The sequence below is a fragment of the Rhamphochromis longiceps genome, linkage group LG10, assembly GCF_057381845.1.
Source record: "Rhamphochromis longiceps isolate RC_006_pf linkage group LG10, R_longiceps_female_GT1.1, whole genome shotgun sequence".
NCBI classification, from domain to species: Eukaryota; Metazoa; Chordata; class Actinopteri; order Cichliformes; family Cichlidae; genus Rhamphochromis; species Rhamphochromis longiceps.
Genome location: NC_140566.1, coordinates 10,630,706 through 10,766,458, shown reverse-complemented (window position 1 = coordinate 10,766,458; position 135,753 = coordinate 10,630,706). Strand labels below are relative to the sequence as shown.

Sequence of the window (135,753 nt, the reverse complement as noted above, 5' to 3'; positions counted from 1 at the left end):
TCACTTTACAATAATAGTCTTTTTTATGACTGATATACATTTCCTCTGTAGAATAGAATGCTGAGAGGCCGTGATAATGTCACGTGAATAAATGATTTCCTTTGGAAAAGGCCGGAGAATAAGTCTGACTGAAGCAGTGGCAGGTGACAAATGATCAGCAGGTCTATCCCAGCAGAAGGCTGTGGGGAGAGGACGTGCTCAACACAGTCTTTTCACACAGACCGACGCTGTGGCCCTGCATTATTCTTCATTGCATTGAAATGACTGGGAACACTAATGGTTATAATCTGTGGCGATAGGCTGCCTCTTATAGATGCTATCTCACCATGTTGGTACACTGGGGACGAAGATAGCGCATTTTCTCATACAAGCTTCGGGTTCTGCTGGGCCCTGATATCCGATGTCCCGATATGTAGGTTGAGCTATATATATATATATTGTTTGAAGATTAAAAAAAACAACTTCTTCTTTTTAAAAAAAAAACATTTCGTTTTTAAAGCCACACTTCGGATTTTCTCTTGACTTTTTTCTTCTTTTTGAGCAAGGTCACATCACGCCTGACGTTTTACAACTCGTAATTTTATCAGTCATTTTTATCAGAGTCCACTGTATTGATTTACAACGTTACCGTCTCCACATTTTCTTTGACACTTAAAGTCATTACTTTAAAATTCTGCTTTTAGAACAACTAATGTGGATCTCAGTTATTGACAACCAGTCAATCAAGCAGAATTGTGATGGGGAGTAGGGGGTTATTATTGATTCAGTGAACAAACTATGTACACATTTACTTAGTGTACGGAATTAAAATCAAGGGATTAAAGGGCCTATCTAATGCTAGAATTGTGTGCATAAAGCAGATTTGTAGCATATCGTGAATCGTTATCACTATTTTCAGGCTGTGGTCTTATTGATAAACTGTAAATGCTGATTAATTAAGAGGATGTGTTTTAAATTATGAATTTATCAGCTGATTCACTCATCAGGCCTTACACTTTACACAAAACCATATACGAAGATGGCCTCAAAACATTGCAAGTAAGATGTAGTCACAGTGCAGAAAGGACAGTCTCTCAGTGGCACTGTAAGTATGTGATTTATTATTATTACTTTTATTATTATTTTAAAAGCAAAAATAAGCACCCACTCAACAATAAATTAGTTTTCACAAGTTTTGAACTGTTAAACTAAATAAAGATTTCTCATAAGTTTATTCTGTTAGTAAGTTTGCTCCCAGAAGCTTTGGTGTAATAGTGGCTGACAACAAAAAGACCAGAGGGAAGCTGGAAGCTGGATACATGTTTCCTTAGTGAGTTTGGTTTCTCCAGGGAAGGTGTTGATTAGAGGCCTGGCCCATCATTTGGCCCCAGCACCACTTATACACACAAGAGGTCTCTGTGCAGTGTTGGAATCTGCCAGGGTGTGCACTGTTTGTTTTGGAATGAAAAAAGCAAGTCATTAGTGGTTGTTAATTGCAGCTAATTGGCCCTAACGAGATGAACAAGGCCACCCACTGGGACCACTCATACAAATAATTTGTAGAAAACAAAATTAATTACTAGATGCTAATTAAAGTCAATTAAAACTGACTAGGCAGTGGCAGAATGGGAAGTGACAGACATAAAGAAAATACTATGCAGCACACAATAAGGCATGACAAGCATATCTGCAGATTAAAGAGATTCCTAATGTGAAGCGGGATAACTTTACCATTTTGGTACCTATGCTGAATGGTGCTTAATGGTCTGCTTTGTTCAGTCAGAACAGCTCATAAGTGACATCATGATAACTGCCTGGCCTTAGCACTAGAACAGGGATTATATGTAGCAAGAGTTCAGTTAAGAAGAGATGGACTCTAGCCAACCGTCCATCTGTCAATGAATTCAATAAATCACAGCAAGAAGGTCCTGAGTTCCACTCCACCACCTTTCCAGGACCTATCTGTGTGGAGCGGGCATGTTCTCTTCGTGTCTGTGTGAGTTCTATGGGGGATATCGTCTCCTCCCACAGTCCAAAGACATGCAGTCAGTGGGATTAGGTTATTTGGTGGTTCTAAATTGCCCGTAGGTGTGAATGTGAGTGCGATTGTGCATCTGTCTATGTTAGCCATGCGTCAGGCTGGCGATCTGGACAGGCTATACCCTGCCACTTGCCCTATGGTAGCTGGGATAGGCTTCAGCCCCACCCCTGTGACCCTGACAAGGATAAGCAGAAGAGAATATGGATGGACAGGCTTAGTTTAAAAGAACAATTCCAAAGTTGTGAAACTTAGCTCAACAGCCTAACTGAACATTTACACTACTCAGCTGACATTTATTAGAACAACAAAGAGAAGCTGTCTCAGTCTACATAATTGTCAGTGTCAATGTCAGTTCTATTTTATATAGAACATTTCATTACATGTAGAGTCAATATACTTAATATAATAGATAGAAACATAAAAACCTATATAGGTCTGCAACGCTTTAAGGTAATAAAAACTACAAGCACACCACACACACACACACACACACACACACACACACACACACACACACACACACACACACACACACACACACACACACACACACACACACACACACACACACTAGTAGCACATGAAATCCCTCTCCTAATGCCCTTCTTGTCTTCTGTGGACAATTTAAGTTTAATCCAATCACGATACTGCAGTCTGTTACTAAAAAGGCATCTCTATTTGTTAGTTCACCTTGATAGGTTAGGGTACTGCAGCAAAACACTTGGACTTAGAAAAAGTAAATAAGACATGTACAACACATATCAAGCACTATATAAGAACTTTTCCATCAGCCATGCGTGTATATTAGTAAACCACGTAAGAAATCCCGATCTGAGCCAACACTTCTTTGAATCATTTGCACCCAAACTGAACATTGTGTAGGAGGAGGTATTATTAGGTTTTTGTATCAGGCTCTATCCCTAACATGCCTAACAAGCCAGGTTTCATGAAGCACTGATCTTTAAACAGTTTAAAAAATGTTTATTATCAGTTTCTGTTAAAGTACCTTCTCTAGTTTTAACCAACTAACCTCAAATACTTAAAAGAAAAACAAAAACCCCCAAAACAAACCCAGAGAAGTGTGTTTTACCCTGGCACTGTCTTGATATATCATTTTCCACCATGGGGGTAATTTCGCAAGCCAAATCTTGAAGCCTTATAGAAAAAATAGTCTATATATATTAATGTAATGTAAATATTCTCTTTTGTTTTGTTTTTTTTGGAAAAAGAGAAATTTGATAGATTTTCTTAAAGTAAAAACCAGTGAAAACTAACCAATGAAATCTCATGCTCAAGCCAGTGTCATTTGTATTTAGATTTTTTCCTCTCATGCACAACACTGGAGTATCAAAGGCTGGTCAAAATTTGAGTGATGTCGAGTGGAGCAAATGTTAGGGTTCAAACAGCATCACATTGTTTGCATGATTGTGAGGTAGTGCAAGCAATCGCACAGATTGGGAAACCTAGCCTGTATGAGGGAAGACAGAGTGATCTGCCTTGGGGGCCGTTCAGTGAGAGGGCCCAAGGGACGGAGTGCCTACGGCCCTGGTGATGATGGTGATTGATGCTGGCACAATTCAGACACCCCAGACGCTGCAGCAAATTAAAAGGCTATTTTGTAAAGTTGTAAAGGAGCACAATGGTGGAGGGGAAGCGATGAGCACGCCCTCCCCAGCTCTTCTGTCATACCATCAGCTTCTGTTTGGTTTCCTTGGTGTCATCAGTCCCCTAGGGAGGTGAGCTATTACAAGCCTTTCATGCTCACTCGTACTGGATACACTGCTGATGCTCCTTGTGCGCATATGGAAGTATGTATGAGTATATGGCAAGAAGTGTACATAACAACTCCTTGAAACTATGGTTTTATTCTTTTTTATTCAAAATCTTTGTTTATTTTCTCAATGCTTCACCAGTTATGCAACTTTTGGTATTATATTTTATGTTCACCTGTGAAGCACAGTGTGACTTGGTTTTTCAAAGGCAGTAATGAAATAAAGATTGCTTGAGAATTACTTCCTTACTATGGGTCATTGGAAGAAACACCTACGGATGCTTGCTGTGAGTACTTTTTTACGTGAAAATGAAAGCAGCACTGCTGCTAACTCTATTGTCCATTAATTCCTTATCTGTACATGATTTACAAATCATTTATCCTTGGTTTGAATTTAATTGACCCAGCTAACCTCAGGATGCACCCGTTTCTGGGTGTGTGTCGTGCTTCTGTCTGTGTGAGTGTGGGTAAAGGAGATAGACAGACTGTGTCAGGCTATAGGAAGAGCATCTTTCGGGGAGGAAGACTCACATGCCAGAGGTCAAACCAGTGTCAAGTGGGGAGTGAGGCCAGCTGAGCTGCCTTGGCCCGTGCATTGTGCTCATCAATGCAGCTGCTGTCAGTTATCAAGAGCGTGCGCCGGGGGTGGGGGTGCAGCCTGCTTTGATAGAGAGAAGCATGCTTGTGTGTAAGTCTAAGGGGGAAGCGGACGGAGGATTGTTGGAGCTTGAGGGCATATGGACCTACAGGACCAAAAGCTCTCTTTTCCATGCAACACATGGCAAGTCTCTCACAAGCAGGTCACCTGCCCCACATCTCCAGGCTGCTCGGGAAAAATGGTTTGTGTGTGTGTTTTCCATTAATATTTTGCTCTTCTGTTTGTAAAGGTGGAAGGTTATCAAAAACTCTCTGTGCACTCATCATGTGAAATTGTACAATTATAAATAAAATAGTTAAATTAGCTTAAAAATAGGCCAAAGAAGCCGATTAAAGCTATGTTTAATCTAAAGTTTACAGAAACATTTCTAAATGTGACAGGAGTCTGGCTTAGCCATGAAGATGCAGGAATGTACAGTTTTAAATATAACTCATCAAAAGCACATTTTAAAGGATGAACAGAATTTTGAAAACAACGCTGTTGCCATTCCCACTGTTTGCTCACTGGCTATTATTATCTCGAACATGGCTGCTGTGATCTCAGTCTGGGGTGATATGTTTCAGGCTGTAGTGTAGGCTCGATTGCCAGACCTAGCAGCCCTGGGAAAGATATAATCAGTCCTGCTGAAGTAGGGTCACAACTCTTGCTGGAATGGTTTCACTGGCCTATAGCAGCTTATCACCTGCTCCCACCCTGCTCAGCCAAACTGCTGAATACTAACAACAAGGATGGGGGAGCCCACTGTATGAATCGATCTACTCTCACACACATACATGTCCTGCTAAGAGGTCACCAAGGCAGGGTAATATGTACACTGTCAAGTCAATAGGCAAATATTAGCTAAACAGCTTAACAGAGAGTGAGAGAACACAGACACCGCATGCATGAAAGGATGGACGCATGCATGCATCAGACATCCCAGTCTGCTTCCCATGGTGCATCTGTCAGTCTCTGATCTCTGAGTTGTATGCAAGCAGGGGACTCGTATACGCTGCATTAGAATAAGACAGAACTGCAGGAGTGCCTTAGACAGACTGTGCCCTGATGCAGCCGCCCACCCTTGTCTTTTCAGCTGGGCTTTCTCATACTCACCCCTTTCATTTCAGCAGCTCTGTGGGACTGGGCTTGTCCCAATACACTAAGCAGATGGGCATCTCACAAAGGCCCGTGCTTCTCAGCAAACTGGTGTCCTACATGGCTGATTACACCTAAATACCAAACCCAGAATTGATACAGTGGTTCATGGTCACATTATGCAATGGGTTTAGAGGGCAGCCAAAAAAAAAAAAAATGGGTTGAAACCTGTGTCTGTTATTCGGATTTCATAAATACTGCTACTGGTACAAAAGAAGATGTAGAAGTGAAGAAATGAAAAGCTGGGGGGTGCTAAGAGGCATAAAAGATGTTATGGGAAAAAATGAAAATAAAATAATAATAATGATGTTGGTTCAATTCAACAATTTAACAAACATTTTTCCTTTTATAACTGGACAGAATTTGAGAATTTGGGGATTTCACAATTCAGATTTCATCATGTTTCTATTTGGATGACAATTCTAAATCAGTATCAGTTGGACTGAGGCTCACTTGAAGTTGACAGTGAAGCTAAAACTCTACCAAGCTGCATTCTCTTGTCCCAAACTCATACAAGATGGATAGAGAAGTGATAACTGTATAAATGTAATAGTATGTATAAATAATAATATCTAAAATAAAATGATCAATACACAGCTGACAAGCATCTGTGGTAGTATGAATGGAAATGCATGACTAATTTTATCAGTAAAGGAGCCATTACTACCATTTTTCAATACATATAGATTTGAGCGATGATATCATTTTCACAGAAGACCTTACATATTTTAGCAAGACCATTATAAACCATATTCTGCACATATGAAAACAACAAGTCTTCATGAGAAATGATAGTGGCATGTTTGTTTGCATAAAAAATACAGGTTAAACAACAACAAACATGCCCCTGTTTAAAGTTTTTGAACCATGCTGCTGGCATAAACTGTAAGCTGGATTTATAAAACTATAAACCGAAGTGCAAAATAGACACACTGTAAGTGTCTGAGAGCATTTGTTTCCCAGATATCCAGCATTTCCACTTCTTTATTTTACCAGCATTCGCTATGATAGGTGCGTTGTCAGTCTGTGAGTGCTTGTGTACATCCAACTGTTCAGATTTTCATCTGATGTTGTATATGCGTATATATGATAGAGAGAAACACAAAGGGGAGAATGAGTCACTGCCTGTAGCCAGACCATCAACATAGAAAAAAGAAATCTGGGCTTCTTATCAGCAGCTGTGTCCTTTCCTTCCTCTCAGACTGCCCTCCCATCCATGTCTGGCCTCCCAGATATGCTAATCGCTACGCAAGAATATCCTGTTGGATAATTACCATACATTACCCTGTGCTCATCTCGGGATTAATTCTTCACGTGCATAATCGCATTTGGGCTTCTTTTGCAGCCCAGTGTTAAAGGTGAACTGTGGGTAAATACAATTTACACTTGTCGGACAGTATTGTTTGGAATGTGTTAGCAGTTCTTACCTTCAGGATAGTGTCTGCAGACCGAGATGGCTGAATGAAGAGGATTATCTCTTCAGTCATAAAATGTCTAGGCTGGTGCATCTTAGAGAGTCATAATACCACCACCCAAGGCTGTCTTCAGTGGTGGATTTCCCTGCATTATCTTTTGTGTTTTGATGGTTTTATATTCATTTGTATATTAATATCTTTGTATTGATCTCTTCTACCGCGACGGCACAAAATCTCCTAATTACAGCCCGACTTAAGCTTTCTTCGATAATTTCTGTTTCGGGAGTCGTCATTCAACTTCACAAGGTAGAGTTACAAAAAGCAAAAAGATCACAGACTACATGACTTACATAAAAATAGAGTTATAGGTTAAGACTAACAGATATTTCAGGCAACCTTTTACAGATGGTATGTTATGCCAGTAAGTAAGTATTTTCATGGTATTGCCATTGAAAAGTTTTAATGACACACAAATGAAAACTTTTCAATTCTTTAAACTGTTATTGTTGAATAATATTTATATTTATATTTAAAAAAAAAAAGAACATGGTAATATAACAACTTACATCGCACTGATCAAGGTGAGTATCAGTGCATTCAGGGTAGAAATAAATGAGTAGCTCATAGTAAAATACTGTTTCTCGTGACTGGAATGGGATTGTGATGTTATGTACACTGTATACATACATCATGACATCAGTGTAATTGGAGAAATGCATTTGTTTATTATCATTAATGTTAAATTTTAATAATGTGTCAAGTCAATTGATTATCTCTCAGATTTGCTTTTCTCTGCTGTCTGCACTATTGGTTAACTTGTGTCAGTTTCACTCCTTTTAATCTGATAAACACCCCCATGAGGAGTCATGAGACATTAGTAAATCAAATTGGTAGGACAATGATGAAAACATTACATGTTTGATGACAAGTGTGTCTGTCATGTTGCCATAGCAATACTTTGCCTCTCCTCTACAGTGTAATAGAGGACAAAACTGAGTATTTTTACTGTTGTTACCCTATAGCTAATCCCAAAAACAAAGGAGATGAATGGAAAGTATTGGATTTAGTTCAGACATTAAATTGAAACAGACAGGGGATTTACAACTTCAATAACAAATATATTATCCATTATGTCGGTGTACATTTATGTTGTAACAGTTTACCGTTTTCTTATTAATGCATTACACTTTTATATCAAATAAAAATCCTGTTTATAGAGATATCTTAGTGTTGAGATTTTTATTTAGTAATTTCTGTTTGTTTAAAATACTTTTGATGACATCATTACAAACGTTTTTATGATATTTAAGGGCACTTATCAAATCATATAAACATTTGAATTATAGCAGTGAAAACGTGTCTGCTTGGTAGGCTAATCAATGTATTCCAGTCACCCCCTCCCCGATTTTTATATCTCATTTAAATATATTGAGTGGGCCATCTGTACGCCATTTATCTACATCAAAAAGCTGTTAGAATTGCTTTTCCCTCCTCCTGGTCCTGCCTCTAGTTGAGTTGACACTTACAAATCAATTCAGACGTACATATGTTGTAGCATGCATACATCCAAAATTAGACAGATAGATGGATGGATGGATAGATAGATAGATAGATAGATAGATAGATAGATAGATAGATAGATAGATAGATAGATAGATAGATAGATAGATAGATAGATAGATAGATAGATAGATAGATAGATAGATAGATAGATAGATAGATAGATAGATAGATAGATAGATAGATAGATCGATCGATCTTTCAGTTCTGCAACAGGCTGTTTAGATGTCTGCTTTATAGTCATGGTGCTTCATACGTGGACACAGGAAGCTATTTTAATTTGAGCTTCTTGAGAAATGATGCCTTCGTCTCTGTCTGCAGACCTTACAGCAAAGCTCTGCTGAGGCAGTTGTGCACATGGCCCATGTGAACAAACCATAAAAGCACTATTACAAGAGTAATGACCAAATTTAACAGTTTGCCTGAGCACACCTGGGTTCCAGCCAAGGACTGTATATTTCCTCTGACAGACCCAACATCGGCGCAGAATGCAGCCAACCAGAACGTAACTGGCAAGGTCAATATCCCTAGAGAGAGAGAGGAGTAGTTTAAAGATTTTGTGCGTTTGTGGGTTCATGTTTGTGGCTGCATAAAGGCCACACGGCAGAGAAGGACAATTAACAGAGATTCTTACAAAATTGGAATGAGAGTACACAGCAGTGTGAGCGCATGTCTGATAAGGGACTTTTTATCAATTGATCACGCGTGGCGTGTGGTGCTTCTCTTTAGTACACTTGCACATTATCATGCAAATAAATCTGAGGAGAAAGAAGTAGAAGAGCTTACAAATCAAATCAATTGAGTGACGTATACCTTCAAGCGCTGCAATGTTAGTGTGCTGCTTTGATTTCCCCCAGCTCTTGGGTTTTCACTTAGCATCAAGGTCACAAAAAAGACCTCTCTTCATATTAGTTAACTAGTCACACATCATGAGGCGATAAGGAATATTCACTATAATACCAAACACCAGTGGTAGCACTAGTATAATATAATAGCTTAGATATAATACATATATATTATCTATATATTACGCAACTTATATCAGAGTTGTTCATGCTCTGGCCTGCCCGAGTGCCGGAGTGACAGTGGGCGGTTAGATTCGGGACAATGCATGGAGAAAAGTGTTAATGGACTGACCAAGTGGAACAGCTGATCACAGCTCAGAGTTCACAGCCCAGTGCATCATGCCGCTTGACTAATGCTGATAATAAAATACAGTACAGCTGAATGCAGGACTTGGATCTATTGCTCCCTCCCTGCCCGACCAGCCTGAAATAACACAGAGTTGGCATCTAATTTTGTCAATTCAAATTGCTGAGTGCCGGGCCTGACAGAAGACTGCCAATCCCCTTTTACACATAATTTAATCCTTTTGCAGACTGAATAATGTGTAATATGTATAAAATTTGCATTATTAAAAATGTATTAATAAAACTGGAGAAGCTGTTAGCGTGTGTATTTAATAATTTCCTCACTGTTTTGGTCAATTTTTGAAACATTGTCCCAATCTACTCATTTGCTTAAGGTTCCACAGTTATTCATTAATATTTTACTACAGATTAGAGCTGAGTCTGAGACTACTTCACTTGCTTGAGTGTTATGTGACCATGCCAACTGTTTGTCCAAACAGCCTCATCAATGCAGATGTTACATATGCTGTGTCAATAAAGCTATTTGCAGGTGATTGATCAGTCAAAACCTTTCAGTTCCCGTGAGGAATGAGTGAGAATTAAAGAGAGTGACAGGAAGAAGGTGTGAGAATCACTGATTCTTCACATCTGACCTCAGTTAATAACACAGGACCTGTGGTGATCGGTGCCTTGGCGCAGTACGCCTATTGGTTCTACTCTCTGGAGAGAATGAGAGATAAAAGAAGCATGACACTGTACCCCAACCACAATCAGGAATTGTCAGAGATCACCATCAAATTCACCGCAAAGAAAAGGAAGGGGCACAGTAGGGAAACCTCTTTCTGAATTTTACAGACCTGATATGGTAGATTTAGTCTTTGGCATTTTTCCAAAGAGCAGCAGTACTTTGTGTTCCTGCTGAAACACTGAATGTAATCAAGCAGCCCACTGATTTCCTGCACCATAAAGCTTTGGGGTATCCTGACCATGAGAGAAAAGACAGATGTCAGCTAAACAAAGCGTTTTTTCTTTCTTTTTTAATTTTTTTTAAAAAAAGAATAAGATCAATGACCATCTCCATGTTGTGGAGATACAATCAATTCTGTGTGGCTCTTAGCCCCTCAGTGAAGATGAAGCAACAATAACAGAACATGGTCATTTCAGGGTCAGGGGAAATTTTGAAAGAAAACCTTTAGTTAAGGTGTTAGTGTTGGATTCTGAGTGTTGTGTAGTGTATCGATTATTTTTCTTCCTTCATGTCTCCAAGAACTCTTTCACACAGAAATGAGGCATACGGACTAAGAAAGCCCCCCCTTTTTAAACATTGTTCTGATTGGTGTTCAAGAATAAACCCCATTAATTTAGGAACACTGTGTGGATGAAGCTCTACATCAAATTGATTGATGCTGCATAAAGAACTAAAGAGGAAAATACCTTAATACAAATGAGGCATAAGAAAAGAAAAGTAAGAAAAAGAAACAGTGCATTTCATGGTTATCTAAATTTGGTGGCTTTTATATGTTAGAAGATTTCCATTTTTATTAATCTCCTAAAATAATTATTAATTCTATTTCTCACCTAAAGGATTAGACTGCTTTATTCCACTACATCTGTTGTTTACCTCCTCCTTGATACACTTCTTCATGCATGCAACCAAAAACTAAGAAGCCTCTCTTTTTTAACCCTATAATCCGTGATTGGCATGAAATGATTCTCTAAAGTGTTAATGTAATCTGAACAGAGCTTCAAAAGTTTTTCTTGCAGTGTTCTTACAGATTCCAGCTTCCCCCCCATGCATACAGTAATACAAATTATGTGGCTGATTTTTGCTATACAGTCAGGTTTTGCTTTGTGATGTAAATATGACAGGCAGTGTAGATCATACAGGTTCTGTCTTTAACCTTTACCTCCAAATCAGAGCCCATGGACTTGTCCGGTCCAGTATCGGATACGACAAATGTGTGAACAGATGAAATGTTGTTGGAAGGAAAAATCAATTTTCCATCTGTGGCCGACACCCTGGAAAGTGCTAGCCGATATCATCCAGTAACTGCTTTTTTGTACCCCAGAAATAAAGATGTTTGACAGTGTAGCATGCTGTGGTCAAACACGCAGACAAGCCTTTTACACCAAAGAGTGTTACAAAGTCAAACACCCTGCCTGCACCTCGTAGCCTTCACCATTACTTCCTGGAAGGTTTTTCCACCTATAATGTGCCTCTGTGCCAGCAACAGGTGGGTCAGGAAGCATTAGCATTTTCAGATGTCATTCTGTCCCATTCACAGGATACAGTATATAAAGGGTGGGGGGAGGGTATTGTTTTTTTTTCTGAAATATTCACATGGAAGTCTGCTGGATGTCTAGAGGTCACTGTGATCACATAAAACATGTCTTTGAACATAACTCAATTTTTTTAAAAATTACAGAGATATGATGGGATAAAATAAGTAAAAACCATTTTATATCAAAAAGGTTAAGTTGTTTTCTTTCCCTTCTGCCTAAGAGGAAATGTTCTGGGCACAAAATGTTCCATCTGAGGCAGAAGGCAAAGAAAAGGAACACAGACATGCAAAGAAAGCTCTTAAAACATGTGGTTATCCAAACCAGGCCTTCATGAAATCAGCAAAGATACACAGGAAAGAATGTTGGGCAACAACTAGGGAGAAACAGAATGACAAACTGAAAACCATTTCACATTTTAAGGGGAAATAAACAGGCTTTGCCATTGTGTAAGAATCTATTGCCAAGAACGATTGTTACAACAAAGAAATAATCACCTAAATACAAATTTCCCTCGTTTTTGTGCTGAGTTCATAAAATAAATCTGGACAGAGTTCGATATAAATTACAATTGGATGGTTTGCTCCAGTTCCCTTTAAATGACCCGGCGGGGCGGAAAATGAAGACTTGTGTTCTACAAATATTGATTGTTTGCATTATGTAGTATAGCGCTCTAATTCCAGTTGCATTTTAAAACCGCTCCGACACCTTTAAATGCACAGGTTGTTTTCTCAAGTGGTGGTAAGCACTGCATTCAAGTAGAGAATAAATCAACCTGTGGAGGATGTAGAACATTAATGAGCTGAGGGACTTGGAACAGAAAGATGGAAAATGAGAACTGGGACCATCTGTCAGTACTTGTGATGAATGGAAATGGACCTCTCTTCTCCATCCACAGTGCTCTAGTGTTCACCACTACCTCGGATGACATTTTTCTCATCAGTCGTGTTTTGTACATTTGTTGCAAATTACTCCATCAGACATCGCTAGCAGCTGTCTGTCAGACAAAGGCATTGCTTGATGTCTTACAGACAGGTGAGTGACAAGGAAGAGAAAACCAACTGAAGGCAGTAGAGAGAAAGAAAGGAGAAGAGAAAAAAGTAAAGGATGAGAGCATGAACTCTCTGGGGAGGAGCCGTATCGGTTAGTCTGAGGCTAATTCTTGTCAGAATGTATACGCTATCTCCACGAAAGAGGCCAGCAGAAGGCTGATAAAATTCAAGTGGAACTGAAGTTGTACAAATGAACAGATATAACTCCAGGGAAGGAAGAAGGTAGGCTGATACTGTGACTTTCTTTAAAGGATGAAACAGATTCTGGCCATTTTTCACTTACACTTGTAGAAAGAAACATGTAGCAAGGCTGGATGTACACTGCGTTATTAAACAGTGGAAAAACGAAGCAGGTGTTTGCAATTTTCAAATAAGATCCCTTCTAGTTTTACCAACATATGCAATCAAAGAAAATGTATCAGTTAAGTGGATCTGTGGAGTTTTTAAATTAGCTAAGGGATAACATAGTGTCTGCGGTTTTGTAAAAGATGTTGAAGAAGCTCAGCAATATTTAATAAACAATATGTTTTTAAGTTAATCTTTTAATTTAACAGAACCGCAAGAGAAATATTCACTGAGAGTAAAAACATAAATAATGTGTTCAAGTGTTCATCAGATCAAGTGTGCCACATATTCTCATATCCTTTGAACATACTTGTAAACCTTTTTCTAAGATGGTTTAAATCCTTTGCCAGAGCCAGTGACAAAGTCATTTTCTCTTTTGATAGATAATATATCAAAAGAAATTCAACTTTTCACAAATGTTTTTGATTAACTGGTAGGAGCAATCCGCAGAATCAAATATTTGTATAATTACGTCCTGATCATCAATCATGTCTCCACATTATCTAGTTTCCATTACTTATCAGAGTGTTACTGAAAAGAACTAAATCTAAAGGATTAAAGTCAGATGGAGGAAAAAGGCAAGAAGTTGAGTGGAGGAGCACTCGGTTGTCACTCAGTGGCAGGTGACAGAGTAGAGCAGATGGTGATACTGGGGGTCTGTGTCGAGTGAATAATGTGCTCTTGAGCCTGGGGAAGTAATGTCTAAATTAATATGATTTGTCCACCTTTGATATTTAAGAGGATTATACCTTATGTTCAAACACACAGTTGTGAAAGACCTCATATGAAAAGTGACACAGGGCAGAATAGAATTAGAGGCTCCTGAAAGACTTCTTCATTCATTGTTAACTTCTAGCCTAATCCTTATTAGGATGTACAGGTCTGAGGGAGCTGGCCGTGGCTGTGGGGGACATGTGCCCCTATTGTGTGTCTGATGGTTAATTGTGCCGTCATGGCAGGAGGAGGGGAGAGCAAATGGGAAGAGAATAAGGGATCAAGAAATGTATAAAGGCCCCCTGCCTGTTATGGGTGTTACTCAGGCTTACTGAGCTCTGATTCTCTGTGGCTTGCTGTATGAAGTGCAGAGCGCAGTCAGCGTGTCTCCCAGCAGGCTCACATATAAGGTATATCACATATGTGATCATGCAGAAAACAGCAAACGACATGAAGAAAAAGGAGAAAGTGCTGTTGGAACATTACATTCATCATCACAAAAACCCGATTTAAGTTTTATAAACTGGTATTATTTGGTTTCAGGCCTTTTCTCAATAGACCAGTTTGAACAACTGTCTTAATTTGCATAAACGAGATTCAGCTATTTTGAATATAGTAAATAAAGACTGCATTTCATGTTGTGCTTGTACAACCCTAATTACAAAAATGTAAACTGTAAATAAAAAAACGATGAAATGATTTGCAAATAGGAACAAAACAATATGTTACTCACATTACAACAGGGTAAACACATTTAATATCTAAATTGAAGAATTTGTATGATTTTAAGATTTTTTTTTAAATATTTGGGATGGGAACAAAAGGCTCAAAAAGTAAGTGGCATTTAAAAAGATACTGGTGTAGGGACATTTTGCAATTACTTTGTCACGGGCTTCTAGTACTAAGCCACAGAGACTGTGTGCTGAAAAATATGACAAGGTGTGTATATATATATATATATATATATATATATATATATATATATATATATATATATATATAAAACTATATATACATATATAGTATTTTTTTAAAATTGTAGTCTGTTTTAATGTTGAAATTGGGCTTGTAGTTTATTGTATGTATCCCTACATTTGCAAATGTAGTAAATTGTGTGTATGTGGGAAACTTATTGAGAAAGTACTTTTCAGAGTTTTTGGTTATTTTATATGAACTGTTCAACAACTGGACTCATCCACAAAACTTTTTTAGCTGCTGAAAAGGTGAACCACTGTGATGAATTTCTCTCTCACTGTTCAATGCACGCATTTATCTTTTGGTCTAATATAATGCTGTCCAGACAAGAGCACTGCCTTTGTTCAGCACTCTCAGATAAAAAGTTTGGGTAACATGAATGTTTAATGTTATTTTGTATTCATCAGCTTTCCTCTACTAGCCCCACTCCCCCAAAACACCATCATCACCACCATGTCCCTCTGTCTCATGCCACAGTGTGCTGGTTTCACTTTGGTATACTCACAGAAACATTCAGACAATACTATCATGCAAATAAGGCGGGCTCATTTCAAGTGCCTTTGGGAGAGCAGTGGCTGATGAAAGATGTTCAGTAATCAGTTGTGAAGGCAATGTGGTTTCCATTCACATTGAAGCGTGTGGGAGTCATGTTTAGAACTCAAAGGTCAACATCAGCAATAATGCTACAATCACAGTGACAGTGGATGGACACTGTGGCACAAGAGAAATTATTGCAACTGTGTGCAATGAACTTGCAATCTTGTTGCCTTTGAAATGCTTCTTTGGTGTGTCAAGACAGCAATAAAATGTCAACAAGACAGAGAAAGTCAACTATCAGTCTGTAATTAGATGAGATCAAGTTGAGGTCAAATAGTGACGTGGTTGTTATAGGATCACAATTTTAGTGCAGAATGACATAGGTGCTTTTATATTGGAATATAAACAGTATACAACCAGTTGGATTAAGGAGTCCCCTACTGCAAAGAGGGCACCTGTGCTGTCTTCTTGCAATCAGAAATTGTTGCCCAGAAGTTGAGGATTTTGAGCAGTCAACCTCTGAATGACCAGTTTCATCCCGCAACTACTTCCATTTGATCCCAAATGTTTCCCTGCAAAATAAGTCCATGCATTTTACTCCTTAGACTTCCACATACACACAATATGTTTAATTTTGTTAATGTAATAGGGGGTTAAAACGGTAACAATTGTTGCCAGTGGGATTAAATGGGTTAAAATCATTCTTTAGTACCAAAAGAATTAAACACAACCACCTATTTTTCTAAGACAGAATGAGGGTGCTGTCATAGTTTTATTTATTTTTTAACAGATAGAGCCATGAGTCATCTACCAATCAAAAGGTCAGTAGTTTTCTGGTTCCCCTGCTTTACATGTCAAAGCGTCCTTTGCCAAGATGCTGAAACCTGAGTTACTACTCATGCATTCATTGGAGTGTGAATGTTAGGCAAGATGCTTCGGCAGGGGGTTGGGAAGCGTATCTGTACCCGGAAGGTCGCCGGTTCAATCCCTGGGCTCTCTGTCCTGGTCGTTGTGTCCCTGGGCAAGACACTTTACCCTACTTGCCTACTGGTGTTGGCCAGAGGGGCCGATGGCGTGATATGGCAGCCTCGCTTCTGTCAGTCTGCCCCAGGGCAGCTGTGGCTACAACTGTAGCTTGCCTCCACCAGTGTGTGAATGTGAGAGTGAATGAATAGTGGTATTGTAAAGCGCTTTGGGTGCCTTGAAAAGTGCTATATAAATCCAATCCATTATTATTATTATTATTATGCGAATGGGTGAATGAGCCTTGTAGTAAGAAAGTACTTTAAGTGTTCAAATAGAGTAGAAAAGTGCTATATAAGTACCAGTCCATTTACCATTTACTCTAGTGTGTTGTGAGAACTGTGAGTTATACGCAGAGCTGTTGTAGAAGACCCACCCTGAAGGCTAATTTCATGTGTTAATGATTACCAGAGCACATCATATTTTATGAAATATTTTATATACTTTTTTCTGGTTAAAGGAACAATCATAAATTTTGTCTTAATACTCTTTTGCTCTTTTTTTTTTGTCTTTAACAAGAGCAAAAAAATTTAGTGTTGATGGAAGACAATAGTTTATATGGGTAATGATACACAATCAGAATGATTTGGGAAAGAGTCTACAAATCCTATCCATTCATCCATCCAGCCATTTTCACTGAATACACCCTCTTGGTTATTTTTACAGTCAAACTATATTTATGAACTGATATATTTCATGCTTGTTGTCATCATGTTTATTTTTCCACTAAATGAAGCAAAGCCAGGATGGCTGACTAAGTGCTCTATAAGCCACACAAGAGGAGAAGAAATAATTTGCAAACTTGCTGTCTGAATTTTAACACCCAAATAATTGGAAAGGTGTGTAGTTTGCAGAGAGTACCTTATGTATCAGCCAGCCTGAGAATATGTGTACAAACATTAACACATCGTCCTTTAAGTGAAACAAAGGTTGATGATATAACTCTGATTTTCTTTCTTGGAAAATTAAAGAATCAAGAATATTTCCTCAAGGTAAATTAGATTAAAATAGCAATGTCTGACCTTTTTCAAAGAGCATTCAAGTGAGTCTTTAACCCTTAAATTGCTTTAAAAATGACCTTTTGTAAGACTGTAGACAACACACTTACAATGTTGCAGCTTTTGTTCCCTTGATTGTCTACAGCTTTTGTCAGAAGTGAAATATTTGTCCTCTCGCAAAATTGGAGGCATCTTATACTTTGAGGGTGAAATTTACTGTAGTTGAGCAACAATTCAAACACAGCTATTGTGCAACAACCATTACAAGTTATAATTAGAGATACTGTTGTTGTTCCCATTTAATATAGTTTATGTCTAAAAAAAAAATAAATGGCATAATTATGGTGGTTAGAGCAAATTATGACACTTTTGGTTGTGGGCAAACATTCTGTAAACTGCCATTAGAGGTGAGGAGGCTTTCTGTGCACTATAAAAAAAAGCACAGAGAGCAGGTGGAGAGGCAACAAGGCTTAGGCCCCACAATCTGCCATAATAACCCTTCCATTTACTGCTCCAACACCTCCTGCCTCCAATTCCTTTGTGTGATTGAAGTACTTTGACAGTTACAGCATTTAGTTGGTCTTCTTATCTTCTTCTCAACACATTATTGTTATTTGAACTTTCCTGTATATTAATGCTTTTATAACTATTTACCCTAACTTGAGACATAAAATATAAATGCCAGCACCAGCTTTTAAAAATTTGTTCCCCTTTTATTCAGTAAAAGACAAAAAGTCCATAACATTTACAATGTAAAAGGAAGCATAAGTAAGAAAGTGAAAAAGGCAACTTGTTCAAAGTCTAAAGATGAATTGATTCTTAATTAATAAGAGCTTCAATTAAGAGCTTTTCAAAAAGTCTCATGGTTATTTTTTTGTGGTCACTCTGTTTAGGTATGTTCTAATTAAAAGACAATCAAAATGGTCGTGTTATCAGCCGATTAGCATTTTCACTAAACACTGTAGTCATTATGAGACTGCAGTACGGGGCTTGTTGAGGTTGTGAACTGTTGCTGGACCTCTGATGTAGTGCCCTTCATTACTCTGTTGATGTTTCTCTGGTTTGATAATGATCCACTTATGTCTGCCACAGAAGCCCTTCTTCTTAATCATCATATGAATAAATGAATGTACATGTAGTGCATTGACTAGTTCAAATGTAATAAAGATGTTTTAGTACTATAAGAGGAATAATCAGTCAATATATCAATCAATCATAATATATGTATACAGTATCTATCTATCTATCTATCTATCTATCTATCTATCTATCTATCTATCTATCTATCTATCTATCGATCGATCGATAGATAGATAGATAATTTTAGTATATGACAATTTTCATATATATTTTCATATATATTTTCATATACTAAAACATTATATACTAAAATTATATACAGTTATATATAGAAATTCTCTGTGATATCATTTGCAGTAAAATGCATCATATTTTTATTTATTTTGCTGAATGGATTGATTCAGCTATAATCCTGACTGAATAGCTTAATGTTAGTGTTCTCTGTCTAATGACTTGTGAACAGGTGAAAAACGCCCCCCCAGGTCTCAAAAACAAGACTGCACAATCAAAAAGAAAGAAAGAAAGAAAGAAAGAAAGAAAGAAAGAAAGAAAGAAAGAAAGAAAGAAAGAAAGAAAGAAAGAAAGAAAGAAAAATATCTCCCTTTTTTGTTGTTGTTTTTTGTTGCTTTTTCCACAGTAGATACAGTAGTCATGATGACTTTCTGTAGCACGGGAATAGTGCCACAGCGGGGGTTTTCAAAAGATTTGGATGCACTACCCCGTTACCATAATATTCATTGGAAGATATGTAATAACTATTAGTAGGCTAATTATCAAAAGAGTGAATTTTCTTCTTAATTAGGTTATCTTGGAAAGAGCTGTGACAGAGAAGCATGGAAATCTGGGATGCAAAAACCAAAAGCTTTGGAGCTCATGCTTTATCATTAGTTCAATACAGTCCATTACCCAAAGGCACAGAACAATGCAATTAACCCTGCAATCATTTATGTAGGCGCTATATGTATGGGCCTCATACTTAATCCCCTCTTAGACAGTTAAGCTCAGGCATCATCAAATGATCCAGCCAAGAATCTATTCTGGCTCATCTACACTCCCATTTCTCTAGTCTTTCTAGTTGAAGTTAATCACCACCTCACCAGCTACTGATATATTTTTAAACAAACTGCCTTAATAAATGCATCATTGTTAATGCTGTTTAAATTCACAATTTCAAATCATATGTTTGAGGTGTAAAATGGACACAAGACAAATCTGACTACACAAATATAAAAATTATTTATTTTATTTTAGAATTTATAGTGCTTTATATTCCAGTATATTTTGTATATGCTGCATTTGTATATATTAGACAAAGATAACCTGAGTAAATACAAGGGTTATTAATGTTGAAGATAGTTTTTAAAGGTGGATATCATTTATTAAGAGAAAAAGTTAGCCAACCCTTTTTGGCCCTGTGTGAAACGTGTGAGAATATGATAGAAGTTATATAATTTTCTATACAGTGCAAGCTAGAGAAAAGTGTGAGACAGCTACACTCAACTGCTACTATGTCACATACACTTGTTCAAATGTTTGTTCATGTAAATATCTAATCAGCCAATCACATGACACCAATTCAGTGCATTTAGAAATGCAGACCTGGTCAGGTAACTACTTGATACAACCAAAATATGCAGAAAAGCATCTCTAAATTCACAACATCAAACCTTGAAGCAGATGGGCTGTAGCAGCAGAAAACCCCACTCCTGTCAACTAAGAACGGGAAACTGGAGAGGGGAAGACCAGAAAATCATTGCCTGGTCTGATACGTCTTAGTTTCTGCAACATTTAGATGATGGAGTCAGAATTTGTTAAAAAAAAGAAGGAAAAAAAAGATGAAAGCATGGATCTATCCTGCCTTGCGTCAATGGTTCAGGCCGCAGCTGGTGGTGTAATGCTATGGGGGATCATTTTGTGGCACACTTTGGGCTTTTTATTACCAACTGCACATCATTTTAAGGTATTGTTGCTAACCGTGTTCATTCCTTTAGAACCACAGTGTACCCATCTTCCGATCACTGCTTCCAGCAGGATAATGCAAAATTCCACAAAGTTCAGTTTCAAACTGGTTTCCTAAACATGACAACAAGTTCACTGTGTCCAAGTGCCCCTCACAGTCACCAGATCCAGCAGAGCATCTCTGGGAGGTAATGGAACTGAAAATTCACATCATGGATGTGCAGGTGACAAATTTGCAGCAACAGCATGATGCTGTCATGTCAGCATGACCAAAATGTTCTTAATAACAAAGTGGCCAATGAGTGTTTATTAAAAGGGGTAAAAAAGTGAATAGCTTGGAAATTACTTTACCTACTAAGTCAGAAATAACACAGTTCATAAAGAAGTAAAGGAAAATCAATACCTAAAGTTAATTAATATTTAAACATTGCCTCCAAAATAGGCGCTTCAGCCTAACATGCTGGCACACTTTACTCTCTTACATGACTGGTCTTCAAATGACTCTGGATTGGCATACAAGGCGTGAAACTGCTGGAGGGTACGAATGAGTATTCACAAATCAAGCCTCTGTTAAGTTCTGCAGGCATTCTGAATGTTCTATTAACCAGATGTCTTGTAACACACATCAAGCATGAGATAACAACACTTGGCTGATTCGATAGCACAGAGAGTCAGTGTCTGTATAACAGAAACAAAGGAGCTCCGTCATCCTTTGTGAGTTATGTGCAGTATTTTTAATTAAAGACTTTTTGTTAATAAAATCACATTCCTTGAGTGGAAATTTCTTTCCACTCTTATTCATATATTTTCAGCCACAACTGAAACAAAATGACTAAATGATTAATTATAGTATAATTTGAAAATACATTTGCCCCTAAGTGATTAATCACCACTTGTAAAATATAGTCTTGTAGTCCCTCCTGGTTAACATATTAAAGAATGTATTAAATTTTAATGTTTAATTATAAAAACGATCTCAAATGAAATATTTATGACTTTTAATGATTTAAGTGCTGATTTTGATTCAGAGCTACCATTGAAAAACAAAGAGTATACTTCCTCCCTGCTAATATAAGCATCCCGAAATACTGAGTTAAAATGCAGCTCTGTCAAACAACTATATCTCTTAATACATGGACAGGTAATGGATATTAGCAAAGAAAAGGATAGCTGTACAAGTTTCCCAAACTAAGCACTGTTTACTCCCCTTAGTACCTCATTCATCCAAATTAGGTCATATACTGTAAAAGTAAACTTTACCTATCAAAACAAATGGCTGATAATGGATATGCATCATTATTGTGAGCTGATGTGTGGGAAGAAGGAGAAACAGAGGCTAAAATCGATGGGAACTGCACATTCTTCCCCACATGGCAGAAAGGAGACCTATTATGGAAAAATCATGATTTATGTCAACGGCAGGAGGGATATCAGGTTGGGCAAGGGATGGAGGTGTGAGCCAATAATGATAAATGCCTCAAAGCACACCCAACCCCCATACACTCTTCTCAAGTAGAAGGCTCCATACGCTATGACCAGTGGATGATGATCTTCAGCGGCTCTCGTTTTCCTCTTCTCTCCATTCCATCACTGCTCTAGCGCTTCTCAGTATTTGCAGCACAAAACTCTCCTGCAGTCTTCCATGCTTCCCCTTTATCTCCCTGTTTCTTGCCAACAAATTCTAGCCCCCCACCCCCTCCCCCCTGCCTTTTTTGTTGTTGTCTCTTTCATGTGCTCTGTCTATATAGAGACCAGAGCTGCTGCCCATGATGGATTCAAATGATCCATCGCTTTTGGGAACACAGAGCAAGGCAGTCACCTTTAAGCTGTGACTGAGTAATCTGTCTCTGTCAGACATCTCCTGTACATGCAACACGGCCAGACAGTGAGCAAGTAGAAGACAGGCAATGAATAAGAGGAATGTCCAGGATGGTGTATGGTAAGAGATCAAATATAAAGAAAGAAAGAAAGATTCAGTGGAGTTAGCTGAATTATTACTTGGTTTGGCATCAGCTACCAAAGACAGACTTGTTCATAACAGAAACACACTGAGCTGGTTATCAGTGAGAATTAGCAACAAACGAAAAAGTTGTTAACACACACCATTAATTATGATTGCGCATTGCATTGTAAATCTTTTACAGGAGTTATTTAACATTTATTAAGAAAATACTGCTCAGTTATTACCCAGCTCAGTTGACCCGTGTTTGCCTATTCTTTGTGTTTGTGCTTCCTCCAACAGTCTAAAGCTGGTCAGGAAAGCCAATAACTTGTTTGACTGACTGACTATAGTGTGAGTGAGCGATTGTCAATCTGTGTTTGCAGTGTGAGTGACCCAAACCCACACATACACATATACCATCCACCACCACCCACTAGAACCACTTCTATCAAAGTCAGCTCCACCTCCCTGCCCTTCTGCTCCCAGATCGTCATTACTAGAGGCACTCTATAGGAATAAGCAGGTAAAGTCAAATCAGCAAGAGTCTCTTGTAGCATTGTACGGCCTCTTTCACAGCACTGAAGCAGAAGAGCTTGAGGCGCCTAGTATGTAATTGATGGAGACAGATAGCAGTCAGATGTGATTAGTTCAGGGTTGGTCAGCAGTCTAAGAAGACAAGAAAACCGAGAAGTGCAAGTGCAGCAGCGAAAAGAGTCCAGCAGTTTGGACATGAGGCACACAGTCTATTACATACAGGATAGTCTACCTACAGCACCAATCCAACTTTGCTATACACTCTACCTGACATTTATGCAATTCAGTAATTCAGACATAATGGAATATTGCTTCCAAATAGCTGTGACATTTGCTGTGCTTTACTTTACATTACTCAGCAACTGCAATGTGTTCTGAAAAAATGTCATCGCTATACTTTATATTGACTTTGGTAATATGACCTTTTGTACACTCCACTGGATACACAAAAAGCCAAATTACTATATACATGTTTTTTTCCTTTTCTCTGTGATGCAACGATATGTAAAGATGCCCCAGCTGACTGTCAAATAGATCAAATAAAATCTATTTTACATGTTGACGTACATAAATAAATGCTGCAAATTTACATGTAGGCTGGAAAAGCTATGATATGACAATGCACAGACATGCTGCTTTGAAAACATTCAAAGAAGTACATATGTGGTTAATAATTACATTTCTGATGGGTGAATGACAAGGCTAAAGAATGAAAGAAATAGAATTAAGTCTTCCTGGTTCCGTATTCAGCAACATGTTTAATAGTTTTAATAGAAACTACTGAATTTATCTCTCCAAAAATCTCACTCTGAAAGCAAAAACATCCAAGACCATGTGAATAAAGAATAAAAAAAGATTTTCTTAAACAACAAACATCTATTCAAACCATGCTACATATCACTGAATCAAAAGGGATCACTAATAGTAACTACAAAACTGGAGGTACTTGTGCACAAACAGCTGACAAAATGCTTCTGCTGAACAGGAACATGATCTAAATACTAATCAAATATCATTTAGAGCTGGCTTTATTTGAGGCTCCTGAGAGACTGTCCCATCTTTTCTTCTTCTTCTTTTTTTTTTTTTTTGCCATGGTAACCAGGGATTCATTTCAGAGGTGTCATGCTGCATTATCATCTCACCGGCTCATCCACTCGCCTCCGCCCTCTGGCTCTCTCGCTTTTGTACCTTCTCTGTTCAGACCCCTCAATCTCAAGCCTGCCCAGCATCCTGGAAGACATGTCCTATCTTGCTCTACCTCAGATAATACATTGATGTGATTTCTCTGCCTTACACACATACACCTACACATTAACACTTTAAGGCTATCTGCTTGCACAAAAGTAACACACTTGGGAAGCTGCACACATAGTCAGCGATTGAAACTGACCAGCATGTACCATTGCTTGAATATACCGAGAAGGTGCTGACCCAATGGTTTCATAGTCTTTGGGAAATCAAATATCACTTCCTACGTTTACACCACAGAATCATTAAAAACTCTAATCATAAATTATTTTTCTCAGCTTGTATAAATACATTTTGATTTTACAAAATACGAAACATTTGCACCTCTAAAGGTAGCAGAGCTTACAAAGCTCACATTAACTAAAGTTAGCCACTCTTTGTTGTTTGCCTCAGCTTCTCAGCGTATCCCCACCATTGTTATCATCATCATCTATCCTTTTTACATAGTCTTCAAAACATCCACTCAACCATGCATCTTCTTATTCCTTTCAACATTAATTTCCATGCATAACTCTGCCTTGTCACCTTCATGGTTCGGGTACACCATATGGATTCACAAGACAACTAGTTTCAAAGGAGGCTCCCAGCATCCTTATATTCATTTTAGAAAATAATTAAAGTTCTCATTAAAACACCATATATATGTTTCATGTATATATATATATATATATATATATATATATATATATATATATATATATATATATATATATATATATATATATATATATATATATATATATATATGTATGTATATATGTATGTATGTATGTATGTATGTATGTATGTATTTCACAAGATCATAATATGTGAAAGGTCAAGATATTTGGTTACAAGTGCTACAGAACTAGAAGTGCTAAAGGAAGAGGTGAAGACAAACTCTATAAGCAGCATGTAAGGCTACATCCTTGTACTGTACTGAAATGATGCAACAATAAAGCTGTGTGTTTTCTAATACTCAACATACAGAGTACAATCTTTTCTAAAGAGTACCGGTGAATCCCACTTGCAAATAAGGTTTTAATTACTTAAAGAACCGTCCTGTTACTTGGTTGTAATCATCTGGTTCTATGATAAGAAGTATAAAAATACTGCATACTATTAAGCTCTTCCTTATAAGTCAAAATAAATCAAGATAATCACAGAAGAAGGTGTTTTTCCTGCACATTTTCACCTTTGACTTTACATTAGTTTATAGTTTCTGCTAGGAAAATCATTTGTGGCTCTGGAGATTGAAGATGATATCTAATTCAGGCAGTTCTTTGTTTACACGACTCTCAGTGATCAACGTGTGCTAGGGAAGCCCAGACCCCCTGCATATGCTGGAGAGTGAGATTTGGCATCTTGCCACATCAAGCAATACCAGAGGCTTGGAGGGTTTTACCCTTTGTTTTGCGCAAAATGGCTTCCTGAGGCTGCAGTTTGTAATAACAACCGTGAGTCCTGTCTGAGCGATATGACATGGCTGCCTGCCTCATCAGCTACTGGTCCCCAGGGACTGTAACAAATGCAGCACTGTAGCAGATTAAAGATAGTTTTACATGAAAACTAGAACTGAGGGGATAAAGAAAAAAGAGGAAGCCTCTTTGAGTATTCATTTTCATATTCCCTCCCTTTACGCTTAATGTCAGTGAAGTAAAACTGTACTTATGTTACTTAAGTCTGGTGGTTGCATTTGTTTCAAGTCGGATGCTTTCATTCAGAGAAAGAAAAAAAGATTTTAGTATTGTCACTGATAAACAAAGTGCTTCCCTACTTATTGTTTTGCTTAAAGGCTACATAAGATTAAGTAAGGTTTGTGAGGAGAAAAGCAAGAGATGTGAGACAGTGTGTAGTAGTTTTATTGCTTATTTGCTGTTTCTTCTCCACTGCAGTCACAAACATCAGATTAAAAGGGAGAGCTGCCTGTCTATCTCAGCTAAAGCAGGTGGGGAAAGAAGTCTCAGAGACAAATGTCAAAGCTTTAAATACTCAATTAAATTTCAAATATTATGCAGTAGCTAATATAATTTGTTTTCCTAAGATAATATTACTGAAATACTAATCTCTTATAGTGTACATCTCCATATGATAGTGTTTGTACATCTGGAAACCTAATTATTTTAATTTGAATACATACAATTTAGGTAAAAGTGAAATTTGTCTTGAAATGCATTTCTACTGCGTAAATAACCAGCTGCAGCTTAACAAAGATGAGTGCACACTGTACCCTAGACTCTCAAACGGGTCATTACATTAAACTATCTTTTGTCATTTATACCCAGTCTGTTAGTAAGTGTACTGTATGCACTGGGACTGCTGACACAGAGAGGGAGGTCTAATGGTCTGCAGTATTAGTGGGTTAATTGCCATGTCCAGGTCTCCATTGGATTGTAGGCAGGGCATTTCAGTTTAATTGTGAGCCCACCACGAGTGCACTGTAGAAGTAGTGAGTGTTGGTGACGGTCTTCATCATGTCGACCTTCTTTTCACAGCAGACTCAGTAGTAGATTGCCATCTGCTGGAGTTTTAGCAAAATAACTCCTCATTGATGATAACCAAGTCCAAACAAAGGACAGTCATGCTGCTGACTGATGCAAAAAAAAAAAAAGTATACAAAAGCACTTATACGTTTTACCACCACAATTGGTATTGGCTCATCGGATGCTAGAATATAAAATCCTCTGTACATTGAATGTATTCTGTGCGCAGTGAGGCTGACTGCTGTATACACTAGACGTGCCTGCAATGCTGACAACACACAGTCCCCCCCTTCCTTTATGGACTCCTCCTTTTGGATGCTAATAAGGCTTAAAGTTAGTTAGCTACTTAGACTGACAGCTGTGCTGACACAAGCAGCTGTAGCTGAAGCTGCCTTGTTGACCTCCCATGCTCTGGACCTCTCCACTGTGCAGGTTGTGGTGGCATCCCTTTGGCCATTTTAAATGGAAATATCTAATATGTTTATGTCTCTATTTTGTGTATGTGCTGCATGCAGCTTGCTAAAAGAACACCTTAGCATTAGCTAATATATTAGCATTCCTCTAAGATCTCCAAATATTGACTGCTTGTGGCGCCAAAAAATGCCAACATGGTGGCAAAAACATGCCAAGGTGGCCACCTCCATCGTATGTGCAATCTATGTGTTTTACTTCATTAGGAGAAGTTTACTATTTTGTCACTCCTTTTCTAAAATGAATACATGCAAAGCATTAAAACCCCAGCACTGCCATGTTTGCATATGTGCATTTTTATACTTTTCTCAGTACCTTCCTTCTTCTTTTTCTTCTTTTTCTTGTCCCTGACAGCAGACACTGCGTTGTTCTGTCAATGATTAACGTGTAAAGTAAAGACAACAACATAATGCATGAGTAGATCCCTGTTCTGGCCCTCTTCCTCAGACTGCACAGGCAATTTACATTTTAATGGCTCAAGCTGCTCCATGTCCCCAGCATCAGAGTGAAAGCTCAGCTGAAATCATGGGTGACTGCTTCCAAATGATTTACTGAGAACAGGAAAAAAAGAAAGAAAGAACAAAAAAACAACAGGTTCTTATGCACATAAGCACAAAAACACAAAATCTTGACATGGTTATAAATCTTCTGGATTGAAGCACATGTTTATTTTATTAGATACATTTAACCATCATTCAATCAAAATAGAGGATCATAGTCTAAGAATAATCTGACATGATAGAAAAACCACCAGGAATTGCGCAGATAAGATAAGATTAAAAAAAGGTCAAACGTAGATTATATTGAGCAGAAATACTTTATGTCTTTACTGTGTGAGTGATCAAATATACACAGGGAATTGACTTTTTTTTAGCAGGCATTTCATTTGTTTAACTAGTATATCAAAAAGCCCCAAATATCAGGTAACCCCCTCATGTATTTTAATAGAAATATAGTCTCATTCCCTCTGATAGTTTAGAATAAACAAAATGCTTGTATTTTAGATATAACTGCATTATATTGTTTACTCATTACTATTGTTGCTACTTATTTAAAGTGGGCTCTTCCTATTTTTTTGTTAAACAACATAACCGACTCTTCGTATTGCAGTGCAAGTCAGATCTTTTCATTTGAGGCTGTCAGATCTGCTACTACTGCTACTCTAGTTGTGGTCCTCACAAAAACCCTCTGAGTGCACAGCCATACTCAGCTATTTGAATGCTAATGAGTAAGACGTCATGATCAAAACTGTTCATCTTATTCATTGGTTCTGGGATCCTTTCTGGCATGTCCCATTTAAGAAGAAGTTCACAACCCTTACACATCCCATTGCTTTTCCAGTTAACAATAGAAATAGGATTGATGTTGAGCACGGTGGCAACAACAAAGTGCTTATGTTTATCTTATTGTGTCTATTTTATAAATCATATATATATATATAATTAGTTATTATACATATTTTTCCCTTGGTTGTCCATGCCTCACCTGTGGAGAAGGCCCATGGTCCACTGGTGTAACTGGCAATGTATATATGCATTTCTGCAGTGGTCCTGCGGCATTGGGAGCTGTAAAACCCAAACCTCAATGGAAGAGGGAAGCCCTAGGAACAGCTAATAACCTCAGGCCTCTAGTGGGGTTTGAGGAACACACACACCAGAGATGGGTTGTTTTAATATATACAAATGCTTCATAAGAAGATGTGAAGAGGAAACAAATACACTGTGAGTTATAATTCACTAATATAAGTTGGATGAGAACTACAGCATGCTCATCACAAAGGCTTGTGAGTACCTCATGTGCATGTCTTGTTATCATGCTGCCATCTAGAGGTGCACAAATGCATGGAGACATTTATATGGTGTTGCCTGCAATACAGTATTTTTGCATCGATTTCATTTGAACGCACATGCTTCAGTTGCACAGATAGCTGATAATCTCAGTTCTGGTAATTGCCGACACGTGGCAGCATAAATGCTTATGCTGCAGCTTCTAGTATATGGCCTTATCCCGCTGTAGCTGTGGTGAAAATCAGTGGTTCCACACAATATACATTTTCCATTTGGCCCTTTTTAAAGCTAACATTTTGACTTGTGACATATAATGTTACGTGTCTGCCCTGTTATTATATCAGGTAAGGACTTCTTTATGAGTTTAAAACACAAGTTTAGTCATTAATGAGTCAGTGACAATACTTATGTAACAATTTAATTTATTTTTTTGAGAGGGTTATAGATAGTTAAAGATGAAGCAGTTTCCTGTATGTGGTCACAGCAGCTGTGATACTGAAAGAAAGATTTGTTAGAACAGAAAGGATTTGCACAAAGGAGATGAGATCTATCTACAAAATTGAACACAGGCAGATGCACCACAACATGACCCCAAGTAAACAACCATCTGTTGCACAGGGATTTATTTTGCACACTGCAGGATTTCAATTGTTTTGTAAAGCAGTGACTCAGTGACATGGATCAGGATGTGAGCTGATTACTGTATGCACTCACTAGATTTTGAGGATTGTTGTCCTAGGATGCTAATGATGTGGTGCGACTACACTTTGTAACATACACAAATTAGCTAGCTGATGTTTATCCTTTAAGGCAGACTTTACAGTGTGATAGGAGAAGAGCGGTATGCATAGCTAATGGTTCCTGAATGAAAACATGTATTTGAGAAATCCTCTGAGGCCGTATGCAGTCAGAACTACACAAATGCTCATAGTAATATATCCAGGATCATTTCTTAAATCCCTTAATCATGAACATTAAGATAGAAATGAATCATAAGTGAAAGTAAATGAATCTTGAATGAATCTTTCATGTACCTGTTATTTTCACATGTGATGACTCAGGTTATAGTCAGTCGTGAGGCACTCATATTGGACAGGCAGTCTATTTACAGATAGCAGACTCATACAAAGTGAAGCAAGTAATAATGGCAATTATTTTTTTCAAAGTCTGTTGGGTGGATGGGGCCTTTGTATCCAACAGAGCTGAACAATCAAAGCCAGATTTCCTCCAATCTCTAATTGCCACTGACTCGAGGCGATAAAAAGGACTCGAAAACATTCAATCACTGACAGTCATCAACAATTTACTTTAGAAAAATATCACCATGATGTCCCACAGATTAACTGATTTGACTGTGGAGAGAAAGACATATTTACAGTAATACACAAAATAGGTAAAATGGGGAGGAAAAAAGAAAAAAAAAGAATATTGGAGTAAAAGATGACTAGTGCAGAGATGGTCCAAAGAAATTGAGTAATTCTTACTTGTGCTCTAAATGGAACACCCTTAACCTTTTTCATTCATCCTGTACAGATCAGACAAGGCAATCTGCTTAAAAATAATAATAATAATTTAAAAAAAACCAGGAAATTATTGAGGGTGGTACAGCTTGTGAAGTGCATATATGCTCCTCCTTATAATACAGCTGTTAATTATTACAGCAAATCTCTTTTCTAATAGATGTTATTACCATTCTGATTCAATGTTGTCAAAATGAGCAGTGCGAGCTTAGATGAAAGCAAGTAGTTAGATGATGTATAAAGTGTTGGTGATCAGTCCTGGACATTTTATTAAACTGAACATAAGAAAATACAGGCTGCAATGGCAATGATACAGTAAAAAAAAAAAAAAGCCTATGAAATGTTTGTTAGGTGGGCAGCTATGGATTGCCACTACATGTTTTTTTTTTTTTCAAATACCACTGCTAAAGCTTTTACCAAAAAAAAAAAAAAAAGTCTATCATCAGCTTATGGTCATTTTAACTTTTCTTCTGATGAAAGTGAGTAAACAATTGTCACTTATAAACAGTAAAGCAGGGTGCTGATAAAGACAATACTAAAAAGAAGTTTGACAAGTCTGCATATGACATACATAGATGTTATAGCCACACATAAAATTGTTGTTCAATAACAGCACAACATTGTGAACTTCACTGAAATGCAGTGATAGACAAAGCATCTTCAAGGGGATATTTCTTTTTTATTAAGTAGCCTATCTGTTATCCATTATTTAGGTATAGACAAACATGATTTAGCATTTCATTCTCAATATGTTACATATTTCATGACAGACCGACAATGTCTTTCCAAATTCTCACCAACCAGTGGTTCTTAAGAGAAAAAAAAATCTTCAGACAAAAAGTGAGTAAGTGGCAGGATCGAGATAAAGTCAAAAACAGATCGTTGAACAGTCGGGGTACTGGAGTAAGATGAGATCTCAGAATCAGAAGGAGACCTCACCTCATAGTTGTTCTGCAGTACAGCCAAACTGGACATAATGACAGGATTTAGTATCTAGAATGAGTCTGCCAGTGCTGAAGGAGCAAAGAAGAGAGAATAGAGTCATAGAATTACTATTGTCACAACAGCCTATGCATATATTATGTACCTTGTGTACCTTTTGACTTATGAATCAGCTGGTAACTATACCCTCAAGAAGACTGAGAATATGTATAAAAACTAAATATCTATTTTAAATAAAAATAGCCATTTATGTAATTCTAGGTTCTTCTCACTACAAAGGTTAAAGTACACTTTATAGGTATATGCTAGTTTAAGGCTAATTAACGTCACAGCACAAGTTCATTTGCTAGATTTCATTTGCTAGATTTTACAGCAAACTGTACCTTTATACACACACGGGGACTGCAGCATATAGCATGATAAACATACAACTATATCATTTCCAAAAGAAATTGTGATGCTGTGTAAAATGTAAATCAAAACAAAACAGAGTGATTTCCAAATAATTTTAAAAGCCATATTTAAATGAAACCTGTACAGAGGCAACATGTAAAGTGTTGAAAATTAAAGGCCTCCTTTGTACTGTGGTGTTAGATTTGTAGATGCAGTAACAATAATGGCTTTTGAAAGTGTTCCTGAACGTGTGAATGGATTTCTGCTACAGAACCATTTTAAAGCAATGCTTTCTGGGTGGTTGACAATAGCATGATGTTATTATGCAGTATTGGAAATACATGTTGGTAAATTACATTTAAATGTTCTTTATCTATACTGTCTCTCACATTGAAGCATTTCTTAATCTCGCTAAAACACTCTTTTAAAAAAAAGAATTTAATTTGTTTTTGTATTTAGTCTACTGTTGCCCCCAAATCAGCATTACACAGCACCACAACTTTTAGGGAAAAGTTGGGTAAAAGTTACCACTATGAGCTCTAACATAGCACTCTCACTTCTCTGAGAGGATAGAATGGAAATCCAGGATGCAAATGAGATGTGACATCAGAGTAAAGTGAGGAAAAATGTTCCTATCTCACAGCTCAGACCACTAGCTCTCAGTGATGAGTGACATGATGACGAAAGGTGTGAGGGCGCCCTCTGCTGGTGAGACATGAGATGACGATGGGATGACATCCGGATGGGAAAAGATCAGGACAGCACGCTGGTGTTCTGTGAATCCACGTCTTGCATGCTCATGACATCTGTACTTACTCCACTCTCATATATGGGGTTGTCGAAAGCAGACTCTTCTGTCATGTTGTCATACGGTGGCGAGGACATTGGCATTCTGATAGACTTTCCCTGGAGTCTGAGCAAAGAGTACAGAAACAGGAAACATCATGTAAAGCCTTTATTACAAGGGAAACGCATAAAATTTTGAGTCATTACTTACTTTGCAAAGTAGATGTAAATCCCAAGGACAATCACCAAGATGACTGCAGTTGGAATAAATACTGCAAGGGCAATGTTGGTTCCTTCTGTGCCATAATTTGTATTAACAACTTGAAGAAGAAAAAAAAAAGGACATAACATGTAATTACCCCTGTGAATGATTGTCAACAAATAAATATCAATCAATTCTGCAAGGTACTGAAATATGACTTACCATCTAGTCTGCGTTCATTTACATAATGTGTCGAGGACGCTACCAAGAAATAATTGCAGTTTAATGAGTATGTAGACCATATTTATGCAATGTGAATCACAGTGCATGCTTTATTTTTATGGCCAAAAGAATCAAAAGAACCTGCATTTGTAAACAGCACTTAAAACTGTTGAGATTCTGCTTTACTTTTTGTATATTTTGACTGTATTTAAAAGCTTGTTACGTGGTTTACCTCTGCAGGCAGGAGGAGTGCTATTCCACTGTGACGGGTGTCCAGGAACACAGTATATGGTGGCATAACCCTGCAGCTCATAGCCGGGGTGGCAGGAGAAAGTCAGCATCTCTCCTGCTTGATAAAAAGCCTTTTCAGAGCTCTGCATGCTGGTGGAAGCTGCACCGGGATTCCTGCATGGCTCATACTTTTCAGCTGAGGAGCAGTACAATATATTTGATTAGGACTATTATTATTTTCATGCACCTTTGTACAGTAAAAACAGTGACACATTGTAATTTTTGCCTTTTACTCATAATTGCTTAGCTGCACATCGCTGACAATGTGGGCGTGCATAATTGCATGTCTGCGAATCTATGCTATTCTGACTGGGGGAACTTACGGACACATTTGGGCAGTCTCTCGTTCCACTTGGGCATAGCTGAATCACGGTTGTAGCAGGTTAGAAGGCTGGAGCCTGACAGGATGTAGCCTTTGTTACAGATGAACTGTACAGTCGATCCAACAGCAAAGCGACTGCCTGTGATCACTTTACGACTGTGCTGCACATTCCCGGGGTCCTGGCATGTCATCACTGGTGCAACACCAAAAACAAGTGATGATAATTAGTTATTACTGCCACCGGTGCTGGTACAGGAGTGATAAAAAGTATAATTAACAAGGAAAAATATTCAATTTGATATTGTTTTGATTTTTTTTTCTTGGGTAACTGGAAAAACCTTTTAAAAATTATGAGGGGCAATTACATATATGCACATTACATTGAATTTGTTGTGCAAAGGAAGTGCACCGGCTGCACTAAATATTGTTCCCTAAATGTCATATTGTTAACTATTTGCCACATGACAATGCATCCTCATGTTATGTATTAAAGTTGAACAGTCACAGAATAACACAGTTACATCAAACTAACTAATTAACCAGGTATTATGGTAACAAGACTATAATTAGCCATGTTATCATAATATTTAAGCAAAAAGGTCTGAGACTTGGACCAATGATGGCGTATTCTAACTCCCAAGGTGGACTAAAGAGAAACTACAAAGTTTTATATGCTTCCTCTCACCTTCCTCGCATTTTGGCACATCACCGCTCCAACTGAGATCCCACTGACACATGAGGATCTCAGAGCCAACCAGTGTGTATCCTGGGTAGCACTGGTAGGTGACCACAGTGCCGTGTATGAGATCAGGATGTGACATGCTCTTCCAGCCGTTGGTGATCTCCGGCAGCTCTGAGCAGGTGTCATTCCTTGGCACCTCTGTTGGCGTTGGCGCCATTGGTGTCATGCAGCGCAGATATGGGAGGGAAGAGACAGGTTGTTAAAAAAGGATTTGCAAAGATTGTGAGGACAATGTGTTACTGAGGATATATAAATATTCTCCTAATAATCCATTTTCTTGTATAACAAACATTTTTTTTATTGTTTAGAGCAGATCTAGATCTAAAAGGAATAATGAGGATCCTCAAGGAAAACGCCGAGCATTAATATGCAACTCCCACTGCAGGGAATAAATACGACTGCAGATTTTTTGCTTTCTTTGTGCTCTAAACAGAAACTGTTTGGGAAGAAAATTGTGATGTTTCCTAGGAGGAGCGCAGCATGTGGTTTGGCACCAGTCAATCTGTGCCTCCCTAACTGCAGCATACATGGCGGGGAACACAAAGAGTTAGGTAAAACCAGCTGATGTTGAAGTGAACACTTTTATTATGTTTCGTGTTTGTTGTTATTTAATCCTGTGCACCTGGGATAAGCCAGAAGACAGATAGACAAAGGCACAGCAAGAGTGGGGAACAAAGAGACAGGGGAACAAATACACCTTTCTTTTTTTTCCTGTTCCCTAAATGATGATGTGTTAGGTTCCAGATATGAGTAACATTTTACATTCCACATTTGTTTCCATTTGTGGTCCCTTGCTTGTGGTACTTTTACAGTAAAAAGTATACAATATATGTAATCCCAAGAAAATTAGAAGAATGTATGCCTTATATTAAAAGCATGTAATATTAGTGTTTTGGTTTTTTTTAAGAGGGAATGAAACTAAACCACCGTCTTACCAAAGAAGTGAACTACAAAGCCATTGTTGTAGCCGTAGATGTTAGTGGCAGGATCAGACTGAAACTGAATAGTGACATCAGCCATGGAGGTATAGAGCTTGAAATGTGGTCGCGTGCCACTGTATTGGCCCAGGATGTTGGCAGTCAGGTCATCACCATCATAGAAGGTCAGCAGGTCATTCTTCCCCAAATGGAGACTAGGATTGACATCACAAAAAAAAGGAGTTACTTTTTGTTTGTTTTCCCCTTAGTAACTTTGCAGATTCAGACAGAGTTCCCTGGCTCTGAGGTGTATTTGCTGAGTGATAGGTTTGTAGCATAAACCTATTCGCTGGAACGTTCAAGACAATTTACTACACAGCAAAAGCAAGACACAAGTAGGCAAAGTTCTTTGTGTTACTCATGCATGCGTGAGGCCTGCCTGGAGCCAAGTGTCGTTCCACCCACTTGACCTCTGTCAGACTCTCAGCCAGGTTCCCTGTAACACTCCTTTTATTGTGGTTATATGAATATGCATAGGTTCATACACACAAAGAGTACCTTGCCTGTGCGTTGTGTAAGTATGTGTGTGTGTGTGTGTGTGGGGGGGGGGGGGGTCAGAGTGTGACCCCATAGACAACTTCCCTAAACCTGCTGGCCTGGAAGTCCAGCAGTTCATCTAAACAAAAGGCACTTAGACTAAAACTGACATAGCTATGTTTATCCTACCATAAAACAATAAAACAAGGTACGACCTCTCCCATGCTCCCAGGGTGTGGGTGTGAATGCCAGAGCACTCTGGAATGCACAGGAAGTCTTTGCAGACTCCTAAGGATCACACATCCTATCACTACACAATCGATTATACACCTCTAAGCATATATGGTTAAATATTTCTAAGCATAAATGACAATCAACAATATAAACCTGACACTGAGTGTTGTGCACAGAGCTTCAGTTGGTAAATGTGTTCTGTCTCCCTTTACGCTGATGAAAGCACAAGCTGATGATACTAGACAGTGTCAGCAGTACTTGGAAAATTGCAATTTTGTTTATATTAGATGCATCTGATGCAATGTAAACATTAAATTATTCATGATTCATGTCTGTCTGACGCCCCCCAACACCCCACCCCGCATCCCATGAATATATACTGATGTGCATATATGGGTATTTGAGCATATCATCAAAATAATCCAAAGGAATTACTTTTTGAATAGTCCTACCGGCCTTTTACAAAAAGCTGCCATACAAGCAAAAACGGAATTATAGAAGGACTACAGAAACAGGTAGAAAAAATAACAGATAATAAATAATGAATAAATACGTATGAATTCAGTTGTACATGTTTTGTGTTGTGTTTGTGATGTTAATGTGTGATAGAGTATACGGTAGTCAAGTCACAGTTTGGCGGATTTTTCGCTGTTACTGATTAACATAAAAATGCATTAACCTTTTTCCATTTGGAAAATTCATATGTCTTTGTAATCACATCAGCATCAATCAGACACAGAGTATGAAGAATACTGGGGGGAAGAAATGTAGTCATATAAGCTGTAGAGGACAAGAAAATGGTTGCTCTTACCCGTGACTAAATTTGGTGTCGAAATAGCAGTGCAGCTAGTTTTTACGACTTAACTTGATTGTGTTAATAATCACTGAACTGTACCATTTAAAAATTAAGAATAAAAATAGCACAATGCCTTCAATCACATGCTTCATGGGAGCCCAGCAGTGGTGTCTTTACAGCCGTCTCCAATGCAAACTGCACATCACTGTTTACTGTGCCAGATCAAGTGACAAAACAAGGGCACAAAGTGTGGTGAGAAAACAGTGCTCAGAGTACAAGTTTCAAATTACTATGCCTCAAAAATGTGCAGTTTCTGTAGCTGCTGTATGTAATTTCGGCTTGTTCTTAAATGGTGTGTCTTTGTCTTTTCTACATGTATTTGTCTGAGCAATAGATTTACAGTAACACTGTAGAGATATCCATATTGTTAAGATATCCAATTCTGAGTCAAGCTCATCTATAAGAAAAGCGACTGTTGTGTAACAACTGTCCGAACACAAATGAGTAAGAATATGTTACAAATAAATAATAATAATAAGCTCTGAGATAATATGCTATTCTCAAATGTTTAAAAAAAATCTCATTAATGAGCTGATTATTAATACTGACAAAAAAACTTTCAAGCAAACATATGCCAACACTCTAAAAAAATAAATAAAAAATATCTCAGCAGCACAATGCTGCGTATAAAGAGCACAGATGTGTAATAAATATTTAATGTTAAAAGATGAATGAAAACTAAAGTAATAAATTACAGCTTTTATAGCATTTTTGTGCTACTTTATGTTTGTGAATGTTTCAAGTATCTCATGCTCAACCAGATTTGATATATGTGACTGATGCACACATGAGCCATTGAAACGACATGACAGGATTTTTTTAAATCGCATGCTGAGGACAGACAAAATGCAACTACCAGCTGACTTGCTGTTATGATCCCCAAATTTGCTTACTGTATCTTTTAGCTTCTGGATTATGTTCTTGATTGAGTTTTTGGCTCCAGTTTTGCATTATTTTATATGATGACCTCAGTTTTATGATATTACTGAGTCATAGTTTTGTGGTCACTATAGTGGTCCTTAAGATTTGAAGCAAAAACATATACTGTGATTGTGCTCACCTTTGTTCAAATTCAAATTATATCACCCAAATTAAATACTGTTTTATCCAATAAATTACTTGAAATTGTCAAACATGCCAACACTGTCACTAAAACCTGCTGTAAATATTGCCACTGCCTGCTATTAGCCTGATATCAGTCTGTAACTGAATGCTATCTGTTTCTGATAATAAAGCAATTAAATGATGAATTGTCAAAAATCGCATACCTGTTGCTGTTTACATAAACAGAAATCCACATTTGCACCTATTCAACCATGTGTTGTTCTATAGGAATATAAACCAAATGTAACCGGCTGGCAGGCAGTTGAGTCGAGTCCTATCTTGTTGGTAACCAGTTTGCATTTATAAATTAGTTGCGAACTAATTTATAGTTGCAAACTGTTGACAATCTCTCTGAGAGTGATTGAAGTTAGTCCAAGTCAGACTATGATGTTTGCAGAAAGGTTGCCTCCTATCTGTGCAACTGCCTTGTGATCTTAAGTTGTCATGATGTGCAACACTCAAGTTCTGGGCAGACATTCAGTCACCACAAGCTGCAGTAGGTTGGAGAATGTTTAAAAAATTCAATGCAATCACCAAGGAGCCGAGGATTTTATGTAGATGGAATAAGGTTGGTGTTTAATTTTCCTTCGTCTGACTGAGCTATTAGCTTTCTTACCTTGCTCTGTATTAGGAGCAAACTTTGTCAAGTATGTCCAGTGTTTGATGGTAATTTGGCTGAGCCGATTTAATGTAAGTTTGCTCAGCTAATGTTATCTCAAGATGGTGGTGCATTTGATGAGCCATCTTGTTCATAGTATCCCCAGAGGTTTTTTTTTAATCAATATTTAATAAAATACCAATATCTGGTGTCCCTGTATAGATATAATTTTGCCACACAAAATACTGCAATTTTATGTTGTATCAATTTTTTCCCCCAGCCCTATTATATTCTTTATATACAGTCCTTATGCATAGTCCTGTCTCCACTTTGGTTTGTCAGAGCATCTGTTGTTCCTTTTCGATGTTCAGACCCAGTTTATACTCTTATTACCATCGTCGTGGTGATTGTTTTTGGATATATGTTTTGTTCCCTTTTGGAATATGTTTGGCCATTTTCAAAACAGCCAAATAAAAAGGGTTGATCTTTGCTTATTTTTGGCTTGCCCGAGTTAACATTGGGGTCCTGTCCACATCCTCACTGACAATTTCAGCTTTTTTGGGACAAACACTGTAATAGGAGATAAGGCCATGTTATCTGTGATTGACGGCGTTTCATAATAAAGGGAAACAAATGACCTCTCTTCTACTCTGTCTTTTACCCAGAACCTCCCCACAGAATTCCTCTGAGAGCAAACAAACTGCTGTTAAAATCAGACTAGGAATAAATCTTGAATATTTTATGTTGACTAACAGTATAAACAAAAAGCAGATCTAATTAGCTCCACGAGGTTTGCTTCTGTGAAAAATAATGCAAAATAAAATTTTAACACAATATGGCCAGAATGATGGGTAGATCTTTTTTTTTTTTTTGAAGAAATCTGGACAGGGTTTTCCTCCTGGACACAAATAATGAATGTGGGCTGCATGAATTTGGGTGGCAATGTACTCCCTCTGGTTAGCTGGAACACTATGAGGGCAATTTACACCTCCGTGTTCTCTGACAATCGACCACTGTGGATTGAAGTGACAGGAATGACAAAGCCAATTTTCACTTCCAAATCTCCATGATAATACTCTATGGAAATACAGACCTGGTGCCTTCTATGAGGGCATCTACAGGATAGGCAAATAACTTTTTTGACCTTAAACTTTCTTCTTTCTCATAAATCTATTTGAGGAATACCATGAATTCTGCATACACTGCATGGAATCTTCATTTCTGTTTGAGCTCTTCTTCACCTTTGGGTCATAAAAGCTATCAGTCTTCTCTGCTCTCATGGATTTCCTCCCAGAGTGATGTAGATCTGTCATTTGGTATTAATACTGTGTGATTACATCCGGTTTCTGCATTCTCATCACAAATATATACCAACACCCACTGATCCCTTTTGCCACATACTATAAAATGTTGCCAATGTACTGGCTGTTCTTTGTCTCTTGTTTTTTTTTTAATGAAGCTAGTTTCTAATTTTACTACTTTCACTGTGATTGATTTTCCTGTTTTTTCCTACTACGGTGGTTTATCAGCACCACAGCCCATATTCTTTGACACTAATGATGTATAGTGAGCTCCATCTCAGCCGTGTTGATCTTTGCCCCCTTTGTGCAAACCAGTGCATCTGAGAAATCTTTCCTCACAGTTTTGGCAGTGATTTGGTCTTTAAAGTGTTTTAATCAAAATATATTTATCAGTGCCATAGCTGACGTTCTGATAAACAATTAGGTGCACAACTTTGCCTTTCAGCGTCATTAGGTCCCCTCGAGATCTTAGATATCATGTTCAACACTGTTGTAATATCCAAAAACAATCAGTATTGTAGTGGGCACCATCAGCGGATAACTTTTCCACTTGATGCACTGAAACCACTCACGTCTGGCTTCCTAAATAGCCCCCTCAGTCACGCTAGCTCGTCAAGAACCTTGCGGTCAACCTTGGTTTTAAATTGCCCTACTGACCTCATCTGTTCTCTAACCTTTCTACCTGAAGTTTATTAAAAAATCCCAGTGACACCACAGAAGACTGCCAAACGCAAGATGCCTCCAGTCCAAACATCCACAGCACAGTAAGTCACTGCAGGCTACTCGGCCACACACCGCACCAATCTGGCAGTCACTGCACCCAAATGTCATCCCACATGGCTCCTTTCTTAAAAGATGGCCCCCAAGTCATGAAAAGCCAGTCCTGTCCTGGTTTGAAAACTGGTAACTAATCTTAGAAATATGTTGTCCCTGAGTCATTTGCTCTGTATCCATGATTTCATAATTCTTTTCAATTTTCGAAAGATATTGTGTTTCTGGGAATACAGCAACAACATCTGAGATCTTTGTTGGTAAACAACAGTCACGAACTACTACTGGCCACAAACAAAGACGGGTGAGAATGCAAGACAGACTTAAAAAAGATTATTTATTTGACTAAATTTAGTCAGATCTTACTTGACTGAACATTTCCCTCACCAACTTGGCACAGGCATTTGCAAAGTTCCAAGGTCTGCTTGAAAAACAATTTCTGAAAACTCCTCTGCATACCAATGCCACCGGCTCAGTTCTGCAGATGAGGGAATGACAGTTGTTTTCTACAAGCCTGTAGGCATTCTGTCACCTTCACTGACCAGTCAAGTTTAAAGAACACAGCAAATCTCTATTAACTCTAACAGAATGGAAATAGCTCACGGTACCATACTTTCAAAAGCAACCTTCTAACATCTTTTTCATACATATTTGACATTTAAATTGTTCTGCTCAGTTCAAATAACATAAAAAATAGGCACCTACATAATCACAGCATAAGCTGACGTCCAGGTTGCATGTCATGTATAGAGTCACCACAAGAGGACTCTAAAAACCAGTAAGTTCAAGCTGCAAAGTCTCCAGTCCTGCTCACTAAACTGAAACATTAGCACTGTTAAAGAGACTTTGTGATCATTTTGTCTGGTGAAACACACTTCCAGATACAATACGCTCAATGCTAAAGCACACGTGGACCACTTACCTAGCTATATTCCACAGGTGGGGATATCAGCTGTAACCCCTTGTGTCTGGCTCTTGCTGGAGCCATGCTCCATGCTAATTAGCAAGGAGTCGGCCCTCCTGTTTGGCCTAAATTAATTAATCAGTCCTCATTATGCACATTGCTCCTCTGTAATTGCCAGCACTGGCACAGTGATGAATGATAACACAGAAAACATTCTCATTACTGCAGAAAAGTGTGTGCCCACCCTTATAATGAGACGACTCTTATCCACAAGAGCCTTTTGTCACTTTAACATGCTAAACGCATGCACACAAACACACGTTGATGCAAATTACATGTTGGCCGAGCCTAAAGGAATGCTTTTTCTCAAGCAGAGTGGACCAGACTTGAAGGTAATGGTGGGGTCCACAGGGATCAGACAAGCTGTGGGTTTCAAGTGCCAGGAAAGCTACACATGACCAACCCTGAGATAAACTAAAGCCGGCCACACCACCATTAATTTACAGTGAACAGTCTCATGTGGCCAGGATTAAAAGAAATTTGAGCATGGTGCAATTTAAAAAGAGGGCACTGAATGAAAATCAGTTTACCTCTAATCAAACTTGTTTACTTCTGCGTGATAAAAAAAATAAAAAATCCTCTCTGATCTTTATTTTATTACCCTAGGTGCACTGGTTGACTTTTAATAACAGAGATTAATCACTGGGTCTTAATCTCTATCTAAAGATCACAGTGGCATGCAGGGTCACATAAAGCTCAGTGCTGTGTTCAGACATTGTTTTGTATTGGTCTCCTCTAATGCTTTTATTCCCTTTTGATCTGCGGCTCATATTTGAGTGACGGCTCATATCTCAGTGCCGGACAGATATAGTTTGGGAAATGATGCGTATTTAGACCACGCAGCAGCATACAAAACTGGGCATGAGCAGAAATAATCCCTGCCCACACAAATGTTCAGTACGACACAGCTGGGCGATATTAATCTGTATCTTTATGCTTAGTTCAGCAACTTTTAAAAGATGAATGAGCATTGCAGTGGAACACAGTATTTGTTACTATATCTACTGTTGTTCTAGTGTACATTAAATATGAACAGGTTAGTTTATTTTTATCAGTATATTTTACACTCTCTAGTTTAGTCAAGTCCCAGTTTATAGCAACAGAACCACTCCTGAGTACAGTACTGGTTGTAGATTGTGACCACCTCACTCTGATAACAAAGTAGCACAATACACAGATATAAGAATGCCATATGATGACTATGCCTAGACTTAATCATTTTCAGTGGTGGAGCTTTCTTCACCAGGAACTCAGAGCCACATTCTTGGCTTTATTATGTTTCACATTGTGTTACTGCCTGATTAAAAACATATGTAAAACAAATTCCACATAAGAAAAAATCTAAATTTAAATAGCTCAAATAATAAAATGCTGAGCAACTGACCAAACGTCAGTTATACCGCTACCGACTTAATGCACGGGATGTACAATAATGAATTGAAGATGGTGCATTAGTGCTGAATGTTAAACTAGCGAGCACTGTTCCCTATGCATCCACAAAAGTGACCATGAATGTCTTAACTGAAATGATGGAGTGATTTAAATCAGTGAAAAAGCTTCATGATTGCCGCCTCTGGCTGCTGTTCACTATGGTAGATTTGTAGTAATGATGGTGATTTGATTTGTTCTGGAGGTTGTCTATTAAGGACAGCTTGCAATCTGTCTGTACAGCCTCAGACTTCATTTCATAATTATGTCCTAATTTTATTACACTGTTCAGAAAGAATTATGAATATGGGAAATATGAAAAGTGAAGGGAACAAATTCATGCACGCATGCACAATTGACCACTCTGACCAACAGCTAGCAATTGCCACTGGTTGAGATTTGTCAGCGACTTTTTTTTTTTTTTACAACCTCAGGCAGTATTCCCATTGGTTTATTTTTAACCTCTCTGTGCCCTCTTGTTTGCAAGTGCTTCAGGCAACAACAGGAATCACTTATGATGTAGTTTTGGTGCTTACGATAGGCTGCATGTGCAAGGCAATATTGTGGAAATCATTCAACCAAAGCAAAGGGATAAATCCATAAAAGATAACAAGACAGTGGCACAAGATATATAATTTTGCGGAGTTTTTTGTTTTTGAGAAAGGCTCCACGTACCATAAAGAAAAGGTTGTGCGATTATTTTCACTTCAGTTAAGATCAATTACTAGTGTAGACTGAAACAAAATGTGTGTGCATTCAGGGGACATTTGTGCATGAGTGATTGGTGAAGGTGAAACAGTGTGCCTGGATTTTGTGTGCGCATCTGTCTGTTTTGACATCTCTGTGCATTTGTGCTGAATTACAGTTGGGTAGGCTGAATAAGTGGCTCAGAGTAGTTGACTGCCAGAGCAGATTCATTTCAAAGCCAACTCTGAGGCAGACACCAGGGAAGTGAGAACAGGAAGGCTTACTGGCTAATCTGGTCAGAGAGCGAGCTGGAAGCAACACAGAATTCTTAATGTAGGGGATGTTGAAAAAAAAATCTAATTAGTGACTGCAACCACAGAAACACTTTCCTGTTCGCATTTTGTAGTGTGTCTGCGTAGATGAGACAAAGGATGGGAAAATAACCAAGAGGGGTGTGTGTGTTTATATCTGGAGCCTGACATCCTCTCTGACCTCCCTGAGTGATTTCTAGTCTTACACCTGGGTGCAGTCTCTTACACTTGGATGTCAAGCATGATCCGCTTGTCCTCTTCCACATGGATACCCCAGATGCAGTCCTGCCCCTTGTCGTAAGCCTCGGGCCAATTAGGAGACAACACAACACCAGCAGAGTCTGTGATCTCCCCGCTGCACACAGCTGCAACACACAAACAGTACAGGCTGAAAAAACCAATTGTAAAAGATTTGAAGATACAGGAAAGTAAGATGCAAATTAGAAATCAATTCACTCAAAATATATGTTGGTACATAGATAATTTTGTCTAGCTAGATTATGCCCGTGATCTTAGTGCTTAATAAAATACAGCTGAAATCAGGTGCTGTGCAAGCATCTTGGTGTGATCCTCGCAAAACTGCAAACTGACACTGAACCACTTGGTGACCATGACCCATACGAGCAGAAATTAAATTTTCTTATAGCTAGCTTTACTGGAGAGCTTTTCAATTTCACTCTGTTGCAGAATAACCATGAAGGCTTTAAAGACCAAGACTAAGGTCAGCATGTCATGTTTGTGTGTATGTGCATGTGGGAGGAGTGAAACAGAGAGGGGAAGGGAAGGGCTCAGGGTTGGGCCGCTATTAAATGTGATGCGTCGCCTGTGAACTGTGGCAGTTCTCATCTTAGGCCAGCTATTGTGCGCCTTTAATCTCGAGCACTTCGAAAATCTGCCCTGCGAGCGCACATTTCAAAGTAAATCGTTGTTACAGTTTTGAGAGAAAATTTATCACGGATCAGAGGAAAGCAGCTTAGGAAGATATAGTTAACTGTCACTGGTATTTAATATTAGAAAAACTAACTCCTGCAGTGATCAAGCAGACAATGAAAGCTTCGGATCCTCGGGTCAATCTGATATTGCTCCAAGTTCTTCTCCAGTGGAAGCACTTTTATTTTATTTTTTTTATGCCCTGCAATCATGACATCTGTTAACTCACCCCTACAAGCTGGCTCGGTCTCATTCCACTGAGGGTTTTGTGCATCCACACACTCAATCACCACAGAGCCTTGCTCCAGTGTGTAGCCAGGGTCACATGAGAATTCGACCACTGCGCCCACACTGTAGGTGGAATCGCTGCTGCTGAAGTTCCCGTACTTCACAAAGGGCTCGTAGCACATCCCTTTCGCAAAAGCTGCAGACAGAGTGTATGACATTGAACATAAGTGACAAGGATGGTGCAAGATATTATTAGCAAACTCTGCATTCTGCCTCATCAGCTTGCCTTCGTATCTTATGGCTGCGCCGGTGGAGGTCATCGTCCCGTCTGTGGTGAACTCCACAAACAGATAACGTCCGGTACTGAGCACTCCCTCATTTGGCAAGTATTCAACTTCATAGGAGTCATACACAGGGGGAGAGTCTATGTTGTTGCCATTTTTTATTAGCAACCTAAAAAAAGAAAACAGGGAGAGAGCGCTGATGGGATTAAAATAGATGTTAAAGAAAGAAATTACAAGGTACCCGAGACCTGCTCATTGTTCCAGCTGCAGCTGTAATAACTTTGTGATAACATTCTACACCTTGTAATGAGGTGAATGGGCATGCATGACAATTGCCATATGGATCAGTGGTTACAGAAGGATACATAATGCAATTGCAGTCTCCTACCTCTCACTACCTTCTGGTCCCCTCAATTCATTTGCCTGACAGAGCACACTTAAAGGATTATCATGATAAAAGGTCCTTTCAAATTCATCTGTCACTCCCTAAAGATTTTGGTCATTTATAGCCCTCGAGAATTTTAATCCTCCATCTGCAGGAATACTGTTATTCAGAGTTCAAAGCTCGACGCAACTCACATTTCCACACTATGCTCACATTTATTCTCAATGTGTGTTTTGATTTTAACAGCATACATAAACTACCTGTCATCATCTTCTGCCAAAGCCACCTTTTCAAAGTGAACGTGAAGCCGGTGGGCTTCAGGTGCCTCCAGAACCCAGTGGCAGGTCAGATTGTTGCTGTAGTTGCCAGGAAAACCAGGAGAGACGATGCGGCCATATGTGGCATTTTTTATCATTCCCCCACAGGATGCTGTATGAAAAGAAAAAGAAAAGAAAAGAAAAGAAAAAAGGACAAAGAGTAGGAAGTAAAAACTTGATGAAAAAAAAGTAATGATTCGAACTGTGGTAGGGGGATTTTGGAGAAAAGTCCCTGTCTGAGCACAGATTGCATCGATATGCAGTGGACTGTGGCTGAGCTACACCTGGGTCTAAGAGTGCCTGATTGTTTGTGAAGGTAAAAGCAAAACAGCGGCAGTAACACTATCAGTTTAGAACAGCTGCAGGCAGGCGCGGTGAAAGGCTGGAACTAGCAGATGAGTTTTTACCAGCAGGAGAAGGAGAGTCATGTGGCCCAGTTCTAATTAAGGCAGCCAGGTCGAATGGCCTTATTTTGCCCCGTCTCCAAAGAACAGCTCCCTGTGTTGCTAATCACATGCAAACACGCTCATTTGCCCTCCGAGTGTGACTCAGTAGGAGACAACACGGTGAAAGGCTCTGTTAATCAAAATCACCTGTTCTCTCAGAGAAAGCTGAAGAGAAACAGGCTTGTGTCTTTAAAATTGCGAGTTTCACTTTGCAAATTATTTTCCTTAACTCTTTTTTCTTTTAACTCTCAAATATAAGAATAATTAAATAATTATTAAAATTAATAGCAATACTTAGATGTTTACTTTGAAAGCCTGGCAGTCAATGTTAACTACTTGAACATATTCACACTCACTGTCAGGCAACGAGCCTGAAGGTAATTTAGTTTACAAAGCAAAATTAAATATCAAACCAAATCACCCAACATTCCAATTAAGCTGAAGGGATAAGCCCATAACCCACTGTTATAGCGTTTAGATTTCATTTAGTTTAATTACATTCTTTGCAGTTTTATTGTTAGAGTATCAGTTGGGTGGGTGGGGGGATCTTGTTGCCCTGAAACTTGCCTATCCAGAAAACGAATTTGCCTTACCGACACATCGGGGTTCTTTTCCACTCCAGTAAGGCGTGGTTGCATTACGACAGGTGAGCATTTTTGGACCCTGCAACTTGTATCCAGTGAAACAATTGAAATAGGCTTCTCCGCCGGGATGCAGGTGCGTCACTGAAACCTCTCCACCAGCAGGCTCTTTGGGGAATGCACAACTCAGCACAAAGGCTGCAGAGGAAGGAGTCAAAAATAGAGGGAAAGGGAAATGAAAGTGCTCTTATGAATACATTATAATTTGATCATTTTTGTTGCAATGTATCGATTTATAAAGTTCAGTATGTTATACAGTAGTGATAGGAAAGAGAGACAGAGAGACAAAGCATGTTTATACTATAACACCAGTAATTGCATTTTAATGTAACTGATTTCACCATTAGCAGCTGTGAAATCACAGCACAAATAACTAAATGCATCATTTTGGGAAAGGACATGCTTGGTCTAAGTTATTTTTATTTATTTTTTTTAATTTAGCATTTAGAAAAATCATTTTCCAGGGTTTTTCAGCCTTTTATTTGTCTGAGCACAATCCAGTCCTGGACCAAACTGCCAACAATGTTAACTGGCTGCACAACATAATCCTCTATGTTCTGCATTGTGTATTCATTGTTGACCAAGTTGTCTCTCCTCCAAACCACTGCTGAAGACCCATAAATATTTAAATCCAAAATGATTGTGAATTTGTGCAAATGAATCTGTCTCTGTCTTCCTGTTTCTCTTCAACATGCAATTAAAGAAGTTATTAGAACCAGCCTTCAGATTTGTTTATATACACTACATCTTTTAATTGTAGTTTACCAGTACAAACAGTATGCAAATGTACAGAGACATGTTCTTGGCACTAGAGTAATTATCATCACTGTGTGGTTTGGTGTATAGTTGCTGCAGATACTTTGACAAATGGATGCATGGTTGGTCGGATGAACATCATAGTGGGTCTGTAACGTTAGGCTGAGGAATAGCCTCTATAGTGGTTGTCAAAGAGTTGCGATTGCAGCGGGGTAAGATCAATGTTCCCAGACTTGCTATGCATTGTTGTCCTGTTCCCTTTTTAAATAAATGGTGTAGGACGGCATGGAGTTCACTTTGATAATGAAGTAAGCTAACCAAGTCTTTAATGGAAGCTATTAAACAACCTTCTCTTCCTGTCTAATAACCACACTGTTCTACCTCATTAGTGTAGGCACTTTAATGGCCAGACTAAAACTTTTAAACTTCTGGAAATGTGTGAACAACAGAATATAATTGGACGCACTATGGCTTGTGCTACAATAACAGTGTGATTGTGAGACTGCAGAAGTACAGAAAGCTAGAAGCCTTGTATAACATGCTTTAGCTTAATGGAGCGGATGCAAAAGCTAAACAAATGCTAACAGGCAACGATAACAAAGCAAAGGGCAGCTGGTAGTCATGTGTTTGTTAAAACTGTCTTGCTGAAATCATATTTGCAGCCTTAAAGTCTTAAATTACAGCACAATGGCCAAAATTAATAATAATGATAATATATGGTAAAGGTAGCTTGCTCACAGTTAAGTGAATTGTATAACACTCATAATTTTAATATATATTTGCATGATTTCACAAATGGCTACGTAACATCAAAAAAGTACGTTTACATCAAGAAATGGGTTTATCTTCAATATATCGAGTCTAATTTGGTTCAAATACAAAAAAGCACAGATACAGGATCCTCAATAAAAGAGCTACAAGACTGGCATCTTAACATGGTGTGTTTAGTACTAGAGCAGTAGCCACATGTATAAAGCAATAGCACACACTTCATAGACAGGGTTGTTGGCCCACCTCCACAAAAGCAGGGCAAGTGGAGGTTAAACAGTGCAAACAGATTAGACAATATGCAGCAGGTTGGATTTGAAGCACTTTCATTTCAACCAAGTCATTTGGACATGAAAAAACATCACTTTAGTGATGTTTTCTACCATTACCTTGAAGCTAAATTGTCTATTCAAAAAAAAAAAGTCATTCTATCAATCTTTGAACTTGAACTCGAGGGAAAACAGCCCTAAATGCATAACGGCCATAAAGGTTTGTGAAACTACTGACTTATGTGTTTCTTTTACACAAGCCACTGGTTTCTACCATAATGAAACCGGCCTTTGCGTTGCAGTAAATCAGTGAGCCACAGGGACGAGGTACAGTGCCCCTGGGTCATCCATTCCATTCATAGTTTATCACTAGCTCCAATGAACCTAGTTATTGCCATTATCATAGCAGCATTTACATCCCTATTGAGCATGCAGTGGGAGAGCCAGAGGCAAAAATTGTGGAGCCAATTCCTGAAGTATTAAATTACGTGCTGCCTCCATTCCAGTAGATGTGGTGCTGGGCCATAAAGTCTGATTGTTTCACCATTAGAAATAATAGATCCACAGTGCAGACAGCCAGGAAGATTAGCTGATGGTGCTGTAGAGCCACAGGAAACAGATGTGAAGCGTATGTCTTTAGTTATTGTTTTCTTGTAGTGGGGAGGAAATAGTCATAGTCATAGTAATACTCATGTAAACCCACAGTAGTACAGTACATGCATAAGCTAGTTGCAAAAGTATCATTAGAATATTCAAATTCTCTCATTAAAATATTGTTTATTACCTTTTAAATACCACAGATTTACTGTACGATTGTGGTAAAAAATAATGCAGACTCTCACCCAGGGAAAACTCAAACTCTGATGAACAAAAAGACATAAATATTACACTGGCTCAGTATTTTTTTTTTAACAAAAGTGATGCCAAAATGCAGAGGCAGTGTAGGTGACAAACTGAGTACACCCAACAACTGAATAGCTTGTAGAGTCATCTTTATCACCAACTACTTGATGTAACCATTTTCTGAATGACTTTATCAGTCTCTCACTTTGTTGTGGAGGAATTGGCCCACTGTCTTTTACAACATTGCTTCAGTACATCGAGGTTTGTGGGCATTTGTTGCGTTGCGTAGGATCATTGTCCTGTTACGTCACAGGATTTAAGCCAAGTTTTAAATGCTAGATAGATGACTCTAGAATATGTTGGTTTATAGCCAAACATCTCCACTTTGGTCTCGTTTGCCTGAAGGACATTATTCCAGAAATTTTGTGATTGTTCAGATGCAGCTTTGCAGTCCTATGCCATGTTACCATGGTCTTTTAGAGAAAAGAGGCTTTCTGCTGGCAAGCCTTCCAAACAAGTCATGTTCAGTCTTTTGTAATTATGCTTTCATGACCTTTGGCATTTAACTCCTGCTAACAGAGGCCTATTGAGTCTGAGATGTAGCTGAGCAGATCCTTAAAGTTGCGAGGTGGACCCTCTTGTTTGTCCAGCAAATCCCACAGGTGCGTAACTTGATTGAGAACTAGGGAATTTGGCGGTCAAAATCTCAGACTCATTGCTGTGCTGAACCATTTTTTGTTCTTGGCAGGGCACAATATCCTGCTGAAAGAGGCCACACCCATCAAGGAGTACCTTTTCCATGATAGGGTGTACATGGTCTACAACAGTGAGTAGGCAGGTGGCACGTGTTAAAGTAACATCCATGTGGATGACCCAAGGTTTACTAGGTTTACTAGCAGAACGTTACTCAGAGCATCACACTGCCTCCACTGACTTCTTCCCATAGTGCATCCAGGTGTCAGGGGTTCCCAAGGTAATGTGATTCATCAGACTAGGCCACCTTCTTCCATTGCTCCATAGTCAAGCTCTGATGGTAAATGGTAAATGGCCTGTATTTGTATAGTGCTTTACTAGTCCCTAAGGACCCCAAAGCGCTTTACACATCCAGTCACCCACCCATTCACACACTGGTGATGGCAAGCTACTAAGCTTGTAGCCACAACCACCCTGGGGCGCACTGACAAAGGCGAGGCTGCCGGACACTGGCGCCACCGGGCCCTCTGACCACCACCAGTAGGCAACGGGTCAAGTGTCTTGCCCAAGGGCACAACGGTCGAGACTGTCGGAGCCGGGGCTCGAACCGGCAACCTTCCGATTACAAGGCGAACTCCCAACTCTCGAGCCACGATCGCCCCATGATGATCAAGTTCCCATTTGTTGACACTGTCAACAGCGGACTGGGATCAGCATTGACTGGTTTGCAGCTATTCAGCCCCGTACACAACAAATTGGGATGCACTTCTGTCAGTATTCTGACACCTTTCTATCAGAACTAGCATTAAGTTTTTCAGCAGTTTCAACTACTACTTATGTTAGATCGGATCATGTTGTATTCCATGACCCTATCAGTACCCAGGACCTGGTTCACCACTGTTCCTTCTTTGGACCACTTTTGAGTTCGTCTAGCCCTCACAATTTAGCCCTTTTCAGACTTAAATACTTACACTCACCCATTTTTCCTGTTCCTAACACATCAACCTTGAGGACAAAATATTCACTTGCTCCCTAATATATCCCACTCACTAACAGGTGACATGATGAAGCGATAATCAGTGTTACTATTGTCAGTGCTCATAATGCTATGCCTGATCGGCAGATATTACAATGGATGATGTCAAAATGAAGCGTTCCTGACAAAAATGCCACACTATATGGAATAAAATGTCACTTTAGTAAATATTAAAAATAGAAGAGGAAAAGTAGCTCAAAACACTTCTGGATTTTTACACTGTACCTTGTCGCAAGCAATATATAACCATAAGGAACATGGGCACATGCTAATTGTCTTTTTTTATTTTTATTTGTCTTTTATTTTATTTTTATTTTTGTCAGTATTACAAAAAAACATTCTTGCCATTCTTTCCTCACTCACTCTCTCTTTTATTCTCTTTCTCTGTGCACAAGCTGTGGATTTGTACTGTCTTTATTGAATATAAAGTATGCTTTTTATTTTGCTTCCTGCCCTTTCACACCTACATGTTGGCACAAAAAACAAAAAACAAACTTGAATTTCAAATGTGGAACTCTAAATGTGTATTTGGGATCCAATAATGAGTTCCCCGTTCTGCCGTCCTCTATCGACATTTACTTAAGATCAACCTTCGAAAACATTTAAAGAAAGTAAACATTTCCCAAAAGAACGCCTGATGCGACACCTGCATGCACTCACACATTCCTTCCATTAATGAGCCTCATTCAGCTGTATGCACATTTTTCATCTGCCTGAGTACTTCAAATTGAGAATGCTGCTCTTCAACCAATGATGGACAAATGTTGTTGACTAGGGCACAATAGATGAGCTGAGGAAGCTAGTAATAGTCAGTTACCCACAGTGTATTTGGCCAAACAAATAAAATGCATTTCAATTTAGCTCTAATAAACGCTTACACTCCTGTATGCGTTGCCTGAATCCCTTCAGGTGGAGAGCTGGAATAGGATCAAAAATGGCAGCAGATAATGAAATGAGGTGACAGAAAACACAACACAGATAATGAATGTAGTGTAGATTGTTATTATATATAATGGCACGATATTTGGAAAATATTATCCATTGTGTGTTACACTGACATTTAGAGTAAAATGTGCAAGAAGCGAAGATTCCATGGCAATGATTAGTCATCTTTATAGTCAGTTATTGGTTTAATATACAGATATAACATCAGTCGCTCGGCTTGTAGGCGACATGTGGGAGAGTGTGGCTGTCAATATATATCTAAGCCACATGACCTGGCTGTGCATCAAAGCATTACCTTTTATAGAAACATCAATAGTGTTGTCTCTGGTAAAGTGCCTCACTTGTACAAAGCCAGACGATAGTTCCGCAGTGATATAGCCTATTGATATTTATGTGGTTTGGTTAAAGCCTCAATCGAAATGGCCATTTACTCAATAAAGGCTATTAAAAAGCAATAACTTTGAACTAGAGACAAGAATCTTATCAATGCTACTTAGAACAGGTGGCATGTGCTGGATTGCTACCAGCGGCAGGGGTCCTCTGACCACATCTCTTGTCGTTGCAGGTTTTAAGTTAAAAACAATGAATAATTACTGTGAAACGCCGCTGCCATCAGCAGCATGGATTACTTCATACAGCTAAAAACTCCTAGCTCACCATACAATTATTATATCATCATCTCAATGCTAAGAGGTTGTAAATAATTTCAATCAAACATTTTGGAATCAAATAAGGCTTTGACAGTATTACATTTAATATTACAGACATTACATCGGTATTATATTTAATTCAGACAAAATTCTTTATGTATGTTATAGATATAAAATAGCCGAAAGGTGGGCTTTACTTTTACTCATCAGCAGTAAGTTTTCAGAAAGCAGGGATGGGTTTGGGATAAAATAAGTCATAATCCTTACTTGCACTGTAGTATGCAATTTCATTTTTAAAACTTAAATTTAAACCGATTCTTCTCATTGAAAGAGCAAGATCATAAATTTTTCACATTGTTATTTTATATTAAACAGCAATGCCTTACTGAAAAATTAAATTGTTTTCAGTTTAATCCTACAGAGACTAGATGCCTGAATTTGAAAAAAAAATTGTATTGGTGGGTGCTTATTTCGTTGTGTGCATTTTTTTTTTTAATTGACCCAACTCCTTTATTATTAATACCAAAACTGTACACTAATCAGCCCCAGCATTAAAACCTCTAACGTCATATAGCGTTCCCTGTTGTGCCTCCAAAGCAGCTCTAACTCACTGCAGCATGGCAATGAAACCTACGCCGGCATCATGCAGAGTCTGGCACACAGCACTGGCAGAAGCTCTTTTGCGTTCTGTGGGTTTGTGGGCCGGAATCTCCATGGATTTGGGCTTGATCCACAGCATGTCGTTGATGCTCATTCAGATTGCTCAATCACATCAGATCATATTCACTTCATCTGTCACCGGGTTTCATGTAATGGCTAATCTGTGCATTAGAAAAAGTAAAAGAAAAATCCCTAACTGTAAGTATTTTTTCGGATTTTTCCTTTTTTAACAAAATCAGTTTTTAAGGAGAATATTTGAACAATCGAGACATACATTCTCTTAAGATGATATTATTAACTATACTTTCAATTCTAGATAAGATCACAAACATATGTGGGGGTATTGAGAAAAAGACGCTGATAAGAACATATGAGGAGAGTGGTAAGCCCCTCTTCATTCCCACACTTTATGTTCTCTTAACATAAACAGTAAAAAAACACTTTAAGTTATTTTCCAAGTGTCAAACTGCTCTTGTTATAGACAGATACATCAGTCTGCCATCACAAGCTCGTGCTGTAGCAAATATTAATTACAGACGAGCTGAGATGCATCTCTCCACAGTTCTATCTGCTTCTCCACGCTTGTCCAATTACATTTCTCACAGTCCATTGTAAAGGACAAGAAGATACCCCGCTTGCAAAGCAGAAGAACACAAATTGAAATATCTTCTGTGACTCCGATATGTCTAATCTTCATGAAATCTGCTCCTGCTATTTTTCTCATTAATGTAGCTGAATTTGTTCCATCAACTTTCAAACCAAACAGGTTTTTAGACGGACAAGGCTGCATGTGTGATCATTTTTTTGATACATTGTTGGCAAAGAAGTATAACACGGAAGCCTATTATGTTAAATTGTTTTCATAGTGGGCAGGAATTTTGGGAAAAAATGCCCTGCTAATGTTAAAACTGAGAAGCACAGCAAAATGTTGACTTATTTTGGTGCAATATAGGATAATATAGAAATTAATTGTTTGTTTTTTACAGCAAATACAGCATGCATAATTTCAATGCCAAGGTGGAGGTATGCTATTCACTTAAGGATGTCCTGTATATTATAGAGTACATTATGTATTCAATGTTATTTTTTGTACTTTTGCATTTGCATTGCATTACTTCAATTGAGTTTGAGGTGTTTAAACAATGCAAAATCCAAATGGGACAGGTAAAGGTGAAAAGTGTACCAACTGATATAAAATAATACTCATATATATTTCAACTGTTTATCACCATGTGTTCCCAGCTATACATCACCCTGTATGTTCTGTGGTGACCCTTCACTGTCATCATTCGGCCTGACCTCACAGTGATATTCAAACATCCAACAGCGATGGGCTGATTTATCTCACATCAGCCGCACAGTTCTGATGGCCCCTTTCATTTTCTAGCTGATGAAAGTACCACAGTAATGTGGTAGAATGAATTGTCCACCAGCGACCACCGTCAGCTCAAATCGATGGGGCATGTAATTGGCGGCCACTTTGTGTGATTGCTAAGATAAACAGACATTGTTACAGACATAGAAGATCAATGTCACACACAAAATAAGCGAGGGAGAGGTTGGAAATTATAGGCCATTATATTCACCAACAACACAGTAACTATTTCTACTGACAGGATTTGCGGCTGACACACCAGATACTACTTTATTACACTTAATGATTCTTTACAAATGTGATCCGTGAAATGGCAAATGAAAAAATTTAAATGGAAAAGGCACATACACATCATTGCCCAGCTGAAGGTCAACAGATAGTGTTTTGAAATAGAGCAATTTTAAATGCAATTAGTCAACCATTTTGCAGCCTCTCACCAGCTCTGCACCATCTTTGCTTGAGGATAAGCATTACCTGATAGAAAGCTGCTGCTTAACAATAAGCTGTTGTCATGTTTAATGTAACGTGTTTGAATGATGTGGCACCAAAGCTAGTAATGTATAGCTTCTGCTCACCTTGGTAATGGAGTAGGAGATATGCTGAATTGCGGCGTTTCTCACTACGGAGACTGATAGAGATCTGGTTGCTCCAGCTGCGTAGCACTAAGCCAGTCATCAAGACCGACTCATTGGCAAGGATGAAGGGTTCTTGACCTCCTGTATCCTCCACGGTCACCTGCTCTCCTTCCAACACGCTCACATTTAGCACCTAAAAAAACACACCCATGCAATAAGATTAAACAACAGCTCTCACTGGTGCAATTTCACAAAACAAAAAAAAACAATTTTCCAACAGAACTGCAAAGGCTCTTATTAGACCAACACATTATCAAATGTTACATTGCATACATATTATTTTCAGTACTAGTTTGAGCATATGTATTCACCCTTAATATTCCCCCTCAGAAAACATGTTTGCTTTCATTTCTTTGATAACCTGCAGCTGGGATGAAAACATATTTTTGACTAATAGTAGAATCTATCTGAGTCATTCCACTAATGGTTTGTTGCACAATTCATGTATATATCTTTCTACGTAGCACTCATAATTCTTATTCTCATGTATATATGTTTGGCACTGATCACCACCTGCACTCATGTATATATCTTTCTACGTGGCATTCATAATTCTTATTCTCATGTATATATCTCATGTATATCTCATGCACATATCTTTCTTTCCACATAGCACTTTAATTCTTATTGTCTGCACTGAAGCACCGCAGCAATTTCCTAATGTTGTAAACCTCAACATCTGGCAATAAACCCATTCTGATTCTGATTCTGATTCTGATTCTGATTCTGAATTCCTCTTCATCTATGTTTTCTGCCTGCCTGCAGAATAGTCTGTTAGCAACGCCTTATGTCTTGGGTTCAGAATCTGCAGCTAAATTTGGCAAAGGAATCAGGACTACTGTATGTAGTAAAACGGTCTGTGTAAAGACATTTGGAGCATCATTTATTTAATTATTGGCAGAAGTCAAAAAGGAAAATAAAAATCCAACAACAGATCCTAATCATCATTCTATATGATAATAAAAGATGGTACATTCATCACTGGGTTTTGCTAGAACATTCTGATTATGTCATTGTAGGTTGATGGGATTTTATAATTCATTGTTCTTCTCATCTGACACACATATTGTTTAGTCTGTCATGGTCCCTGGGTCTTGATGCCAGGGTTTGAGTTTTGCATAGTTTATGGTTCTTTGAGTTTTGCATTATTCATGCTGAAGTTTGGTTCTTGCTAGCTTACCTTAGAGTCCTAGTAATTATTTGGTTCCTTGCTTGTTATTTTCTTCCCCTCCCCTGTGTCCTGTATATATATATTCTTCTATCATCATTTGACTTTTTTCTACTTTTTTAAATTGGCTTTTTATTTTTAGTCAGCTCTTGGTTTTCCAGATAAGAGTTGTTGCCTTTTGCTTTCTCTCGTGTTGTATTTAGTTTTACTTTCTCGCCTATCTCGTTGCGTTGATTGTCATCCCCTGTTCTTGTTCCAGAGCTGTTTCCACTCCCATTATTAGTTCTCAGTTTGCCCTTGTATAAATTCCTGCGTCTTCTATTTGTTGTTTATCATGTTGTGCACATCAGTTATAGCCGGGTTTCTTTTTCTGACCACTTGGAAAATGCAAGTCTAATCTTGCCTTTCAGCACTATTTTTGGTCTCGACCAGTCTCTCTGTGAATGTCTGATAAATGGTTCACTATGTTCTAAAGCTAATTGCTGTTTTCTTTAGGTTGTAGAGTACGCTGAGACATTGCTCTGAAAACCGCTGCCATAGAAAACTGAAGCGCAACAGGATGTTGGTGGCCAAGCAGCTAAATAATCTTAAGTAATTCTATACAGTAATCTGTAAAATTAAACCACTCCTCGTGTCTTTCTTGTTTTTGAAGTGGTCTTGAACAATAGTTCTTCAGGCTTTCTAAAGATCTTTTAAAGTTATTCTTCGAACATTGGCTGCTTTTTCCTTCATATTCAGTCAAGTCTTTGCACCCAACCATTTTCAGAGGAAATGTGTTTGTTTGTTTGTGTCATGATCCTGGGTCCTTTTGACCCAGCGTTTTGTGTTTTCTCTTCGCGATTTTGGTTCTGTTCTCTAATTGGTGTTTACCCTGTTCCCCCCGTGTGTTCCTGTTTTATTGTGAAGGTCTGCGTCTTATGTGAGTGTTTTCAGTTTGCCTCCATGGTCTCGTCATGTTAATCACTCCCAGCTGTGTCTCCCACCTGTGTGTAATCTCCCTGTGTCCTGAGTGTATTTAAGTTGTATTTTCTGTCTTAGTAATCGCTGGTTCGTCTGTGTTGTTTCCCCTCGGTCTCCCTGTATGTATTTCCCCGGACCTCCCTGCACCGTCATTCCTGGTTTGTGTTGTTAGTTTACCCAGTTTAGGTTTCGGTTTCATGTTCACACCCCGTTGCTGTTTGTACCCACTGCTGTAAATAAACACTCACCTGCACCAGAGCTGCCGCCTTTTGGGTCCTTACTACAAATCCACACGGCTTGCCCCGCAAACCGTGACAGAACGAACCAGCCACCATGGACCCAGCGGCAGTCAATCCGTCCGAGGAGCTCCAGGATGACATCGGCTACAATGTGGAGATCCTCCTCGGGCTGTGGCTGGAGAATCCTCCGTACGAGCTTCGCCGCGCCGTGGAAGGTCGGCTACAACGTCTCTTTTCCGGCCTGCCATGGCTACTGAATTCACTTCCTCCGACCATACAGGCTTTTCTCCGGCACACACCTCACCTTCTCTCAGCCACTCCTGCCTCGCTGCCCGACTCGCCGGATGTGATCTTGCCCGGCCCGTCGGAGCCGTCTGCGGGGAGGAAACGCCGATCGCGCCGCAAGCGCGCCACCCCACAGCCGGACGTTCGGGCTTCTAAATCGCCGGCTGTGGTGAGTGAGGACTCTTTTTCATTTTCAGACTGCATGACTGTTCATTCAGGGGCTGCGTTTTGTGTGGCGGATGTCAACGCGAGCTGCTTATCGCCTGTGCAGCTACCGGCAGCTCAGTTAGCTCCCCCGCAGCCACTCTCAGCTCGGTTAGCTCCCCCGCAGCCACTCTCAGCTCGGTTAGCTCCCCCGCAGCCACTCTCAGCTCGGTTAGCTCCCCCGCAGCCAGTGCTACTCTCAGCTCAGTCTCCAGTGCCCCCCTCAGTTCAGTCTCCAGTGCCCCCCTCAGTTCAGTCTCCAGTGCCCCCCTCAGTTCAGTCTCCAGTGCCGCCTGTAGCGCAGGCCCCAGTAGCTCCAGTGCCGCCTGTAGCGCAGGCCCCAGTAGCTCCAGTGCCGCCTGTAGCGCAGGCCCCAGTAGCTCCAGTGCCGCCTGTAGCGCAGGCCCCAGTAGTTCCAGTGCCGCCTGTAGCGCAGGCCCCAGTAGCTCCAGTGCCGCCTGTAGCGCAGGCCCCAGTAGCTCCAGTGCCGCCTGTAGCGCAGGCCCCAGTAGCTCCAGTGCCCCCTGTAGCGCAGGCCCCAGTAGCTCCAGTGCCCCCTGTAGCGCAGGCCCCAGTAGCGCCAGTGCCCCCTGTAGCGCAGGCCCCAGTAGCGCCAGTGCCCCCTGTAGCGCAGGCCCCAGTAGCTCCAGTGCCCCCTGTAGCGCAGGCCCCAGTAGTTCTGGCTCCAGCAGTACTGGTTCCACTCATTCACTCCATGCAGGGAGAAAATTTAAGGTCCAGTCAGGGAGTTTCTCGCGCTTTAGCTGCTTCAGGCACCGTTCTGCACTCCAGGGCTTCCCCAGAGGCTAGGTCTCAGTCCCCAGCTGATTCTGGACCCCTGAAGATTAAGCAGCCCTCAGAGAACAACTCCGTGTCAGTGCTGTCTGAGCAGGGCCAGTGCTCAGCACAGCACCCATTGCCTTCATGTCTGCCAGAGGACTCCATGCCTGCTGGCTTTGTGATGGCTTCTGCTGGAGGGTCCAAGGGGCCCGTCCAGCCTTCGTCTCGTGTCTCCGCTGGAGGGTCCGAGGGACCGCTCCGGCCTTTGTTTCCTGTTTCCGCTGGAGGGTCCGAGGGACCGCTCCGGTCGTCGTCTCCAGTCTCCGCTGGGGGGCCCGAGGAGCCCGTCCAGCCACCTGCTGCAGCTTCATCATCATCCTCGCCGGCTGCAGCTTCATCATCATCCTCGCCGGCTGCAGCCTCATCATCAGCCTCGTCTGGTCCAGCCTCATCATCAGCCTCGTCTGGTCCAGCCTCATCATCAGCCTCGTCTGGTCCAGCCTCCCGAACTGTGTCCACGTCGCCGCCGTTGCCGTCCGCACGGCCGGCCCCCCGAACTGTGTCCACGTCGCCGCCGTTGCCGTCCGCACGGCCGGCCCCCCGAACTGTTTTGGACTCCTGTGCTGTCGGCCCCCTGGACTCCTGGGCTCGTTTTTTGTTTTAGTCTTTTGGCCTTCTGGTGCTCCGGTTTTGTTTTGCTTCGAGCCCTCCTTCCTGGGCCCCCGCCGCCCGCCCTGGTCGGGTTGTTTTCTGTTTTTTCTGGCTGTTTTTGTTTCTTGTTGGGCTGTCTGGAGCCAGCCTTTGAGGGGGGGGGTACTGTCATGATCCTGGGTCCTTTTGACCCAGCGTTTTGTGTTTTCTCTTCGCGATTTTGGTTCTGTTCTCTAATTGGTGTTTACCCTGTTCCCCCCGTGTGTTCCTGTTTTATTGTGAAGGTCTGCATCTTATGTGAGTGTTTTCAGTTTGCCTCCCTGGTCTCGTCATGTTAATCACTCCCAGCTGTGTCTCCCACCTGTGTGTAATCTCCCTGTGTTCTGAGTGTATTTAAGTTGTATTTTCTGTCTTAGTAATCGCTGGTTCGTCTGTGTTGTTTCCCCTCGGTCTCCCTGTATGTATTTCCCCGGACCTCCCTGCACCGTCATTCCTGGTTTGTGTTGTTAGTTTACCCAGTTTAGGTTTCGGTTTCATGTTCACACCCTGTTGCTGTTTGTACCCACTGCTGTAAATAAACACTCACCTGCACCAGAGCTGCCGCCTTTTGGGTCCTTACTACAAATCCACACGGCTTGCCCCGCAAACCGTGACAGAACGAACCAGCCACCATGGACCCAGCGGCAGTCAATCCGTCCGAGGAGCTCTAGGATGACATCGGCTACAATGTGGAGATCCTCCTCGGGCTGTGGCTGGAGAATCCTCCGTACGAGCTTCGCCGCGCCGTGGAAGGTCGGCTACAACGTCTCTTTTCCGGCCTGCCATGGCTACTGAATTCACTTCCTCCGACCATACAGGCTTTTCTCCGGCACACACCTCACCTTCTCTCAGCCACTCCTGCCTCGCTGCCCGACTCGCCGGATGTGATCTTGCCCGGCCCGTCGGAGCCGTCTGCGGGGAGGAAACGCCGATCGCGCCGCAAGCGCGCCACCCCACAGCCGGACGTTCGGGCTTCTAAATCGCCGGCTGTGGTGAGTGAGGACTCTTTTTCATTTTCAGACTGCATGACTGTTCATTCAGGGGCTGCGTTTTGTGTGGCGGATGTCAACGCGAGCTGCTTATCGCCTGTGCAGCTACCGGCAGCTCAGTTAGCTCCCCCGCAGCCACTCTCAGCTCGGTTAGCTCCCCCGCAGCCACTCTCAGCTCGGTTAGCTCCCCCGCAGCCACTCTCAGCTCGGTTAGCTCCCCCGCAGCCAGTGCCCCTCTCAGCTCAGTCTCCAGTGCCCCCCTCAGTTCAGTCTCCAGTGCCCCCCTCAGTTCAGTCTCCAGTGCCGCCTGTAGCGCAGGCCCCAGTAGCTCCAGTGCCCCCTGTAGCGCAGGCCCCAGTAGCTCCAGTGCCCCCTGTAGCGCAGGCCCCAGTAGCTCTGGCTCCAGCAGTACCGGTTCCACTCATTCACTCCATGCAGGGAGAAAATTTAAGGTCCAGTCAGGGAGTTTCTCGCGCTTTAGCTGCTTCAGGCACCGTTCTGCACTCCAGGGCTTCCCCAGAGGCTAGGTCTCAGTCCCCAGCTGATTCTGGACCCCTGAAGATTAAGCAGCCCTCAGAGAACAACTCCGTGTCAGTGCTGTCTGAGCAGGGCCAGTGCTCAGCACAGCACCCATTGCCTTCATGTCTGCCAGAGGACTCCATGCCTGCTGGCTTTGTGATGGCTTCTGCTGGAGGGTCCAAGGGGCCCGTCCAGCCTTCGTCTCGTGTCTCCGCTGGAGGGTCCGAGGGACCGCTCCGGCCTTTGTTTCCTGTTTCCGCTGGAGGGTCCGAGGGACCGCTCCGGCCTTTGTTTCCTGTTTCCGCTGGAGGGTCCGAGGGACCGCTCCGGTCGTCGTCTCCAGTCTCCGCTGGGGGGCCCGAGGAGCCCGTTCAGCCACCTGTCTCAGCTGGAGGGCCCGAGGAGCCCGTCCAGCCACCTGCTGCAGCTTCATCATCATCCTCGCCGGCTGCAGCTTCATCATCATCCTCGCCGGCTGCAGCCTCATCATCAGCCTCGTCTGGTCCAGCCTCATCATCAGCCTCGTCTGGTCCAGCCTCCCGAACTGTGTCCACGTCGCCGCCGTTGCCGTCCGCACGGCCGGCCCCCCGAACTGTGTCCACGTCGCCGCCGTTGCCGTCCGCACGGCCGGTCCCCCGAACTGTTTTGGACTCCTGTGCTGTCGGCCCCCTGGACTCTTCTGTTTTGGGCTCTGTTTTTTCCTGTGTTCTGGTGTGCTTCGTTTCTTTTGGTTTTGGGCTCGTTTTTTGTTTTAGTCTTTTGGCCTTCTGGTGCTCCGGTTTTGTTTTGCTTCGAGCCCTCCTTCCTGGGCCCCCGCCGCCCGCCCTGGTCGGGTTGTTTTCTGTTTTTTCTGGCTGTTTTTGTTTCTTGTTGGGCTGTCTGGAGCCAGCCTTTGAGGGGGGGGGTACTGTCATGATCCTGGGTCCTTTTGACCCAGCGTTTTGTGTTTTCTCTTCGCGATTTTGGTTCTGTTCTCTAATTGGTGTTTACCCTGTTCCCCCCGTGTGTTCCTGTTTTATTGTGAAGGTCTGCATCTTATGTGAGTGTTTTCAGTTTGCCTCCCTGGTCTCGTCATGTTAATCACTCCCAGCTGTGTCTCCCACCTGTGTGTAATCTCCCTGTGTTCTGAGTGTATTTAAGTTGTATTTTCTGTCTTAGTAATCGCTGGTTCGTCTGTGTTTCCCCGGACCTCCCTGCACCGTCATTCCTGGTTTGTGTTGTTAGTTTACCCAGTTTAGGTTTCGGTTTCATGTTCACACCCCGTTGCTGTTTGTACCCACTGCTGTAAATAAACACTCACCTGCACCAGAGCTGCCGCCTTTTGGGTCCTTACTACAAATCCACACGGCTTGCCCCGCAAACCGTGACAGTTTGTTTGATTGTTAAGCCATTTAATACTGAACTATGAATTATTCAAGCATGAAGGAGGCACCTAAAATCAGTAGATGAACCTGTTTTGTGTCTACACATAATAGACAACCTAGCAAAGCGACACTCACAGGTTATATCTTTTGGACCTTTGTTATTAGTAGCATGTCGCAAAAACATATATTTTTTTTCCATGTCTTTAGTTGAATCTACAAAAAATAAAGATGACACAGTTTGTGTCATTGTATTTTTGCACCAACAAGGTGATTGCCAAAAGATATGGCATTGGTGTCCAGTGTATCCTTAAAAATTCGAAGGAAACTGTACAAGTGGAGGATAAAAGGAGTGTCAGGCTGAAAAACTATTGGGAGCGCATGAACTGTATCTGAAAGTCACATCTTTAAGCAACAAACAATTAAGCAATGATCTGACACTAGTTCTTTGGTTTATCAGTCTACTGTTCGTCAAAGCATCATTAGAAATAGTCTTACTGGAAAGGTGGCTGTCAAGAAACTATGAAAAACTATGAGAAAAGACTAAGTTCTGCCAAGAACACAAGAAGAAGAACAACACAAGAGATGTTCACAAACTTAAGCTTGGTAAAACTTTGTGAACTGTTGCTGTAACTCTAAACTTTTGCCTTATACACTTTCATTTATGTTTGCATATGTTTAAATAAATGTCTTCTGAAATATCTTCCCATTTTCCGAGCCATGTATAAAACTCAAGAGGTCGGCACAGTATGTGAAACTGAATGCTGTCACAGGTAGTGGGCTTAGGTTTCAGGTATGTCACGAGGCAAAAAAAAGGTTGCCCTAGGCTATGTTGCAGGATTGTTAGTGCAGCAGCTTGGAAAAGCTGAGACAGTGGGCAAGATGAGTACTAGTCACACGATGGTAGCAAAATGAATTTGGTCACGTAGACAAACTGTCACTCAGTCGAGGAGGTGCTGACAATGACTGCAGAGAGGCTGATGGACGCTGCAAGCCTGAGCTTAGAGGTGACTTCTTCCGGAATTATCCATGAGATCAGCCACTTTGATTTGATTTTTTTTTTAATCAATGCCAGATTTAAACCCAATCTCTGAAGGTTTTCTGGGATACAAGGTGCACAACAAGCAGTCAGTCATCAGGTCAAAGATGCCAAGATGCTTTTTTTTTTGGAGTTGCATAGTTGCATGTGCCTTAAATAGGAGTGTCACAGTGAGTAATAAAAGAATGAAACGTGACTTTAGAATCAGATTCTCAATTCCTCAAGGGTAATGAGAATGACAAGGCTGTGGGCACAGTGTTTTTGGAAATCAGATTATTTAGGTTATTTGACTGTTTTATAACCTAATAATTCTCCCTACAGGCTCACAGGAGAGCACAGTAATTCTCCTTGATTTTAACAGTCACACTGATATATTCAAAGAATGAGACTGAAACGTAGTCAATGTGGAATTGCAATTTAGCCTGTCAAATTTAGCAAATGAGAGCCGTAGAAAACAGATGTGAATGATGTCATCTTAACTGCATTGTGTTATTATGTACATTTAATTGTGCAGTTACAGTTATTGAGGAAACTATAATTAATTTGTAGTTACTAATCAGATAGTGGCGATTCCCAGATGCACAGTTGTTCCAGGTAAAAGCACATGCAAAATGTAAAGTTCACTCTGTGAGATAAGAAGTCTTTCTGTGCTATAAATACAATAATTTCCTTCTGAAATGAGAAAAAAAACCCTCTAGTATATACTGTACAGTGTAAAACATTACATAATCCCACTGGTTTACTTTAGTGCATCATTTTTTTGTCACCAATGTGTTTTGTCCTGGCTTTCAGACGTTTGATGTTGATGCCTTAAAAAAAGATTAACACTTGCTGTGACACCTTTATTGCAACTCACAATAAAAGTGTCTTAACAGAGGAGACATCCATATAGTGGCTTCCAGAGCACAATGAAACAAACACTTTCGTAGCATACTTACTCTCACTATCATGGGCTTGTGGTGGACCTGCTAGAAAAGCTCTGATTTATAAATGTTGCTTTGTCTATGGTGCAGAACATTAAATATTAAAAATTTTTATTTTTGTCATTTTTAATATTCACTTAAGAGCTTTTTGTGGCTTTGTTTAAAAACAGCATTTGAATTCACTGAAACACAGAAGATAATTTGATTGTAAATTGGATTCTTAATTATTTGATGTCCACCTTGGATACGGTATCGACAGTAGTCTTTGATACTGCAACAACTTATCATATTCAGTGAGCAGAACAAGATTGCGGATCTGTGACTACTTGGTTTACATATATCAGGGAGGCTTATGAAGGATAGGTGAGCAGATAGTGGACAGAGAACATTTGGACTGATAGATAGCTCAGCCCCAGAGGGCCCTATCATCTGTCATCCACCCTGGGACCTGTCAGTGCACCCAGCAACAGCTGTCCTGCCTCAATTATGAATCATTGACCATGTCAGGAGACATCAGACTACCTTATCTTCTCCAGTGCTACAGCCAAATGCCCACAGGGACTCACTGTCTCACTCACACTCACACTCACACACACATACACCACACACACACATACACTTGTATGTGTGTGTGTGGAAGAGCACACACACATGCGTGTTCCTCTGGACTGTAATGAGAGCAGTATTATGGTAAGTCCTAGCTGGAATCCCTGCCTCAGCAGACACATTTGTGTGGCCAGGGATTTGGCTGACCAAGCACACTTCTGCACCAACCACATCATTATCACAGGATGCCATCTATACAGTATGGTGTTCCATTTTCAGAATTATGTTGAGAGAGGACAGAATATCTTTCTTTTTCTTTTTTTCTTTCTTTTTTTCATGAAATAAGCTCAGGGCAATAAAAGAAATGCAACACCGACCTTGGATAAGGTGCACTTTCTCTAGTAGCATTATCTTTCTCCCAACCCTTGGTCCAATATTTTTCCAGAGAAAAATCAAAATGAGAGGACTAGAGAAGAGAAGGTCACCCCTCTCCTCTACCCTGTGTCTTTTCAATCAAACCACTGTAATGAACACACTATCCTGCAAGGCTACAGTACAATTGTGAGGCCTAGAATTGCACTTGGAATACTAACTATGAAAGAAAATGTCCATTATAACGTTCAAAAAGACAATGATATTTGTAGGACTGAACACCTTGATCTTGCTGTGTAGCCCTGTAGGACAAGGAGCTTTCTTTGAACTGTACTATTGTGTGCGTCAACAGTGTGTAGGGGTGTTATCACATTTGAACAGAAAACAGCCAAACACAGAGTTCATGCAGTGATTGCATGAACTCTAATACTAAATATAAATATACTAAATATAAACTAAATAATCCATATTATAAAGCCAGGAGTTATTTCAAACTTTGATATTTATGTTTAAAAATGTAAAGTACAAATGCAGTTTGGACAAAACCCAAATGTTTCTCCTGGTGTCCTAAAATAGACACTATATCAAACCAATCTGACTTCATACACGTGAGATATGGGCATTGTTCACTAATTTATTCATTTATCTGCAAAATGAGTTAACTGTCCACAGAGGCTTGCTCTCACTGATATTTTATTGTTGAAAACATCTGGTGGCAAAAAGTAATGAACATTTACACTGACTCACAGGAGCTATTGCTTATGCAGAAATGAGCTGTATGTAATCAAAATGATACCGCTATACATGGAAATTAAATGACCCTGCCGCTGGGGGCAATAAATCAACAGCCACTGGACTCACCAGCTGCAGTATCATAATTACTATGATAAAATCCCCTGGCTTATAAACTGGAACATACCAGAAATGTGTCTACCTTGCTTCCTTGCTTGTGCCTCCCCCACCACAACCACCATCACAACCACTGCCATTTGAATAATTTTTGGCTCATCCAGTTGGCAGTTTTCGTGTATCTCTGGATAGATTTGTGCAAGCAAAAAAAAAAAAAAAAAAAAGGAGTTGTAGTGCTCATTATATAAAAACGTTATCTTAATTGAACATTCACCTCTACATAAAACAGTCAAGGCCATGTCCTGTTTGCCCTGCTGTCTAAAACAATGGATTCTTACCAATAAGCAAATGCTGAATGTTAATGAGAATGTGCAGGAGCCAGAAGCTGCATACAATAACTCACTCATTGTCCCTTGTGTTTAATTTGAGCTGGCTCTTGAGTTTACCAAATGCAACCACCTTAGTGATAAGTTAAACAGTGGATGCTGGGGTTTTGTTTTTTGTTCTATTTGCTCAGTTACTCAGACATTAGAAGCCATTTCATTAGATGAGATTCTTTCTTTTTGATAAATCAGCTTCATTTTCTCTCAGGCCTTGACACCTCGGTTTATTTGCTACACTGCATTTTTTGCATAGATTTAAATTCATGCATTACTGATTACTCTTCATATTTTCAAGCATGCATCTCTACCCTCCCACTCTCATCATGGCACTAAAAGAGTTGTGTGGGGGGGGGAGACGACTTCACCTTCTGCCAGACAGACTACTTCTTCTTCCTTTATGACAGCTAGCTGGGTGGAGGAGCAATTAGTGTCACCTGAAAGCATTCCTCTCAGGATTGCAAGGCGCCATGAAAACTCATCTCGCCAAAGCCCTGAAAAGCTCATCAAGATCAAACTGGCCTTCTTTATGACCTGACTTACTCACCCACAGCAAAGGCTGATGAAGGTTTCCTTTTGCCTCATCTCAAGTTGATTAAAGGCAGCAAGCCTCCGCTGGCTTCCATTCCTCAGTCAGACTCGTTTCCCTGTGACACATCTGCGGTGTCCTTTGTCGTTTGTGCTGCCTGGGACCCGATCCAAAGAATGGCCTAAACATTACCTTGTTAAAACACCGCGTGATTACGTTCTTCAAAGAATTTTACGAGTGGAACTTTTGTTTTTACAAAAGTGCCGAGACTCGCTTTTGTTGAAAATCTTTCCATCTTTGTTGTGGCACTTCCATCTGAAACGAGCACCAGCGGTCACTGAACGCCAACAAAACAAATTTAATTCCCTCCCTCATCAGCCACCCTCAGCCAGGGTCAATGCCTTGTGCAGTTTGCTTATTTTGTAAGAAATGCTAGAATTAAAATCGGAGTGCAAGGATCAATACAGCAATTCAACCAGCACTGAGAGGGGCCTGTGTGTCAAGTATTTGTGCCGCTTATTAACATGACTATTGATTGGAGTCAGAGGAGCATGGTCACAGAAGCAGCATCAAATACCAATCATTAACCCTCAAGTCAGTTTTAGCTATAAACTCTTGGCATGCTCTGTAACATCTTAATCCTTAAAGGGGCATTTCATTGATGGTCATCCTTGGCGACCCTACCTTCAGTGTCATTCATTAGCATATACAGCCATGAGCTAATTAGGTTTGTTATTTTTTGTCTTGTTGTTTTTTGTTTTGTTTTTTGTTTTGTTTTTTTTTTTTGGGGGGGGGGGGGGGGGGGGGTTGCTGTTGTTGTTTTACTTTGGAAGTGTCTGAAGCAATATTTACTCCTCTCAGGATTAAAAGTAAAAACTTGGAAGTTTTAAATTTCTCCACTAAGACTGAAAGCCTTTGATATTCATAAGGTTTAATTAAGGAAACAAGCAAAGGGCAAGTTTTCTTTTCTTTTACTGTAAGATGTGGGTTTTTTTTTTTTTTTAAGTATCTCAGGTTCTTGTACATGAGTTAGGGAGAAAGGAGCCAGAGGTGAATGGACAGATTCAGTTGCATTGATGCAAACGCTGTACCAGTACGTTGTGGTGAAGAGAGAGCTAAAAAGCGTAAAAGCAAAGCTTTCAATTTACCGGTTGATCTAAGTCCCTACCCTCACCTATTGTCATGAGCTCTGGGTAGTGACCAAAAGAACAAGATCGTGGATACAAGCGGCAGAAATAAGCTTTCTCCGAAGGGTGGCTGGTGTCCCTTACAGATAGGTATAGGAGTTTGGCCATCATTTAGGACAAAAGGATGATTTGGTAGCATTTGTACTCCATAGGACTGTCTAATGGCATCTGTAAGCCCATGAGTCTTTATCTTTATTCAATATTAAATTAAGTTTGATTCTAATTCTTCCTATTTTCACAATTTGAATCTACAATCAGTTTCAGAGCCGAGGTTGGAATTAAACCCATAAAAAAAACTTCTCCCTAGTCCCTAGTGTTGTGGCTTTAAAGGAATTCATCACAGCTAACCTCATAAAATAGGAGTGAGTGTCAGATGGAAATCAGTATTTTACATCTCATATCCAGCTCATAGTTTGCACAGGCTATCATCCTGTACATATTTTCTGTATTTAACTATTGAATACAAGGCCAGGAGATAACAATTAAAACCTGCACCTAATGTCAAAGTAGCCTGCCCTTTTCAAAACTACTTTTAGGTTTGGTTTTTTGGTTTTTTGGTTTTTGGTCTTTTTTGTTTATTTTTTGTTTTGTTTTGGGGGGGTTTTGGGCGGGGGTAGTGACTAATAGTTTAGGTTAGTGCTAAAAGGCATGTTAGAGCAGCTTCTTAATATTTGCAGTTATTTTGCACGAAAAAAATCATTATATGTTCAGAATCACCAGATGCCATGGCAGAGGGGGTTGAACAGTCAGGCTGGGGGCAGTAAACTCTCGTGATGCATTTTTCATCCTCCCTCTCTCACAAGAAGCCAGACTGCTGAAAGGAATATTGACTAAATACAGAAAAGGTTTGATTCTGCTTATTTATTCCCCACCAATTTCTGTGGGATTTTTTTTTTCAATGCAGGTAGAATTCAGTGGGGGTTTCTGAATGCTGTTTAGATTTATATTTTTTCTCTGAGCCATAGGTACATAACAGCAACATATAAATATTTATCACAGTCTCCATATTTGCCCTTCAGATTATTTCCTTCATCTAATTTTCCTCCCCTGCCTTCTGTACTGATGGCTACCTTCCAGAATAGAGGCCCCTTCATGATAATGTCTCTACTACAGCTCCTCTGGTACAAAGTGCGGTGCATTCAATCTGTGTTAATGGTTGGTAATGTAAATTGTATCAGTACACAGCTTGAAAAGTGGGCACTAAGAGCTTTTAACCCAGGTTGGAGTTATTTTGTATGTTTCTAGCAAACCAACAAATCCATAACCTAACTGGAGAAATTGAAGGGAAGGTGTGATCCCTTCACAGATCAATATGTAATTATTGCAAATAGGCTCATCAGACAAGTGAAAGCAATCAATTGTTTTTTTTACAACAACTGGTAATTTAATCTAATTCATCCCTGCCAACATGGGTATGTTTTTGTCTGTTTATCTCAAAATTACTAAAAAAAAAAGGAAGGATTTTAAACTTTAGTAGAGACCAACTTTATACCTTTCCACTTAAACAAGCAACTGTTGATTTACAATGATATCTTAGTGAAAAATCTCCCAAAAACCTCCACACAAAGGGCTGCCTACAAAGAAGACACCTGCTGTTACAGAACGTGAAAGTGCTTGAAAATCTTAATAGGCATTTTATTTGATTATACTCCTGTTTTTAATGTTGGGCCAAATGGTGGCTTTTGTGAAACCCTTTGATTTCCAAGTGTTTTTCCAGTTTATTATTATAAATGGTTAATCTTGTGTCAAAAATAAGAATGTAGGATTTGAAGAGGAGAGTGATTAGATGAAGTAACTTTATCTTGAGCAGTTTCACTTCAGTTTTATTTATATAACCCCAAATCACAACAACAGTCATCTCAATGCATTTTAATATTGTTACGTAAATATCATACAATAATAAGTGAGGTGGGAAATGGTCTAATGGTCCACAGTAGTCCACAGAAAATTTCTGAGGAATTTTAGATCTTTTACCTTTATTGCACAAAAGGACGAGAGCCGAGTGCTAAAGTGCAAACTGCAATCAGGAAAGAAACAACTGAAGTATACTACCAACACAACATCAGCTTTTTGTATCTCCACAGACAGCATGCTAACACAAAGCTAGAAAAGCAGCCAGAGTGATGTTAAAGCTCAATGTATACTGATACCAGCCCAGTAGCCAGAGCCTGATCTTCAAGTCAGGCTTGTACCATTTTAGCCTCCATTTCTACCAGTACTTTTTGGGCTTCAACTCTGCTTTGCATTCAGCTTAGGGTTCAGCACTTCAGCTTTGGCTTAACCACTTAAAGAAAGGCTGTATTTGTGTTCCAACTAGGATTGGGAACTGTTTTGGGAAGCCGGACTGTAACGTGTTATTTATACCTTCAGCAGGTTTAATACTCACCAGAGAAAAGTAATTTGTGACTTACTTGTTACATTACTTTCTTGTTACTCTGTAAAATGACCTGAAATGCAATGTCTCACAATTACCAGTTAACAACACAAACCTTATGGTACAGTTCCACACACCAACACAAATCACTATCCTAATGTGGATCTTTTTTTAGTAGTTGTACGCGAACACAAAGCTGACACCATAAAGCAAAGCTCAAAGAGACTTTAAAGTATCATCATGATGATCCTATTTTAGAAACATGAACAGGTAGAAAGGGAGGCTGTAACTTGATTGCTCATCACTGCCTTTTTTTCCCACATGATTCAACAGTTTTTATTCATTATCAGCACAAACACAAAAACAAAACAGAACAAACCACAAAAACAAAGGGAATCATATACATTTAAAGTCATTACGTACATTAACAATTATACATGTGGAAAAGAGAAAAAAGACAGAAAAAAAAGAGGGGGAAAAAGGTATTTACCATCTATTTACCCACAGATTTAAAAAAAGAAACAACAAGAGTGAATTCCCATCCTTTGTGCTCACTTCCTAATACCCTAAAAACAACTGGGCCCTCTCAACAGTTGGGACAGAAGCAAAGGAGACCAAACATTGAGGAACACTACTGTGTTCATCACTGCCTTTGTTACCTGATAAAGTTCAGCGTCAGGCTGTTAGACTGGGGTTGGGATGCGCTGAGCTTTAGTGCCGCTCTGACTTCTAGGCTAGCTTTGTGTTAGCATGCTATAGACTATGTGCACGTTAGCATATGCTACTTCCGGTGCGGAAACTCTTGTGGGGAGCATTGTTTCCGGTGTCCTATTCGCGCCCTGTTTACGGTCCAAAACAAGTTAAGCAAATGAATGAATCAAGCAGCGATTTACATTTCTATAGATGTCTTGGGCATTTACCCAATATATCTGTAAATGCTGTTCATCGACTTGTTGATGTTACCCCCCCGCCTCACAGCAAAAGAGAAAAGGGATTCAAATGTTATATTTCTCAGTATCTGTAAACAGCTGCCCCTCGTTTATCACAGGTGTTATGTTCTAAAAATAAGAGTCACACTGGTAGCGATCGATGCAGCGATTCTGTACTGTACAGGAGAGACGTCACGGAGGAGATCGTCTGCAGCGATCAGGACGCAGGACACAATGTGACATAAAATAAAACATGCAAACTTGCACTAAAAATCTGCGAAACAGCGAGGTGAAAGGTGAACCGTGTTATAGCGAGGGACCACTGTAATTTTGAAGGTAAGTCACAACATACCCTTCGTAAATACTAATGTATAGAAACCCTTACCAGCAATCATTCATTTTTTGTGTGGCTTTTTTTTTCACGGTTTGTTAACATGCTGTGTAGGTGTGTACTTGACTAGCTGATATCGACATAACGGGGGAAACATCTGGTTTGACTATTCTTCACCTATAGTTTGAATGCTGAACATTTTCCTGTTTAAATCATAATAACTGTCACTATACAGAGATGTGCTTCTGAATGTGGACGATGTGTCTTCTGATTCTGTAATGCAGTTCTGCTTGTGTTGAGTGATGTAAACAACTGATCGATCTAAACTCTTTAAACGTCAAAACTAATCATTAGATTTTTTATGACACAACAGTGGTGAGTGTTCCCACCTTCTCCTCTTTGTAACTTAACGCGATCTTTCCGTTTTCGAGTTTCGCTACCTGATCCGCAGTAGCGATTGACCGCAAAGTAAAGCTACCGGAAATATACAACCCCACATCCGGTCTCAAACCAGGAAGTTAGCATTTTCTCGTGCACAGGGTCTATTTAGCAGTTATTTAGTTAGTTAGCAGTATAATACACTTGTCTCTCGTCTTTTTGGTTAATAAAGATAAATGTAATGACCACGCCACTATTTTCCTCTTCCACAGATGAGCTGAAATTAGATGACTGTAGTGTAAGAGCACAGGTAGACAAAAAGCATGTTTGTTTGATGTTTTTCTCCTCTATCCTTCCAACATGCAGATAATTGAAGAACCTTTGTGTAATGTATTAGCTGAATTTAATAGTGAAAAGTGTAATCTGGTTACTGGTCACATGTTATGGAGTAGTGCAAAAGAATGTAACAAATTAATATTAATGTTAAATATTCATATTTAATTTTAAATTACTATTAAATGCGTGGAAGATGTCGTCCCATCCAGAACAGTCAAATCCTTCCCAAATCAAAAACCCTGGATTAACGGAGATGTTCGCGCGGCACTGGCGGCACGGAACACCGCCTTTGCCTCCGCGAACACATCGGACTACAAACACGCACATTACCAACTCCGGAAGACGATCAAAGCAGCCAAACGTGAGTACAGGGACAGGGTGGAGCAACAGTTTGACAACCCTCGGAGTATGTGGCAGGGACTAAACACGATCACAGACTTTAGAGGGAAAACCAGCACACCGCAGACCACGGCCTCTCTGTGTGAGGATCTAAACGTATTCTACGCTAGATTCGACACAGCGAACACCATGAGACCGGACAGTGTGCGCACCGCGGATGACGTCAGTGCGCACACTGTGTCTGAGGAGGATGTGCGGAAGTGCTTCAGGAAGGTGAACGCACGCAAAGCTACTGGTCCGGACGGGATTCCCGGCCGCGTCCTCAGGTCATGCGCGGCTCAGCTGGCTGGAGTGTTCACGCACATCTTCAACCTTTCCCTCTCTCTGTCTGTAGTCCCAGCCTGCTTCAAAATGGCCACCATCGTCCCTGTACCCAAATCCTCCACCATCTCCTCATTGAACGACTGGCGACCTGTAGCCCTGACCCCCATCGTAAGCAAATGCTTCGAGAAGCTGGTCAGGGACTTCATCTGCTCTGCACTACCCGACTCACTGGACCCTCTACAGTTTGCATACCGCCACAACAGGTCCACTGATGATGCCATAGCCCTGACACTACACACTGCCCTGTCACACCTGGAGAAGAGAGACACGTATGTGAGGATGCTGTTTGTAGATTACAGCTCAGCATTCAATACCATCGTTCCCTCGAAGCTGGACAGGAAACTGCAGGATCTAGGACTGAGCAGCTCCCTCTGCAGCTGGATCCTTAGCTTCCTGTCTGACAGACGCCAGGTGGTCAGACTGGGCAGCATCACCTCATCCCCCATCACACTGAACACTGGTGCTCCACAGGGGTGTGTACTGAGCCCTCTCCTGTACTCACTCTACACCTACGACTGCACAGCCACTAACAGCTCCAACATCATTGTGAAGTTTGCGGACGACACTACAGTGGTGGGTCTTATCACCAACGGTGATGAGACGGCTTACAGGGAGGAGGTCAGCGCCCTGACCCACTGGTGTCAAGACAACCATCTCACCCTCAACGTCGCAAAGACAAAGGAGTTGATAGTGGACTTCCGGAGGTGCAGAGAAGTACACACCCCCATCACCATCAATGGCGCTGCTGTGGAGAGAGTGAGCAGCTTCCGGTTCCTTGGCGTACACCTGGCTGAGGATCTTACGTGGTCAGTACACACAAACAAAACAGTGAAGAAGGCGCAGCAGCGCCTCTTCTTTCTCAGGAGACTGAAAAGATTCGGCATGAGCCCCCGCATCCTCAGGACCTTCTATCACTGTGCCATTGAGAGCATCCTCACTGGATGCATCACCACCTGGTATGGCAACAGCACCGCCTACAACTGCAAAGCTCTCCAGCGAGTAGTGCGGTGCTCTGAACGGATAATTGGAGGTGAGCTTCCCTCCCTCCAAGACATCTACAGGAAGCGGTGCCTGAGGAAAGCGGGGAGGATCATCAAGGACTCCAGTCACCCCAGCCATAAACTGTTCAGACTGCTTCCATCAGGAAGGAGGTTCTGCAGCATCCGGTCCCGTACCAGCAGACTGAGAGACAGCTTTTTCCATCAGGCCATCAGACTGCTGAACACGTCATAGACACCTCAGCTTCACTACTGGAACTTCAACATTATGCACTCCATACTGTATATGAATGCCACTTGTTTTGCACATATTCAACTCTGTATATTTTATATATTTTATTATTATTATTATTATTATTATTATTTTATTTTATTTTTTTACTATTTAATTTGTAAAAATGTGTATACACACACACACACACACACACACACACACACACACACACACACGTAGGAAAATATTTAGTATACACATCCAGAAATGCATACACTATTATATATTGTACATATATTTATTAGTTTCAGGTTGGCCATTCTTGTATTTTGCTCGTTTGTGTTGTTGTGTTTGCACATCTCTGTTGCTTGTGGGGCTCGCACACAAGAATTTCACTCGCATGTGCTGTGCCAGTGTGCCTGCACATGTGATGTGACAATAAAAAGTGATTTGATTTGATTTGATTTGATTTAAGTAGGAATAAATACATTCAAGTTTTTCTGCTTGCTTGCACAAATTACTCACAAGTGAAAAAACAAAATAGTTCCAATTTAAGGTTATATTTTATGGTTTAAGGTTGTTCTCCTTGCATATGGTTGTATGAGGACATTGCTACGCCACATTGCTACTCTGTGATAATCTTTTTTTCCTTTTAAAACCTTCCAAATCTTGGATAGGCTCCCTGAAGAAGAGCTTCACACAGTGCTGATGAAAAGGCATGGCATGACACATGCTTGATTTCAATCTCTATCTCTCCACCTTCAGTCACTTCATGCATTCCCAAGGAACAGGGGCCTTGTTTCCTCAATCTCTTCAGTCGTGCCAAGCAATTGTCTGTAAGTTTGCCATCAGATCACTATCAGCTTGTCTGCAGGAGGGAGGGGAAAAGTGGCCCCCGTCTGCTTGCATGGTGGTTTGAAATGCATGGCTTCATCTTATTTCTTTATCAAGCCCAACTGATGTGTGAATATAAAATGTCTATATATTTTCGCTTTATAGCCCTTCAGTTCAAGAAATCTTCTGCCAAAAGCACTGGAGAAGCTGTGAAAGCAAAAAGCTGATACATCAAATGCCTACGTGGGTATGCATGCACATGTGCGGGTGAGTGTGCATGTGCTTATAAGTGCTTCAAGATTTACTTAAGTTACCCAGAGGAAGCTTTCAGAAAAAAAAGGCACACTCTCAAACATATACTCTGTCAAGACTTATCTTCGCCCCCCAGAGGCAGCAAGACAAAGCTCACACATTTTATAAAGTCTCCAATGGTAAATGAGGCGTTTGAAGAATTGCAAATGCCAGGGAGCGCATACACTGACAGTTAATTTTTATAACCTTTTGTGAAAAGACTTACCAGGCAAACATTCAACCTGAGACAGACCCCATCACTTGTGTCCCCATCCACCCACTCAACCCAGTAATTCATTGCATTTCTATCTCTATCAACCCACACAAGACCAGAAATTACTGTTACTGCTTAAACTAAACCAAAATATGTCACTGCTCTTTACTGGTTTAATAAGCATTTTATAAAGCATCAGAAAGCACAGTTCAGGTTGAAATGGCTATAATCAGTATTTTTAGATTAACAATGGAACATGTTTTTTGGGTCGCTCTGACAAACCCACAAACAATTATGCATTTCCTCCCAGCTCCCATGAGCTTTATAGCCTTTTTAGGCTAATTGTTTTGTCAGACTGCAGAGTTAGTATTTTGGTTCACTGTCTCCATACACTGACAGCTGGTTTCACTATTTAAAAAAGTTTAGTGTGTTTTGGTTTGTTTGTTTGTTTTTTTAAGATTTATGACATTTTGATCTCTGTGTGTATATGTTAAAAACTGGGATTTCCTTTTTACATGATTCTATTGGTATCCCATTCTGAACCTTGGTTCTTGTGATTTTCAGTCTACAGTTTCTGATATTACTTTATTTTTGACCTTGTAATGAAGTTCAGCTTTGGTAATCCAGTGTTTTGGTTCACATCTTAATTATTATTACATTTTTTGTCTTCCTTCTCTTATCCCTCCCTAAGCCTTATTCTGCCAGAGGTTTCTTCCTGTTGAAAGGGAGTTTTTCCTTCTCACTGTCGCCAAAGTACTTGCTGATAGGGGGTCATATGATTGTTGGTTTTTTCTCTGCATGCATCATTGTAGGGTCTACCTTACAATATAAAGCATTTTGAGGCGACTGTTGTTGTGATTTGGCGTACAAATAGAATTGAAATGAAATTGAATTATTCTTCATTGTAGTTTATTTCCTTTGTCTCTTTCTTCATGTGTAGTGTGAGTCTCCTTATGTCCACATTCAGTATCTTTCTCTTAGGTTGGCATCTTGTTAAGTGTTAGCATTCATTATATTAGTCTCCTTTGGCTATTTCCTGCTTTACTTTGAAAGTTTATTTTCTTAGTTTTACTTCCTATCTGTCTCTACCTGATTGTCCTGATTGCCTTCACCACTCTCCTATCTGTCATTCCCCAATCAGCCCTCTGTTATAAATAGTCCTGTCTTCCCTTTAGCAGACTGCAGAGTTAGCATTTGTCATAGCATTTGTTATTTTTCCCTTGTCTATTCCTCACGCACTGTCTTGTCTTGTCTTGTCTTTTTTCCATCACTTTTTGTGGTTTTTCAACCTTCAGCTTCCTGCAGTTGGGCCCTAACCTTTACGCTCCACACAACCTGACAATATCATTAGATTCCACCTTTTCAGACCTCAAATTTTATCCCAAAGTTCTTGCAGTGCTTTGGCTAGAGCTGGTTTTAGCCTGTTCTCAGGTGGCTACTTAATGGAGTTTTGAAACTTACCAAACAGCCACTTCATCAAACGTTCATCAAATTACTAACATTATAATTATTGTGAGCTTTTAGCACTGACCTGAACTTCGATGCCATATCCCAGGTAGACAGTAATCAAGTAGTTACACTCCACTCCCGAGTCAAGTTGCTGCAGGATTTCAATGTTACCCTCAGGGTCAGTGAAATTCAGACTACACGGCTCTGTGGAAGAAAGTAAAATGACAAGTGATTCCCTTTTTCCCGGATCACTGATCTTTCTGACAGCCCACCTGTGTCTCCCTGGCCCTGTAACCCTCTAACTATCTCTGCAGAGATCCTCTCTGACACTACTCATCTGGGCCTTCAGCCCTCTGTGGCCAGTGGGAAGGGCGGGCAGGACACATCAGGAAAAATCAGATTGTTTTTGACATATGAGCAACTCCGTTATCCCTGACGGAAAGATGAATAGCTGTGTGCAGAATGCAAAATGAACAGGAGTAATGCTGAGGATTTGATGCTTAATTTTCTTTTCCTCTGGGATACATGTGTTATATTTAAGGGTAAATGTCCAGCTCAGTACAGTACATCCTTGAAAGTCAGAGAAAAAGAAAAAGAATATTACTCTGCCTACCTGATGTTTGCATGGTGGTGATGGTGGTAGTTGTGGTAACAGTCGTGGACATTGTTGCGGTGTCTTTCTCTGAAGAAGCCGGAGTGAGCTTGTGGAGCTGATGACCAGGGCTGGTTTTGTTTTTTAGTGCCATTTCACTAGCTTCCCCCTTTTCCATCTTCCCCGAGGTGGCCTCTTCCGGAGAAGCACCCAAACTCTGAGGCTGACTTCCTAGTGAAGATGAGGGAGGTACTCCGCTGTTTTCACCACCTGAACCTCTGTTATTTGGTGTCACCTGGGTGGTAAGTGAGTGTGTTGTTGGATCGACCTTGTCTGTCCCCCTGGTCCTCTCCTTTGATTTCTTTTGAGGCATAGACATGGGCAGTGCTGGTGTTGTGGGGGAAAATGTAGTCAGCGGTGATGTGGCAGCCACAGTAGCAGTAGAGGCAACATCTGAAAAAGCTGGAGCATCCTCATGGGGCACAAGTTGAGTGACAAGGTCTGCTGCATTTGGAGCAGACACAGAGCCTGGCATGGTGGGATATGCAGCCACATAGCCATCCTTCCGAAAAAAATGCTGGTCCCCCCGGAAGTCCCTTGTAAGTAAATGCTCATGAAGCAGCAGGCCCTTGAAGACTGGCTGGTGGTTGGGGATGTTCATTGGTGAGACGGTAGTGATGGAATGGACTTCACTTTCTGTGTCCTGCGTTGATGAGTGTGTGAAGAGGTCCCTGTCTAGGTCCAGTGTCCTCTTACTGATGCTGTTACTATCTTTTGCAACTGAAAATTAAAAGAAAAAAGGAGAAAAAAAGTAATATAGTTATATTAAGCAAAATATTACAGTCCAGTGATCTATAGAAGCAACATGCAGTATACGAGAGTAGTATGTCTTTTTGACAGTTTCATTATAGAATCATCAACTCTGCCAGCCTATAATCTTGCAAAATTATGCCTAATGAGGTGAGAGGCTCTCCTCTTGTATAATTCTTCCACACTTTCTTTTTTGAGTTTTGCTATTTTTAATCAGTTCATTATGCATGTGTGTGTATATGTGTGTGTGCGTGCGTCTGCGTGCAGTGAGGCTGGAGAAACTATGACCATAATAAAGTCCTTTATAAATTTATTCACTAGCAAGTCAGTCTAATAGGTTAACATAAATATAATATATAGTATGAATATTACTGTACAGAGGGAGTATTTAAACACATGGAGTGTATCCATCTTCTATGTTAATGTAAAAAACTTTTAGTACTTAACATATTGGGGTATTTTTAAGACCATGAACACAATTAATAAGGTAGTATCAAAAACAGATTCCATAATTACACTCTGCATTCAATGAAAGCTTGGCGTGAGACTGAGAGGATGTAGTCTAGCTTTTAACAAGAAAAAAAAGTAAAAACACCACCAAATGAAAACAAGCTCTCTATTAGTCAATCATGGGTAAAATCAGTTATCATTAACCATCTAAATCATAGGTGTCAAACTCTGGCCCGCGAAGCCATACCAAATTACTATTAGAGCTGGCCTACTGGTATTATACAGTTAATATATATATTGTTTAGTATTAAGCTTTGCTTGTTCCATATTCAGTTTTTCAGCAAAACTTGTTTGAGTCCATAAGAAAAGATTCATTCTTATATCTAGAGGAAGATTTTTTTTTTTTCAATAAATATTAGCGTTAGCCCGCGACTTTGTTCCAGTTTTCGAATTTTGGCCCACTGTGTATTTGAGTTTGACACCCCTGATCTAAATCATCCCAAACTAAGCAGTCATTTTGCCATTCTGATACTGGCACTTCTAACATTTTAAAAAATATATCTAACTTTCAGTATTTGACACATCAGCCTGGTACTATTTCAATAATATGTAGGGTTTGTTAAGGTTTGCAAGTTCATATTATCTTCTTTTATACACATATGTCAACAAGAAACAATGCTGTCAGCTTTGGCACTTTAATTAGCTTGCATTTGGGGTGACAGTTTGCCTTAATGAGGCAAAATAGCTGCCGGCACACTTTTCACACTTAAAGATGAAAGGATGTTGTTGACACCGTGGCAGCAAATCAATGAGATATCCCTATGTGAGTGCTTCTATTACAGCACTCCAAGAGCATGACAGAATCTAAGTTTGAAATCAAAACCAATGGAAGACTCCGTTATATATTTAGGGCTTCAGTCAGAGAAGCCTAAAGGCTTGTCAGCAACCATCTGGCAACCACCGGAATTGAGAAAAAAAAGTGTATTCCCCAACTAGTTGTGAGTGGCTGCTGGAGGTAGCTCATATTTGCTGTGAAATCAATTGCTAAAGCCTCCTTCACACAGGTCAAAAGACTGGTCAGTGACTCTAGGTAGTCATGAGTCGCTAGGAAGAATATGTATTCTGTGAGAGGCTGATAGATGGCAATCATTAGTGTGAAACTGGTTATAAAGAACTATACAGTGATGCACCTTGAAACTGCTTTGATTGCTAGCAGGTTGAAAGTCACTATTGGTATGCATGGAAGACACTGCCTTTTTCACAAACATAAAAAAGTTTACCAGCTTTACTTCAGTTTATGTGCACTGCTACAGCATTAAACCGCATGCTCATTGACTAACAACTTGTGATTAACAAGCTTGTGGTTGAGCATGAGCATGTGGTGTCATATAGATAATTCTTCGTTTCTGGAAGATGGTATAACAACGATTTACAAAATGGACTTATTTTTTTTAAATATATGACCAAAAGTGAATGACCGAGCCCATAAACTTAGCAGGAAAGTGTTTACAGAGCTCAAGTCTTCTTCTATTGGGAGCCTTTGTGCAACCACAGCTCTTGCCATCTGGTCACTTTCAGTTACAGTGCATGTTGAAGCTACTTCTGTGATGGCTTCATTTTTCCAACCTGGAAGCTGCATCTGTGTTTTATATTGTCGGGAGAATATTTAACTATAGGGACCAGAGGGTGCTAGGTGATCATCCACTGGTCTCTAGGCCTTTGTGATTCCCTTAGAGGTCATTTGCACAAAAAATGTTGAGTACATAGATACACAGCACACGCACTGTTTGTGCCTTGAAATTCTAGATAAGCCTGTTTCTTTAATCGTACATGAATTTATACCATGATCCTCAGCGTGAACTCTTACAGAACTCTGTTTCATCCTCTTTCCTCACATCTGATTCAATTATAAAGCTTGCATATTCTTCAATCGACCGACACTTTTCAATGTGTTGATTATAAGAACCCGTCACTTTCTTGCCTATGAAATATAGCATATATTTCAGGCTCAAATCAGCCTGCCAGTTGGTAAACATTCACCCTGCAAAGTCAAATTTGAAGTTATTGATTTCCTAAGGATTCCACAACAGGAAACATACATTTGGGTTTTTAAAAAAGAAATAGTATCTGAATAAATCTGAAAAATTGCTGTGCCGAAGGAGACGCTCTGCTTTGCTCATAAACTTGGAAAGAAGTTGTAAGGTTCTGTAACATTTTGCTGACGCAGAGTACTTTTTACCACCACCGGGCACATTGATAAAACTTTGATTGGGCTATTCAAGAGGAAGAGTAAACAGCTTTATTACAAAGCCTCTCCTAGGCGGACAGAATTGACACATGGTTTTACATTTTACTGACAAACACGACAACACCACATTCATCTTTTGTGGTGACAGAAGCAATTCAAAGACCTTTTGATGTTCTAAGATGGAGGAGAAACATTTCCTTGTAGCCTTATTCTGTCACAACAAGGGGAGCAAGAATGGTGCTATAAAGGCAAACTAAGCATATTTGACATGTCATTCTAGCAGAGAGAATAAAGAGACTAAAGGGGGGGGTCTTCATAAATGATTGAAGTATATAAGACTGGCCTTCAACAATCTCAAAGACACACATACACACATATTGCATAATAAATTGAGAGTTTTTATTTATTCATTTATTTATTTTTATCATAATTACTGTAATTGCTCCTTGTGGCTGTTAAGCCCTGCCTCCTACTGTCTTATCTTCCTCTCCCTCTGTCTCTGTCTTTGTAGCACAGATTTCGACCATCTATTTTCTGCCCTCCAGTCAGAATATTGAGTGAATGTGGAGAGTGAGGATGGAAGGCTGGGTTGAACCAGAGTTTCTCATACACAGATCAATAGAGGATCAATGTGTACAGGTTGAAGACCTCACTGTGGTGATTACAGAGAGGCACTGCTACCATATTGTTCTAATCTCCAAACTTTAATTGGCTGTTTACAGCTGAGGTTTGGAGCAACAGGGAGAAACTGAATTTTAAGTACCATTTCTATTAGTATTTATGCATTTTAACATGTATTTTTATTATCTCAACAAATTGGACAGTTAATCAATAAAATAATTTTGAAGAAATCTAATCAGGAAAGTAATTTATTTATTAGTTTCAACCTGAAAAAAAAAACATGTTAAAATTAGTTATGCTTCATCCAGGTACATCACTAAAATACTGACTGCATATAATTAATTGTCTAATGCTATAATTCAAGCCAAAAAATTGGCTTGAAGTTCCCGTTTTAAATTTAAATTCCTTTATTTCAAACTGGTTCAGCCGTCGTGATGTCAAGGATCATCACTTTTAATGAGCACTGGTTTTCTTGGAAGAACCATCTTGTTCAAGTCCGAAGTGGTCAGGTTGAGAGCATGGCCAGGCTCATCATCATTTTGGGGTTTTTTGTTTGTTTGTTTTTACTTCACTATTTGTGGGGTTCATTTGCCAGGAATTTTTCAACAGTAGTCTAAACGAAAATAATATTCTGCTTAAGTAGCCTGAACTGTAATTTTAGTCCTCTCTCATACACGTTCTCAAATAATGCAAAAAAAAAAAAAAAAAAAGCAAGACCAGAAGCAAAGCTTTCAAAATGTCATGCAAATGTTTAAATTGTGATGCTATTCATGGTAATGTTACATTATGAAAAATAACTGGCGTTTTTCTCAGGCGGCATTCCTCATAATACAGACACACCTTGTTGCTGAAGTTGTGAAAAAAAGAAAGTAAGACTATGTAGTTGGGAAAAACTAAGTATGCCTTGTGATTTAGTAGCTTCCCATATGGAAAAGAAATAGTAAAAACTTATATGATTTACTCATTAAAGTGGCCACTTTCTCATTACTTTCATATATTCTTTTAGGAAGTATCCAAAACATACAAGTTTCATTATATAATTTTTCAAGGGATCTTATATCTGTTTTTACTTTTGTATGCTTTTCATACAAGTTTCACACAAGACAGATACAAACTTTATAAGATTTATATATATCTTTTCCATATGGGTTGAACCACTTCTAGAAGCAATAACGGGAAATGATGTGACCTTTATCAGTCTCTCAAATCATTGCAGAAGGATTTTGGTCCATTCTGCAGCGTTGCTTCAGTTCCTTTAGGTTTACAGGAATTCTTTTATGCATAGCTCTCGTAATGTCCCACCTCAACATTTCAAGGGTTATGGGTTGAGGTTTGACTGGGCCATTGCATCATGTCTCTTAATTCTCAGCCAATCTGCTTTAGATTTGCTGGCATTCAACAGTGTCCTGTTGCATGACATAATTTTGACCGAGCTTTAGCTGTCGGACAGATGGCTTCACATTTAACTCTAGAATACTTTTGTATACAGAGAAGTTCATGGTCAATTCAGTGACTGCAAGGCTCCAAAAAAGGCCCAAATTATCGTCTCCAATCATCATGATCAAATGTGGTGCTGTGCATTTGGTCTTGTCTGCCCAAAAGAAATTGTACCAGAAGTCTTGTGGTTTGTCCTGATACAACATTGTAAACTTAAGCTGCGTTGCCATGTTCTTTTTAGAAAAAAGAGGCTTTCTCCTGGTAATGTGCTTGGATTTCTACTGCTGGGGAGATGGAGTGTACATCCCAGTTTAAAACTTTACTTTTTGATAAGCCTTATAGTTAGAGCAGCATCAGGTTATTGTTGCGTCATCTTAGTCATGCTACAATAGGTCTAGGCTGCTGAGGGCTTCCCGTGATGCATGAATCTTTCTTCTTCACTCTTCCTGCTGTCACCAAGTGCTTGATCACGATGTGTGTTCTGATTATATATATGATACAGTTTTCTCTGTATTAATGTCGGTTCTTTACCTTACAATATAAAGCAATATAAAGCACCATGAAGTGAATGTTATTGTGACTTAATGCTACATAAAAATGCCAAAACATCTGCTGTTATAGAGGCGCTCGAACTTTTTGATGATCAGTTCATCAAGTGCATTTGATGAGCAGCACCTGGCTGCTGCTTACCCTCTTAATTCCTATGGAACCACTAAGGGTTTACTTAGTTTCTATTTCACATGACTGTGAAGTATATAGTTATAATATCTCCCAACACTGACCACCAGTTAAACATTATTGTCTAACCATGTGTCTATGTACTCTAATATACTGCCGTACACAGTGTACTTTAAAAAAAAATGTGACCTTTATGTGCTTTGGTAGGTTTGTGTCATACTGTTGCAAACAGTGACAGGCAAGTTCTTTCAAGTCACAAGACTTGTGACAAGATTAGTTTTAAATCACAAAGCCATAGCAGCTGTTATCATTCATGGAAGCTGTTGCTTCTCTGCACCCCAGGTAAACATCATTTATTGACATGCAACAGCTAAAAGTAGCAACCATGCTGCACGCTAAAGAGGTTACGTGTATAAATGAATCACATCACACTACACTGCAGCTGGTTAATTAGAGCTAATTCATAAATTAAAGGTGGTAATTGCAGTGACAGAATGACGTTACTGTGATATTATTCAGTGCATTAGAACAAGTACAATAAAATACCATTTATTGTCCCGGGGGAAATTTAGTTAGTGACATGTTTCCTTTGTGAGCACATTCAGTACACGTTTATGAGACCACTTATCTGAGAGGAAGGAAACCATTTAAAGAGTGCGGAATATATTCATTTGCCCCTAAAGAAATCTGCTATGCTCTCTTGCCCCGTTACATCAAAAAGTACCAGCTCTGCTGTCAAAACTGAGAAACAGGAATATTAGACTTAGTGATATAAAATAACCTTAACAAACCGAGACAACCCTGATACCATAACAAATGTTAAATGGTGCAAAATGTTATAAATTTCAACTAGGCTGTGATTTGGTTTTTATCTAGTGAAATCCTTAGAGAAGTCTAACATTAGAATGTAGAAAACCAAGAATATATTTACAATCCTATGGCCTGCAGGGCCAATTATAATAAAGATTTTCCAGCAATCCTGATTATGTGCATCATTTACATTGGGAGGCACACGATCATGCTTTGTCCATGGATCCATGACAATCTCTCAGTCTACACTGACTAAGATGACAGAGTGAGCAATCATTGGGGAATGCTCCTCAAGATGGCAACAGACAGCCTCATCTCTTCAGTTGCATACAAATGGAGTCATCAGTGAACACTCAGTGCATGGAGAGAGCACTAATAAGATGGGGCAAGCCACACTTGAGGCAGGCTTCTGATTGACATCAATCTCGTAATATCCAGGGGCTTTATTTCCTTATTATTACAGAGAGCCACTAGACAAGCAAATCAATAAGCCACTTCCGCTGGGCTCAGATACAAGGGCTTCAGGTCTCTCTACGTAACTCCTTCTAGGATTCTCTGTGGAGGTTTGCACTCATGAATTCATTGTAAAGCTAAGGCAAAAATTTCCTGTTGCTGACTTTGACTCCATTTCCCCGAGTATGTGCAGATTCTACACTTGTTTGCATAAAACGACTAGGAGAGACCAGAGGAAATAATGGGATGAAACTGATAAATGATTCCATTAGTCAACTTAATGAATTGATCTTTTAATTTTCCTTGTGGGTGTGACAGGTGCACGGAAGGGGAAATAAATAAACAAACAAAAGGTAGAAGGAAGGAAATGAGGAAAATTAAATTGATTACTGGATAAAACCGGCAAGAAAAAAGGGGGGTGAAAAAAGTCACGATTTATTTCTCAGGCAGTAATTATGTCTAAAAACAGAAGTGACATTCCTATTTCATAGCATCACATTTTCCTTGTACTGTCTGTCTGGCTTTTGAGTCATGGGGATAACAGCATATGGAGATGAGACATGCTCTTATCCTTCATGTGACCTTTGACTTCATTGAGCGGAACCATAACTTTTCCCTTTCATTTATTCTAGCCTCTCTGAGTTCCGGTTCATTGAACATCGTCCTTCAGACAGCCTTTAAACAAACTGTGTCTTAATGGTGCCATGAAGCTCGTAAGGCCTGACCTTTAAGCTGGAGTAGAACAAAAACAGAGTTACACGTCACCACTATTTGCATTAAAACCTACTGTAAAGTATTTAAGTTGCAGGTGGTAGCAGGTCGTTCTTAACCAAATCGGAACTTTAAAAGTGTTTTAATTGGTAATAAACTGTTGCCAGCTGAATGTTATTTGAAAAACAAAATCTGCTATTTTTTTATTTACAGTTTTTTTTCCAGCTTTTCTTTGGCCCAAGAACAAATAATAAATGAATACGTGTCTTGTTTTACAAATGCCTGGCATTAAAATTACATCTTCTTCCGTAATCGTGATAGAATCTGTCTTATGTAGAAGCCAAAGCCTTGTTGCATTTCAATTTACTATTGCTCTGCATCCTAGAAAAATACTGGGAGGAATGTCTATTTTCACACTTCATTTCCTTCCATTAGTGTAATTTATCTTTTCATTTTCTTCTCATTTACTCCATGGTGGAGTCAATTAAGAAGAGAGCTGTTGGTGAAACAAGAACTAGAACTTTAAAATCCTTAGCCAGTTACAGTACAGTGAGAAAATTACTCCACCGTGTGTTAACAACAGTTGTAAAGGAAAAAAGGGGGGGAAAAGTTGGAAGACTGAGTAAAAAAAAAACCTTTTAATTCATTTGCTCGTGTCTGTCAAATGCATCCAGGTATTCAGCATGAAGACGCAAACACATGATGAAATGCATAAATAGGCAGCATCATTATCTTGTAAATATAGTTATCTGAGAGAGAGCGCGGTGTACATCTGTGGCTCTTCTGGTGACAGCGCAGACATTACTTTGAATTTAAAAGCTACTTGATTGATGTCACACCCTTTGCCCACGTTCAAATGATTTCCCAAACCTACAGGAAATCCATCAGCTCAAGGAAAACACTACTAAAGAGCCACCCCAGCAATTTTCAATCTCATCCGTGTACTTGTTATAGATCGACGTGCCAATGTGGACCATTACACCTGTCAATACTCTCTATTTCATGGGGAGGCTTATGTTATAACTCTGAATTAGACCAGACACAAAAACAAGATTCATTTTAGCCTCAAGAACTTCTTCTTCATCAGATAGTAGAGACCATCTGAAAATTGAAGCCAGGCAAAAGAGAAGGAAAAAAATCACTTTCTTATTTATTTATTTTTTTTGGTTTGTGTTGTGAGATATGTGAGAGCTCATATATAGAGAGAACAAGTATTCTTAGGAACCACAAAGACAAAAGACTGAGAGGAAACTGAGAGGAAAGCACGTGCACGCTGACCTGTGTAATATTTATCAGGGTGAAATCGGTGTCCTCTCCAAACAGACTGATGCCATTCAGCTTGAGAGTCGGGAGCTGAAATTGTATTACAATGCTTTAATCTCGGCTGAGTGGCCAAGAGGTCATGCTCCTGGAAATTGAAGACCTGAAAAATGAGCTGCAGAGTCAAGAAGGCTTGAAAAATCATGAGATGAGTGAGGAGAGGGTAGCCTGCTCCTTCACAGTGGAGGAATTTCTCCAGGAACTTGAGGAGGTAAAAAGGAAGCATCTAGCTGAAAAGCAGATCCTTTCTCATGAGCTGACCACTCTCAGAGTCCAGAAAGAAAAATGATCGAGGGTCCAGACTGAGTTCAAAAAATTGGAAACTGCGGATATCGCAGGCAAATTGGAGGACATGCAGGTCTCAGATCAGTATTTGGCTCAATGCATAATGAAAAAACTAAACAAATTTATTAAGAGGATTCAGGCAGAGACTAACTATCTAAACACTTTAAAGCAGAAGAGCTATACCAAAATGAAAGAAGCCACTTAGATGAGTGACGAAACATTTAAGTAATTTGATTAGATGTAATTTCGTTACTTAAGTACATGATATATAATAAGAGTTCATATCTAACACATTTTCCTTAATGATTAGTTATTTCAATAAATAAACCTGTGCTCTTAAATATTTCAGTTGCATTTTACTCAAAATGACGGTTATTCTTGAACAAAAGGTGCACGTTTACGAGGGCAAAGAATCATTTTTAGTGTTTTCTACATGTAGGCAAAGCTCAGACTGAAAGATTGTTCTTTCTTTTTACAGTAGGTGTTTTCATTGCTGCAGAAATTATGGGAAAAAGAAGAGCAAACATCAAAATGAACCTCTATTTTTTTGAAAAGTCCTTTAACAATAGTCTATATTGACATATTTTGTTTTGTGTAGAACAGATCCAGCACTTCTTGCTTCAAAAGTACCCAATTTTTTTAAATGCACTTGCTTGAATGCATTGAAAACTAAAAATGTTTTCCCCGAGTGTTACACTCTGTAGAAACCTCCTCCTGCAGAATCAGCTTCCAGTTAAATAAGCTTCCTGGTATTTAGAGAAAGTGAGATACAGGCTCCATTTAGTCCCGTCTTAAATTCCAACACAGTTCACCTTGTTTCCAACACAGAAAAAGCACTGTGTGAAATATTCAAGAAATGATTATTATTATTAACCTTTTATAAATTGTATTTATTAGTTATTGTTCACAGACATTAAGAAACTCATTAGTCAAAAAAAGTACTTTTATTTGCTTTCTGTTCCCTTCCTGTTTTCTTTGGATTGAGCATCAGTCTACTTCAAGTTTAGAAAAAGATCAAGGTTTGGGTTAAAATAGTTATAAAATAATAAGAAATATTAAATAATATTATATGTTGCAAAGTTTACCACTTGTTCCAAAGCTCCATTTTCCATGTTGCCCCCATGACAAGTACTGCGAGAGATGTCTTTAAAAACAGGTGCAGAAACAACACTTACTTTCAACACATTCAAACAGATGTATATTAAACCCACACCCAACACTGTTTTGACACTGAGCTTCGTCACAATGCTTATGTTATGATACATAAGTGCAAAAGTAGTTTGCTTTAACTGCAAAAGTAGTTAAGGCAAATGATTAAAAAACGTTGTACTAGATCATGTTTCAGGACGGTATTAATGAAAGTGCTTTGTGGGTGCTTGTTTTTGAAAATCCATTTGGTGTTATAGCTCAAATTGTGGTCTTGGTACTCTGATCTCTTGCTTCAGGCTAGTGCTGCTCATTTCCACATGCTGCTGTGAGTAGCTTGTTAGGTGACTTGAATGTTATATTTCGTTGGTGATCTTAGATGTGACTACTAGGTGAATATATTTGGATTACCTGAATTTTAATACGCAAAAGAAATATTTGTTTTTATATACTTTGTTACCGGTTTTTATTAATAAAAACACATACACACACACACAGTTTGAATCATTGTAGTGCATGGGTTAGCACCGCCAAATCTCTCCGGCTTGCTCTAACAGTCCAAAGATTGTTTCATTTTTAAATATAAATTGGCCATAGGTGTGAACGTGAGTGTGTGGTTCCCTATTTGTTAGCCCTGTGATGGAGTGGTGACTGTACCCCGAGTCTCACTGTGCAATAACTAATGTCTCAGCACCCCCTCCCCAAAGAAGTGGAGAATTGTAGAAATGGATGCATGGGTGGAATGACCATGGATAAGGAGGAAAAATTACAGTATATTTTATGATCCCATGGAGTACTAACTGATCAAAGGATTAAACATGTTTGTGAATCTTAACCTTTTGCATATTGACTGGATTAGGTGGATACAGGTAGAGAGCAGACCTTTGGACAAAAACAGTTTTGTTTTTTGTTTCTCTTTTTACTCTTAGATCTGACAAAATCAGAGCATTTTGGATACTTTCTATGTGCACTCTGACTTAGCAAGCAAGTAAAATAACTGATCAGGGGAATTTTTTGAACAGAAGAGAAAAGAATACAAGCAGCATACACACAATGTGGCAAAACCGATATATGTTTTTAGATGCGAAGGATGAATCTCTTTCAAGGAAGGGCAGAGACTAAGAAATATCCACAATTAGGTAACTATTCTTCAAGCGGGGTGACAAGCTTACTGGAAAACTGCATCCAAGAGTAGAGACAGTATTGATACAAACAAAGAAGAGGCTAGACAGCATTGTTATTGTTTTGGCTTTGAATAATTTTTTGCCCCGAAGCTTTCTATTTTAGTGTGTTCAGCATGCTTTGTGATAGTTTAGTCAGCGTAGACATTGGGCCATTACATTCGGACAGCTCTAACTGTTGTAGCATCTTATCAACCCTCTTAAAAATGAAAGGCATTTTCAAATGTTTGAAAAAAATGAGCAATTAAAATATGCATTTATCCACTAACTGGATTAAGTCTGAGTGACTGCGATATTTTAAAACTATCTCGAAACGAGATAAGAACGAGTATTTAAAAAACAATAAGATAAGATAAGATAAGATAACCTTTATTAGTCCCACACGTGGGAAATTTGTTTTGTCACAGCAGGAAGTGGACAGTGCAAAAGTTATGAGGCAAAAATTTGAATACAATAAGAATAAATACAGTATAATAATCAGTAAAGGAGAGGATAAGAGAGTTCAAAAGAGAGAGACAAACATATTTTTGACCAGAAGCGTTTTAATATCCCAGCTGCATGTAAAGTTTAAATTATTTTTATTCATTTTGGCAGGTGGATGCCAAAGAGCAAAGTCAGGTGAGGGCCTGTGAGTACACAAGTCTCAAAACATAAGCGCTGTAAACCAAAACACAAGCTGCCTATTGGGAGGTGAGGGGAAACAATATTAACACCGACAGTGATGGATGGTGTTGCTTCCTGTAGAGGTCTGATGGATGGAGGACTCTTTACAGGTACGAAGCACTGTTTTCTAGACTAAAAGGGGCCTTTTGTGTGTTGTGCATACACAAGTAAAATGTGCGTTATAAAAAATAGGTGTGCAACATTAATGTATTTCTTTTGCATAGATATAGACAGTGTTTTCTGCCATCCGTGGGTCCATTATTACATATATGCTTGAATATTACCAACAAATAAAGGTGAGATATTCCTAAAAGCTCTTTCCTAATGTGCAGCAGTGCTTGCTTTGTCTCTAAAAGCAAATCTTTGCCTGCTCATCTTCGCTTTTTGAAATTGCACCACTCTTTAGGTAAAGTAAATAGCTAGATTACTCAAAGTTAGTGATCTGCAATGTTTCTAAAAACAGTCAAATTTATGAAAAAAAATATAGCAACAACAAAATGCACCAAACACTAAAGACCAGTATGTATTATGGCACAGTCATAATAAGCTGCTGTGTCAGGTTTATGTGCATTAGTATTAACTTCCCTTTCCTCAATAGTGTCACACCTAAAAACAGATCAGTTTACTGGCCTCAGACAAGAAAAAGAGCAGCTAAAGGTCAAAAACCTCCTCTCCAAAAACAATGTTATATTATCTGCGTCTGCTGCACTCAGCAGATAAAATTGATGTTGTTCTTCCCACTGCGATGGTTATATTTGAAATCAACAGCGAGACACTTGCTGTAGTTTATGTTTGGACTTTTCATATTCTCTCTCTACATATGGCACTGCCGGGCTTTTTACAGCTCGGAAGGCAAAAGGGTCCTGAAAGGTAAAGGAAACAAAATGAAAATTACATTAATTAAAAAGAACAAAGCACTTATTCATCATATCACGTTAACAGTCACCCACTTTACAGTAGCAGGTTGTTTAAGCTAAGAATAGCTCTTTTGAGCGGCTCCGCTGCCAATCACAGCTGCTTGTAGCTTATTGCTTTCATAAACTGTTGCTGCACAGTGCACTCGCTCATGACTGAGAGACACCTGGTATTCAGCTTTTATTTTATTTAACACAAGAGGATGTGCAAGAGCCTGCTAGGTTACCATCCCAGGTAACCAGAGAACATCGACAGACCAGATAGTTGGAGAGGTATCCTGGCAATCTTCACATTAGCACTGGTGACAAAAACCAACAACCTATCCCTGCACTGAATTTGAAAAGTTGCTCTCTTTAGGCTTCTGAGTAATGAAAGGAATCATTAGAGTTTGTAAACTTTTTATTTAATTTATTTTCTTTTCTGTGCTTTATAGCTTTACTAAAATTGGATTTCAGGCCTGGCTACCCTAAGAGGATCTACAAACACACGTGGTGCAAGAGCAAATGTGTGTGAAAAAGCACAGAGTGGAAAAAAATAAGGGTTGAAATTAAAGTTGTTTAGCTTGAATGGATTTAAGGGCATGAAAAGTAAATTTTAGTGCTGGTAATTAATCTTTTTTCTCACTGTTGAAATACATTTTTAATGGTTTGTATCTGTTTCAACAAAACAAAGCAGGAGGGTCAGTGTGTGCTCCTCTCTCACACTCTGTTTTATGCAGCTAAACTGGTGTGTGAGTCATTGCATCATTAATCCAGTCTTTAAACTATAGGTCCAAACAACCAACAGACGTCATGAGTTTCTACTATATACTGTAAGCAAATTACCAAAACATTGGTGAGCACTGATGCTTTAACTTAACCACCATGACTCAACACAGTGCAACATTCTCAGTATTTGATGTTTAAATAATTTATTTGTAATCCCATGGATTATGTTTCTTATAACAAAAATTGTTTTGTATTGAGTTAAGCAACAATATAGGACTCTATGGTCGTCTACTTTTTTTCTATATAATAACTAACTAATAATTAATAATAATATGATGAGGCTTTTAGGCTTACGTTACTAGATCAACTGCAGATACTTTCTCAGAGGAGAAGCAACCTGAGCAGTCTTTTATACAACAACACTGGGACACTAAAAACACTAAGAATGCATGAAGTTGTAAATTCCCAGCCCTTACCAGTGTGCACTATTACATTCTGCGATCCTTGTGATGTACATGGTACACATTTTAAGATTTCCCATAAAAAGCCGCAAAACTCAGTGGCAGGTAACAGCTGAAATAGTTGCAGTAATGCTAATATATAATATGTACACCATTCAGGCATAATTTTATGAGCAGTGACAGGTGAAGTGAATAACACTGATTATCTCTTCACCGTGACGCCTGTTAGTAGGTGGGATATATTCGGGAGCAAGTGAACATTTTGTCCTCAGAGTTGGAAGCAGGAAAAACTTGGTGAGGATTTCAGCGAGTCTGAAAAGGACTAAATTGTGAAGGCTAGACAAATGGGTCAAAACTGCAGCTCTTGTGGGGTGTTCCCAGTTTACAATCAAAAGTGGTCCGAGGTAGTAACAGTGGTAATCCAGCGACAGGGTCATGGGCCATGGATGCCCCACCTCCTCACAGGATTTAAAAGAAAGATGTGTTGCTAGGACCTATGTTGTGTTTACACCCTTTTTGTGAATTGGAGCTGATTGTTTTTCATAGTTCTTACCGCTGTGTTGATGATACAGGATATGTAAGCAGTTTTATCACCAAATTAAACATCCATCTTTTTTCTGCTTATCCAAATCACAATACTAAACTGAACCTTTTGCAGAAAGGCTACCTGCAAACCAAACTGGACAATATGAACAATTATCCTGTCTCGTTCTGGAAGAGAAAAAAAAGGGAAAGCATCAAGTTCATATCGAAATAGGGCTTTCAGTGCAAATCTGTTTCTTTTGTTAGCATAATGAGCTCTGTGTCTGGATCCCATCTAGATTAAACTGAACTAAAGGACGCTAGAGGAGCATTAATTGGTAGGTGACTGGCAACACAACTGACAATGTTCGATCAATGATGGAACTCTTCTTCTCTCATCTGCCTCTTTCATGTCTCTGTTGTATGCTCCTCTTTGAACCCTCTTGAGAATCTAGCACAGCTCCTCAAGGTCTTAAAAGACAGCAGGTGTTCACCACACCCACGCCAGCACTAACCCTTGTGCTATCACACTTGCAAGAGACATACATCAAAGCTAATGCTCACATCTGCAGCTTTTTTGTTTATTCTGTAGCTCTGCAGCAAGGAGATGAAGAGCTCTTGATTTTAGCATCCTATTTAGCATAAATACACACACATACAAGTCCTGCACCATGATCATCCATGTTGTGCTAGCACTGTGCTGCGACATCAAACTTGCCAGCTGCAAAAAAAAAAAAAAAAGTACATAACAATGGGATCTTTGTTGCCCCCTGAAAAGGAAACATAGTTCATTGCCATGTAATCTGTTTTTGTCAGCTGGGTGGTTTTTCATGAATTTCTAAAATCCCAGCGTACACAGCTCACATATTCTTTTGAGATCTTGATTCTGTCCACCAGGAGCAGAGACGGATAACAGCATTCAACCTAGTGTTTATGATGTTAGCTGCTCAAGATGTAGGCTACACACATTTGACCTGTTTTGATATATTCTTTCCTCTTTTTTTACTGTGGCGTCACCAGGCTGAAGCACTCCTTTAAAACTGTAAACTCTACTCAGTTTAAACTGTGATACGTTTGAGTTGAGGCCAGTATCTCCTAGAATTTTAAACAGTTATGCTCATATTTTAAAGAAATATTCAGACTCTAGCAGGAACTAAAATCTTGATATGACTTCACACAACCATATTCGCATGACGAAAAAGAAAAGTCCACCATAAGCCATCATCACTAATCAATATCCTCTGGAAGCTCTCACAAACATGATCCAACAGCATTTCTCTTCAAAGTGAAGTAGACTGACAGCAGCAATATCATGCATGATCAGGGTGAATAATTCAATGTATTTTTTTAACGGGACAAAAGACAATTGGAGGATGACAACTTGTCAGCAGAAGATAAACTGGGCAAATGAATAAGACATGAAGAAAATAAAAGGGAGCTAAGAGATGTAAGTAACTCACTGCCATCCAGTTTTCTGCAGTGTTCTTTAATATATGTTTACGCTTCTTTTTTTGTTGTTGTTGTTTGTGTATGTTGTGAAAAGATTTCCAAATTTATTCCTCTGAATTTTTTAGTGGAGACCAAGGCATTGTTCTACAGTTTAAAAGCAGACTTGTCGAAAGAGGTGAAGAGATGTTTAATGGTGACTAACGTTAGCTGCCAAATGCCTTTGGCGACTCTGTGACTCACCATCAAAGTGAACTCTGACCAAGTGTTTCCATCGTGGCAGCCATGCAGGGCTGAAGGGGAGAAACACGGACAAGACAGGAGGGGAAGGGTACAGAGTGTAACTAAGGGAGCGGCCGGGAGGCAGGTTCTGCTATGATTTGTCAGTTTATGGTCAGTGCATTTATCACAAATGTCATCCTTCATCACAGCTGAGATCTACCACGTAGCCTGCATTTACTAAATAAATGGTAAAGGTCTAGATAAAGCCACGAGTGTAATGGAAAACGCTGGCAGTAAAGGTATCTCTTAAGATTTTTGATGCATACACAGTCACAAACTTCAGTCTGAAAGCAGTTTGAATTGCCAGGGATACCAGAAACCCAGAGTATTATATGACAATCGGTGAGGGCTGCGGAAGAAGAATGCTGCATAGGCTCTACTTGTTTGGAATTTTATTGATTTGACTTTTAAATAGATGTGTATGTGAGGCTGTATTTCTATAGCAATCAAAACCTATCAAACCCGAAACGGCAGATTCTTTTTTTCTTTTACCATGCAGTACAATAAAGCTGCATCATTTCGATCTAAAGGCTTCAATTTAAAACTTGAGTCTATCTAAACAAGAATAGTCAACAAAGCCCATAGTACTGGTTCGGCGTGATACCATATGTGATCCTCTACTGTTGAGATAGAGCTCAGAGAAAGTATCTCGTCACAGTAATTTTTTTAATCATCAATACATAGGCTCTGCATTCAGCAGCACAAAGGATTTTCAATGCATGCCCATGTACTGCATGTCCAGCCATATGTTAGTACTTGACCTTTAGGGCAAAATAAATCATGCATTTCCATATTCAGTTTTCCTGTTCCTGTATTCATGCTTAAGCAGATAAAATCAGATATTCAATGTCACCGCCTTGATGTAGTGAGTTGCAAGCTGATTTAAAGCTCTGCCTCAGCTACTCAGCAGTGCTTTCACAAAGAGAAACATTGCACCGCAACCCAGCAAGCAACAATTCATTATATGTTATTAACAGCTAAATGCCAGGAGTAGAAATGAAACATTAGAAATGAAAAGCACCTACTGTTACAAAATGATCTCTGGCATGAAATGAAGCACATTAGTTCATGAAGTAGTAATTAGGGAGCCATCTCAAGAGCTAGCATTATGAAACAGCTATTATCTTGAGGAAAAAAATTTTTCAAAACCCTTCAATTAGCCGTGATACCACTTGTTTCATCTTTTGTAAGTACAAGGCAATTAGACCTAGGTTTGTCCTGCACTTCCCGTGCTTATTTTAAATTACTCATACGTATGTAAAGAATTTGCTTAACTCAACGCACTTAATCACACCTTATTTTTGGAATATATAAAGTGCATATTTACACTGTATGGGTATACATTTACTAAGGAAAGCAGTACTAAGCTTGCTGTCCCACAGTAAGATGGTTAATCTGAGTGGAAAGCTGTTGTCACAGCAGTGCAGGGTTAAGTGGTCTGTAGCACCATGGAAAATGCAACCCTTCTCTAATCCCTTAAATTTTGGCAGAACTACCAGCTTATGGGAAGCCAGCATTTTTGGAAACACATACTACGTGTTAGACATTGTCACATTGTTAAATGTTTGATTAGCTGGGTCTCGTGTGAAAAGAGCTTTGGTTACCTGCTGTTTGTTGACATATTTAAATAAATGAAATGGACAGATTTCCAATTGTGCAGCAGACATAATAGCATAAATAATACTTTTTAATAAATTATGTATTTTTATATTTATTGTAGTGCTATTTTCAAAATTTGGTGTTCAAAGTTGACATTTGTTGACTTTGCAGTAAAATGTCATGCTGGTGTTAAAAAAAAAAAAAAAATCCACCTGAAATCTTAGTGGAATCGTCAGCCGAGTGTTATTATGTTTATATAATATAAAGTGTTGTTTAAGGCTTTTTACAGAATCAAATGGCATCGCTACAATGTCAGCCAGCCACCCTCACACAGTTTAAGCTACCTGTCTGCTCTGTCCTGTGGGAAGGTGAATAAGCAAGCAGTCCAGCACATCAGAGTGTCAGTGCTGCGAGCTGTGCCTGCCACAAGGTTAAAAGGACAGCAACCTATATGTATGACTGTCCACAGAGAGGTTAGGTAATTCTGATCTTAACTGAGATCGTGAGACTTGTTTTCTTTGCTTTTTTTCCCCATCTCCCAGCGATATCTCGTATATTTGCATGCTTCTCCCGAGAAAACAAAATAAAAGTAAAAGCAAATCAGATATTTCATCTGATTCGGAGCCTGAGAGCATCAGGCATTGTTACCCTCATTTTAATATTCTAGACCCAAAACACAAATACAAATTCCTCAACCCTTTTGGCCGTGCTTTGAGATGTTATAAAAAAATAATAATAAAACAAAGGAAAATAATAAAAATTAGCATGCAAATAACTGAAAGAATGATGAATGTAAATTAAATATTTACAAGCAAAGGTCTATAAGTTAAATGACCCTGAGGTCTTCTATGCTCATTTATTTGTTAATCAGCATGCTGCATTGTTTAGCTCTTATTATGAAATAAAACCTTAAATGGTTCATTAACAATTTTCCCCACCCTTCCATATTTTTAAAATAAACTCTCTCCTGTCTTACTCATATTGGTATGCACTTGCTTTAGAATGTAGCATATTTTCTGTGGTAAAATCCTTAATCCAGACAACCCAGCTGCTCACTCCACTCCACTGTAGGTTCTTCATTTGATCTACCATGCCTTATCTATCAAGCTCAGCATCAATAGCACTGACGGCTGATTCGCTGGGGTCTTAGGTCTGAGAATGAGAGACGTGCCGCACAGTGCCAGAGGGATAATCAACTCACTTAATACTTGTGAGAAGGTTTATCCAGAGAGCAGAAACAATAATTATTATTTTTTTGGCAGGTATTGTTGTTGTTACTGCTGCATTGCTCTTCACCACATATAACTGTTCAAAAGTACTTTATAATTACAGCAAAAATTAAAAAGTTATAATAGCAGATTTCTGTTAAATACATGCTTCAGCAGGTTAAAAACAGCTGATTTGCTACCAAATACAATCTTAATGCAATTGTATTTACAAAACTAGGCGCCCCATGTGTTCTTTTCCTTTTCCTTTTCGCTTCATGGTAGGATGCAACCACGACCAGCCATCTGACCAGTAAAGTGCTGCTCTTATCATCTGGGAATTTATGTCAGCACGTGTAGTGCAATAGCTACATTTACAGATAAAAAGCCATCTATCTCTCACTGTCTGATGGCTGAGGACAGGGGGGAGTCTAGGTCATGTTCCCACTATAGCAGAAAGATAACTGATGAAGCGATGACCCTATGATATTACAAAGAGTGGCACAGGCAGATTTTAATGGAACAGAAAAGGTCACCAAAGCTGTAAACAAAATCAGGTTCCCAATAAGCGGGCAAGGTTGTTGATTAAAACTTAGAAATCTTGCACATAATTTTTGAAGAACTTACAAATGGGACACAGACTCATCAATCAAGTGTAAAAGGCAGAGACAAAGGGTAGTTCGATAAGGTGATAGAGCCGATAAACAGATGACATTTGAGGCAATAAGAGGCAAAGATGGGGCACGAATAAATTTAAACTGACAGGAACGATGGCGCCATATCATATAGTCTGAAAAATGGTCTGTCGCACAGCTTACGAAACAGGGCAGATTACTGTCATCAAAGATCTTTCAAAGAGCATACTGCTGAGCTTCACTGAGTTGGCACCATTGCCTTGTGACAGATTTAGATAAGAAACTGATTGCTTTACAGTATTTTTATATCTGTCACTTCTTTGACTGCTGTCATTCTAACAAGACACGAAGAAACAGGTCTTTAGCAAAACACTGTCACTTAGTTAAGTGTGTAACTAAAAGGAATGAAACCTGTTTTTCTGTCTGCATAGCTCCTGTTCTTCACCCAGAGATTTTAGGCAGGAAATTAGTTTGATATAGCAAACAGAGAGGTGTGAATAGTGGAAGAAACACTTTTATCTCCCAGAGCTCTCTCCTTCAGCTGTTTACACAAGATTTATGTTTCTAATATGGCATGACTTGAAGTAACTGTATAATCTTTATGGAGCAGATACTATTATGACAGCAGTGAGCAAATGATAAATAATTTCCTTACAGATGCTTTATTGTATTGTATCTTTAAGAATCGGTGGAAAACGGTATCAATTTATCTCTTTGTTAATTTTCCTATTTCAATATAATCAACACATTTATTCAAAATGAAGACAATAGTTTAACTATTGTGACAGTCTGTATATATTATATAATACATACAGAGTGTATCAAACAGAATCATCTGATTTCAATGTGCTTTTATTCCACAGCCATTCACCCGTAACGATCGAAACATGTACTGTTTGAAAAAGTGGATTCGTAAATTTCATACGATAGCTAGCAGGTAGCACAGCAACAGCAGTGGCTAGAGTAACTCCAGACATGCTGGGCAAAGTACGGGACCAGTTTGATATATGCTGTAAGTTTTGTATGTAAAACTTTATCTTCAGCCATCTATTATATGACAAATAAAATAGCTTTTCATGGTTTTGTCCTTTTTACGCTCCTTAATCCTTAATGACCAAAAATATTTATCACGATATACAAATTTGCGATAACGATATAACTGACGATATAATTGACACTAGACAAAATACTTTACAACTCCACAACTTTATTAGTGCAAAAAAAAACATCAATGTATTTTCACTTAAACAAGCAGCTGTTTTTTGCATTAAAGTTGTATAAAAACGTAACAGTGCAAATGCAAATTCCTTGCTGACAGTTTCATCAAAAGGCATTTCCAGTGGAAACTGGCCGACATATCCTCAGCATAACCATGTATAATATCCACAAAACTTAAAAAGAGGTTATACACACACAATACGGTAATATTATGTTGAAGCACAGTACGTATCACTCTGCGAGGCGCCTACATACGATAGCCGTAATGCTCCGACAATCCATCAAGCGGTGCGGCTTCGTAGCTTAGCAAAGTCATACTGAAACATTGACAGATTTTCGAGCGCCGTGTACGACATAACATTGTTTCGAGGTCAGTAAACGCAACCAGAATTCATACATAAGGCACACAGGATTATAAAGGGGCACTGTCGATTTTCAGAAAAATCAAAGGATTGATTTTAAGTGTGCCGTGTTTTTGGGAAAATACAGTAATAACGACAGCCAGCTAGCATGCTCTACCAAAAATAGTGCTTTGTTGTGTATCTGACAGACGAAAGCTAAACCAGTTCCACACCACTGAAGTTGCAGCATTTTTACAAACAAATTCTGGTTCATCCGTTTCATTCAACGATACGCTTTCGCCCTTCTCATTCTCTGTCGCCGCCATGTGCGTATGTAAACAAAGGCACTGCGCATGCACATTTTACCCATATTCTATCGCGATATTTCATTTTCTTATTGTTGCCCAACATTATACCGGTAATACCATGAACGATATGATATGGCCCAGCCCTAGTGTGCAGCTAATAGTGATTTAGTGTGTGACACCACAGATACCAAAAAGGCTAGAAACTAAAGTTTTACTATATATGCTTTCTTGTATCGTAGACTGTCAGAGAACTGCTGTAGTATCAGCTTCTGAAGATTATTCATACCATTTCATTAGGTTAGCTTAACAGCTAATAAGCTTAATCAAACAGCTAACTAGCTACTTTGTGCTATTACTAACAAGCTTCTTCTTCTAAGTAAAAAAAAATCTGATTTAACCTGGAAAGAAGATTTATAGGGAACCAAGTTAAACACTACTCGTGCCATTTTCAAGGGCTATTAAGAAGAAAAAACACCATAGATTTCATGATAAATATGTCAAAAGGGGGGGAGGGACCACACTGTGGCTGTAAACATCGTTTATATACAGTATGTGTCTTTAACACTGTAAGGATAGAGAGGGACATAGCCCATGCAAAGGTGTCTGTTACTTCATTTGAGTGAACTACAAATGGAAGGCATGAAGTTTGGCTGTGAAAATTATAAATTACTGGGCTGTTAGACATTGTCAACAGAATTTACTGATTTTGCATAATGCTGATGCTGCAGAGAGATGCACAATGCCTTTCCCTTCTGTCTGTGAGTGAATATATGTGTGAAGCTGTGAGCCGTAGTGTCATAAAGAAAATACATCTTTATTGAGCAAGACAGGCAGTCTTGGATAACAGAAGTTTCTTCAGCAGTAGTTCATTTCTGGACAGCATCACTATAAGGCCGCAAAACTCTTTAAGGAAAAATAAAATAAATTTAAAAATGCTGGGTTTATTGGGAAATTAGCAAATCCAGATGCTGCACCCCACACGCAACACATGCTATCAAACTTGGCGAACTCTAATTCATTAGAATTGCTAAAGAAACTAAATCTTTCATTTCTAGATAATACTGTATATAACCATGATCCCAGTGATAAGAACTAAAGCCGTTAAAGTCGATGGCTGGCATTGGCAATCTCTGGCTTTATTTCTTGAAAATGCCCTTTGTTCTTTCTGCTTATCATCTCCTTAAAGACAAAGAATGACGGCATTAGGCCTGAAATGTATTGTAAGAGACTAAAACTGCTGTGAGGGACAAAAGGACAAAGACAGTAAGAAAGACAGTGAATGATGCTTGGAAGCAATGATGGCAGGAGAAACCCTGGCCATCCAGCAGAATTTTAATTAGTGCAGGCAGCAGCACTGCTCATAGATTAATCTTTTCTGCGGTAGGATTTACTATAGGAATTACTGATGCTGACAATGTGATCGCTCAGGTAAAAATATAACACTGTAAAAAGAAAAGCAGGAAAATGGTGATAAAGAACACTGCCTCCACGAGGCAAGGTTGCTTTAATGTTTGTTTCTCTAAACGGAACCGCATATTAACAGAATGTTATGAATTGTTATTATTTTGCAAAGACAAATATATGCTTCGTTTTGTGTGCCTGTGTGCGAGCGTAATGAAGAACAATTGATTACATTTTCATTGAGGGGAAACTATTGCACTGACCTCTCATTATCAAGCAGTTTTGTTCCAAATCATTTGAATAAAAAAGTCTCACCTAGATAACAAGTGTGAACTTTCTCAGCAGCAAAGGTTAATGCCATTTTAAAGTCATTGTGAGTGGGTAGTGATAATGATGAATTCTACACTGGCTGTGATTTCTAAGACATTCCCCTCAAACCCTTCTCCCCTCTTCCCCGTTCCCCTTCCTGACATTTGTATTATTGAGAAACAGCAACTCCAGGATAGCTGCTGCACTATATCCACTTCGACTTAATCCTCCTGGCATTTCACTAGCCTCCTCTCCTTCCTCACACATGCCAAACTAAGCAATATAAAATCCACTTTGGAAGGGATTGCCAAGCTGTGGGTTAGTTGAAAATTTTGGCAGGGTGCAACCTTATCGATGATTATGATGCATGGCAATTTTTCTCGTATTTCCCTTTGGCTATGAAAGGAGATGTCAGTTGATTGTTCTTGTCAAGTGTGAACAGGGATTGATGAGAGGTATGTGTCTGCAGAGAGAGCTCCTAATGAATAAATAAATCAAGCATCTCTCTCTGCAATTGAGTCGGCTTCTCTGTGCCTGGATCTCAAAGTCACACCACATCAGACTTGCTAAAGAAGACGATCAAGGACACTAATTGAATTGCAGTATATGTGGACATACAGTGCAGTATGACTCCCCTCTGAACAACTAGAGCTATCACCTCGGTGGGTTTTTTTCTGTTTTTCTTTAATTTCACAGCCTGAAGTCAATTTCACAGCCCACAATCTCCATATGTTTATCTACAAAAATGTAATTTCTGTTATTAGTGACAGTCCCTCGGCCACATGTTCGACTGTTCACGCATGATTCAAACACGGCACACGCACACACACATTTTCCAGATACAGACATGGTGAGAATGAACACACAAACGCCCACGAGGTTTAAATGCGGGAGCTAAACATCTTGCAGATATTCAGAAAATCTCTGTTTTGTTTTCAATGTTTTCATTAAAGCTGATGAAGGACATTGTCTCCAAAAAGACACAGACAACTTTGAGTTAACTAATAACTAATGGTTGTCTGTCTCTCTGTGTTAGCACTATGACAGACTGACTACCTGTCCAGGGTGTACCCCACCTATCGCTCCAGCCCTCTTGCAACCCTGAATTGAATAATCAAAAGATAACGGATGGATGGATCAGTGTTGTGGAGGTATTTCCCTTCATTTTTGTAGGTAGATGTTTGTCTATAGGAAGGCCTGCTGTTAGTCCGACAGATGGTGAGGAAGCGCATGATCACTGGAAAAATCAGGATATAGTCTTGTGTGATCCAAGTAAAAGCAAAGGCCCCTCTGGGGACTGCCTAAGAATAGAAGCAAAGCATAAGCTTACAAATCATGTGAGCTAAATGCACTGATAGAAACTGAAACTGAAGAGAACTGGTTTCAAAGCATTCTACAGTTAAATATCTCAGTGTGATAAAACTTAAAACTTTCCAGTAATAGAGGTAATACTGTCTTAACAAAAGCGCACTACATTTGGCTTTTTGAAATATGTATTTCATTGACATCACGGGTCTGTGCAGATTTGCTTCTGTCAAAGCACATCTCGCAAAACCAAGTGGAATGAAAAAAAGAAACAAAATACAAAAATTCACACTAATAACTAGAGGTACAATGGAAGTATGGTCCTGTTGAGGTTTATGTTCTGTGCTTCATATTCCCAAAAATGGTTAATTTAAGCTGAAGCTGAAGCTATTCTCCTGCATGCTTTAGCATTTTTTTTTGTTAAGATACCAGACTTCACTCCATCCTGTAATCTTACATCTTACAGTGTAAGTTGAGTCAGTGGGAGCTGACTAGTGGCTGCAGTAATGTGCAACATCAGGCGTTGCACATGGAATTGGGAACCTGTAGGAGAGGGATTTAGATTTGTTGCCAACCAGCCTATGCGATTATTGAGAAACTGTATGAAAGCTCAGCAAGCCACCATGAAGAATGAGATTTGTAATGTAGAGATGCGGACTCAGTACAACAACACAAAGTGGGAAAACCCACTGGCCTGAGCTTACTTGTGATAAGCTGCAGCTATCTTGTCTCGAGCTGCCAAGTTGGTGTGTAACTCAGCGTCATCTGGCCCGAGCAGTGGGCTATGACATTTCACCCCTCCTGCCAGGAGGATCCTCCTATCTTTTTTTGTTTTTTGGCTGAAACCCCCGTGGTCTCTGAGAGTACCATCAGCGCTCAGTAGTCAGCTGATGGTGATCGAATTAACTGACACGAAGTAGACTCTGCTTGTTCAACCTGCTGCACAGATAAATGCATCAGTGACAGACTTTGAATTCAGGCAGTTAAAGTGTGTCTGATACAAGCTTTCACCAGGATATAGTGGCTTAGACAGACATTAATTGTGTAATAATCATAATCTTTATTTATGGAGCACTTTTCAAAATCCACTTTACTAAGTGCGTTACAAGGGCAGCAAAATAAAACAGACGAGCAATAAAATAGTCAGTTTTTGGAAAAAGAAAAAAAAAAAGCTACTTTCAACTGTTTCCTTATTCATATGGGGTCACCACAGCATATTTGATTTGGCAGATTTTTATGCCAGATGTCCTTCCTGACCCAACCCCAAAGAGATTTGTGTCTCTTCCCAGGATCCAACCAGGGACCTTTCGCTTGTTAGGCAAAAGTGTAAACCACTACAATGATTACAAGAAAATGTGCATAAAAATATCAGTATGGGAAAATAAAGGGAGATTTCTTAAATAAATAAATAGCATTCAAGCTAAAAAAAAAAAAAAAAAACTTGAGTAAAACTCACAGACTCTCTCCCAAGTATTTTTAAAGAAGAGCCCAAAGGAGGTCACTGACTCAGCTGATGTGATTTCCTTGGGCAGATCGGGGCCCTGACTGCAATGTCCCCTTTAGTTTTCAGCTGGGCCCCTAGATCAGGCCAAAGACCTCTGCTCTCTCTGTTCTCAAAGAATATCTGGTGCTAAGAGGTCAGAATATAACTAGAGATTCAACACCACGCTTCACTAATATAAGCAGTAAAATCTGAAAATCTTTTTTAAAACATACTGAAAGCCAGGGGAAAGGGACTATCAGACTGTCAGACAACAAGATTGTCCCATGGAGTCCTGTGCTCTAGCAAGCCGAAAGCCATGTACCCTGTACAGTGACAGACCACATGCTATCATCAGCAGCCATTAAGAGATTGTTGCTGCTTCTTGAACCCTTATGGCACTTCTCAGAAATGTTGCTTCTCTTGGCTGTGAGGTTTTCCTTGGCCGCTATTTTATCTCTAATATTTTTTTAGTAAATTAGAAATGGGTTTAGAAATGTGTGAGGCAGACAGGAATCTCATCCTGTTTCTTTCATGTTCAAGAAAGCAGTTTTTAAATAACCAAAGACAGAAACATTTGACAAGCAAATTGAATTGCCTACAACTTACAGAAATTTAAAGTCAATAGTAGAAACTGAAAATGCTGCATTCAGGGGGATGGAAGATGTTTTCTAAAAAGTTTCTTATTAAAAGTTCAAATTGTAATGCTGGTTCAAATTATCTTGATGTGGACAGAGGACATCAGAGAGGATCTTATTAATTCACTCTATCAATAAAATAGGATAAACAAGGCAAAAGTAGAGCATGGATTTACCACTGGATGGGCGATCAGAAATAAAAATACGGGACTATGCTGATGAGTAAAAGCTATGAAAAAGAAAAAAAACCAGTGTGTTCTTGTATTCTTGATATATATGGAAAGAATGCTACAATAATGGCTCTTTTGTAGTTTTTTGTACTTGTAGACATTTTCCATTTGTTTTCTACCTTCCATCGTTCTCTTGTACAGCTGCAAATGTTGTTGTTTACCCAAGGCTACATTCTTTCCAAGGGTTAACCTCAAAATATTTGGTGAGGAAAAGCAAGCAGAATTTAAATGGTTTTGGAACATTTCGTGCACGTGGGCTTTGGCTTAAAAAGTAAAACTGCACAGCTTTTGACAGATCTTGCTCTTTTAAGATGCAGCTGTATGAAAAGCGGGGTGCTACACTATTAATGCGAGGTGATTTACAGTTCACAAAAGCTATGCATTTGAAATCTGATCTACTGTTGCATCCCGTAATTCAAAAGGGGTTATTCTTTTTTTACGCCCAGTGAAAAGACACGGCCATTATGTGTCAGACTGCACGTATACCAATTACACCACAACAGCTTACCCTGGGTTGCATGAAGGAATTATAGCGTGGTGGACGGACTTTCATTAATAGTTTGTAACCAAGATTCAGTCAAATATAAATAAATGCATCATAAATAAATCATTACAACTGAAAGCCTTCCTGGATTGAGATCACACACTGTAGAGCCATTTTAAGTGCATTGGTGCTGGGAGCTGAAATTGATTCGTCCAGATCTTTAATAGATTATTAATAATTCTCTGTGGGGTGTGTATCATGCTATAAAACTGGAATGACTGTAAAAGAAATCAGCTCTTACCTCTGGCATGATCTTCAGGGGCTCTGAGTAAAGTTTCTTGGTTCTGCACCGCATCAAAGGCAGAGCTGATTGTTTGACGTATATGTGTATTTGTTTCCTAGCAATGGCCAGTGGTATCCTAAGTTTAAACAAGCAAGCTTGTTGTCTGGAGGTTACCTGAGGAGTCTAGGTTATAGAAATTAATGAGAAGAATTTTTCTGTGGTTGCAGCAGGCAGCCCTCAAGCATGAGTTAATGCAATTCTAAGAACTGCATATAATCCTCCCTTCCCCACATAGCTTTTTGCCCCTGGGATGCAAATGAATGGGAGCTATAAGTCTGCATTACTGCTAAAATAAATGCAAACATTGTGTAAATTCCACAAGAACAACAGAAAAGAAATATGGTGCTGGGGTGCCACAAGGAAACCATTGCTCTGATCAAAATATTAAAGAGCATGAATAGATCATTAGAGCAACCGGGAAATCAAGTCAGAGGAGTTGTAAAAATGGACTGATAAAGTGTTTCAGGGTTGCTTTCAGCAGTTTCCTGGGTGTATTGTGGTATTCTAAGTGTTTTTGTTTTAGATGCCATGTATCCCAATCCACAGTTGCAGTGACAGATTCAATTTTCTGTGAAATCTTCACACAAGACTCAAATACCACAGCTTATTTGAGATTTACTGACCCAGATGCCATGGCTGTATGATACTGTACGATACTAAACACACTAATCTGCCTCCTCTCTTAATTAATGTTGCTGCGCAGTGTACTGCAGAAACCCATATTTGGAACAACACTGTAAGATGAAACATAGGTGTGGTTTGAGCCTCGGGGACTGACTCATTGATTCCCTTTAGCCCTTGAGGCTGGCTTTGAGAGCAGGTTTCAAGGGCTCTCATTACCGACACGTACATGTAAAGCTGTTCAATGCCGCTCGGAGCTGTCTGCACAGAACCCCTAAATTGAGCACCGCAGTGAGGATGATGGATAGTCTTGTCCAGGATACAGATGGCTCCTGCAGGGGGTTTGCTTCCCCTTTGGGACAAGTCAGCTGAGCTGAAGACCACATGTTGACAGGCAGACCCTCTTTGCAGTGCAAAATGCAGCACCACAGAGTCATCCATAACAGCTGTGAGACCATGCATGTCCCTCTGATGTTCCGCTACTACCACACAATCAATAAAGCAGCCAAGTGTAACACTAACAACTCCCACATGCATCCATTCTTGACTGTACATGGTGTGTGATGTTTCCCTTCTGAAAACTAATACCCCCGTAAATCATCGCAACGTAGCGTCATACTTATACTATTGTCATATAAGGATCAAACAGGTTTTTGTTTTTTAAAACAAGATTTCAGATCTAAATATAAATAGCAGCATATCTAAAATCGCCTGCAAAGGCAATTGTTACCAGTGACTAATTAACTAGGATTATCATTATTATTTTTATTATTAACAGTAGTAGTAGCAGTAGTGATATTAAGAATTTCAAAGGCTTTTTTATAAATGCAACAATTTGGGATCCACACAGCAAAGTCACACAGCTTGTGGGAATAGGTTAATTGGAAAGTCCAAATTGCCATTAGGTGTGAATGTGCGAGTGAATGCGAGCGCGAATGTTTGTCTGTCCCTGTGTGTTGGCCCTGCGACAGACTGGCGACCTGTCCAGGGTGTACCCCGCCTCTCACCCTATGACAGCTGGGATAGGCTCCAGCGACCCTGAAAAGGAGAAGCGGAAGCGAATGGATGGATGGATGGACAGCAAAGTCATTGTCACCAAAAACCCAAAGAAAAAGAGTCACGCAAATAATGTAAACACTCACTATTAATTGATCCCGGTAGACAAACTGTTTTCCGCTGCTTCCTAAGAGCTAATTTATTCTTATGAGTGTTCAACTTCACAGTGCATAGCAGCAGCCACATAAATAAAACTAAGCGAGCGCAGGTTCTAAAGAACAGGAGGACTGTACTGTATGTCACTTTGACTGAGAGCAGGAAGGTAGTGGGTGATGAAGTGCATCTGTGTGAGAGCGGGCTCCAGGGTCACGTCTTTGTGTCCTGCTCTTTGAATGGGTTTTGCCCTCCTGGTCCTTCTGGCCCCAGCTTTCCTGTTGGTACAGGTAGAGCTAATCACAGACCGCAGTACTGGGTGCATGCAGTCGGCGCTGAATAAAACATGGAGTGAAAAATTTAATCAAGAGAGGGCATCTGTGGCTGTCTCTGTCTGCTGGTACCAACACTCGAGCCATTCACCACATGTGTCCTCATACTAATGACAAGCCTAAAAGGAGGCAGAGGGCAACCTCTTTTCATAATCAAAGTGTTTTTATTCATGACATGTCTATTAATTAGTTTGGAATAGTCTGTACCGTGTGCTCAGGAGAATTTAAATTGGCTGAAGAGGATTTGCCCTTTCTCTGTTGAGCCAATGATTTCTTGGCGTGTCTTTATAACTAGGGAGGGATAAAGAGGGGGAGAAAAGGAGACAAAGAGATAGAATGGGTGTGTGTCTATATCCTTCTGTTCCTCTATCTTTTTTTCCTCTCTCTCTCTAACTCATGGAGCCTATAAATCACTGGGGGCACCAAAATTGAAACTGTCAGCTGTGTTTGCCTTGTTTCACTGTATCTAAGCTAGGTGTGTGTATTATAAAGAAGGATACCTTAACACATTCCAATTTCTCCTTCTGCTTGATTTGATATGTTATCAAAAAATGAGCTGTGAAAGTTAGAAATGTGTTACAAAAGTATTAAACAACCTCAAGAAGGCTGCTTTCAGCTGACAGATTGTGTTATATTTTTGCAAGAGAAAGGTGGAAGAAAATGTGTGTAAAAAGTCAGTAAAATCCAAAAACAATGTCATGAAATTTTCTCTCATAAATGTATTATGTGGAACAACACTAGGGTCTTGAGAGAAAAACTCATTATAAACCTTACTGCCTTGTAGGATTGTGTGCTATCTTAGAACCCTTCACCCATGTTTTATTCAGCTGTAACAATTGGCACGACTTAGATAATTAAATGCCTTCTCTGTTGGCTTAATCTCTATCATCATCTGTGTCTTCCCTCAACAGAAAAGATGCTATTAACGACCATTTATGTCTGCTGCCATTAAAACATTGCCTCAACTTATGCGACTGTACAATCTGGCTCGGTGGTATTTGTCTGCCTTCATTCCAACTGTGAATCAGCGGCAGGATCCGATTGAGACGCACAACAATGGAGCCATGTAAACAACCTGTGTCTGGTACAGTTAACAAACAGGCGTGCCGTATTGACACTTGTCAAGACATAATCAGCAGTGATGTTTTAGTCATGGTGAAGGATGAAACAGGAGGCAAATTGTTTGCTAATTCTCATTTCACACTCCCAATGTGAAATCAGCCCGGCACACAGAGCACCGGTTCCTCTACACGCACAATGGCCTGGCTCACTGCATAACACCAAATTATCTTTCCCCCGGCTTAATTATTCATTAGGCAAACATAATTAATTTAAGAAGCTTCTCTCACAGGAAGTGTTTCAAATAAAGGCCAGAAGGACAGCTTTCTGCTTAATCATTAACTGAATGCCAAGCATAGCCAAGAACCTGCGAGGGTCTAAACGCTTTATAAAATATAAACTTAATGTGAGATAATATTTTCTTTTCTTCAACGCTCTCCAAAATGTGCTGCAGCTATTGATTTGGCTGATGAAGCCAGAAAAACCTCCAAAGTTGAAATTCTCAAACTTTAATGTAAGTGAGTCAAATGTGGCTGTCGTACTCATATTAGCAACGGGTGAAATCGTTACACAATTTTTATTTTTTTCTTTCTTGACTTAAGAAGCAGATGCATCATTTTCAAGTTCTAATTTGCGCACATCATTTAGCAGACCTCATGTTGTCTCGCAGCGTCTGACAGGGGGCCGTGAAGCCTGTGTGACTGAGGGGATGCGAGACCCACATAGGGGGATTTACTTCTGCTGCTTTTCTGAGCAGATCTATCTCCAACCCTACGCATTTACCAGAAAAAAAACACCCTAATTACACACACTGCATACACAGGCGCGCGCGCACACACACACACACAAACTTTGCCCTCTGTTCTCCTCCTCCTTTATCTCTCCTTCCTTCCCTCAATCTTCCTGACTCTAACGGAAGCGTCTCAGAGAGAAGGAGCGGGCTTTGATGTATCTTCTCCATGATTCTGAGCTTTCAGATCAAGGGGCTGTTTGTCTTCAAGCTCACCAAATCCTCAGACGGCCTGAGACAAAGAGCAAACATACTGAAGTGCCTTTCCAGATCCATTTGCGTAATGGCAGAGCTGTCTGCTGTGTGCACGCACTGACCCTTTTTTTTGTTTTGTTACAACCTTTTATGCCACTCTGCTCCAGCAATCGTTCCATACTTTTTGTATGCCGTGTTATTATGTTTTTTACTCTGCCTACTTCTTTTTCGGCTTTGATGAGATGTTTTAATTAAAGGATGAGGGCTCCTTAATGTTTTTACTATTGTTTGCATCCGCTTTATTTCAACTAAAGTTTCTTCCAGCAATTACTTTCTGCAAGCTAACAATCCACACTCATATCACCATGGAAACAGCCAGATTGGTGTTTTGGGTTAGGTTTTTTTTTTTCTCCCCCCACCCCCGAGGATCTATTAAAACACTTCTTTTCTGAGAATCCATTCATGAGTCAATGAAAGGGTTGAATATGACACCTGCTTTGTCTGCCAGTGTGTGGCTTGGTCAATAAGTTTTGTTTTAGCTTCTTCAAAGCAAACCGTAAAGACACACAGATCGTTTTGCTCATAATAGATTTTTGCGAGGGAAAGGAAAATTGACTATTTCAAAATGTGTTTGTTTATTTAGAAGGTAAAAGGGTGTTTTCTCTTTTTTTGTCCACAGAAACATTTCGTGTTTTGAAATAGTTTGTCTATGCGTTGCCGTTTTAGCTGTTAAACACACAGTGTTACGTTACGCGTAACGTAATGGTGTTTCTTTTTCCTTGTTGTTGTGTTTGAAAGAAAAAAGACAAATTATGACACTGAAACAGTAAGCGTGTGAAAGCTGCACTCACCAGTGAGTTAACAGTGTTTTGTTTTATTTGTTGTTTTGTTTCCTGTAGTATTTTGAAAGCTCAAATGTCAGTACTTCCTGTCTTCCCTCCTTTGTTTGGTGTATTTATAGTCCATGCGGCGCCCTCGGTTCGTCTGTGTTTATCTCAGCGTGTGATGTGTTAACCACAGGATTTGTTGTTGCCTTTTGTTGTACTTGTTCATTTGGACTCTGCTCCCACCACTTCCCTACTTTTATCGGGCTTATTTTTGTAACCTTTATTGAAAAACTTGTAAAGGGTGCCTTTGGTTTTGTGCACACTGCCTGCAGTGTCCTGCGTCTGGTTCCTCACTCCTCACTGAACCGTGTATGCAGCATGTTTTAAAAGGAGTGAAATGTCAACCAAAGATAAATTTAACACATCTTAACCTCAACATTCCAACAAGCCATTATAGAACATTTTTTTAAGTCAGTGAAACATCTGAAACACTCTGTTAAACAACATCCAATATGTGTTAACTACCCAAAGTACCCAATAAATAATATTTGGTACCATTTGTCTTTCTTTCCTTTTTGATAAAGGAAAGAAAATCAGCATTACATTTAATTATTAGTTAATTACTGGTTATTATTCATCTCTGGCTCTGTTCCACAGTGAGTCTTTATTCTGTCTCCCTCCCCTCAACCCCACCCACAAACTGGTCACGGTAGATGACTGCCCTTCCCTGTTTCTGGTTCTGCTGGAGGTTTAAAAGGGAGTTTTCCTTCCCACCATTGCCAAATTCTTGCTCAGAGCAGGTTGTCTGATTGTTGGGGTTCTCTCTAAAGTCTTTACTTTACAATATAAAGTGACATTAATTTTGTGTCTATTAACCATCTAATCCCTGAAATCCCTATGTTTTAACTCGAATTTGACTCTCAATTAGTCTGTATATTTCTTTTTATTAGAATTTGAACTGACTGTAGTAGGAAATGCTCATTCATCAGTCCCAGTGGTTTAAGGGGTAACCTTTCTCTTTCTTTTACAGTTGAGTGCATTCAAGTCAAGCCTGTGGTTAACTTTGTTAAGAGTTTCGAAGGTTAAAACAACAGGGTGGTAGGTTGCACAGAGCACACTCAGAAATGGCAAGGGATGCTGAGACATAGCTCACATACAGACAATGAAAGGAAAAGAAGCAGAATAAAATGACTCCAAAATCACAGCAGACGTTTAATCCAATTTTTCTGGCAGTCAAAGCTGTGCAGAAACCACTGTGGTTTGTCCCCTATAAAGGCCACAGGGATGGCTATATGCCATCCAAATACCATCAGGCAATCCCAAATCACCAAAAGCAGAATAAATCAATAATCTAACAAGAAAGACCAATTTAAAAGGAATCCGCTGCACACGAAAAGAAGTAAAAATCGATGTGACCAAGTAAAAACAGGCATGGACTGAAAGGAATGAAGCAATCTCGCTTTTGTTCCAGGGTTGATATTCCAGTTACATTGTGGATTATTATTCAAAAGCAGACCTTTCTAGAGTTGTTCCCAAAACCTAAAAATACAAACACACACAAAGAAAACCCAGATCTCAAACCATTAGATCATTATTCCACATTCGTCGTGCTAGTAAGGCATCACATCGTCTCTAGACTAACGTGTAATACTTAAAGAGAGAGAGAGCTCCTGAGGCTGTGTGTATGAACATCCTGCACAGAAACTGTGGCAGATATAAACTGATATTTATATCAGGGATAGCTCAGTAGGTAAAGTGGTCGCCCCATGATCGGAAGGTCGGCGGTTCGAATCCACTTAACGGCTACCCTGAGGTACCCCTGAGCAAGGTACCGTCCCTACACACTGCTCCCCGGGCGCCTGCTTAGTGGGCTGCCCACTGCTTCACTGAGTGAATGGGTCAAATGCAGAGAAAAACAAGTAATTTCCCCATGGGGATCAATAAAGTATCCATTATTATTATTATTATTATTATTATTATATTTGTGAAGGGAGAAAGCTCAGTACAAATGTACATATCTCACACAAAATTCAGACCATTCTTACACAAATATTTTTAAGCAAGGCAAGCCTGTTAAAGTGGAATTGGAAAAGCAAAGCAAGACAGAATTTAACTTGAAACAGGCAATTTCACAGATCTTGCATTTAATATATATTTTGTTTGCTTGTTTTCACACACATAGTCACACGCACTCACAATCCCATATTAATATCTGCAATTTTTCATTCAGAATCTGTATTTTAAATAATTGGGCTGAACTTTTTTTATTTCAAAGCTTTGCCCTTAACTTCCAAAGCTAAAGCCTTTTATTTCCTGTCCTGAGTTTTTGTTCTGCTTGTGATTTCAAAACCACCAGATAAAACACCACCACCACTTCACAAGTGTCTCCAATTTGCTGAAATCACACTTCTTCTTTTTTGCTGTTGTTTTCAGCACCATGTCTAATAGCATGTGGTGCAAATGGCATTTATTACATACAAATGACTAATTCAAGGAGCATCCACATCTATCTATTGTGGGAATGGAAACCAGGCTAGTGCACGTGCGTACTATTTCCAGATTACTGAGATTTATAAGAGGACCAAACACACGCACAGCTTAATAAATCACACGAATAGAATACTTTTGCCCATTTCTGCCTCTATGTGTACACACGGTTTTCATCTGGAATCTACACAGAGTTTTAGGTATCAGGTCCCTGGACCAGAGCCAGGGAGCGTCCCTACAGCCTCTCAGCAGAAACAGCTTTGTCAAACTCAGTTAGCCGCCTCTGAGGGGAAACACCTCTTTCCACAGTAATACACCAACTATTCACATCATGTCCCTGCCTCTGCCTGAGCTACCTCATCAATCCACACAGCAACAAAGGTAAACAGCCTCACACCTTCCAAACAGAGGCCTGTGCTACTTTGTTGACACAATGTATGTGCAAACCGCCTGCACAGAGGGTAAGCTTCTCACAGGACAGACTGAGCTTCATTTACAGAGGGTAATTGCACTGGAGCCAAGTGGTGCACTTTTGTGATGAGATTTTTTTTTTTCCAGCTTTACTAAAACCTTCTAGAACCTCTGGGTTTGTCTACTCGCCAAGCGAAACTATGACAGGGGTAAACAACAAATTCAGCTCAATGCAAACATGTCACCTACGAGCTGGAATGGCCGCTGACATTGAAAGGCTATTTACCAACTGCCCTGCTGCTGTGTACATGCACGAAATGACATTTTCAGCTTTTAGTTATGTTGCCCGTTGCTAATTCAACACGGTCTTTGTTATTGCTTACCCCAACCCTATTGCCAAATAATAGCTGGGATATCCAAAATTTGATATAAGAAAATAGATGTTGGGGATCTCCCATTACTCTGCCTTATTTTTCCTCCATGTCTTTGTAACTCTGCTCCCAGTTTTGCGCCCTCCTTGTCAAATTGTTTATTACCAGCTATACCTCAGGGGAGCTAAGGCCCGATCCTTAGTGTGAAAGCAAAGGATACGCTGTAACAGCTTTGTTCTTTGAAGATGTTCTAGTCTTCACATTGAAATATATGACTTTTATGCTACACTATATATGAGTTCAATGTCAGCAAAAAAAAAAAAAGCAGAGCTACCTATGCAAAAAGAGAAAAAAGAAAAGAACAAAAACAGAGAATGAGAAAGACAGTATGCACTGGAGAGTCTAAACCAGTGATTACTTCAAGAGTTGCACTCGCGTGTTGCAAATTCCCTTTTTGCTCCTTTTGTCATGGTGAAAAATATGTGGCTATGGAAGCACATTCCATGTAAAATAGAGCTATAGAAACGGCGAGCTATGCGAGAGTGGCTGGTAGCAGCGTGGATAGTTACTCAAAAAAATACCCCGTGTGAGGATTTTCTTTCCCTTCTTCGAGGCTGCTTGCAGATAAGCATCTTGGTATTTTTGTTTCTGCAAAACAGGCTTCACTGAATTCTATGCTGCTGATGTTGATATTCAAGAGAGAAGGTCAGCCAAGAGCTCGTCTACTTAAATGGGGGCAGGCACAATGTATGTGTATTAATCATTTTGGAAGGTTGTTTGACAGCTATGGAAGTGTTGTCAGTGGTGGAGTGGCTAATACAGAACTTTGACAAGTGAAAGGTTGCTGGTTCAATTCCAGTCAGGCATGGTAATTTTTTTTTCAAACATGTGGAGCTACTTGCTGTGGCATCCCCTTGTAGCAAGGGAAAAACCCAAAGTAGCTTCATATCAGAGATTTGGACTAGATCTTTGAGAGTGACCACAAACATTCCTCTAGGTACTAATCTGGAGCATTTCATTTACTTGCTATTATTTCATATTTAGAGAACATTCATCCTTTGTCTTTCTGGCATTTTCTCCATTGCATTAAAAGCTGTTAAGTGTCTCCTAAGGCTTCCTGCCAACTCCTAATTCCAATAGTCTCACCTTTGGAGTTCTCTACAGGACTAAGATGCTTTGTGATTAACTTTTATCTTTAAGACGACCTCAACCTTAAGGGGAATTCTTCGAAAAGGTCAAAATTCTAAGAATATTCTCACCAGAGGCAACTCTTTGTACTAGAAGGTTTTTTAAAATATGAACCCTGCTTTGTTTCCCTTTCCAGATTCTGCCCAAGAGTATTTATTCAGAGAATCTGAGATATGTAACAGCTCATTATGTGCTTGCCCCGGTGCAGCAAAAAGATTCACCCATAGGGTGCTTTTCATTATGCAAACTTATGCTTCCTCTCTCCTCCCATGATTCCCTGTATGCCATCATGGAGGATCTTTCAATCCTTTAATTGCACTTTGGGAAGATGCTGAGCAAGAAGGAAGTCAAGAAGTTCAAAGTCGTTCTCCCCTGTAGAGAAATGTTGTATGTAGTCATATAGACACGTAGACATATAAATGTAGACCCTCCACATATTCATAATTAACTGGTATGACTTTAGACTGATGCAGTGGAACTAACATTTGACTCATTCAGCAGGCATTTCAGCTAAAGTTTTCAACCATGTTACATTTTCTTCATTGTATCAACCATGATGAATGATCAGAGGTTTGACATGTTGCAAACTGCTTTAGCTAGCACAACTGCAGTCAAAGGCTAACCTGTCAGCATAGTAGACAAATAAGTGCATCGTGTGGCACATGAAAGAGTATTCAGCGCATCAAAACATCAGAAAAGATCTCACTATTCAGAATTATATTCCTTTTCTAGTCTTTTCAACTGCCCGAGTGAGTCAGAGTGCACAAAAGGAATCTGCACATCAATAACTATTTTTACACATGTCAAAATGTCTTCAGTTAATAAACCTGTCCACAATGTACTCAGTGTACAAAAACTGTGTGCATTCACAAGGGCAAATAAAAAAAATGTGCATACAGATTCTTTTTGTCAGCTTTATAAAGCGCTCAGCGTTCAGCCCCTGGTGTCCACACTGTTCCACTAACCTGAGCACCTGTGACTCATCCCCTAACTGGCTTTTTTGACCTGCTGCTTGTGTCTCCAGCTGCATCTTCTTATTTTTCCTGCTTCCCTTATCTGTTTTTCAGCTGTGTGTCTGCCTGTTTGATTCCCGTTGTTACATGTTTACTGCCCGTGCTTTCTCTGTTTTCTAGAATTTTTTTTTGTTTAAAATTTTTCTGCGAAGTTCCTGGCATATGAAGTTCTCTTCCTCAGTCTCTGCCTTGCTGTCTGCATGTTGCAAGTTTGATTCAACAAAGCAGTCAGCATCTAGGCCTGATGCAGAATCATGTATGAACAGGATTGCAATAAAGCAATGTTAAGTCACTGAAAGTATTTGCATTTGCAGAAATTCTACTTGTTAAACTCATACACATTATATTAATTTTATTTATTTTTTTCATTTTCCTGTAGCCAAAAGGCTGGCAAGCACACTAAGCTCCCAGAGGAGCTAAGAAATCGAGATAGTAAGTAAAAAGACATAACAATCTGATTGTAGCAATATTCAAACTATAGTTATACATATGACATTTACATTACAAGCATGGTTGGGCTGATAATACTGTTTTGCAGTATATTTCAATAGCTCACTTCCACAATGGGATCTTTTGAAGCAGGTGATTTTTCTTTTATGTTTTTATTATATGAGAGCATGACAGAAAATGTGATGTTATCTGGATTACAGTTAATTTACAGCTGTTCTCATAAAAGGAATGCTGTTAACACTGTATCACAAGGGAGCGCACTGCAAAAACTGATATAAAAATATTTGGCTTATTCCCACCCAGCCAGACCTTGAGCACTTTGGGTTTTATGTGTATACACTATGTGTGAGGTCTTGTCTGGTCATTGCAATGCTGATCGCCTACTGTTAGATTTCCCTTTCTGTCTCTCTTTGCCTTAATAATTCAGATTTAATCTTTCAAAATACACGACAAGGCCTCATGGACTGAATACACACTCCACTCCAAGATACTAGGTTATGTTAAAAACGTCTAGGTCAAATGACAAGTCAAAAGGGAATTTTTCATCTTAATGCAAAATGAAAAATTAAATAAAGATAAATTCATAGAAGAAAAACTACAAAAGAGAAAAAGAAAACTACTAAACAAATATACTAAGAAAGCATAAAAAAAGGCACAGAGGTAATTTTTTTCAATCAGCGTCATTTAAAATTGGATAAAAGGAGTCATCATTTGTTTAAAAACTGATTACAGGTATTAGTTTTATGCCTGAGTTAGATTTTATTAGGGTATAAATTATGTTTAAGGGATTTAAATAATTTAAGATTCACATCGCATGAAAGCACAGGCCTTATAGGGCATCAGGGAATCCACATTTAGAAGGCAAACGGCTTAACTTAACAATGACAATATGTACATAGACATATCCCTCTAAATACACTTCTATTTCAATGCAAACACAATGGATTCACTAAATCAACATGCCAAAAAAACGAAAACAGAACCGCGAGCAGTTGAATGGAGGGAAATGACATCTTAATGCCATTTGAGCCGAGAAATCTCCAACAAATCAAATGCGGTGAATTCTACTTCCCATTCTTTTACAAAAACAAACGTAACAGGTACTTCAGAGAAGTCATGTAGCCTGGACATTATCTGAGGCTTAATACTTAAAGACATAACATGGGACACTCATTATTTCATGTCTTTGGAGAAAAAATCTGATTAACAAAAAAGAAATGAGATGTGAAAATAGTCACTCAGTGTGCATTTAGCATGGTAACATTGCCACTGTGGTAATTCTAACATGCAGGTACAATTTGTTTTTATTGTATTTATCTATTTATTTAATGCTAACATGTTAAATGTAATGGACACTATTGCTCCCATTAAGGTGAAGGTTATCTCTGGAAGGAAAAAGTCTCCATGGAGAAACTCCACACTGGTGAAAAATGAAAAAAGAGAGTGTAGGAAAGCTGAGCGCAGATGGAGAAAAACAAACCTCCAGGTTCATTATGACATTTATAAAGAGAAACTTCACAATTATAATTTACAACTGAGGAGTGCAAGGAGGTCCTACTTCTCTGACATCATCACTAAAAACAGCCATAATGCTCGGGTCTTATTTTCTACAGTTGACAGGCTAACAAACCCCCCTGTGTCAGTGGCAGCTGAACTTCATTCGACCATGGCCTGCAATGACTTTGCCAAATTCTTCACTGAAAAAATCCAAAAAATTAGACAAGCAATTGGTACATCAACAGCAGATCCAGGATATGTACTGTGTCCACCAAAAAACTGTTTAAACACCATGAAACAGTTTCAACCTATTAACAGCAAAGACCTGGAGGACATCTTAGGTCAACTGAACTCCTCCTCCTGCTGTTTAGATGTCCTGCCAACAAGTTTTTTCAAAAAGGTCTCAAAGACTTTAGAGTCAGACCTGTTACAGATCGTCAACTTTTCTTTATTATCAGGTGTGTTTCCAGAATCACTAAAAACTGCTGTAATCAAACCTATACTGAAAAAGGACAATCTTGACAAGACACAAATGAACAACTACAGGCCGATCTCAAATCTCCCGTTTTTAAGTAAGATCATTGAAAAAGCAGTTTCTCAACAGCTCAATTACTTCTTAAAACAGAATAATTGCTACGATGCCTTCCAGTCAGGTTTTAGACAGAACCACAGCACTGAAACCGCTCTGACCAAAGTGTTTAATGACATATGTCTGAATACAGACAGTGGAAAAATGTCAGTCCTAGTTTTACTGGATCTCAGTGCAGCATTTGATACAGTTGACCACAACATATTACTCAAACGACTGGAGAACTGGACAGGTCTTTCAGGAACTGTACTAAACTGGTTCAAAACATACGTAGAAAACAGGAAATACTTTGTATCAATAGGTAACTTCACATCTGAGCAGACAAGTATCACATGTGGAGTTCCCAAAGGTTCCATCTTGGGACCCCTTCTGTTTAACATCTACATGCTCCCACTGGCACAGATTATAAACAACAACAAAATAAACTATCACAGCTATGCAGATGACACACAAATATATATCACAATGTCACCAGGAGACCGAGGCCCTGTACAGGCTCTTGGTAAATGCATTGAGGAAATCAATGACTGGTTGTGCCACAATTTTCTCCAGCTAAACAAAAACAAAACTGAGGTAATAGTCTTTGGCGCCAAAGAAAAACGATTACAGGTCACCAGAGAACTTCAATCTATACATCTAAAAACCACAAACCAGGCGAGAAATTTGGGTGTAGTGATGGATGCAGACCTAAACTTAGAAAAACACATTAAGACAATAACAAAGTCAGCTTACTATCACCTCAAGAATATATCAAGGATAAAAGATCTGATGTCTCAACAGGACCTGGAAAAACTAGTCCATGCATTCATCTTTAGTAGGCTTGATTACTGTAACAGCATCTTTACAGGTCTACCTAAAAAATCAGTCAGACAACTACAGCTCATTCAGAACTCTGCTGCTCGAGTCCTCACTAAGACCAAAAAAGTGGACCACATCAGTCCAGCTCTGAGGTCCTTACACTGGCTGCCTGTCCATCAGAGGATAGACTTTAAAGTTCTGATGCTGGCCTATAAAGCTCTGAATGGTTTAGGACCAAAATACATCAATGACCTCCTGACCCAGTATGAACCATCCAGATCCCTCAGGTCATCTGGATCCGGTCTTTTATCAGTTCCCAGAGTCAGAACCAGACACGGAGAAGCTGCATTCAGCTTTTATGCTCCTTATATCTGGAACAAACTCCCAGAAAGCCTCAGATCAGCTGAAACACTCAGTTTATTTAAATCCAGGTTGAAGACTCACCTGTTCTCAGCTGCATTTGAATAAAGCACCAAATCCACACTTTAAGCTTAAATTTCAAAACTTACATTTAACTACTGATTTTATCTACTGTTCTGATTTTATCTGTTTTGATTTTATATACTGTTGTTTGTTTGTTTGTTTGTTTGTTTGTTTGTTTGTTTGTTTGTTAATTAGTTAGTTAGTTTATTTGCTTGTTTTAATCAATTTTAAATCATGCTTTTTATTTGTTCTTGTTTCTAATGTCTCTGTAAAGCACTTTGAATCACCTTGTTGTTGAATTGTGCTATACAAATAAACTTGCCTTGCCTTGCCTTGCCTTGCCTTTATTTTGTTTTTGGATCCCTGAACTAAACAAGCTGAAGGATTTACTGTTTCATGAGCTTGCAAATTTAATTTGTAGGTCACAATTTCTAAAAATAAAACATGTATCTTCTATTGTTGTGTTGACTATAAGTTGAAGTTTATACAGAAACACTGATGTATATGATTGGTAAATGACTAGCCAGTGCAGTGCCATGTAGAACTGGGCTCCTGTGGTAAGTGAAGCAGTAGTATGAAAGTCTCCATTCCCATGTTCAACAAATTTCTGAACTAACAACCTGCCCTACAGTCCATGCTAATACAAACAGAGGCGTTAGCAGGATTGCACTGTGCACACACCTCTGTAAATACATCAGCAATCAACAGTTACACAATGGCTGTTGGAAAATTTTACTATATTGCCCAAAGCTATTATTCTGGGATTCACTAAGCATTTGTCCCAAATTCCATGCCAATGCAGCTGAAGCACAAATATGCATGATAAGCAACATAATGCAGAATGCACTGTAAAGGGGATTGTTGAGTCTGCAAAGCTTTTCTTTTTCCACTAGGAAGCTACTAACCTTCTATTTCACACACCATCTAATGTCAGAAATGCACAAACCTGCTTTTGCAGCTAAGGGCTACAGTATAGTCCAGCAATCAATGACATGGTCTAACAGAGCACCGGCTGTTCCCTGCTAAGTAATCCATTTTTAAGGGTGAGTATTCTTTTTAAAGACTGCCTTACTGCTCTGACAGATGAGAGCGACCACAATCACCAAGAGAGAACCAGAGGCAGATGACTGCCTTATAACTGACAGCCAATTGCCTGACCACCAAGCAGCAGCTTGGACTGAAAATGTTCGATATCTTGAAGATGCCGGTCGATGTTAGAACCTGTAAATTATACACAAGGTCCTCTGGGACACGACTTCAATATATCTCAAAAGGCTTACAGTCAAAACGTGGCCCTTTCCTCCGTGTTGTCTGTATTGGAGATGTCACCACGCATATAACATTTTTAAAATGTATGCATGGCTGTGATACTTTATAGCACTCAGCGATTCAAACTGACGGATTTAATTTCCACTGGAAAACTGCTTGGGTGAGCTTATAATGGCAGTTGAGAGTATTTGTGCTTAAAATGACAGAGAGGTAAAAATGCAATCAAAATCATTCCCTACCGTAAATGCAGTAACTTTTCCCAACGTCCTGCACACTTTCTTTGCTTGTGTTTGTCTTTGACTATTTTCAATTACTTGGTGAGCAACTATCCTCTTCCTGGATCTATCCACAACATTGTTATCTTTCTCCGCTCCTTCTAATATGTTTACTCATCCTGATGAATTCAATTACATCTTTTCATAGGAAATTACTGTGGGGGTGGCTCAGCCTGCCAGAGGTCAGCACTAACTGTGAATACTAAAACTACTCCCCCAAACACATTACACAGCCTATTAGCTGCTGCTTTCCACACAGCACTCTCCGACCCTACATAAGCCTTTCCACTGCCACAGATGAAATGCTTTCTAGATGGGATCTGGCGTGGAGAAGAGGGGAAGAGAGCTAGAGCTGTCCCCAGGCCTAATCGTTTCGGAGAGCCATCCCCACCGCAGCCGCAAAACACGCCAGTCCTGATTAGGGAGGTGTGTACACAGCCAGGCAGAGCGTAAAAAGGTGCAGAAAGGAGGCTTGGCCTGGTGGTTGCTATTGCTATTGCGCCCACCGATCCACCCCACCCCCCACCCCCACCCCCCAGTGTACAACTGGCGAAATCGATAAGGCACAAGGCCAAAGGCAAAACAGGTACAAAGTAAGCCTTCGATGTAGTGCCTTGACAAAGTGGTCGACATCTCTTCATTTAGAGTTTTGCTACAGGGGCACTATTATTCACTTGATATAAATTAGACATGGATCCCCCTTCCCCAAATTAGCTCCGTACGGTTTCCTGCAGGGTCCTGCCCAAATCATCTACTACTTTGCTGAGGGTACGTGTTGACAATTTCACTGTAAAAATGTTACCTGAAATCTCTTAAGAGGTGATTGTGTTAAGAAAAAAAAAAACCTCTCACATAATTATCTAGATGCAGGAACCCATTTCAAGTCTATCCAAACTGTCAGGCTGATTAAACAAACAGACTGTGAAACGCTATCAGCAAAATAGCCAGTCTTCTCTCTAAAATATAGACATATAGATAGATTGCATCTGATTGGGGCTGAAATGAAATCAGCTGCTGTTAGCTGTAATGCTGTATGCGTGAAAAATAGTGGGTTAGTAATGTACAATTAGTAGATAGATAGATAGATAGATAGATAGATAGATAGATAGATAGATAGATAGATAGATAGATAGATAGATAGATAGATAGATAGATAGATAGATAGATAGATAGATAGATAGATAGATAGATAGATAGATAGATAGATAGATAGATAGATAGATAGATAGAATGGAAACTGTAATATAATGTGTTTGGTATTAACTGAATTTATACCAATCCTGTGCATTTCATTTGACCAGATGCAATTAAATTAATCATTTTAATATATTCATTGTACTTATGTAACAAAATCACATGGAACATTTACATGTAACTAAATTTGGGCTAATTCTTTTGTGTAATGTAGATAGATAAATCAAATTGCATTGCATAAATAATAATTGGTAAATACTGTGCCTGTATTCTTTTAGCATGCTAGTGTGTAAATGCTAATTTCCTTGTACAGGACTAAAGAGCGGCTTTGCTCAGTGCTTAAACTGCACTGGTTCTGTTGCTAAATTGTTTAATGGCCAAGTGACAACTGGTGTATGTGAGTGCTGATGAATATTAAAGCAAAACACACACACACACACACACACGTGAGTGTGAATGTATGGCAGACAACATTTGTTTTCTTAGCTAACACATTAGTGCCACCGTATTGCTTTACACAGGTTAAGATTTAGAACAGATTAGTCCAATCCAATCTTTTTAGTATTAATAGAACCTGGCCTAAGGTGTGTTAACCACACAGTAACAAGAAGCTGGGCCGTTAAAAACACGTCCAGTCATTTACACAGTTTTCATCTAGATTTGAAGTGTTAGTCATGGTATATGAAAGGCCTCATTTATTAAACAATCTAACAATCAGTTTTGATCTTAAGGACAAATTAAACAGATGAACTTCTCTCTCATCCCTTTCATTGAAGTCAAGACTTCATGTAAGCGATTGTGTATCTGTCCTTCATTCTCATACAGACATCAGTCACGGTTTTGTGTTTCTACCCATTCACTACACCAAAGACAGACTCTCAAGCCGCGTGTTATGCTTTGTTTGTCACCCCACGACTTAATCCACTGAATAATATGTGTTACCTAGCGTTACCTCTGCCATTGCTGTAATCTCATCTTCCGTGAAGTTCGCTTTTCTGTTTTGGTTTATGGCTGTTTCACACTAAACCCTTATTCGTGCAGGTATTACATCAGGAAAAATCGCAAGACAGCTGTTGTCACTTTAAGTTGATTGAGATTTATCGATTCATAAACCTGCTTAACCAATGTTTTTTGGTTTGGGGTTTTTTTATGCTCAGCATCTTTCATGAATCAAACATGAGCACGCTACCAGGAATGATCTTAAGACAAGTATAAATCTGAGTGCATTTTTATAAATGAGTCTCCAGCTGTTGGAGAAGAAGCCCAGCAATACGGTGATGAAATCCCCCCAAAAAATAAAAATCCTTCCAAAAATAGCCATTTGCCTTTCACAAATAAAGCTCCATACTTTTTGAGGAAGAAAATATATGAGGCAATGAGTCAAATTAGGATGCATAGAACATTCTCACAGAGCGAGAAAGGCATTTGCACATGAAGAGTTGAAAATGAGTCGCATTCAGCCAAGCTGTGAGCTCCACCTAGGAGGCAGTGAAAGAGACTGAGACAGGCACAGAGAGGGACTGAGGCAGGCAAGCAGGCGCCAAGCCTTGAAGAGGGGCATTCTGGCATAATGACTCTCATTTACCATTGACAGGCCTTGGGAAAGTTAAACTAATTATGACAGCACACAGATGCTGAATAGCCCTTGATGAAGTTAATAACTGGCAATCCAACAAACAGGTGTTGAATGATTTCTGTTACCTCCCCTGGAATTATAGGATGTTCTGATTTTTTCCCGCTCGTAGCAGCAATCTACCCAAAGGCAGAATTATGCCTCCTTATAACCGTGATCTTGGCAAACTGTGTGAATATGTGAATGAGAACAACACATACAACAATGGAAGACAGAAAGCTTGTTCTGTAACCTGTACCATTAGTATGACAAACAGGAAGAATTGCCACCGAGTTGAATGTGCATACAAAAAAAAACTGCTTGAAATGAAAGGCGCTTCATTGTGCTGTAGTGGTAACAGGTGTCAGCACAAAAGCATAAGCACGGAAACGTGTTTCATCCTTCCTGTGAGTCCAACATTTTGGTATCTGGCGGTGGTTTTAATATGCATCTCATCCATTATTAAGACCAAATAAAGACATTTTCATTTATAACACACATCAGTTTTAGGGACTACAGCAGGGTAAATGTTAGTGGTGTTGCTTTACATTATCTAATCTCCCATAAAGTGAATAATATTATTATCAGCCTACAACTGTTTTACCAACAGGATTTGTGACACTTAATATTACGTTTTCAAACAACAAAGATTTACAGAATTCAACACACATTCTTAAAATCAACAGCGGTGTGTCAATGAGAATTCTGTCTGCCAGGAGGAGATCGCCACTGATTTAATGAACTTCAGAATACATAAAACACATCTCCTGCAACTCCCAGATCACTACAGATCATTATTAACAGGCGGGGATAATGTGCATGCATAAAGATAATAGGCTCAGCTGAATGTCATTAAATTGTGTAACACTTTAAGTTTCACACCAGGGCCAACAGAAACTTTGCACACTAAATGACTGCACAATGAGCTATTTAACATCTGCTGGCATCTTATTAGGCATACTTGTTTGAATACTCCCGGACAAAAATTCAGTTATTGCTTTGTTTTTGTTGGTAATGACTTTGTAACAAGTCGAAATATAATATGCTTTTTTAGTATATTTTGATTTAGCAGACCGGCTTTTTTTAATGTAGATAAAGGAGGTTGTCACATGTGGGCTTCTTTCTCTGGCTGCTTAGACTTTGTATGCAGTGCACTCCTCTAGCATTTCCTGCATGGCCTACAATGAGATTTGACCCAGCGCTAGAACGCGTTGTCGATCGGAGGGTAAATTTGATTTGTCACTGAATAAAAGTTCAAGCTGTTACCTTCTTGTTGTCTATCCAAGTCAGACCAGCAGACTTGTGTATTAAGGCAATCAAAATCCTGCAGAGAGTGTAAGTGAGCACTGCATAGGGCTTGTTACCCTTTGACAACAAATATGATGAAAAATGCTGCTTCTTGTATTGTTCTCACGGCACATATGCAGTAGTTTATAAAGTATGTTTAAATTGCAACCCATAAATGGCATTTTAATTATATTCAATATGATTCACAGATTTTTTTCTGCTTGTCTATTTATGAAGTGAGACTTTTTCGTAACACAGTGTCGGCTTGTCTGTGTTTAAGATGAAGAAAATGTAAGCATGGGTTTCTAAGTGTATATGTAAGTGTAAGGAAACCATGCAGAGTACACACAGAACTCCTGCAGATGTTTGAGGACAAACTAAAAGTAAGTGCCTAATTAACAGCATAAGATATACAGGGGCTGTACGGGAAGTCTTTCCTCGTTGTTTTTGCAGGTAATGGTGCTTTTATTAGCTGGGAGGTTCTGAATTTTAGCCTTCCTCCCTCTGTCTCTCTCTGCAAATCACCCCTTATTAATGTGACGAAATAAAGGGCTGAGTAATTCTTTTGCAAAGTAACATATGTAGGTGGATGATTTGAGTGCTGTTCGAAGGCCAGCACAAATATCTTTGGACTGATACTGTAATTATTATTAAGAGTTTTTTATACATCTTTACAATCTTTACGTCTACTGACTGAAACATTAGAGTCAAGCAAAAATCATAAATTAAATGAAAGTGTTTCATTAATAAATACCTGAGACTGATTTTTCTCTTGGAAAAAAAAAAATAAATCCAGTTCAGGTGAGAAAATAATGGCACGGTTCCAAAAAACTTGACAACAAAATGAATGGTTGTTTTTGTGTTCCCCCTGCAAGGTAAATTAATCAAGTTCACAATAACAAGTCATAGCACAAATGAGAGATTGGGACCTCTTCAAAACTACAAGTTAATCATTCCTGTAACTGAGTACGCATTCAAAACTCCTGATAATGGCAACTTTCAAGAATTAAAAATTGATATGCCCCACCTTGGAGAGTTTACTACAGTGTGAACATTTGCTGGGTAAGCAACAGCAGCTAATGGAAGCTGTTAAATTTTATTTTGCTCTAAAAATAATGCACCCTGCATTTCTCACTCTCCCTAGAGTTTCGAGCAGCGGGCGAATAGAGCAGGTGTGTGCCTGGGATCTGTGCGATCGTGAATCCGAAAACAGTCAAAAATTCACACATCTTTCAAAGCGGCATTGTTCTGTGCGCCACCACTGAGTGTGTATTTATTCACATGCTAATCAAGATTTAAACGCTCTAAATGTATTTCAGGTGTATCGAAAAGATCCGGATTTGAACTCTTATTATATAAAAATCAAAAAAGGTCTGTGCTGTCCCGTACAGCACACCTTTCTCCCACTAGATATTCAATCAGTTGATGTTTTGTTGATGGTGTAAAATATTGCTTCAGGCACTGGTGTGGAATTGCAGCTCAGTTTTCAAAGGGCTGAGATGTAATGACTGAACCAGCCCAGGCAGTATGAATTCACTCTCGCAGTTATTGCATTGTTTAGTAATCACTATTTGCTCGTGAATGTGTTCATTTTCAGCACCAAACAGGCACCTTTCATAAAAGGCTTCGTCACAAGAGGATGGACAGGGGCATTTGATTTGCCGGCATCTGTTTGAACTTTAGATGTTGCCCGCATTAGATAAAAATGGCAAAATAACATCCAGAAATCCTACTTTTATAATAAACTCATATGCATTTGTTTTCGTCTTGTGTTTTTTGTGAGTTGCAAACTTAACATTCACTATTTCTGTGGTGGCTCTTGTCCATATCCAGTTACTTGAACAATAATAGATATACATCATTTCCACAAAAGAGGGGTGTGTGAGAGAGAGAGAGAGAGAGGGGGGGGGGGGGGGGGGGGGGGTGACAGTAAAGCTGTGCAGACAAGCAGAAACACAGATAGTGTCCAGCAGAAAGCATAGATGATGAAAGGGCAGGCCCACACTAGAGAAATAATTAGGACAAGGCCACTGTGCATGAATCCGTTGCAGCTTCCCACAAGCACTCATCTGTGTCAAACAGCTTGGTCAATAATCTTCAGCAATTCCCAAGGATTAGAGTCTTATTACCGAGCACCGTCTGTCACACAGACCTCAGCGCCCAAACAAGTCGCTTCCTGACTGCTTACTCCCACCGAATAAACATCCCGCTGGAAAATTGATCAATTGGTTCAGGTTCATATTTATTGGTGTTTAGTTTCTGATTGTCTTATTTAGTTTTCCTCTTGCCTGGTGGTGGTAGTGGTGGTTGGTTGAGCTGGGGAGAGAGGCTGTTTCCATGCTATTTATGTGGCCACGTGGATGTGTGTGTCTCTCTTTAGAACAAATTAAAGCCATTTTGTGTAAGTTGTGCTGGACAGCCTATTGTTATGTAACTGACTGTTAAACGCATTTCTCCAGTGATGCGCCATAACTTCTAATTCACCACGCTTTGTTTGCAACTGTTGGGTTTCATTAATTTGCCTCTCGCTTTAAATTCAGATTCCATTTCCTTCTTTCGGTAGTTTACAGTGTATAATAGAGAAAACAAACAGGACTATCCTCTCGCAACTTTTAGCCCCAGCAGTGCTGTAGTACAGTACGTCATAAACTTAACAATGATAACGAGTCACTGGAAACATTAACACTTGTATCACACTTGTAGATCTGAGAATCGTGAGCCCGGTGTCATTAAACTCTGCCTTCGCTTTTTAGCCGACAGAGGAAAGGAGGGGTGAAAAAAACTAAAATTCCAGAAAAGTACAAAAGCACCAAGACGCAAGTTCTTACCTTGCCCGTGGATTTCGGCCACGGCGGCGGCGAGAAGCAAAACCGTGCAGAGGGTCTGAAATTGGCAGCCTTGTTTCACGCACATGTCTACTAAAGTCGAGGTCGCTCTTCGCGTATCTACGGAGCACGTCCTTGTGTTAAGAAGAAGAATACTTCCAGGGGAGGAAAAACAAAAAAAGAATAAAAACAAGCAAGGCGAGGACTTTAAACAAAGGCTCGCGGGATGCTCTCGCACTTCCTCAATAATTCGCCGACTGAAGACCGTCGAGAATAATCAAGTGAAATGCGGAGGTCCCTCTTTAATTTGGACGCTCAGTAAGCGGATTGCTGGCTGTGTGAGCTATCGGCACATGGAGAGGAAGGGGGGGGGGGGGGGGGGGGGAGAGAAAAAGGAAGCCGAGGATTCAGCACCGCGGACAGCTCCTAGCGTCTGCTGATGGAACAGCCTCAAAGTTAGCTGGAGGAAGAGGAATAACTGAGCTCTGTGCGTTCTTTCGGTCTTTGGAGCTTCTTGTGATGATGTTTTTCTTTTTAACAGCCTTCCTTTTAATCATCACAATAGCCACGTTCAGGTTCAACAAGAATATATAAAGATGGCATTTTTAGGATAGCCTATACCAGACATAATACTTGACTTATTCTCAGACTTCTGCTGTTGTTTTTGTTGTTTTTTTCCTTCTATAAATTCACTAACTTGTGTATAAAAAGCAGATAACGTGCACGTCTAAACTCATATTTTAAAGCTATTTGCAACTCATTCTATTTGGTTTTGGACACCCAGAACCTCTGTAAATGTCCTGCCTCCAAAGACACTGTGGTGAGTCAAGAATGAAGATAGAGTGCAGATTACTGCAGGCTTTAAGGGCGAGTGAGAGGTACATGTACACTATCTTTAAAAAAAAAAAAAAGAAGAAGCTTTCTGTGTGAATCTTGAGCTTCAATTCGCTAGTCAGTTTACACTTGTATTCCACCCTGCACTTGCTGAAATACATTGCTTTTCTTTTTCTTACCCTAATTTCAGCATACGCTTCCCTGGCTAGTTTTTGTGCCCACAGGAGTCAAGACTGGAGCTGAGTGGATTTTTTTTTCCAGTCCAATTCCCTGTAAAGCTTAGACCCTGCTGTGCATGACAAGCCCTGAGGTGAGACGTTCCTCAGGTGCTGGAAATAACTATGCCATGCTCTGAGTCCCTTAGGTCACTTTTTTTCCCCCTCTCTTATCCAGCTATAGTTTCTCGGGGCTGTAAGTATTTGCCAATGATGTCAGCCTACCTACTTCTGGCAAGAGACTTTAACTTTTTAATGGATAAAGTGGGGTGCTAAATTGGTTATCAGGGTTACTTAACTTGTCATTGTGTTGGGAAAAACCCAGAGCAAGAATGTAATGAACAATTCTTTGGGAAAACTTAACTTTAGTCTGTGTGCAGGTAAGAAGATGCTAAACTGGAGCAAGATGCCAAAGTCATAGGAGCATTAAGAGCTGCTTTTATGTGACTTCTGACCTCTGATTCTGAACATGGGACAAGACCACATGACTTTGAATGAGTGCAGAGTAAGGCCAGCCATCACAGATTCTTATTTAGCAAAGTAATTACCATAAACTATGGTTTCATTCATCAGTAATCTAATTTACAGTCCAAGTGTGACAAAGAGGATTATTCTAAAATGACTAGTTAGATAAGCTTGTTGAAATATGCTTTCTTCTTATGACAGCTAACCTTTCAAAAAGCATTTGTAGATAGTATCTACTATGCTTATCATTACACCCCCTTTAGTTATCTAGGCCATTTTATTATTATAATTTACGCCTGCTATATCAAAGGGCTTAATTTAGCCAGTAAAATAATTGCTGTGTGCCCACATTCTGTTCATCCAGTCAGTAACTTCTGACTTGACGAACAGAACGTGGGCATGTGAGTCATGCATGAACAGGAATGGCTAAAATTCACGAATGGTTCAGAAGTCTACGCAGTCAAAATAAACAACATGCACATGCTCGTCCTCAGGACGGTTTTCTGCGTAGTTCTATTGTCACCTCAACGGAGGAAGGCACGGGAGGGTGACATGCATTCACGGCTGTCTGCTGTGCAAGAACGCAGTAAAACGGCATCAAAATAAATGCAGTTTTAAGGCATGAATAGAGATGGGGTTGAGGGTGGGATCATAAAGGTACTGGGGGAGAACCAAGGTCAGTTTTATTGGAGATGCTAAAATAATATAAATAATGGGCAGTTGTTTGTTTGTTTTTAAAAACAAGACCATTTCTTCTAAAAATAAATTTTGTTTTCTTTTTTCTTTTTTTTGCAGTGGAGGCAATAAAAGGTACAGCAGTCCTTTGAGCTGTACACATGCAGCATCTTAAATTAACCAGAGTGTGTTATCATTAGTCGTCTCACTTTTCTGTCACACCGCTCTGACTCGACTGCTGGGAATAAACAGACAATTTATTTCACAAATGTCATGCATGTCATCGTCATTACACGCCGGCTCATTTTGGACTGTCCTTTTCTTCTTTTTTTCCCCGTCTTTGGTCGGCTTTTCTTCCAGGTTTTATATGACTTTGCCTCCGTTTGCCTCTCACTTCCTCCTCTATTTAAGCACCGACATCTCTCTCATTTTCTTCTAAATTTATCTCTGCTTCCCCTCTATATCCCCCAAGCATGGGACACTGTCCTTGCATCTCTCCCGTCCTCCCGCTGGCCTGCTGCAGAATAGGCTCTAATAGTGCAACTTTCCCTTTAGTGAAGCTCAATGGAGCCATAAAGCAGCCCTGAGGTCTAGTTGGCAGCCAGATGGTCGCAGCCGAGCTTTCATTCTGCTAATGGGTAGGGGGGCAGAGCAGTTAATGAAAATCAGACCCTTGAAATGAAATGACCAATGTCCCAAGGTAATGAGGCACAAATCGTCAGCGAGCTTTTACAAGCACTAAGGTAATCTTAGATGGCAGGATTATGTAAAAACATCTTATGATGACTGTTCATTAGATGGCTAAAGACTGACTGATTATTATACCTCATGTTCAGCTGACAAACACACTCCTATTGACTCAGAGCACTGGCTGTGATATTTAGATTGACTGGCTTGGCTAAGTGCTTCATCCAAGCAAGGCTGTGTGCCAAATGCTATCAATGAGTATCTACCCACGCAGCATTACAACCTACAAATTACAGCCCATGTTACAGTCATAGGCAGCAACAACATCACAGTAACAGGACTCACAAATGCATGCGGGGCTAATCTCAATGCATTACATTCACAGTTCAGCATTCTGACCCCTTTCAGCCAACAATTGCAATTATAGTGCTGTCCTGAAATCTGCTCACTGTTATTTACTGCTATTTGTATTGAATCGGGCAATGCCAATCAGATGTCAGCTGCTGGAAATGGGAGAGATTTCGGCTCTGTAAATGAGGGATAATGTCAGACTTTGAATGGAAAATAATATTTATACCTGAATCAGCACAGTTAGCAGCACATTGCTGACGCAAGTCGGGCCTTGGATGATTGTGTTTGTTGTTCGACCGCGTTTCTCCGAAGTCGTTATGGATTTGAGCATTTCTAGGAGTTTCAGAGGAAAAAAATATGTAGCATTACAACAGAAGAACCGTTAATTATTTAGCCACAGAAACATTCAAAGAGGTTTGAACAGCCCGTAGTGTTGTGCGTTTTGTCTGCTCAAGATTTTCAGGGACAAGTATTGATTTTCTCTATGAGCATTTTTTTTATTTTAATGATTGCTGAAACATGTATTTTGGATTTTTTTGGTGAGGAGGGGGAAGTCGATACAGTTCAATCACAGCAGAATATTTTATTTATTTATTTATTTTTAAGGGGTTTTTTTACGGGGGATTTTGCACTAACTTTTGGAATAAACAAGACAAAGTAGAAATTAATTAAATCCCCTAATTTTACTTAGAATGCTGCTGCTGACAAATATAAATGTGCTGCATATTCTTTATATAATAGCTCGATGTTACGTCTAAACTGCTGTCTGTAAATACAATTTAATGACAGTTTAATGACACACCCTTTCGTGACAATCTGTGAAAATTTCACCTCACTGTGTAAACAAACAGCCGCAGCAGAGCAGCATAAACAGGCTGAGAGTTTGAAGCATATAATCCATATCCCCGATGCTGAGAGGCAAACTAATACGAAACAGAATCGACTCATTCTGTTCCCGTCTTACCTCCAATGGACCTCTGACCTCTTTCTGGATTAAACCATTTTTCTTCCTAGCTTCTACATACAGTATTTAATAGACTATTTTTTTCTAGGAATGATGATGCTGTCCAGTGAGGAAAGTAGCCAATTTCATTATGTTGTGATGTGAAATGCTACGTCTAGTTTATTAGAGAATTGTCGATAATTGCTATGTTGAGTTGGCACAAATTGCTACCATACTCAGTTCTGACACCCATTCATCAAGACCAAGAGCGTATTTGCATGTTAAATAACACCCACTTAAGAAAGAAAAAAAAAGAAGACATAAACAATTCAGTTTTGTGTTTAATTTATTGCTTAACTTGCACTCAGTTTACATCCTGGTCTACCTGAAACAGTGATCAGTTTCCCCACAAATATCGGGTTTCTTCTTAACAAGCTCATGCATGTATATGGCGTAAATTACTTCACTGCAGTTTGGAGTATTCTGCAGCTTATGACCCCCACATCCCCATTCCCTTTTTGTTGTGCACTTCCTCCTTGAATAGCTCAGATAATTGCACACTCCACTATGTACTGGCTCTTTCTGAGAAAGTCAGCTGTGCAAGAAAAATATCTTTTTGTACATATTTATTTTATTTATTTATTTAATTTTTTACATTTTTTTATAGGAGCAAGGGGGAAGGGAGTTATATCAAGGTGCATCTGACCCTTGACAAGAAAGTCTGAAATTCAAAAATCTTCTTGTGCATTTGTAACTTGTAACTTTTTATAGGTGGACACATTTCTCTTAGCTGTTTATTTTCTTGTTTCCTCACCAAAGTCCACGGAACCAGCGTGAACCGTCACTGTGCATACTCTGCTCGGACTGAGTCCCGACAGTGGAAATAGATTGGATGTGACCCCCAAAGACGGAGCGACATCTGTTAACCCCTCGATCATTGCTTCTGCCTGACGACTGGGCCGGAGCAGCGTCTGCCCAGTCATGCAGGGCCCTGTCAATAGATTCAGCAGACTATGGCAATGAGCCTGAAAGGATTCCCAAGCTCAGCGCTGTCACTTTGATGACTCCAAAATTAACCGTGCACTAGAAATTCTCCTCACCTGCTGTAATAACATTCAAGATAGAAGGAATGTGTCTCATGCAATACAGGTACAAGAAAATTAATGTAACCCCTCTTGTCAAATGTAATTAGAACCATAGTGGCACAGATATGGTGCAGTGAGTGATTTGAAAAGGGTCCAGAAAGGAACTATTTTACCCCGATAACGATATTCTGTTTGCATTTGCCGACTCACGCGTTAAGGTGTAGTTTTTCCTTACGTGCTGGGCTTGAAGACCACTAAGTACCCAATTGTTCATTTGGAGGGAAGCACACAAGGATGCTAAGGCAGGAGCACACACATGAGGACTCATTCAACGCTAGAAAATTACCGTTCCGACTCTCTCACGCACAACCCTTTTATGAAGAGTGTGACATGTTGTTCAATACCGTTTACACTCACATCTCTCTTC

General features: G+C 39.6%; 1 protein-coding gene across 2 annotated transcripts; it reads right to left on the bottom strand.

Moving 5' to 3' along the window:
• Positions 1-29,543: 29,543 nt before the first annotated feature.
• On the bottom strand, positions 29,544-130,406 carry LOC146660329 (seizure protein 6 homolog). Of its 2 annotated transcripts, XM_085420140.1 has the most exons (17): positions 130,075-130,406; positions 78,789-79,547; positions 78,258-78,379; positions 56,025-56,217; positions 47,407-47,592; positions 46,311-46,479; positions 45,668-45,834; positions 45,383-45,577; positions 44,450-44,588; positions 35,451-35,647; positions 34,459-34,653; positions 33,775-33,966; positions 33,393-33,587; positions 33,161-33,199; positions 32,948-33,056; positions 32,767-32,863; positions 29,544-31,628 (listed from the first exon to the last, which is right to left on the bottom strand). In XM_085420140.1, the coding sequence occupies exons 1-17, from the start codon at positions 130,157-130,159 to the stop codon at positions 31,602-31,604; spliced, it is 3,066 nt and encodes a 1,021-aa protein (XP_085276266.1). In that variant the 5' UTR covers positions 130,160-130,406; the 3' UTR covers positions 29,544-31,601. The 2 variants fall into 2 exon arrangements, with proteins under 2 accessions (XP_085276266.1, XP_085276264.1); XM_085420138.1 differs by having other exon boundaries at positions 29,544-32,863.
• Between the last annotated feature and the right edge of the window lie 5,347 nt (positions 130,407-135,753).

Bases quoted from the DNA above. Each gene is read 5' to 3' on its own strand.
- LOC146660329 (XM_085420138.1), bottom strand. From the start codon at position 130,159: ATGTGCGTGAAACAAGGCTGCCAATTTCAGACCCTCTGCACGGTTTTG. The intron at 45,835-46,310 runs GTAGTTTATGTA...TTCTTTTTTTAG, and splicing joins TTGGCAGAAGATGATGACAG to GTTGCTAATAAAAAATGGCA. The intron at 33,057-33,160 runs GTAAGTCATATT...TTCTTCTTCAAG, and splicing joins AAATGAACGCAGACTAGATG to TTGTTAATACAAATTATGGC.